The sequence below is a fragment of the Vigna angularis genome, chromosome 7 (genome assembly GCF_016808095.1).
Source record: "Vigna angularis cultivar LongXiaoDou No.4 chromosome 7, ASM1680809v1, whole genome shotgun sequence".
NCBI lineage: Eukaryota > Viridiplantae > Streptophyta > Magnoliopsida > Fabales > Fabaceae > Vigna > Vigna angularis.
The window spans coordinates 20,821,269-20,947,500 of NC_068976.1; the positions used below are offsets into that span (position 1 = coordinate 20,821,269).

Consider the following 126,232-nt stretch of genomic DNA (forward strand, 5'->3'; position numbering starts at 1 on the left):
AGCCAAGTTTGTTAACTCAAATGTAACATCATTTGATTCATGAGTTAAGTTCAACGGGAATCAATTATCAAATGTAACATTGATCTATGTTCAATTTATTGTCAGCTTTGCATGTATCAATGATGCTAAGTTCCATTCAGGGCAAATGAATAAAATGGATCTCTCCGATCATTCATAAATGATAGTCATAGTGTTAGTTGTTTCAGTTCCAACCAGGAGTGCTACAGTTATAACTTTATCATAAGACACCCACTTAGGCCTTTCCTGTTATAACTTCTTGTTTCCCATGAAACATGGGACATGATTACTGTGTGTGTATATATATATAACCCTAAAGTTGTATATGGACTGAAGAAGTATTTTTCTAATTATAGTTGAAGATGTTAATTAAATTATCAGTCTAAAAAGCTTCAAAGGCAATAATACAAAAGTGTGTTTCCTAGCTTGTTGCATGACCAAAATTCCTTGTATTTCTCAGGGATGCCAAATAGGTAGAATTTTGGAGCTCAGCAACACAAGGTACAGTTCTGATATTGAGGTGCATGGTGCAAATGTTCTGCCATTTGCTACTGCTGAAGTTCCTTCGCCTCCTTTGCATTTGTGTCCAATGCACCCTTGCCAAGTTATTCAAGTAAGTTGCAAGCTTTGTGGAAGGTCCAATATTTCTACACTCTTTTGGTTTGGCTGGCTGAATATGTTCTTGCTTTCAAAATTTTATAGGGTAAAGTGAACTCATACCAACAACATTCAGAAGCAAGTCGACTATATCGTAGGCCTTTCTATAACTTTTTAGAAGTGAAAGGGGTGACAGAAGACACAAATCCCGAGGAATGTTTAGCAGGAAAACTTGGCATTGATCTCAACTTGAAGCTTTGAGTTTAAATCTCTTTGATTTGACATGGAATCTTCGTTTAACTTGTTTCAGTTGTTAAGGCTTTTGTATTTTGATGTTCAGATATTCAGTTAGTATTTGGTTCAATTGTAATCTTAAGCTAAAATCTGGAATGGAGTGTTGAAATCCTGTTCTTCTGCAATCCTCCACTAAATTTTCCCTGTCTTCTGCTGGTAGATGTTTGGGAATAACACTATCCAAATAACGGATCTTTATGAGATTAGCATGTGAATAACACACTACATATTCTACTAATAAAAGGTCTAATTTTGTTCAATTTTCATAAAATTTTCACTTCTCAAATGATTAAACGGAACGTTAACACACATCTAATTTCTAGCGTCACTGAAACTTGTTAAAAAAAATACCCACGTAAATAATTGAACTCTTTAATTTACTGTTGTTTATTTTAATTGAATCTTGACAATCTTAAAACATGTGTAAATAAAGCTTTGGACCAAGTACAAACAATACAAATTAAAAACAAAATATAACTGACTCAAAATAAAAACAACTACTTAATCTATCTCTAATTTATATTAACAAAATAAAATAATACTTTGCACCTAAATAAATGGAAAATCAAAACTTTCTATCCCTATTTTACCCCTATCAAAATCAAACTAAATATTACTAGTCCTAAACTAATAAAATAAGATTCAAACAAAACTTACTAGTCCTATTTTACATTAATAAAACCCTAAAATTTAAGTTTATCCCAACAAAACTCCTCCATAAACTTACATTTTTTCATCCTTTATTTGGTTTTCCATATGTATCGCCCCGCATCAAGCTTGCTTCTTTAAACTAGTTTTGGATTCTTCTTTTTCCTTATGGTCCTCCTGTCTTTTACTTTGGTTGACATCTTTAATGTTTTGGACGAATTGCTCTTTATTTTGCTTATCTTTTCAGTAATCTCGACCAACTCGCTTCTAACCTTAAGTGATTTCTCAACAATCTTGGTCGACCTCTTAGCAACATTAGCTAACTTGTCAAAAATTTTACTCATTAAATTTTTTTTGTTATTTTAGTATTCAAGATTCTCATACTCTTCAACATCTTAGGCTCGAATAGGCTGCTAAGGCGCAAGCAAACACACTCAACAACGACTACGGTCGTGAGTGGAAAAGGCAAAAATGCTCTCAATGACATGTGGAGGTTGAAGAAGACGATGGTGAAGGTTGCATAGTTTTTTCCAAAAACGAGCGAAGTGGGAAGCGTGAAAGGTATGAGACAAATTTATTCTACAGATTCAATAAATCTAAATATGTCAAAACAAGCACATGTAAGAATATTCAGATTATAAGAAAAATGAAACCAGAAATACCAACCTCCAGCCATTGTTGTATGCTTGCTTAGCTTCTAGTTTCTGAACCCTTGCTCTCAAAACACGATGGTGATGCATATGAAGTAAAGAGTAGGCTCAGTGACCAGATTATCCAAATTTATGTAGAACTCCAAAACTACAGAGTCCTTTAATGTTGGAAGAGTTTGTTGTGGGAATCACGACACATCCACGCACGTTTGAAAAAATGGACCACTTTCAAAAGGATCCTAACTGAAACTGAAGAGAAAATAAATGGGAGAGGATATAGCCATAAAAAATGGAGGCACTCTGTTGTAACCTCTCTACTGTATAAAGGCTAACATTCTCTCACTTGGTCCGTTTTATCCAACCATCAAACGTAATAAGAGACCAAATATATGAATCATGGTGATATTCCCTTTAATAATGAATATTATCTCCCATGATCATGATGTATTAAGTCTCACATCACAAGCTCTTAACTCTAATGAATAAACCATATGTCTATTCTAGGTCACAATTAAATGAGTTTTCTCAAAGTAACTAATTATGTGCACAAAATAATTGAGAAAACATTAAACTGAATAAGAGTTTTATCAAAATGAAAGTACTTACAATGATTGTCATATCATGGAACCAAGTCCCATTCGCGTTACATGATCCTTAAAATTTTTTGGTAGCATGCCTTTAGTTAAAGGATCAACAATCATCAACTCAGTGCTATCGTGCTCAATGACCACTTTCTTTTCTTTAACATGTTCTCTTATGGCTAGATATTTAATATCGATGTGCTTACTTCGACTTCCACTTTTATTATTCTTAGCCATAAAAATAGCAACAAAGTTATCACAATACAACTTCAATGGCCTAGCAATTGAGTTTACAAGTCTAAGCCCAAATATAAAACTCTTCAACCACACACAATGTGAAGTAGCTTCTAAACAAAGCTAGCATGAAAACATAGCCAAATGTAGATTTTCTGGTATCAACACAACCAGCAAAGTCTGAATCAGAGTAGCCTACCACTTTCAAATTATCAGTTTGTCTATACATGAGCATGAAATATTTTGTTCCTTGAAGATATGTCATTACTTTCTTTCCAGCTTTCCAATGGTCAACACCTGGATTACTTTGATATCTTCCTAAAACTCCAATAACAAATGCAATATCAGGTCTAGTACAAACTTGAGCGTACATAAGATTTTCGACAGTTGAAGCATATGGAATGTGTTTCATCTGTTCCCGCTCAAGATTATTTTTTGGGCATTGACTTAATTCAAGTTTGTCACCCTTTACAATGGGAGCTACACTTGGTGAACAATCTTTCATGTTAAATCTCGCTAAAACTTTGTTGATCTAGATCTCTTGAGACAAACCCAAAATATGGTTGAGATCTTTCTCTATGGATCTTAATGCCTATGACATAAGATGCTACACCCATATCCTTCATATCAAAGATTTTTTAGAGAAATTGCTTCACCTCATATAACATACCCTTGTCATTAGTTTCAAGCAAAATGTCATCAACATATAAAACAAGAAAACAAATTTTGCTCCCACTAACCTTCTGGTATATACATTGATCCATGATGTTTTCTTCAAAACCAAAAGAAGATATAACTTCATGAAATTTTAAATACCATTGGCGTGAAACTTGTTTTAATCTATAGATGGACTTATTAAGCTTACATACCAAGTGTTCACTATTTCTAGAGAAAAATCTTTCAGGTTGTTTCATGTAAACCTCTTCCTCTATATCACCATTAAGGAATGTTGTTTTCACATTCATTTGATGTAACTCAGTCAAAATGAGCTACTAATGTCATGATTATTCGGAAATAATCCTTCTTAGATACAGGAGAAAATGTTTCCTTATAATCAATTCCTTCTCTTTGAGTGAATCCTATGGCAACAAGTCTCATTTTATATCTTTCAATGTTACCTTGAGAGTCTTTCTTAGTTTTAAAGACCCATCTACATCCAATGGGTTTTACACCATTAGGTAACTCAACAAGATCCCATATTTGATTAGATGTCATAGAATTCATCTCATCTTTCATAGCATTATGCCACAAATTTGATTCCTTAGAACTCATGGCTTGTGAAAATGTTTCAGGATCATTTCCGACTCTAATATTATAATCCAATTCATGCAAATACACTTCATAATACACTTCATATATATATATATATATATATATATATATATTTATATGCATATAACGTAAACGTAAACAATAAATATCATATATATATATATATATATATATATATATATATATATATATATATATATATATATATATATATATATATATATATATATATATATATATATATATATATATACACACACACATATACATAAAGCAACTAACATGTGTTAAGAACGAAAAGACAAGCCTTAATTAAAAAACCAGAAGCAGCAACATGCTTTCAACCTAACGCGTATGTATGCAAGCAAAGAAGAAAATAAAAACTGAAATACATACATTTCTGATAGATGCCCAAAATGAAATGCAAAATCAAAAAGCGCTTCGATCATTTGCAACCTTCAGATGGGTCCAAACAAAGCGTATAAACGCAAACCCAAAATAATATCTGAGGGTTTTAGCATTAAAACATGAAAGGCTTCATTTCATCACAAAAACTTCACAAAAAAACTTTCTTCTTTCTACCCAGTTTCAAACAATTGTTAAGATTAAAAACGCAATACGCAAAGGAGTGAATTAGATAAGGCAAAGGATAAGCATGCTCTAATACCAAATGAGACAAATTTATACTACAGATTCAATAAATCTAAATATGTCAAACAAGCACATTTAAGCATATTCAAATTATAAGAAAAACTGAAATAGAAAGACCAACCTTCAGCCATTATTGTATGCTTGCTTAGCTTTTAGTTTCTGAATCCTTGATCCCAAAACACGATGGTAATGTATATGAAGTAAAGAATAGGCCTAGTGACTAGATTATCCAAATTTATGTAAAACTCCAAAACCATCACAAAGTCTTTTAACGTTGGAAGAGTTCGTTGTAGGAATCACAGCACATCCACGCACTTGAAAACGATTTGAAAAATTGAACCACTTTCAGAAGGATCTTAACCGAACTGAAGAGAAAATAAATGGAAGGGAATATAATATAAAAAACGGAGGCATTATGTTGTGACCTCTCTGCTGAATAAAGGCTAACAAGGTACGTTGAAAATTTCACTCTTTTGAAAAGTTGCTAAATTTCACTCTTTTTTAAAATGGATTTAGGCCGCGGTTCTTTGAACAACCGCGGCATATTCTGCAACTTATATACCGCGGTTCTGAACCGCGGCATAAAGTCTCTGACTTACTATCGCGGCTGAATATGCCGCGGTTCGTAAACCGCGACGTATAGTGAAAAATAACCGCGGTAAAAGCCCCTCGCTGCACTAGTGCTAGTAACAGTCGTCGTTATTTGTGAATTCCATGATGTTTTAACATTCACCCGTTATTATTTTTCATTTTAACGATAATTATACTTAAAACCATCATTAAAAAAATTGTTTATTTCAAAAACACTTTTTTTTACCATATGACGCGTTGGTGATAAATGTCGTTGATTTGCATCATGGAGGCCCTTTAATGATGGTTGACTTTCTTAGTTTGAAAGTGGTATATTGGTGCACTTCTAACTTATATGTAAACTTGGTTGAAGAGCGGGAGGAATAAAAGTTCACATAATCAAGAATATAAGGTTAATTTTGCAGCTACTACTTAGATGCATAGTTTATGTTAAATAAAATGTGAACAAGTAATGTAAAAGTCAATGGATACACAAATATATTTTATAGAATAAGGATGAAATATTGCAATGCATCACGAAGAATTTTTTGAATTATTTTTGTATCTATTAATTGTACATATCTTATAAATGGGGTTGAAATATTTTGAGTACTATTATAGTTATAATATATCTTATTGTTAATAAAATAATAACATTTACATCACATTTTAGTAGGTTTGATGTAGATACTGTTCTTTTTAATTATAGAAATGTCACAGTAAATTTTTTCACCTTAGATATATTATGTATAAATGTTAAATTAGTAATGTAAACATCTTAGCATTAACGTTAAAGTATTAATTGAACCGATTTCTATTAATTAGATTATTATATTCTTTCATGATTTAATTATACAGGTTATAAGATGCTATAGAAAAAAGAAATGATAACCTTACCGTAATTGCAATTAATTTTAATTTTAGTAGTTTAAAATCATATATTGTAGTTTATTTCCATAAAGAAATGTGATCTTTTAAAATTCTGTTAGCCTCAAGATTGTGTATTTAAATAGAATTGCATTGGAGAATCCACATCTTCAAGCAGCAGGAGGCAGTGTATAATCTACCGCAGTAATCATGCGAAGTAAGTATTCTTTTAACCATGGTGGGGCTGGTCGCGGTACTTCAAGAAGAAGGGGTCGAGGATCTCCAATGGCTGAACTTGAAGAGTCGGCCAGACAGGAAAGAAGGGAAGAGGAAAATTCAGAAATGATGAATGTATGTGAACACTGTGTAGCCTTGCAAAACAATATGATCTTGCCATCACCGTATTTTCAAGTTCTTTCAGGTCTTCCACCACCCATAAATAATCATCAAGGTTTCAATATTCAGGTACGTTCAAATCTTCCACCACCAAGAAATAACCCTCAGGATTTCAATATTCAAGTACGTTCAAGTCTTCCGCCACCCAATCCTCAGGGTTTCAATATTCAAGTACGTTCAAATCTTCCACCACCCAGAAATAATCCTCAGAGTTTCAATATTTCAAATCTTCCACCACCCATAAATAACCCTCAGGGTTTCAATATTCAAGTTTTTTCAAGTCTTCCACCACCCACAAATAACCCTCAAGGTTTCAATGGCAACAGGCCCTCATACAGGTAAGAATTCTTTAGACTTCACCAAGAATCAGTTTCTTTTGTAACAATTCTTATTAAACCCTAAACTCAATATATCTGACATTGCTGTGCCACCTAGCCAAGTTTTGCTTACTAGCCAAGTTGGGAATGTGCAACCTAGCCAAGTTATCAATGAGCAACCTAGCAAAGTTGGTTATGTTCAACTTGGCCAAGTGAGGAATGCGCAACCTAGTCAAGTGAGAAATGTGCAGCCTGACCAAGTTACTCAAGTAAGTGTCTGGAAGGTTTAATATTCTTTCTGTTTTGTTTTAGCTAAATATGAAAATGTTTCTTTCTGGTTTTGTAGGGTAGAATGAGGTCACAACAACCTTCAGAATCAAATAGACAACTTCCTGTACCTTTCTATGACTTCTTAGGAGTGGAGAACTTGGAGCAAGTCACAGATCCTCGTGAGAGACGTGAAGAAGGAAAATGAAAAGATGGCATTGATCTGAACTTGAATATCTGAGTGTAACTACTTTCATTATAAGAAAATCAAGATATTACTCTGCTAAAATGCTCATTTAGTTATTGGTTTCAATTGTTAAGGCTTTTCATTTGCAGAGTTTAGGGTTAGCAATTAGGGTTAGGATATATGTTTGGTCCAATTGGGATTTAATTCTTGAAACACTGTTAAAGTTCTGTCTTTACATTCTGTTATTAGAAATGTTTGTGAATAATGAGATCTTTCTTCTTGTTTAAAAGAGACTTAAGAACTGACATATATTAAGAGTGTATGCAGGATAGTTATTTTAATTTACTTAAAAGATCTGATATGAAAACTGATAGAGTGGCCAAGAATTGTTCTGGTTATTAGGTGGAATCTGTAAAAAAATCAAGGTCTGTTACTATATGTATTTTTAGTGACTAGGATATTTGATTTATCTATTAAAATATATATACTTCAAATTTAACCTAACATTACACTCTCATCAGTTTATAAACAAAAATTATAGTTATTCATGTATTTTTTGAATTAAATATTTGATTTATCTTTTAAAAAATTAATTTTAAGTTTGATTTAATTTTTTAAAATTGATTTATAAAATAAAAAATGATTATTACTTATAGTTTTATCTTTCACATATAATTTTGAAAACACTATGCTTTTATATATAGATATGGACGGAAACATGTATATCTGAAACAAAGTCTAAATTAATAGTATCTTTTACCAATAATTTATATATAAATCAATAAAACTCTATCATTAATCATTATCCAACTAAAGATATATATAAATCAATAAAAATCATATGTTTTGAACAATCAAGTTGTTTTATTTCCTGCATATCACTACAAATGTTGTGAAAAAAAAAAATTTATCTATCATGCAAATTTTAGGATGGAAGAGATTGTAATATTTTGTAAGTCTCTTAGTTTCAATTATTCTGATATTAAGTGTATTTAACATTTTACCTTACTCATCATTAATATATTTCAATTAAGACAAGGTTTCATATTACCTGCTTTAAAAAGTTAAAGAAAAGTTTTGAGCACTAATTTGTTGTTAGATTTTTCATGATTAATTGTTCAAATGTTTTGACAAGAGATTTGTAAAAACAATTGGTTTGAGTAACTGGAGAACAAAACCATAAACGGAATTCTTTTATTAATGTTTTTTTTAAATTAATACATAAACGTTAATATTTGAAATTTATATGTTATGTAAATATTATTATTTTTTTATTTTTTATATTTTATAAGACATACAATTAGTATTCAATAGGAAAAGAATTTTATCACATTACATTTTACTGAGGTAGACTTAAATATTAAATTTTAGATAATCTTTACTTATTCATTACCACATTTTTTGTTTATTAGTATTTATTTAATTTATACGTGTATATACATTCACATAAAAAATCATATATATATATATAAATTTATTAAATCTAATAAATATATAGTATTTAATTGATGCATCATTAATATTATATACATATATAAAGTATTGCACTCTATTTAATGGTAACATGTTTTTATCATATGAAAATTAAAAGCCATAAATATATACATTGAATGTAACAAAAATTATAAATGTAATTCTTAATGACATTGATAAAATTATTATACAGAGAAATTAGTAAAATATAAAAAACTATTTTTTATATATTTAATTAAAGATTACATTAATAACATTAAATCCTACATGATATGTCACGACTAACACATTACACTTTCTCATCTAAAAATCAGCAATTCATATTATTATTATTTCTTTGTTCTTTTTCTCTTACTGCAACTTCAACAGGACGAGTCTTTGCATGCTGCTTCCACATGTTACATTTACCTTAGCCATCACCACCTTTTGCACTTTGTCGCCATGTTAATCACAATACCATTAACCCATTTATTGTCATCAATATGCAAAGTAAACACCACGCGCATCACTACGTCACCACCGCGATGCAAATTCACTCTGCCATGTCTTTTCTCGATAAAATCAAGAGATTCCGTGTTGTTTTTTTTTATTACAGACAACCTCACTGTTCTGAAAATGTGACCACAAGGTAGTGTAGTCTTGCCATTGGAGACAAGAACTAAAAGATGGAAAAGGAGATAAACATAAGGATAAACGAAACAGAAGAAGTCTCTCCCACAGTGGGAGATGAGATTTCGTGGCTTTGCCTGAACATAAACATAAACAAATTGCATATATGTTTGACATGATTAAGGAAAAAAAAACTACATCTTTTTATGCTAAAAGTAGAACCCTTTTGACACCAAGAACACAGAAAGAAATGAATTACTGGGCAAGAGAAGAAAGGAAGAAAGAAAGAGAAAACATGGCTACTTTGTTTCTGCCATAGTTGAGTGAAAAACCAGGTTAAAACACAGAAACTACTAACTGTTATTGCTTTCATATTTACATATACATGAGAAATTGTCTATAAAAGAAGACCAGATACACATAATTTAGTTGCTAGATACAATTCTTGGATGCGTCTTGAATGAAGGCTTTGAAGCTGGCAGCATCGCAAATGATTCTGAGCACACCATGCTGATGCTGGTATCCGAACTCATCTGCAGATTTGTTGAGCAATTCAACAATGGTGGGATGCTTAATGAGTTTGATGGGCACCCATATCTTCTCCATCATTTTTTCCTCTTTGCCCACAAGCACTGGAACATACCCTTTGCGACCTTCTTCCATTGTTCTCTGCTTTTCACTCTTGTATTCACTCCAAAACCTTGTATTTATACACGTCTCTTCACTTTGATGCTGATATATGCGTTCATGAATTTCAACACTAAATAACAAATCTTTCTGGCGTGCAATTGGCATCTTCTATGGCATGCCCCAGTCACAATTTAATGTTCATCAAATGCAGACTTAGAATGTACAAAAACTAATAATTAACCGTGTCTGTTTTTTTCTATACTTTTATTATTGCATTAAATATTTTTTTACACTATTAAAAATATTTTCTTTACTTCTTTAATGAAGCCTTTTTTCTCCTAATTAATCACAATTTTAGAGATAAGATTTGAATCTAAAATTATCTATTGAGAGATACTTGTCACAATTCACTTTGTTGATACAACAGGCACTTTGTTTCATGTTTAAAAAACTATTCTTTGTAATATAGCCTGTGTACATGTAATACTTGCACATGCTTCTTATAGATCAAAAATATTTTTAAATGTTATCGTGTTCATCAAGTGATACTATATTATTTTATTTTTATTCTTATTATAATAAGATATGGAAAGGTTATATTTTTGTGATAGTGTTCACAAATTTTCTAGTCTAATTATAACTTGTTTATGTTCTTATTTTTTCATTTTTCATTTGCTTTAAATTTTAAAACTTTTACAAAAATATTAAAAATAGTGTCAAACATACTTTTAAATTTATTGATATCTTTTTAATGTTTCTGAAATATCACGCAATACAATAATATATTTTAATATATCTTGATTATTTACATCATTTCACATCTTTCAGTATAAATGTCAATTTAAAACACATTTTTAAACATGTCAAAAAAATTAATATCATTGAATTAAAATAATAATGTTTATTTATTTTTAAAGTTTTAAAATCAAAATGTATAAAAGTTTGAACAATATTAATTTCCATTTTGCTTATATTTTATATAATTTTGAATGTAAAGTATATTTTTTGGTGAGATTTTTTCTGGACAGATACAGAAATAGAAGGGATGGAGCAACCACTATTGAGACCAATTCTATGTAGTATTTAGAAACAGAGTACAGTCCTCTTTTTATTATGATATTTTTACCCTTCTGTAGTTTCTCGTTCTTGTTTTTTTAGCTTTTTTCTTTGTTCTAAACCGTACTTTGGACTACTTTTTATAAAAGAGTTAGAATATTCCAAGTATTTTCCATTTAATATATTTATTTATTTAATGAAAAGAAAATACTCCTGAAACTTTAAATCAAGAAAGGTTAGGGTAATTTTAAAATCTACCAAATATTTTAAGTAATGCCTCTATGATAAAAACAAATGGTGTTTTATGGTACTTTGTCACAATCATTATGATGTTGACAGACATATTCTCACTTAATATATCAGAGGCTGCATGCATGCCTGTTAGCGGAAAACTAAACTCCTTCTTAATTATTTAAGGAGAAAATTGTTAGTCCTAGGAGTTTTAAAAATTGTAAAAGTATATATATATATATATATATATATATATATATATATATATATATATATATATATATATATATATATATATATATATATATATATATATATATAAAATTGAGGACCTTACCTTGAAGGAGTAGGTCTATGCTTTGAAACTAAGGGAAAAAAATTGGGTAACCTAATTCTTCATATCAAACTAATCACTGTAGAAAAGTTATTAAATAATAACTAATTTTAGGGATTACAAATGATTAGTTGATAACGGTAATTTTTACCATTATCTTTGAACCAATTCTTGTACCAAATCTACCCTTTTTAAGCTTGAAACATGTTTAATCCTCCCTTTTCATCTAAGTTTGCGAATAAGTCTAGCTTAAGCGTTACATACAAGTTTTCATCATTAATTCCTCTAATTTGTAGGCGAATTGCAAGCTGTTAGAGAAGTACTGTATTTACCAAGAATGGGAGCAAGAAAAGGATTCAAAAGCAAGATCTAATGGATCAGGAAAGGAAGTTCACGCCTAAGAGCCCAAGAAGAAGGAAGCAGGATACATTTTCTGCGCAAGCCTCGCGCCTGGGCGCGGCCAAAAGGGCGCTTGGGCGCGACCATATGCGCGAGCTCCGTGCCCAGGCGCGACCAAGAGGGCGCCCGGGCGCGACCATCTGCGCGAGCTCCGCGCCTGGGCGCGAGAAAGAGGGCGCCCGGGCGCGACTTTCTGCGAGAGCTTCGCGCCTGGGCGCGACTGAGGAGGGGCGCCCGGGCGCGAACTCTGCTGACCTGGAACCCTAGATCTATTTAAAGCATTCTGTAACTGAGGGTGGCATATTCTTGGCGGCTGAAGCTTGGAACACCATTTTCGGACCAAAGGGAGCTGGTTTTGGGCAGTGGAAACTCTCCATCCTTCCTCCTTGGATCCTCATTCTTCCATTTTTCTCCATTGTAAGCTCAAGTTCTCCATGACTATGGAGAACTAATTTCATTTTGTTGGGGAATGATGTAGTTACGAAACTTTCATGTAAATGCAGTTGAGTTTAATGAATTTAAGCTTCCTTCAATTGATTGTGAGTGTTTAATTTCCTTCTCTTAAAGCTTGTTGTGACTTGATCAACCATAACTTGATTCTAAGATTTGCTAGATATTGGAAAGTATTGTGTGGATCTTGAACTGGAATTAACACCTAAGGGAGATTGTATCTAGGAATGGAGCTTGATGCTTTAGTTGTCTTAAACCTCTAATCGTAATGCAGATGAACTTTCTAGGTTACCAAGGAATTGGGACTGAAAGAAGTGAGTCTAGGCTTTTTCTACCAAGGAATTGGGTCTAAGTATATTTGGAAGGTTGACAAACGCAATTAATTGATGAAGTAGTGATGTGCATTTGCATGATAGCGTAGTAATTACAATCATTCTCCAACATCTCATCCATATTGTTTCATTATCCATTAACCATTTCCAATCTTTTAGCCTCTAAGACGTTCATTTTATCACTTATATTTGAATTGAAATTTTATTACACTTGAATCATACCAAAATGATGTATTCTTAGTCTAAGTTAGTTAACTTATTATACGGTTTTAAGGTATTACACGAGTCTCTTGGGAAACGATATCCGGTCTTACCGGTTTTATTACTTTGAACGATTTGGTACACTTGCCAAAGAGATAACAAAGTTTTTGGCGCCGTTGCCGGGGACTCGTGTCAATACTAGACTTTTGTGAGGTTTCTAACTTATGTAGACTTGATTTTGTATATAGAACTAACTCTTTTGTTGTAAATAGATTTTCTGTTTTGCTTGGGCTAATTTGTGGCTTTAGCCTAGTTGTGTCTAAGTGTATGCAGGGGATGTTCATACAAGGAGGACTGCAGCCTCAAATGCATCATGAAGACCCTGAGATTGAAGGAATTATAGGACACAAGGAGACAACTAGGTTGAGCATCACAAGCTGCCCCAAATTCTCCCTTCATTGAAGATGCTCCAAGTGCTAAGTGAAAGATGAAGAAAGGGAGAAGGAAAAGAGAAAGACTAGTCACCACCACCCTTGGATGAGAGACAAAGAACTCAAGCCTAGCAAGCAAAATTTGATCAAGAGGATTGAGTGTTTGAAGATGTCAAGGTAGTGGAAGGGCAAAAATGAAGAATTCAAGCTATGAGAGTTGATTTGGTGGCTAGAAAATGGTTTAAGAAGAGTTGGTGGAAGGAGCACACCAACATCAAAATCTGCACATCATTGAGTAATCCGTCAAGCTAATGACGTTAAACAAGCGCTTTTGGGAGGCAACCCAGTTTTATTACCTATTTTACTTGTGTTTGTGTGGTTTTTGTGTTATTTGCATTTTTGGCTTATGTTTTGCATGTTTGTGTAGTTTTGAATTTTTGTGATTTTTGAGTTGTAATGTTGTTTTTGTGGTTTGTATAAGTGTATTAGGTTAGTTTTAGCTTGTTTGGTGTGTGAGTGCATTGAATGAAGGTCTAGAACCAAAAATCACATGGTGAGTGGCCAATTTCGCAGAAATCTGCATTATGTAGAAAACTGATATGGCGCCCAAGCGCCCCTGCTGAGGGGCGCCCAGGCGCGAGCTGCACCAATGGCCTCCTGCATCAAACTGACCGAGTGGCGCCCAAGCGCCCCCTGCTGAGGGGCGCCCGAGCGCGAGCTGCACCAGGGCCGCCCAGCACCAAAAATTCTGGTTCTGCACTTTTCGTTTTTTCTTGATTTATGATGAGTTTCCCATTCTTTTGCACTCTTTAACACACTCCTTTTGATGTGTTTTTATACCTTTTTGTGTTGTTGTACCTTTGGGAAGCTTAATTCTAAGACTTCCCTCTTTGTTCTTGTACTTTTGTCTTTGTTTGTTTTGGATTTCTTTGTCTTGTTTCTTTGCTTTCTTGTGCATCTTTCTTTTAGTTTGTTTTATGGATTCTTCTCTTCAGTTGTTGACTATGAGATACTAAGTTTGCTTTGAGCTTTGTTGTTACAGGATAAGATCTTCCTTAGGACTTAGAAAGTTTGAAACCACCATTGGCCAACCTTTGAGCCAGGCTTGAGCAGAGCAACATATGACTTGAAGATTTTGCTGCTCGTGTAGCATGGCCTGGGGGCCAGGCCCCTACTGATGGGGGAGGTGGAGCAGTTGCGGAGTATAAGCTACTGTTGGAGGAAGATGTTGCAGATGAAAGTGAAGCTAGTCTCCTACACTGCTGGAGCTGCAAAGAGTCCATTTTAATCGGTTTTTCCGTTTTAATTTCCAGTTCTTATTTGCTTTCAGTTTTTTTTTGTTTTTGGATTTCTTTTTGACTTGCCTAGTGGATAGTTCTTGTGCAATTGGTCTGGTGATTTGAGTGAATCATTTTCTATGCTTGAATTGAATACAAATCTGTTGTGCTTGCTCTTTATCTATGAGAATTGTTTTGAAAATCTGATTGAGATTATGTGGTTGAGCTTGTTGAACAGAGATTGTGGTTGCTTGTATATGTTTAGATAGATGCTTGGTTTTAATTGTGATCAATATTCTTGGCATGATGTTTATCAAATTTTGGAACCCTGAGTAAACCTGTGAGATGTTGTGCCTCAGAGTTTATTGTTGAATGTTATTACTTTGGACGCACAGTTGATTTTGCCTAAGTTTCTCTATTTGAACTATTTGCTTGCTTGTTACAAATGATCAAGGCCATCTTGTTCTTCCACCTCTTCTACATTTTGAGCCTAAAAGCCAATGTATAACCTTTGAACCTTAAAGAAAACTTTCTCATTCCCGAAACCTTAAGCTTATTGAAAAATCCTTAACCTCCTTACCTTGAGTTGAGATGATCATATATATCAGAGTGAGGAGAATGGTCTAAGTTTGGGGGAGTTCTTCTTGTCAAAAGGGGAGCATTGAGAAAAACAATAAGTTGAGTTAAAAAGAAAGAAAAAGAAGAAAGAAGAAGAAGAAAAACAAAAACATGAATTCAATGAAAAAGAGTTGGGAAATAAGTTGAGAGTGGTTTATTCAATTTTGGAGAAAAAGAGATATTATGCTATATCATGAACTAAATTGTTTGGTCTCTTATATCAAGGTGCTTTGTTGTCCAGAAAAACCAATTTTTCTTCTTAGCCTAGCCACAATACAAGCTTCAAAAAGTCCTTGTGATGTTACTTGCTTGTTAATGTGTTTGAAATTGTGAAACGAAAGGCAAAGTTGATTTGTGTAACATTGTGATATTTGAGAGTTAGACACACATCTTTATACACCATTGTGCTTGAGTGAAACACTTTCCTTGGTGAGGATTGGTTCCATGCACTCATTGAAAACAACTTGCCATGTTTGTTGATCTATCATTTGCATCTATCTTGTGACTTTGAATTTGTGAGCACCATGATTGAAGTTTAGCTTGCTAAGACTATATTCTCTCTTGAATGTGATTTATAAGTTGAGCAAGCATGATTGATTTTGTTTATTTGATTTAAATTGACTCTTGGATTGTTAGACCATTGTGGTTGAATTGTTTGCTAGGTGAAGTACTTTTGCTTGAGGACAAGCAAAGTTGTAAGTTTGGGGGAGTTTGATAATGCTAATTCTTACCATTATCTAAGCATCATTTTAGTAGCAAAATCAACTCCTTTCTAACTTATAACTTGCTTAATCCTCTTGTTTTGTCTTGTTTTCTATATATTTGTGTTTTTGGCTACTTTGATGTACTTTCATCAATAATCCCTTATTTTGTAGATAAAAATGAGCTTGGAAGACTCTCCAACAATGTCTAAGGCTGAACCAACCACTAGAAGCAAGCAGATCTGCAGAAAAATTGAAAATATGCAGTGCTGAAAAGTCAGGCCCAAGCCCCCCTGGCTGAGGGGCGCCCAAGCGCGACTGCACCAGGGCCAGTTTCTGCACAGAATTGTGACCAGGTGCCAGTTTTGTGTGCTGGTCGCGCCCGGGCGTGAAAAAGGGGCGCCCGGGCGCGACTTTTTGCGAGAAGCCCGCGCCCGGGCGTGAGAAATGGGGCGCCCAGGCGTGAATTTTTCCGAGAGTCTCGCGCCCGGGCGCGACTGAGAGGGCGCCCGGGCGCGACTTTTGCTGATGTGTCAGATCCAGCTTATTTAACCCAGAAACGCGAAGGGGTTTTGGGTCTTTGGTCATTTGGAGGCGCGATTTCACTGAGAGGAGAGCTTGGAGGGCTGCTAGGGTTCGTGGGAACATTCCCTTCTTCCTCTTGGGTTCTCCTTCTTCTTCCATCTTCCATGTTGTAAGCTTTAGGGTTCTCCATAATGGAGAACCAAACCCATCTTGTTGGGATTAGTTATAGCCTTTGAATTCTTGTGTAATTGTTGAATGATTTGATTATATATATGCCTTTTCTATCAATTGCTAGTATTCTTGTTTCCAATCTTAAAGCTTGCATGTAATGGGAACGTTCATGACTTGATTTTGGGGTTTTATGGATTATGGGAACGTAAGATGAAACCCGGAACTGAAATAGGAGTCCTTGTGGGTCATTGATTCTAGGAATGGAAGATGATTCACATGTTGTCTTAGATCCCAGCTCTTTAATGCGGGTTTTGCTTGTTAGATTGCCAAGGAATTGGGGTTTGATAAGGAAAACCTAGGCTCTTTCATCTAAGGAATTAGGGCTAGAGTGCTTTAGTGGATTGACTTTAGTAAATTGATAGAGAGGAGATAAAATTGGTTATACACAAGAGTGCATTGGTGAAAACTAACCTTAGCAATGTCATTTCATTCCATTTCTAATCTTTTCCATTTCCAAGTGCCTTCAATACCAAAGTTCAACCTTGTAATTATGTATGAATTTACATTTCTGCACTTGTTCTGTAAATTGATGTTATGTTCTTGAGTCTATATGAGTTGTTAATCGCACAATTCTCTAGTATTACGAGTCTCTTGGGAAAACGATACCCGGTCTTACCGGTTTATTACTTGAACGATTCGGTGCACTTGCCGAAATCGAGCCCAACAAGTATTTTTTTTGAACTAACAAGTTTTTAGCACTGTTGCCAAGGATTTGGGGATTGAACCCGAGTCCTAGCAACGGCTAACAAGTTAAATTGGGCCTCATCATTAGTCATCATCAATTTAGATACTAATTTATAAATTAAAAATGATTGATAACTAACCTAAAAGATTTGATGGACTAATAGGCCAAAATAGAATTAAATTGAAAATTAAGGTGGTTGTAGTTAAATAGAAAATACTAAAAAGAAATATATAAGATTAATGGAGAATTCTTTCATCCAGGAAACTAAAAAACTGAAAAAAAAAAGATAGAAACGATTTAATCTTTTGTTCAAATTTGTGCATAAAAAGGATATTCAAAAAGTAAATAACTATTCTTGATAATAGAACTAACCAAACTGAGAAATAAATCAAGAGGATTATTTTTTCTCTAATCCTGACATAATGCCCTGTAGCATTTAGTTTCACTTTGCCAATAATATAAGAGATTTTTTTTTTTCACTTAAATAATATACATCTCCACCAAATGTAACTAATTAAATATATTGTACTCATTGAGAAAACTCTTTCAAATTATTCTTAGATTAACAACAACAAAATTTCAGATGATCCAAACTTCGCACCGTCCAATTAAAGGTCTCAAAATATTTCATATTAAAAGGTATTGACTCTAATACAAACTTATAAATATGAATTCAAAGTTATATTCATTTATTGATGAAAAACAAAACTGTGTGTCATCTATTTATAAAGTACAAAAGAAATAGTAAAATTATATCCACACCAAAAAAAAATAGAATACTTGAGAGATATACAAATCATTATCAATTACAAATAAAATTTGATAATTGTTTATAGAACTTAAACTCTTAACTAAATCTCAATAAATACTTTACATACTCCTCTCTACATCGCAGTTTCATGCTTATCTGAAAGTGAAAAAGTAACTAACAAAATAATATAATTATGACTATTGGTAGAAATATTTTATCTTAATTAGATTTTGTTTGATCATGAAAATGGAATGAAAAGGATGAAAATAGAGAATAAAATAAGTTGAGAACAGGAAAAAAAACTGAATGTTTATAATTATTTAAGAGTATAAATAATGAAGAAATAAAGAGAAAGTATTTTGAAAGGTGTTGTATACTTTAATTGTTTTGATAGGAAATAAAAGTATTAATAGAAATAGATAAAAATAGTATAGTGGATCCTACTATTTTAAAAACTTTTTTCTAGAGAAAATATAGTATCGCATATCAATGTCTTGATACAAATTCAAAAGTGAATAGCTTCATTGAGTATGTTTTAACACCATAATGTAGATAATGTAGTGTAACAACAATACAGACAAAGTTGCAAGATTTTTAAATGATAGCTAAAAAGGAATCTAAGGCATCAAAAATCAAATCGATATTTCAAAAGGAATTACTACAATCCTCGAAAACTCAATCAAAAGGAGAATTGAATTTACTACCTATAGAATCTTAAAAGTTTAATGCGAATTATATTCATGTATTTCCAAAAAAAAAAGTTATGTTTATAAAGTTATATACTAGATACAAAGTTATATACTAGATACGCCTTTGTGAATGTAAAATAGGAATTAGTCACACAACTCAAAGCTCTTAACCAATTTATTGGTCACATCAATAGTTGATCTCATCAATTAATAGACTTTTAATGTAATTAATAATTTAAAATGCAAACCAACTAAATTAAGTCAATAATAAATAAAAATTCATTACAAATAATATAAATAAAATATATAAATAAGGTAGACTTTTATAATAACTTTTTTATTTCTATTTGATACCTTTGCACTTATATATTTATTACCTTAAGCATTATAATGTTTTTTTATAAGTATTATCTGATCAATTCATGATAGATAGGAGAATAAAATACATTTGAGAACGAACAAATTCGAGACAGAAACGATTAGAAGATCCAACTATCTAGAAGTTGAGAGTGCTCGACCGATCTTGTAGAAACATTTTGACACTAATCATGGGATCAAGCAAAAATTTCTATTACAATGATAACTACAAAGAACATGATGAGCAACATAGTGGTGGAAGAGGCATCGGTAAGGCAAAATGTGGACCTTATGGTGATGATGAGAGAAATGTGGAGAGAGATAGATGTGATGAAGAATAAGTACGAAGAGAAGTTGATGGCCTTATGCACCAATAGTGCATTTATAAGACGTGATAGGGGAATGAGAGAGCTTGTACCTTCCACCCCATTCAACTCAAGCTAACCAAATAGCCACGTAATGAGTCAAATTGAATTGTTTAAGAAAACAACATCAGTTGAAGCAAACATCATTAATTGTCTACCACTGTCACATTGAACACGATGGAAATGCATCAATTCACTACGAACATCATGGATATTGCGTTGCTTAGAAATTAGAGGATGTCAATGTTTAAGAAGTATGATGAGTCTAGCAACCTGGACAAGCACATCAACATGTTAGCCACTCATATAGTGTTATACACGATGAACAATGCCATCTAGTATAAATTCTTTCCCACTTCGTCGAAGGGTGCAGCACTAAGATAGTTCACTCGCCTTTCAACCAACTCGATTGACAATTTTGCCACAATTCAATTGAGATTTGATTCTCAATTTGCAACCAGCACACCACATCACATGACCTCCATATTCCTGGTCAACATCAAGCAAAGGAAGATGAATCCCTCCAAACGTTTGGACCGATTTGAAAAGGTAGCCCTACAGATCAAGAACATGAGTCCTAAGGTGGCTATGCATCACATGATAATAGCATTACGACTTGGGTCGTTCATCGACAACCTATGCATGCAACCAGTTTAAGACTGGAATGAACTAAGGTAACAAGCAGCCAAGTTCATGTGGATGGAGGAGTTGAGAGATTTTTGGAAATAGATGCGATCAGAGGTCACAAACAAAAAGAAAGGAACAAATAAAAAATTGTTCAAGAAGAATCTTGGTTCGTAATCCAAATACCAAATCAAGGGACCATGCTTTCATCAATACACACTACTGAATGTTCCTCGTGGTAAGATCCTCGAAGAAGCCCTCAACACAGACTTGTTGCCTCCACCCAAGAAGAAAGCCACTCCCTCAAATGTGAATGGTAACAAACATTTTCTATACCACCGCAACCTAGGTCACACCACTAAAAAGTGTTCGACCTTGAGAAATAAGATAAAAGAGTTTATTCAAGTGGGAGACTTAAAGAAGTTTGTTAGGGGAGACTACTTGGATAAAAGCCCACCGCATAGGCGAAGCCTACATTGGAGCCCCCAATGAACAGTGCTGAGAACCAATCAATGTAGAGAGTCACCCAAAAGAAGAAGTCAAAGCAGAAGTAGAAGTTGTGACCGCCCATTGAGAGGCGTGATCAACACTATTTCAGGAGGTTTGTTGATGGGGGACATACCGCATCAGCCTAAAAGGGGAATATTTGAGTGCTCAAAACACTACATTTGGTAGAAAAGAGAATCAAGACCATGCTTCCCATCATCTGTTCCTCCAATGATCGTAGTCCCGAGTACTTCTTTAGAAGAAGATTTTATGGCGGTTGACCCCAATCAAGGCCGCAAGGTCATATCAACCAAGTTGGTCGATTATGCTATAAGCAAAATCCTAGTTTGCCAATGCAGTTCAATTAATATTCTTTACTGGAAGACACTTCTCCTGATGGACATAGCTGAAGATCTCATTGTTCCATATAATGAGCAGATTGTAGGATTCTTAGGGAAACTGATACTCATGGTTATCTAGACTTGCATACTCGATTCGGTTCTTGAAGAGATAACCGAGAGATCAGGGTTAAATATCTTTTAGTAGAGGCCAACACATTATACAATGTGTTGATCTTTCGACTATGTTTGAATGCCTTGGAAACCATAATGTCCTCCCGACACTTGTCAATGAAGTTTCCTTAGAAAGAATTTGTACAGTACACAAAGATAGTCAATGAGTATTATGTTGTAAGGTTGAATATTATGCCAAGGTATGTCGATTGGAGGTGGTCATGGTTGATCTAAAGCATCTAACCAACACATGATAGAATGGAGTCGCAAGGGTAAACAAATAAATAAAGAATAGGCAAGAATAAACCATTCTACTGAAAACCAATTTGAACAATAAACGGAAACAAATAATAATCATATTCGAAAAACAATAAAGACTTTGTTAATCGCACTAGACGTTAATTAATCAATCGTGTTTGAGATCGACAATTGATATGACTGATCAATGGTGAACTATTTATGATTATATGACTAGTATATACATATTGTACATATTGTGGAGTGACTAACCAAAATCTTCTTACATTACTTCTCTTATATACTTGGAAATAAATTCACTTTTAGATGTTTTATTTAGTTTTTCTTTTTCTTTTATTTTAAGCTGTGGTCAGGAAAAACAGCGTAAAACAAACAAAATACTAAATTTGGTAGGGTCATCGGTGTTAATTTTTAAAAAAAATGGTAGTGTAACCTTGATTATGTATAAAAAAATTAATTAGTATCTAGATTAATTAAATCATTTTTTTGGTATATAGCGAAAACAATTTTTTATTACAGTGTGGGAATTTTTTTTAATTTAAATATGTTGTTTACCTTTTGTTTAACTAATTAAATAGTCAACCCAACATTTAAGTAATTATTGTTTAACTGAGTGAATTCATGAAGTTTTAATGGTTAATATCACAACTAACGATATATTAGTCGTTTCTGTTATGAGAATTAGGATCCAAAATACGAAATGATATTAAGGTTGAACTTTTACATTTTACAAATCAATCTAGATTTTGACGAGATATGAGTTGGTAGAATAATTTGGAAGTATTGAGCATGAAAATAATAAAGAAAGTATGGGTTCAAATGTCTCCTCCCATGTCATATCAGCTTTTATAATTCCTTTTCATGTATAAAATACTAAATAAGATATTTTACTTCATCCAGAAAACTGTTACCAATGAATAATATTCATAACTACTCTGCTAGATGAGTTAGACCATCAAGCTCTTCATATATATGCATACAGGCATAGTACTATAATTAAAAATACGTTATATTAAATAAATTGAAAAACATAATTTTTCCTAAAATTTTATATTAAGAAGAATGTTTTCATCATTCAAATCAGTAAAGAGAAAAGAATAAAAGGACGAAAAAAAACATAAGCAAACATGATGAATTGTGTAAATACTTGTATTATCGTGGCATTATTCAATGGGGTGAGTTTTAGTCCTTAAATATAACCTAAGGTACTAATATTTATTATATATTGATTAATATAGACAAGCATCCGTTGTCGTCCAGCGGTTAGGATATCTGGCTTTCACCCAGGAGACCCGGGTTCGATTCCCGGCAACGGAATTTCTTTTTATGCTTTTCAAAAAATTATAATTTTTTTTCTTTCTATACCTCATAAGTCATAACTGTCAATTCCTTTGGATCCAGCTTATATATAGTGTATCAGATTTCGTCACTGCTGAAACTGAGCTACCACAATGCCACTTCAAGTAAGGATTTTCTCAGTCGACATGGCAAATTGAGTTTCCTTGGATCATTATTATATATTTAGCTTATTTTTGTCTTCTTCCTTTGAGTTGCGACAGGTTTAGAAACCAGACTCCTTACCATCGTTAGAAAAACTACATGTAGAAAGCTAATCACTTTTTCATTTACTTTCACGAATTTTTCATCTCATTTTTCTTCATTTTCTATGATATTATCCATTGCACTTATAATTTTTTTACTCTCTTCCTTCACCAGGACTTTTAGTTGCAAGAAGTGGTATGCTAGGGAACAGAAAGATTCAAGATGTGTTACTTGGGGATCCCCAAAGTGCCCTTTACATGCAGAGGGGTAAACAAGAGTGGTGATACGCTAATCATTCTTCCTAAATTTATCACTTTTTTTAATTTCTCTATCTCAAACTATACATTTTATGATGTTTTACCTGGGAATGCCTCATTCATCAGAAAAACAATTCAGGAAGTCTCCAATATTCAGAAAAACTTTTCTGATTTCGTTTCATACAAGGGAAGGACTATCCTTCCAATGCCATAGCAGGGTATAAACACCCGGTGTATTAATATAACAAATGTGAAATAAATATAATGTATAATATATCAAGAAAGTAAAGTTATTTCAATAAAATTATATCAAAAAACATATTTATTGTAATTCTTAATTTATGTGTATGAAGATTAAAGTGTGGATAGGTAAGACAATTTGTGGCCATGTGAACCCGATATTTATTTGAAACCGTATAATTTATTAGCTTTTATGAGTAAATAGGAAGAAAAAAGTGTAACATTTGGAAGAGTTTTACATGTTATTGCTAATTATGAGTATGTGTGTTACAGAAGGAGAAGGATTAGGATGTTCTTCTAGCTTCTAACAAAGTCTTCTCATATTCTTCAATGGATTTGAAAAGCTCAGAAAAGTTGCCTTTCCCAAAACCCCCACATGCGCCCTTCTGGTACACCTTTCCTTCCTCATCCTCCACCATGCATCCAACCCTCTCAATTATCTCTATAAATATAGTTGGTCTGCCATTTAACACAACAACCCATCAACATTCAAATACTCTATTTTTTATTTACTAAATTTCATTCCATACTTATTTTCAGATTTCACCAGAGCAAAAAAAGTAACTACATATAGAATATGGATATGTTATGGCAGCTCTAATATAAAATAGGCACAGAGAACGAAAATATAATTAGGAAAAAAGAGAAAATGACGTACCTGTCTCCAACGGGCTTGGTGAAAATCTGAAGCAGAGTGCCCTGGTCGTCTCTGTCAACAAGAATCCCAAGCTCCTCACACTGCTTAATCTGGTCAACAGTCAAGACGTCACCGGCACGCTTGTGAAGGTTGGCATAATAGGTTGGAGGAGGAGAAGGCATGAACTCAAAGCCACCCACGAAACTTCGCTTTCTCATTTCCCTCAGAGTCCTGAAAATGTCGTTAGAAACAAGCGCAAGGTGCTGCACACCAGCTCCTTCGTTGTGTTCCAGATACGTTTCAATCTGGCTCCTCCTTTTTGTTCCGTAAACCGGTTCGTTCAGAGGCAGTAGTACCGTCTCCGAGTTGTTCGCCAGAACCACCGAGTTCAACCCGCTCTCGGTCGTTCCCACGTCCTCCGCGGTGAACTCCGCGAACTCGTGGAATCCGGTGAAGTTTTTCAGGTATCTCACCGCCGGCGCCAGCTCCGGCACGTTCCCGACGGCGTGGTCCAGCCGCCGTATCCCGTAGTCCAGCTCTTGGAAAGCAGCTGCCGAAGCCTCAAATCCCGGCAGGAACCACCGCGAGGGATCAGTGTCGGACGCGTGCGACGCGTCCTTGTAGCTTACGTAGCGAAGCACGACGTCCCCGTAGAGCCGCACCTCAGCGAAGCCGGTGCGGCCTTCGAGGAGGGCCGGCGAAGACACCGCCTCGGCGCCGTGAGCGACGCTGGCACGGAAGGCGGCTTCCGCATCGGCAACTTCCAAGGCGATGGCGCGCACGCCGAGGCCGTGCTTGGAGGCGAAGGAGAGGCAGGCGGCGGCGTCGAAGGTTGGAATGGCGGCAGTGGAGGCGGCACCGGCTGAGATGGAGGGAGAATAAGGAGCGGAAAATAGAAAAGAGAGGTCGCCGGAGCGGAGGAGGTAGGAGGCGTGAATTAGGTTTCCCGTGGACAAGTCCGATTTTGCAACGATTGGCATTCCGAGTCCCCATGAGAAGCGGGAGGCAGCGTTGGTGGCGTCCGTGCACCAGAACTCGATGTGGTGGAAACGGTTCACCTGGAAGCGGTCCGATTTCGGGTTGGTTCGGACGAAGTTTTTGAAACCAACGAGCTTGAAATCTGATTGAAGTTCAGTTTTGTTACCCATGGTGTTCGAATATGGTTGTGGTGTGATGGCCGTTGTGGTGGTGCTATGTAGAGGATGAGGAAGGTGGGAGAGAGAGACGCGTGGCGGAATGGAATTGGAGGAGGATGTGGAGAGTGATGCAGGTGCAGGGTGTAGTAGCAGGTTGTAACGGCATAATATAGACATAGAGATTGCTTATAATTGAGATAGGTGGATGAGGACGAAGCGATGAAGATGAAGATGAAATGAAGACAGATACCTCAGTTGAATCAACGTGGAAGGATGGTGGTGATGTAATGTACGGTCACGATGATGACACGCTTCTTTTGGCCTAATATATTAGATTTTCGTTCCAAGCTTTTACTTCTACAGAAATCACATTTGATCAAGGGCTGAGATCCTGTATTGTTTTGACTGGGGGAACAATTAGGACCTTTAACTATCTAAAAATAATTTAATTTTTAAAACCAGTAATTAAAAGAATAAAATTAAAAAAATAAAAAATATATATAATTATAAATATAGTTATTGATAAAATAAATTTTAATTATTAAAATAAAAAACATTATAAATAATATTGTGTAAATTATTTTTTATCATAATTATTTAAATTTAAAAAAATGGTTACTAAAATAATAAAAAGTAATAATTTTTTTATGATTAGCAATTATTTGAATTAAAAAAATTGTTATTAAAATGATAAAATTAAATAAATAGTTTTTTATTATAAATTATTATTTAAATTAAAACATAATAATTAAGATAATAAAATTAAAAAGATAAAAGAGAATACCTAATAAGTATATTATCTTTATATATATATATATATATATTACATATAGTTATAAATTACTATTGTCTTTTTCAAAAAAAATACTCTGACAAATTTAATTTTTCTTTTTCAAAATATTATTTTCAAATTTAGTGTAGTTAGTGCCTCATAGTTGATGCAGATGCTGTCAGCAACTTGTGTGATTAATGACTTTTTCCGTTGTCACTAACGTTAATGGTTTGACAGTGAGAGTTTCGTTTAGGATGGTTGTTTGACGGTAGTAAAAGAAAATTTTTAATTTAAAAAAAATATTATATTATTTTCAAGTTAATTGTTTTATTTTTCGCCTATTTTTAATTGGTTTTGTTTATTTTTATCAGACTTTTTTATTTATTTTTATCAAATATAACATAAATAAATGCAGTGAAAACAAAAACACGTTAAATTTAATTTTATAATTTTTACAATGTTGAATGTATTTAAATATCTCCAATAAAAAGTTCACTTTAATCAAAACTTACGATTAGTCCTAATATTAACAAATTTATTTATATATTTTTATTTAACTAAGCATTTATGTCTTTTTGATATAATTTTAAAATAATATATAAATATAAAACTTGAAACTGTTTAAAAATACTACAGATTTATTTTCTCTATTATAAAAGGATAAAAATAAATAACAATGTAATAATATGAAATATTATTTAGTTAATTAAAAATGCCAAATATGTTTCATGAATCTGTTTGAATATATTGATAAATTTCTTAAGTAAATACTCTTTGCTCTATACCACAATTTTGGCCACCGAAAAAGTTTTAAATTGATTAATGTTTTGTAAGCATTTTTTTTTTTAGTTTTGTTTTTCTATTTCGCAGTTAACGTGTATTTATGGGAAGGAGATTATTTCAGTAAAATTGTTTTAGAAAAATGACACTCCTTCCTTTTTTTTTTACGTATTTGTTTAACGCTTTTTATAAATTAAGAAAACAGTCATTTTTTACTTTAATAAGATATTTTTAAGGTATTCTAATTTTTTTTTTCATTTCTACAATGAAAAATAAAGGTATAAATAGCAATAAAAAGAGTAATTACTATTTTCTTAAATATTAAAAATGATAATTAAATTAAAATAAAAATCTTTAAAAAGGCGACAGTTAAAAATACTGGAGGAAATATTTATTAGTACTCTTAACACGTGTGAAAAAAAATCTTAAATTACATTCATTATAGAAAGAATACATTATTCTATAACATTAAACCTCTACAAATAATTTTCTTCTATACGATCTAACTAATTAATGGTGTATTTAAAAGAAAATGGTCAAAATCAGCCACCCCACCAAATGTACTACTAAAACACTTTTGTACAGAAGCACTAATGCTGTTTAAAGTGAGAATAAAAAATTAATGTTTTTTAAGTAACAAAAAAAGGAAAATATATTTAAAAAATAATCTTTTGGACCAATAAAAATATGTGGTTGCCACAGTTAATTAATTTTAGATTTCTAATTTTATGTGCAAGTAGAAAATGCAGAAAAGGGTTGAAGAGTTATGTAATAATTTATTTTTTTGTGGTATACGGATAACACATGAGGTGTAAAGAATTGCTTATCTAAAAGAGAAAAAAAAATATTATTATCATTTTGACTGGTCGTTTTCAATATTTTTATTTTATGTTAATAAGAGATAAATTAGTTTGGTCATTTAGTCAAGATTACGGAAAGTAGAAGTATAGTTAAGACACGCAACTATCTCTCTAATTTTGTAATATAATCAACGTTTTTTCGTTATTCAATTTAATTCTATGAATGTTACATAATTATATTATGATATTAATTCATAGAATAAATAATATGTATAAAATTAATATTTAAAAATTTATTATGACTAATTAAACTTAATTATGTGTAATATCCCAAAAATACAGTTTAAAACTATATAATAGAATAATCACATTAAATAATATTACAGACCAGTCTTACATTAAAGTAGAACGTACAGTGGTGGCCGAACGGCCTTACAGAAAAACTAGAAAATTAGAACCGAACAACATAAGCAAAATCTCGACCGAACGGTTTACAAAATACTATACCGAACGGTCCTACCAAAAGAAAAGGGGAAAAGATGATTGAACGATCATCTTAAAACTAACCAATTCTGACCGAACGGTTTACAAAAGCCCATACCGAACGGTCATACAAAAGCAAAGGGAAAAGGTGATCGAGCGATCACCTTACTATCAGACTATACTACTGACCGAACAGTTTTACTATTCGGTCTTAACTTCTACCTCGACTAAGTTTTCTTCTTCTAGCGCCTCTTCCAACAGCTCGTCTCCTTCTGCTCACATCCACATGGATGATCATTGCAACAGAAGGACAACCGAACGTACAAAACAGACAAGACAGGAAACATATGGTAAGCTTATGTAATTTAATTCATGTATAAACATATATTTCACACAATTCAACCACACAAGATAATTCATTAACTCATTCATGCAAAGCCTAATACTAGACTGATTGTCCGGACTGTATGAATTCTGTGTAGCTACGACGTTCGTGCACCCGGATGATGTAGTAACTCGGATGCCCTCAACAGCTGCCACCCGAGGTTAGTCCTATTTGTCCAAATTAACCATAAGAACTAGGACCTCCTGTCGTTCCCACACATGACTTACCCTCCTCTACGTGAGGACGAGTAATCACGAAACATCAGGATGAACCGACAGCTTAGCATGCCCACATTCATACTTTACAAATTCCAATATACATTCATGAGCTATTCCTCCCCGGAACGCTCGTCCATAATCCAAAACATTTCATCCATATCATATTCTATTCATCTTTCATTATTAATCATCTCAATTAAACCCTTCGTACAAAGATCACTAAGGATACCAAATACCGAACGTTCAACCCTAACTCAGAACGAGACCGAACACTTGGAGCGAGACCGAGAGGTCTCCAGTTCCAGAACAGATTAGACCGAGAGGGTTACTATCGGGTTGAGAAAGAAACCGGGTACAATTAGATATCACAAGAACGAATGGAACGAATGCTATTTACAAAGTGAGCCAATTAAATGAACTGACCCTTGAGAGCTCAAACCGAACACCGAAAAGACCATGCCAAGTACTAAGACTCTAGGTCGAAACCAGTGGATACAGATACTTCAAGACATTCAAAGAATAATACTTAGAAGAATCACATGAAGAAACCGAACGCTTATAAATACTTAGCATATTTGAGTTTAACATCAAGAAAACCGAATGTCAGTCAATGACTGAGCACGGTAGAGAGAGAACTCTATTGAATTTGGACGAACGCTATTTTCATCAAGATAGATTATAGAAAAGAGAATGAGCGCTTGGTGTAAGACCCAGCACTAAATAGTACGAGCGCTTGGTGAAAGACCTAGCTCTAAATCGTATGAGCGCTTGGTGAAAGATCTAGCATTAAATAATATGAGCGCTTGGTGAAAGACCTAGCTCTAAATCGTACGAGCGCTTGGTGAAAGATCTCATTTGACTAATGTTCAAGAACGAACGGACATACTACTACACAGATATACTTAAATTTATATTAAAATACCAAGGAAAAGGATATCTTTGGTGGAACGCCTGTACACAAATTGTACTAAAGGAAGATGCTTGTCCTCAACATAAATTCCTTCCAAATGAAAGAATCCAGTTCTAAACGAGTCCCCGAGAAAAACTGAACAGTCAAAGACCATTCAGTAACGAACGTACATTATCATAGGGAATTTCATACTTAGAATTATTTATCTCAACATTTATCTTCATAATTTCATACATTCATATCATAGTAAATTTCCATACTTCATACAATCAAAACATAGCAACAATCATATTTCATATTAATTCAGTCAATTCAACGAACGTACATACAATCCAAACAATCATACAAATCAAATTATATAAGCTTCACTTACCTCTGAGCGTGACCGAACGTTCACAGAGACAGAATACAGTTCACACCACTACAAGTCCTTCTACTCTCAACGCTCAACAATTCTCCAAAACTAAATCAAACAAAAGACCAAAAATGGCTCAGAACGAGATTATGAACTCATGCAACCAGAATCTTGGTTTGCATGTGCCAGAAAACGAACAGCTAAAGGAGAAGAGAACTTAACAGTTCAGAACCCAAAACCGATCGGTTCAAACTGAAGCTCTTGACACCGGAGGAGTAGCAACGGTGCCTGAATAGAGATCGGAGGAACAAAAGTGAGAATTTCTTAGAGAGAAGATGAAGGAGATGTAGTGAGAAGGAGGAGAAAATGAGATTTTTCAGAATCTGGGGAAGAAGGGTGCATGCAGAGAGAGTGGCGTGAATTTCTGAAAAATCAAGTTTTCCTTCCAACGTCAAAACGAGCGTCCGCTCATCTGTCAATACCTGCCTTCGCCCATTTGAGTGTCGAACCCCTCGCTTGACACATGAAATCCACTAAAACGGCACGTACATGGATTTGAGTGGTTCTGACATTATGTATTATGACGGATTAAAAAAGAATTATGTACTTAATATCTCACTTGATAAATCCAGAATAGGTTAAAAGATCACTTTCTATTTTAAGACGAGATATCTTCTCTTCAGTCTTGATCCCTTTTATTATATACTTTAAATTTGTACTAGTTTTATCATTACATCAAAATTTTCTAAAATAATATATACATTAAATAAATACACAATGTTAAAATGATATTGTTATTATCATTTTCAGTATAGTAATTTAATAAACATATTTTTACTAGTAAACTTATTTACATTAATATATATTGTTTTTGTATGGAATCAGTTTATTTATGAGTATGATATTATCTGTCAAATTTAATATAAGGAATGAAAGAAGTAAGTATTTGAAAATACTCTAACGATCAAGTTAATAATAAGGAATGTTTAACAACTTTAATAATAATAATAGAAAAGTTTAAGATACTTGTGACCTAAAATTAAATTAATCTTATCTATTTAATTTTCATTAATTACTTTTAAGAATGTTTAAAACTATTCATAAATGCTAATGATTATTCTAATATATGAGTAGTAACATTAAAAGAGTGAATTATTTCATTGTTCAAGCTAGTCAATCCCTATCCAAAACGTTCTTATCTCATACTATAATGTTCTCGTTTCATACATTTAGTAGATGTATCAAACTCATCTTTACCTCCTAGATTTACTAAGTTATCTTGACAGAAATATATCATACCCATGCTTGTATCATCACATCATACATATATACAACGTTTGAAACACTTGATCATGTCTTCATGCATGTACAAGTCATCAATAATGTATTTTAACATATATAATTATTCATCTAAATGATGTATTAATATAATTATTTATGAGTCTTTTAGCGAATTTATCTCACATGAACTACCTCAATTTATAATCGAGAAAAATAGTTTTTGTTTAAAAGAGATAATCACAAAAATTAAATTATGCTTTATTCTTTTTTCGTTTAACCATTAAATCAACCCTTAAATCTTTTTAACTTTAGCATCCACATAAGAATTCAATGATATGATTCATTGAAATTCTTTTAACTTGTTACATAATTTCAACCATGGAATATAATTGAATTCAAGTAACATGTTGCTTTAAAAAAATCATATTTAATTATTTTAGGGGTAAATATGATTTTAATCTCTCAAATTTTAATGTAAAATTAAAATTCATGCATATTTTGATCTTCAAACTTTCAAAATAAATAAATATAATCTTTTAAATTCAATTATGTTAAAGTTTTTACATTCAATAAATGTCAAAACATCCAGACAATAAAACACACTTGACACTTTAAAAAAATTTAATATGATTAAATTAAAAATACTGTTAATTCATTTTTAAAATTTAAATACTAAAATATACAAAATTGTAAATAAAAAAAAATTTAATTTTACGTCAATATAAATATTATTATTATTTATAATTACTATTATTATTATTATTCGTACATTTGTTACTGATGATTTATTTTTTTTCGAATCAGAGTAAAGAAATTATTTTTATTTCTCGTATTTTGTCTCAATTGAGAAAAGTTTCATTTTTATTGAGTTTGTTTTATCTTCTAAAAATGAAACTTTTATCTTTGTATCTTCAACGGATGTAAGTTTCATTATCTTTTCTTTAATGATATTATGGCCTTTGCTTCATTATCTTTTTTTATCTTTCTCTCTTCTTCCATTATATCACATTCTTTTTTCTTCAGTTATTTTTCTCTCTCTTTCTTCTATCTTACATTTCCACTTTTAGTGTATCAATGAATTTATTCAATAGATTAAGCAAATTTTTGTACGAAAACTAAAAGAATTTCCTTTTATATATTTATATTAGAATTAGATATGTTTTTGTAAAGTAAAAGTAAAAATTATTCTTTCTTCAAAATTTTAGATTAATTTAATTTCCCATATAAAAATCGTGTGAATTTAATTTTTATAATCAAATTTTATTAAATTTATTTTAAAAAGTTAAAAAAATGTATAAACAGTATAAATAACTTAAATATTATTATGAAATGCATTTAAAACGTTAAATAAATTTAATAAAATTTTAGTTAAAAAAATAAAATTAAAAAACTAAATTGAATAAAAATTTAAAAAAGAAACTAATTTTAATGAAAATTAAAGAATTAAAAATATATTTAACTTTTTATTTTATAACACACATTAACACTTGTGATTCCATTAACAACATTAATAACAAAGAAAAATCTTGAAGCAACACAGCGTTACAAATTGTTATAATTTCATATTGGAAAAGCAACTTTGCAATCTAACATTAATAATGCATAATGAAAATATTTAAAATTGAAATGAATAAAAAGTTTAACATAATGCATAATTTGTTTTCTTAATTTAATAATATTATTGTGATGAGATGAAACGTTGCCATCATTTAGGAAAGTGAGTTGTTAGCAGAAACAGCCAAAAAAAAAGGTGTTATACGGCTTTTCTTGAGTGATACAAATTCGAACTTGATTTGCTAATAGTGTTAAAGTCGGTATAAAACTCTCGATGGGTGATGCTTAATAGACTGGACTTTGAAGAAAAATATAATATTTTCAGCTGACTTTGGAGAAAAATATGTAGGACCAACTAGGATTTGATGAACAGATAAGATGGTCGTAAAAGGTTCGTACTGATTGTTCTTGACAACACGAAACTTAAAATGGAGTAGTTGAAGGTAATTGAAATTTATTAAAAACAGGATGATAATGCAAACTGATTCATCTCCTTTTAACAGGTAAACATCAAATCTGATTAGCACATCCAAATTACGGATTTCTTTTCTTAAAGCGCTATGGATAATGCTTGCCTCACGGACATGTGAGTCTGTCACATAAATTTTAAAAAAAAACTTATACAAATATTATAATAATAATAATAATTGTTTTAATACTTTGTATCTTTATTGCGTTCTGAATTTTGCAATAACAATAAAATTAAAATAAATTAAATAAGTATAAGATTAAAACTTAATCAAGTAAATATGTCAAAATTAAGTAGTTTATAAACAAGAAAATATAAAAAAGTTGTCTAAACTATAAAAATTAATCAATATTACTGCAAGTAAAAGAAACAACTTTGACTTAAATATGTTTTTTTTAACTAAAATTAGAATTAGTTTTTTTAAACTTTAGACTAATTTAATTTTTATTTTTATAATTGTGTAAATTAATTATTCCTTTTAACCTTGTTAAATTTATTTAAAATTTCAAATACGGTTTTTAACTAATACTAGAAAAAAATGTCAAACAATATAAACAATTCATATTATCATGAAATATATTTAAAATGCTAAATAACTTAACAAAATTTGATTAAAAAAACTAACTCCACACATTTATAAAATTGAAAAACTAAATTGAATCAAAATTTAAAAAAAAAATAATTATAATTTTTACTAAAAATTAAAGAATAAAAACATATTTACGTCGAGAACTTTGCATAATTAAAACATAAAATAAAAGAATGAAAAATTAAAATAAAAGAATTTTATCTAATTTAAAGTTTAAAATATAATCAAAGAAAATTGTTGACTATGCAAGTCAACTCACTCCGTCCTATCTCATTGTTAACTTGCATAAACTATAAATTATGTGGAACGAAACTAAACATGTCAGCAAACTAAAATACTTTAACATAGTAACTCGCTCCACACTTTTTTCATCCTAACTGAAAAGTATGACCAACAGCATTCAGAGTACTACGAATAGAAACTGTTTTTAAAGAGAAATAGCTTTTCAAAAATCCTCTGCAAGATAAAAGAGTAATAATCCTGACACTCAATGAAAGTTTCTAAGTTAGAAAGATGGAACGTTATTGTTATGTAAGGACTTGGCCAATGCATACTCATAATTATAAAGAAATATAAATTTAATTAACCACTTTATTATTTCACTATTAATATAGTCTCCTTTCATTGAGCGGAAGTTTTAAATCAGAGGAAGAAAGTAAAGATATTACTTTTTTACAAGGGCAATTGATTTTGATTTACTTTAATATAAACTAAAGTAACAACTAATTGTCATTGGTGTGTTCATTACATGAATCACCTCTGTAAAGGGAAGAGGAGACAAAGCATCTCCAAGGTCGATGCCATACGTCTTGGTTATGGCTGTTTTCATCTTTAGCATCCAAGATTCTAATTGGAAACAAAATTACTACAGCTATAAACAACATTGATAATTACAGAAGATTAGTGATCACTATCGTATGTAATTTAATTAGCTTATATATAAAATTGGGTATCAAGAAGAATCAAAACGCACAAGAGGATCATCCTCATCCTGAGGATTGCCGATAGCCAAAATATGTTTGCGAAATGAAGCTGAAGCTTCCTCCCTTTCTTCTAATTTCCCCAGTTTGTCATATACCATGGCCTTAAGATAGAAAGCTTCAGCTGCCAGTTCATGAAACTGCAGGAAACAAGAAAATGATATTCCAAATCAAATGCAATCGAAAGAGATTTGGATGTTGGGAAGCAACTTGTTTAAGATGGGATGGTAAAGGAAAATAATGGGTTAAATGAGACAAATTTACAGAGGGGATAGTTTACAAGTGACTAGTGAGCTTTCAACATCACAAAGCCACATAAATCTTGCGTGTCTCTAAGACACCATAAAATCAATTAAATAAACATTTATCTGGTATGTAGAAGCAGAGATGCAGCAAAGAGGTTTACAAATAAAAAAGGACTGATGAAACTGTTAGGAAGCTAGTAAGTATGCAATAAGAGTCTCTACCATGTAGTGAAGACATTCATTTACATGACCTCTTATTTACAGACAAGATTGGAAGTTCGCTTACCTCCAAAAGTTGAAGTTCTTCAGATGCTTGTCTCAATGAATCTATCACGACCTCATAATCTTCGAAGACTGAAAAATTCAAAATTAGTTAAAGCTCCAACATGAGGATAGAAATGGGATCAACCCCTCAAAAAAACCATTAAACTTTCCGGCAATAGACGAAATCGTGGGAACTATGAAAACCAAAAATTCACAACCACAAACATATCCTACTAAAAAACCTTTTAAGAAAAGAAAAAACCAGAATTTTCCAAACTCATTACTTCCATAATTTTATTGCCCGAGTATGCAACATTGTAAATAGGTATTTTAAAAATCACACGGGGAGAAATTCAATCTTTTGTTTCAAAAAGATGAATGCAAGTTAAGAGAATTCAGCACAAAGAAATCTGCAAAAACAACCTGATATGATTTCAAAATGTAATACAAACCCTACTTCTATTGATTCCAGATTCTCAAAAATAGTCCCACCGGAGTTTACTGTTTACACTTAACAGGCCCCAAAACAGAGTCACACTGATTCTCTAACTATATTATAAGTTCATCCTTTTTCCCTGAAATTTTTAATTTAAATTTGTAGATATCTTAAATACACATAATATCTTCTCAACAAGCATCCAATTGTCATCTTCAAATTGCCAAAACTCTTCCTTACCCAACTTCCAATGACTCAACCAGAGAAAGAACTTCAATGTTTGTCAAAACTGTCTCACGTAAGTAAACGCTCAATCCATTTGACAAACTATGTTCTTGAACAATTTTCCCCTTATTTTATTGATATCTTTTACAGAATCAGGAATTCGGCTCTTATTGAAATACTTGCAAAAACGGCACATGTATAGCTACATACCATTGAAGTTTGAATCACACAGATAGCATTTGGCTTCAACAATATAGGCACGTGAGCGGAGCTCCAAACCACCATGACCAAGAATCATTGGGAATGCTCCATGGATAAGGTTTAGAGCCCTTGTTGCATGACTTGATCCAAGAGAGAGCCAAAGCTCAGCAAGGGTGAGAGTAGCTGAGGCTTTTAGAAGATCCAAATTAAATGAGAGGCAAAATGACAGGCTTGCTAAAGCATATGGAAGACCGAGAACTGCATTCCCTGATTTCTGGTAAAACAATTAACGAAGGCTTGATTAAACAAACGGTAGAACGCAATAATAGGAAAGTTGGGATTGGGACATTATAGTAGACTGTCAGTAATTTAGGATGAGTCCATAGATCATGCACTAAAAAGAAAAGAAAAGAAATTAATCAAGCAGTTAAATCAGATAAAATAAATAAAGAAAATTAAGCCATGACTTCCCTTGAATAATAGAGTGATGCTGATGAGTGCTTACAAACAAGTACAAGAAACACTGTTCACACTAGTAATTGCTTAGTGCTTACTAAAATTTTCACAACCATTATACTTTTTCATTTTCAACTTTTCGCTCTTCACTTATCATATTGTAGAGGCTGGACTAGCCTGTAATGTTACTGATTAATAAACAAATTTTCATTTTCTGTGTGATGAAGTGGAGAGATGTCACTTGGCAGTAAATTCTAACTCATCAGCAATTTGTAATTATATAATGTAGAAAAGTGAATATATTTCACTGATACTGATCTGACTGATAAAATGAGGTATATACAAGAGGAGAATAATTCTTCACACTAATATGACCACAAATCAGGAAATTATTGCTATAGCTGAAAAGAAGGAAAGACAGATCATAATTACATCAAATCCTATCATTATCAGCATAAATCAGACCACATTAATCCTGATTGATTTCCATATCAAAGCTCTTCATTTTGATTTATTTCCTCAATTTTCAACAATATCAAATCAGTATTAATTCCAATCTGAATTAATTACAGATCAGAACTTAACATATAACAAGTTATCCAAATGAGAGAAAACAAGAAAGATGGCTTGATCCGTGGTTTTTACTGTTACATAAAGAATGTGCTTGATAGTTTATCCAGACTACAGGCACTAACACGTCTGTCAGACAATATGATAACATACCTTGTGAATCTCAGCAAGTAAAAGAAGAACTGAAGCATTCTCAACTTGAAGATTGTATTTGTAGCACATGCAGAAGAGAGAGTGTGCCACAACAGCTGCCTAAATATCATTGTATGAAAATTAAAAACAGTCTGTAGAGTTAATACAGTACAATTAACATGCAATATAAATTCACAAACCAAACTGTGAATAACATGTGATTAATTTTCTGTATTTGGTAGATTTTAGTAAATTCAATAATAGAAAAACCTCTCTGAATTGTTTTGCTGCAAGTAATGTCCGAGCATGGCGAAGGCTTGCTTCTGTTTTTAGCTCCATATCAACACCAGTAACTCGTGATGCCAAAACACCAAGTTCATCACACAGTTTCTGAGCTAGCTTTAATTTTCCGCTACATGATGCCCAATTAAGTTAATAACGGTGCAGAAATCTCAGACGCAAATATTTAAAGATTCTGAACACTAATGAACCAGGCCACTTACCGATGTAAAGCATGCTCATGAAGCAGCTGCAACTTTAGCAGTAAGATTTGTGATTTTGAGACAGACAGAAACTTCTCTTCTGCTATTTTAAGGGCAGAAAAGGCCTCTACAGACAGACAAAGGAAGATCTCAGAAACAATAAGGATGAAAGGTAAGAGAAGGAGCTCAAATGGGCGATAGTGAACATTCTAACATCTGATGAAGAAAGAAAAAGACCACTCTGTACTAACAAAAGGCAATTTGTACTGCAAATAATTTCCACTAAGTTGAATTTATCACGTTACTTTTCAAAAAAGAGTTACACTGGCAACTTACAAATTATTAGCAAAAGAACAAAAACAAGATAAAAGAAATGCAAATGTGTTAACAATCACATACAATATTTAGAAAAAAGATGGCGGAAATCCACTCAATTGTATGCAACCAATCTAACCTTTGTATCCTTTAAATACAGCCAAATGTTGAATAAGCTTTACATATGCTAATGCTGCATCTGATGAGCTGGTGAAACCAACAAAGATAATTAAACAAAAAGTTAACAAAATGGAGATTATACGGTTGCTTTCCATAATAAAACAAAGGCGCTACAAAATAGCAACTTGGAATTTGATCTCTTTAACATGTTCAGCTCAGAAGCTACCTTGATGCATCAGCAAAGCAAGTTGCGTGTACTAGCACATTTATTCGAGACAGCGGTGAGCTAAGAAAAATAAAAAAATAAAAAATCAGATTGTAAATTCATAGAAAAAGCTTTCTTTCAAAATATTACAAAAATTAGTATTATATGCATGTGAAGCTAGAATTATAGCTTTAATCATCCTAAGTGATGAAAATAGATTAAAACAAAAAACATAACAAAACTGCCAACACAAAGCATGCATTCTGCTTTATTTTATTTATAACCGTAACTGCTACAGTATAATCAGACTTACGGAATTTTGGTCAAGATCGAGGTTAGTGCAGCCATTTTTATTTAGCTGGCTGAGCTTGAAAACTATTGGTCACCTCATTAAATACTAGAATAAAAAGTATTGACTGATAATTTATTTCTGCGTGTTTGGTAAGCAAGACCTTGATAACTACACTGTTTCACTTTTAATAATGACTAGCAATAACTATTATTTTTTTTTCAGAATATAATAAAACACAGACTTGTGTTTTTACGTGCCTTGTCTTCCTCTCTCTCTTGAGTATTTGTCTTCAATTAAAGTGGATAACTTTCACTTTTGCTCTTTAGCTTCATACGATGGAATAATAGTCACTTCTCACGCTTGGCATGAAGGACTAAGAAGAATGGCATAATACTATTAAAAAAATTTGTGGATAAAGAGAAAGAAAATCATCAGATTATCTGACATAAAATCAAGCAAAGATTAAGAAAATAGTTGCAAGAGAAGGGAGACTGCAAGGACAATATCTATCTATCTATCCAAAAATCCATTTAGTCAGACCATGATTGCTGTTAATATTTTGCATTCATTACTACACATGTACAGTTGTACTAACCAATACATAAATGCCCCATAAAAACCAATTATCTCCTCTTTTCAGATGGTGTGATTGTGTGACATTTTTCCACTATTTCCAATAGTTCCTGTAATGTAGAAATTTATTGAGTTTTGGACCTTCTATGACAACCCATGAGTACTTCATTTTTTCCATTCAACCAATCTGACCCATGAATACTCAGTTAGGAGTCCCACATAAGTAAAATAAGCTAATTGATGTGGTACTTAAGACTTGAGGTTCTCCCACCTAATGGACTAACATTTTGGACTGGGTTCTCCTCTTGTGCTTACCTTCTAATAATTGGTGTTTTTATATAGAGTTGAGCAACACGAATGGCTACTTATAAACTGAAATAAGGTGCAAACTGAATACTAGTAGGTGAGCCAAGTTGTCAATAGAGTGAAGCCGCCTTAGATGTCAACTCTCACACTTAATTTGGATAGTGTGAATGATAGGAAGTTGAGAGTGTATGTAAGGAGGAAGAGAGGGTAGTCAACTGTTAGTTAACAGTTAGAGGGAGTTAGTTGCCTAACTGTGTTAACAGTTAGGAAGAGCGGGAATATACCTTTGTATAAATTGTTGAGATGGGGAGAGGAGAGGGACTTTTTGCGATTCAAGTGTATGAACAGACTGTTTAGTCTTGTTGGGGGGAGATTAGGCTCCCTTATTGCTTCATTCTTGTATTCTTTCTTGGAGATCAATAAAATCAGAGGTTATGCAGAACTTTTGCTCTGTTTGCCTGTGTTAGTTGGGTGAAAGATAAGGTTTCTTTATCAGAAACCTATCAGTGAAAGAGATGGAGGGAGTGGAAAATGAAAGAAAGAAAGACAATTACAACGGGAAGTAAGGTTGTTTACACGAGTTAGAAGAGAGTGGAGATTAAGATGGTTTTATTTGTTATTAGTAATTTTGTTTATTATTTGTTAATATAATTATAGAAAAAATTAAAAAAAAAACATCCATAATTGATCAGAGTGGTTCATAATCGATTATGAGTGCCCCATAATTGACTACGTATACTGAAAACTCTTCAAAACACCATTATTTTGACAACATAATTGATTATCTTGCATCTTCACCTACAAACCACAAGTCAATGTGGTTTTCTCCACATTTCTCACAACCAAACAGCAGAAACAACATGTAATCGGATCCACAAAACTTTCCTCACAAATCATTCCAAATCTCAAGCTAACCACCACCATCATCTTTAATCCTCTCATTTCCATCCACTGCTAGAAGACCACGGTGGAAGCAAGCCAAGCATTAACGGGGACAACAATGTTAGGATGAGTCCCAAATTGATTAAGGTGAGCTACTTAATTTGGTACTTAAGTTTCTCCTACCTAGTGAACTAGTCTTTTGAGTTGGACTCTCCTCTCTTGTGCTTAAGTCTTAAGATAATCTTTCCCACCTTTCCCAACAATTTTTATGCCTAGTATAGCCAGTAAGTCTTCACCTACAACTCTTCCTATCTGGCAAACGGAAGGAGTAATCTGTGGTGCCACATATCACTTACATTGAAGGCTTCACAATAATAGATAATTGATATATGGATTAAAACCCAGTCTTAGAATAGAAAAAATAAAATACATTTAAGAAAAGCAATACCAGCTTGTTAAATTTATTAATTAATAGGTTAGCTCTAAAGCAATGGAACCCTAATCATTTATATCCTGTCAGTTTACAATTTTCCCAAAAAAAGATAGGACCATAATTAGTGCAACCTTATTTTATATAAACATATCTGAACACAAATAGCAACTTTACCTGCCATATAACTCCCAGGCAGTTGCACGGAGTATATAAGATGAACCCAATACTTGCAGAACAGATCCAGGAATTGAGGTTGGTTGTGCAATGAATTGGGAAGCACTAGTACTACTGCCAGATCCAATCTCTTGACTCAAAACAAAGGAACCCGTCGGCTTTTGTAAATTCCTAAGCCAAGCTGTACTAAAAGCACCGTCAATTGTCATTGCAGAACTCTCATAGCTAAAATCACTAATCAGCTGAGAACTCAACCGAATTTCCTGCCAGTCATATAACAAATAAACTAAAAATTTGATTCTCATGTGCTACAACTGTCACCAACAAAAGAATAGTTACAAAGATTTTATATAACCTTGCAAACATTAACTGGGCAAGTACTGAGCTTCATGTTAGTTTTTGGACCAAATGATAGCAAGGGCCGCTGAACATGCTGCAATGGAGAAACTACATGATGTAAAAAGTTGCAGTATTTCAGTACCCACTAACAGGACTTAAGATCTACTTTAAGTTAGGAGAGCTTGAAATAACTTAAATAAAAAAATATTAGTTGTCTACTTTAAAAGCCATAAACTATGGCACTAGATATTCGATGTGCCTAGTAACAACATCCAATACCAAAGTAAAAAATGATGTGTAATAATGAAAACAGTATCCTACTACACTTGAATACCACGTTTGGGAATGATCAATTTCATAGTGGTTATTTGAAACCCAAATTGCTCAAAGCTGTGTTCTGAACTTAATACACGAAGAACTAAGAGAAACTGAGAAATGAATGCGAAGAAAATTTTCTGGTATTTCTTAAATCTCTCAATAGAGCTTAAGTATTTCCAGTAGAGTGTAAAGTAGTTTCTGTAATAGAAAAGACAGCTAGGATAACTAACTACAGCTAGCATAGCCAACAACAGAAGCTGCAACACTAGTTTTGCCAGCTGTAATTAGTTATTATAGTTGTAGTATTGCAGCTATAGTTTGTATCCTAGCCACCTTTTCTATTGAACGCAGTTACAGAGACTGCTTCAAATATTTCTGCTAGAGATTCAATATAATAAGTAACAGATAACAGAAAACTCTTCCGCTCCAATTATCATTTTCTCAAAAAAAAAATTCAAAATACAATAGCAATAGAAACAGCAACAGTGGCATGCTCTGAGACTAGAGAAAATAAAATGGGAAGTCCATACCTAAGAGATGAATCAAATGACAGGTTTAGGGAATCAATTCTTTAGGGGAGAGACATTTTTCCATCTCAAAAAATGCTTTTTTGCTGGGTAGGGTGCAAAATTGGTGCTAAAGTTTTAAGTATATGTATCATGACCAAATTCTAAGCAAATTTCAATCCAATTAGACAACAAATCAGATTCCAAAGGAAAGTCCAGTACAACATACAAAGCTGTATTGCAATCCAATCGGTTTAACATTTATATGGACTTAAAGTCAGTCCTTCCCGAAAACCTTCCTTAAGACTTCTAGTGCCATCCTAGCCTATACTTAATCTATCTCAATGAAGACTGTGCACGAATCTTTTGTTTCCTTTTCATAGATACATCACACCCTGCTGTAGACATAAAGCTTTTGAGGTTGACCTCCCTGGCATAAACTCAAACACTGAAAAAGGCAGGTCTCATCTCAATCAACACATGATAACTCTTTCTTAGTTCAACAGTGTAACTCAATAACTTGATTGTCCGTAATTTGCAAAAATCTGCTGTGACTCTCCTATATTCTTATACTAAACAGATCAATATATTTGAGGTTTGAATATTTTAAGAAGCTAAAGACACAATAAAATTGTACATTATGCTTGGGATTCAAGTTCAAAATACATGCTATATGTAAGTATAGCTTCATAAAACAAACTCCTAGCACAATAAATAATTGAATTAGGTAGAAAATGTCATTACCGTGAGATCAAATTTAGCCATTGCCAGATGATTGGAAGCCACTAACCGCTTTAACTTTAAACTTTCTGCTCTCTTTAAAGAACCTCTCAAGAGAACAAACAATTGTTGTTGAACAGAGAGTGAAACACCTATACTTGTAAAAGGTGAGTATGATGATCCCAGTGTCCCAGCTGTACTTGAGATACCATTTTCAAACAACAAGTTTGAAATAGCTGCTAAAGTATATGCAAGACAGATATCATTACTTTGCTGCACAAATGAAAGTTGTCAGTCCTCACATCACATGTATGACTAATATATCAGGGAGAAAGTTTTGGGTTCAAATGGCAACATTTACCAACAACGTTTATTCTGCCCTGTACCACATGTAGCATAGCATACATAGGTAACATTTGCTGTCCGCTTAGATTTTACTTATAATTGGTAAATACAGGGATTTTTATTGGATAAACAAAATTTATGTGTATATGATTACCTGCTGAGAAACACGAACTGCCTCCGTCAAAACCTAAACATAACAACCAATATAAGGGTGGCAATAAAGAATAATACATAGTAGAACTATAATGGCTTAAAAGCTATCAGAGTACAAAAGAATACAAATAATAGAAGCCTTGAGGACTAGAAAAGGGTAGAAATCCAGCATGTATCAGATCAAAATACCCAAAAAATTACCTCTAACGCCATCTTTGGATGCCCAAAGTGAAACTGCATCATCCCCAAACATAATAAACCGATTTCATATCTTCCAAAGCCATTGCCAGCAACTGAAGGAACAAAATCAAATCCTTCAGTCCCTGCACTTTTGCCCAACAAATAAAAGATAAGTTCAGTTGTAATGGATAACACTTCTCAATCCTTTCTATTGGCTAAAAAGGCACTCAATACATGGGTATATGTCTTAGAAAGTGAACTTTAAAATTTAACTTAACATCACAAAAGTGACTTGTAAGGTGAGATTTACATCTACTTATGTATACTATAATTTAGTCAATGCTGATAAAAAAAACTATAATTTAGTCATATTTCTAATTAGTGTGGGATCACACCCCTCCAAGCCAAAGTGTGAATATCTCAAGCATAAAATTAGATATTTTGGGGTGATCCAATAGCGGTCTAATAACGAGTGACAACATAGCCCAATAAACCTTGTTAGGATAGACTATGATACTATCTTAAAAAATGAATTTCAGGTCTAACTCAATCTCACAAAACTGGTTTAAAAAATGAGGTTTGCACTCACTTATATACTATAATTTAACCATATATTTAATTGATGTGGAATCTCCAATAATATGTCTACAGGACAAATATTGGTATAAATGTATAATTCATAACAGAAAACAAAAGCTATAGGTGAAGGACGTGAAAAAGGTTTACAATTGCATATGTCGAGATTCTAAATTTTGACAATCATCAATGTCAATAAATTCAGGATTGGAAGTATTAATAAACCAACCACATGGAAGAGCACCATTTAATCGCAAGTCAATTTACTTCCTTGGAAACGATTTACTTTTTAAATACATTTTGTATTGCTTCTCCAGTGACACACAAGTACAAACAAAAATAGCAACAGGGTAATTGTGCCAATGATTTTATTGGGTGAGAATCAATTGTAATTAATGAGGTTGCAATGAATATCCATTGATGATGAACAAGAACAAATCAATGATATCAATGTCCCACTTGCTTTATATCTAACTACTCATCAAATGAACCCAAACATATATCAATGCCATCAGAGAGATGAAATAAGAAACAACTGTTCAATTACCTGTAATCAAAATAACAATGAAGATTCTCCAAAGCAGAAAGAAAATCGTCATGAGAAAGACCATTCAGGTAGCTCAAAAAGTGAACCTGGATTGATGTGAAACTCAAAATTATGGCAAACTTTAATGAAATAAATAGATAAGGAATAGAACTAAAGAAGGTAATAAACTTAACTTACCCGATGCAGTTCAGGTGCCAATTTTTGTAGCTGCTGTAGAATAATCTCAAGTCCATTGTAAGATACAGCATTACCATTCCTGAATGGTATGAATACGACTTGAAAGTTAATATAATTGTTATGCATTGTTACAAGTTTTTTTTGAAAATAGAAAAATCAAGAAAGTTTTAGGTTTACAAGTTATTTACTTTTCAATGGTATCAGCTTGCTCCTGTAAGTACCCTTGTACCTGCCAGTTTGTCCGCAGGAATACTGCACCACTCTGATCAACATCTCGCAGAATATTACTAGAAGAGTCCCCATAAGGATTAACTACTCTAACTTTCTCAGTCTGTTTGGATACTGAATCAGAAGGCACATCAATATCTGTGCACGTGAGTTCCACCGTTATCAGTAAAGTTATGTCATTGTATCAAACATTGTTTTCAAAAGCAAAGGCATAAATAGAGAAACTCAAAGAAGTGAAGAAGAAACAAAAAAGTGGGATTTGGTTAGTTGGTAAATTCTTGGTCTATATTTGTCAAGTTCTTCCCAAACAACAGAAAGCACTAAAATAACTGCCCTGTGAAGTTATTATACCATCAACTAAACTCAGAAGAGTCTTGGGTGCATGAAGATGAAATGGAACAACTCCACTAGCCTCCTTTCTTGCTTCAATTTCCTCTGAAACCTTTTCATAGACAAAGTTCTCCAGGTCCATGTTCTCATATTCTGAATATGACTCCAGATTACTACTACAATCATCCACACTATGTTCTTCATAGGAAGGGCAATTTGAGAGTTCTTCTTTACAATAGATCCCGAGGTTTGTCAAGAGATGGGATAGACCCTAGACATTGAAATTAGAGGTTATACAAGGTGGATACGTTTCATCCTAAAGAAGAAATGTGAAAATTACTCACATAAACTAAGCATATAAAGAATAAGCAATAAATATTTTCACTGTAGACTCCAAATTGTGTTTAAATTTAAAAAAAAAATTAATCAGAGAGTCAAAGTTGTATATTAAACTCCTAATAGCTACTTGATCATCATAAAAACAAAAGATATCAGGTGACGAGTCCCATTCCTTGAAGTTTAGTAATATCAATGTAAACTCATTCAAATGCAACATTTAGAAAACAAAACTTTGTCAGAAGCGCCAAGCATTATATGGAGCTTCTGAGAAAAACAACTTCACCTCCTCCCACTTTCTTTTGAGATGGATAAAGATCAATTCAGACAATGATCAACTTCAACCATGTGGAAAACGTTATACCTCAAATGATAACAAGTTAAAAGCAAGTACACAACGCCGAAGAAATATCCCCAGGTTACTGTTCATGTCCAAAATAACCTGGTCATCTTCAACAGCACCCGAATCAGAACCTCCAAGTATTCCTGAACCACATTTTAATATCAGTAAATATGTAAATTGGTCTAATGTATAAGCAATAATAAAAATTGCCACAACTTCCATGTCAAATAAAAAAAGAAAAAAGAAAAAAAACAAGAAACCAAACAGAAAAAATATATAGGAAAAATGGTTAAGGGCTAACCATATTAAAGTTGATAAACTCACCTCTTATATCGCTAAAAAAATTGAACAAATCATCGGGCGATGACAGGGACGAAAGTCTACTCATCAACTGATCAATAACCCAGGAGGCCTCCCAATTTTGACTCATCATTCTCAATTGATGGACGAGTTCATCCAATTTAGGCTCCAAGATATCATCGCAAGACTGCATTATCAACAACATTTTCAACTCACAACAGAAGCATAAATAAAATCTTCGACCAGCATGAAGAAAATGTGTGATCGAACACTGGATTAAAACAAAGATCAAGAGGACCAATTATATTGAAAAAAGCCATTTCAATTCAAGCCATCAACAAGACAACAAGGTGTAAGTTCAATTCTAAACTACACAGTAAGAAATAGCACAATTCTGTTTGGACAGGACACGTTTAGATAAACATCTTTATTTATAAGCATTCATATGAGAAGAAAAAAAAAAAACAAATAAGTTTTTCCATAAACTTTTAGCTTAGATATAAGTTAAAAATCAAATTTTGAAAAAGCTAACCTTAATGAATTTTTCAACAAATTAATTTATTCATAAATTAAAAGTCAAAATTTGGAGTCAAACAAGATTTAACTAATCAGACCTTCATAAAGAACAGACAAGGCACAAAGTTAAGTATCAAAATTTAACATAACTATCATCCCAGAGTGCGATGAATTGAGATTCAAATTATGCTGAAGAATACAGAATTAATCGAAAAGGAAGAAACTGTTTCAGCGGGAAGAAAAGAAAAAGGTGGCGGTGACCTTGGTGAGGGCCAACAAGAACATGCCCAGGCGATTGTGCTGGGCAACAGAAGAGAAAGGGAAGGGGATCGATATCTGTGCGGGTGGTGCATAGATCTTAAGGAGTATGCAGAGTGATACTTTGTGCGGCGTAATTGCAAATGCACCCGGCTGTTTCAATACCCCACCCATTGATTATCTTCGCCTGCTTTCTGTTTGACAAAATGCTTAGCTGATTCTGCAACCTGAGCACAGTGATGATGTTATGTTCACTTTAATGCATAATCAGTAAGTTAAGTGAAGTGAAGGAGGAAGAAGCTGGACATTATTGGATAGTGATCAGTATCAATACGAGAGTGTGCTAGGATGTTTGGTCTAGGGTTTCGATTTTGTCTTGGTGGAATTGAAAAGCGCCAACTTTAAAAGCTATACTGTATTTAAATTCAAAAGTAATATATATGATATTCACTTACTAGATGACACGATATTTTGATAAATTTTTTATAATATTTTAACACCGATTATTAATACATGTGAAATAATTCACATCAATTACGTAAATAATATTAAAATATTATCAAAATATCGTTATTTCATAACATAGGATTGAAATTAATTTTGACATCAAATTTATATTTTTTATTTTATTTTTATTAAAAAAATTATTTTTATCCCATAACTCAACCCTTTGTTTTATTTTTTTTATTAGTATAAAAAATATATATGTAAGTTTGACACAAAAAATTATCATTTTGCAAAAAAGTGTGAGCACCAATTATTAATAATTGTCTAAATTTTCGTGTATGTTACCAAAAAGGCCTTTGACTATTTAAGTTTTCGTTTATTGTTTTTGTAATTATTAAAAATAATATTTAGATGTATAAATATGAAATATCTTCAATAAATAATATTTCAATAATGTTACAAAACAATTTTAAGTATTAATTATGTTAAAGTAAACAATATTATTGATTAATAATATAAGTGGAGTTGATATTTTTGAATACAAAATATCAAAATCTCTTTAATTTTTCAAATACTACTTTAAAGAGATATTATAATTCTAAGATTTACACACAGAATATGAGAACAAAAATATTACAAAACAAACCCGTTTACGAAAAAATGTGCTCCAAAAAACGAATTTTATTGGGTGTTTTTTTTTACATACATATAAGTTGGGTTAGATATCACAATTTCGTTGTAGTTATATTTTATTTGATGTGAAATTGTAATCGAATACACAACTTTATCGTTGCCATTTTTAAAATTTTGAATCTTGTTTTTTTTATTATTTTAGTTGTGTAGACCTATTTTTAAATTATTTAACTTTTGTGTACCTTAAAATAAGTAAGAAAATAGTAAAAATATTAAATGTGTGTTTGAAATTAAGTTATGAAATTAATGAAAATAGTAAAAATATTAAATGTGTGTTATTTAAATTGAAAGTTAGATGGTGTATATAATGTAAACACGTATATACAAATTTTGTATAATAATTTGGATTAAGTAGATCTGTGTAACAGTTCACTTTTCTAAACAATTACTATTAAAATAATTAATAGAATGCAGTCTCTAAAGCCCAAGTAATTATATAAAAGAGTTGATTGAAAATACTATTCTTACATTAGAATATATTGTATTTCAAAAATTAAAATAACTCATAAATACTTCAAAACAAAAACTAAAAATTTAATATAGCTCTTTAAAATATTAGGTTCAATCGTCTAAAATATTTATATACTAATCTTCCCTTGTCTCATTTCAACTTTAGTGTTCTATCACCATTAACTCCTAACTCTAATCTTATATTTAATATATGATCATCACATAAAAATATATATATAAAAATATATACATGTAAGAATAGACTAATTTTTATCATAATCAATTCAAGTGAAAATATCATATTTTATCATAAAGGTTGACAAAAATAAATCTTTGAGATAATTAGAAATTAGTTTGCTAAGATCCAACATTTAGACTTTTACTTCCAAAAAATAAGTGCATCAAATACACTTGTGAGAGTCTTACTTATCATATTTATCTCCATTTCCATCTCTAAAATGGTATCATGTGTAATTTATATAACTTTTCAATGATCGAGGTTGATTTCATTACCTTCGTAGGATATATTTTATATCTTAGTCTTCCAAATGAAATCTCATTCAACTCTCATCACCTATTATCATTTCATGTGAGTTTAATACTAGTTAAGTCAGTCACATGATAAATCTCATTCAATACACTTTGTTTCACCCTAGATTAACATTTCTCTTTGAAAATTTAATATCTCACTAACTTTTCACAAACATTCTATTAGATATCCCATATTATTAATTATATTATATTTATATTTTATCTTCACTTACTTATCTTTTGTTATTTTATTATTATTCTTAAGTTTATATTTTGGACTTAGCCAATATTTCATATTAGTTATAATTATGTATTTCATAAGATGACCAAACACATTGAGTTTTACTGTCATTTCATTTGAAAAAATATTGTTTTTAGAGATATAAAGATTGTGTGTGTTAACTTAAATGATCAATTGGCAAAAAATTTTACTAAGTATTCACGGATTGATTATATTTATAACAAGCTTAATATAAACAAATTATATATATACACATGCTTAAGGAGGAGTGTTAGATATCTTAGATTATTAAATTTATATTTATCTTTTATTTTCAATTACTTATATTACTTTGTATTTTGGACTTATCTCATATTTTTTTCGTTATAAATAAAGTACCTTATGTATATTTTATACACAAGAAAAATTAATCTCATCAATACCTTTTCACTATATTCAATACATTCTTACTTTATCAAACATAACCCGATACAATAATGATGTAATTTATGACATAAATAAAACTATTTAGTACAATCTAAACCCCTTATATTAGGAAAAGTTTCATAAAGTTATCCCTCCACACCAAGTAGCCACTATCCAACGCCTTAAAGACAAAGTCAAAAACATATAATCATAAGTATAATTCTTACTACACCAAAGATGTTCAATCATCCAAACTCAAAGCAATCATCAAAGTCACACTCATTCATCCATTTTCTTACAAGCCACCTCTCATATAACCACATTCATACAAATTTCATATTAGTAACAATTATAGTCACAATTTAACTTTTCCATTCCAACAATTTTTACCATATGTTTATAATTTCACAATATTGACAAAATTCATTTTTTAGTAAAAATTTTCAACTTTCTTTATACATGAAAACACCAGAACTACTAACATTATAAAACTCACACTTCTTCTAAAAGTTATCAGATTTTAGCAAGCATGCAACCAAAACATTCATATCATAGTTTTTGTCTTTCAATAACAAGACATTACATGTACAATGTGTTGGGTACAAACAAAGTCTCACATCGGATAAAATAAGAGATGAACATGAGTTTATATACACATAACATACCTCTATTAATAAGAAGCCTTTTGGAGTGGTACCAAAAACAAATCCTTATCACTGTGGAGATATCTGAAATATGAAAACAAATTTATTTAACAATGATTTTAAATCACCTAAATTAAAATATGAAAACTTTTATCTAAATGAAATATTTATAAATGGAAGGATATCAATATTAATATTAATTTGAATGAAGTTACCATATATTTGATTTGAGATAAAATCTGTTAATATATTAGGAAAACATTATTAGTACAAATATTTCAAAATATATCAATTGATATTATTTATTGACTTACCCATGATTCAACTTGTATATAATTTGTTTTTATTTTAATATTTATTTTTATTTATTATCTATGTAAAAATATTTTATAATTATACTTCTGTACATGAAAAATTATATCACTAAGTAAAATATGTAGATCCAATGATAATGAATCTTATTTTATTACACTGATAATCTTTTAAGGAAGTACATTTAATTTATTTTTGCAAACCTTGTCACCTGTAATATTGTATCACTAAGTTTATTTTAGTCAAATGTAGTGTAAGAACATGAAAGCAAATTAGATATCCCAAAGTAATATTCCTCTTCAACCTTTTATTATGTTTCTTTGCTTATTTTAAAAAAATTAAAATAGTTAGTATGTCTACAAGCTTAACATGGGGAAATATATATAAAAAAATCACTGAGTTGTATTAATGTATGATTTATTACTAAATTTGAGAAAACTTAGGTAACCCTAATAGAAGAGAGGAGAGGAAAATTCTGGCAATTTTGTAATTAATAGTAATAATAAAATTTAAAATATTATAAACAAACTGCAAAAGTTGAATCAATATTTTTTTAATGCAAGAACTTATGATACTTTCTTAATTTTTTTTAAATGTTTAGTGTAGTCTATGAAAGATATATTGTTTTATATTGAAAAGAAAAAAAGATTTTTAATAGATAAATTAATATTAAACTCTCAAGCACTGCAATAAGAAAAAAGATTCGATAAGGAATATACTAATAATTCTTGTTGTAAACGTTAAATTTTAATTTCAGAATTTTTACAGTAAAAAATTCCGTAAAGAATATACTAATTCTTGTTGCAAACCTTAAATTTTAATTTCAGAATTTCTTCAAAGTTGCATGTTCAATGTTTCAATCTCACAATTTTTTTATCTGTGCATTTTATCATATGTTTTATTTCTTTATGTTTAATTTTTGTAAATTTGGATGAAGTAGTTGCTTAGTTTTAGTAATATTTTTTTTCTTCAGTTTTGGCCCTCTTTGTTTTAGTCACTATAATTACTTTAGTTTTTTTCATTTTTTATAAAATATTTTTATTACAATTGACTAGAAAAACACTAAACAAAAAGCAGAGAAAAAAAATGAAAAACAAAAAACATTTACAAAATGAAAAAGTTATTTTGGGTTAACTATTTTATTAGTAACAAAATTATGTACATAGTTTATTGATAATTATTGTCATAAAATCAAATTAATAATTTTTTTTTCAAAATTAATTAGTACAAAAAATGTCAAGAAAGTGTACAACTGTAAGTCAGTGTGGCTAATAACCTACCGGTCTTTTCCATTAATAAATAGTTTAATTTTCAAAAATTAAAATCTCTTTCGATATTCTAAAAACACTTAAAACGCAAATCTGGGGAACATCACCCAAAACCCTTGCGTTTGAGCTTCTTGCAACTCTTGATCTACGCTCATGGCTTCTCCGGTGACTCATCAATAGCCATCTTCTCTATTTCTCAGTTTGTTCATATTTTTCTGCTGCTTTTAATAAGTCTGAGTTGATTTGCAATGGCACAGCGAGCTGCAGAAACCACAGAGAATAGCTTGGAGAAGATCAAGCGTCAACTCGCATCCGCTTCCGGTAGAAACTTGTTACAGGGACCACTTCTCAAGAGATCCGAAACCGTAATTCACGCACTTCCTTTATATCAATACCTGTTTCTCATTTCTAGCTTTAATTTCACTTTATTTTCGTCTCTACTCTTCTCTTTTCCTGATTCCAATTGTTATTTCTTTATAGCGCGATGTTCTGATCATCTTGCAATTCCAATGCGTTCTGTTGTCTTATTTGCTTTGTAATCCTTTGGATGACCGATCTTCTTTTTGTGACCATCTTTGTAGGCTTAATTGTCTCTTTTAGAAAAGAAAAAAAAAACTAGCTAAATGTAAAATCTGCCTTTGTGTTCACAGCTGAGAAAATGGAACGAGAGATGGGTGATCTTGGACCCGACAACTGGGAAGATGGAATACAAGTATGTCTATGCAAACTGGTTTCTCTTTGTGTGAGGAAATGGAAATCACTTTGAGTACTGAAGTTCTGTATTTTTTGGTTGTTCCCCTCTTTTAGGATAAGAAGAAATGAACCTTCTGTGAAAGGAACGATTCTATTTGATGCCAATAGCACGATCACAGTGTCTCCTGTGAATTTCCAGTAAGAACTGTGTAACATAAGCATTTTTTTAATATAGTTTTGAGATAGGATGCGAGTTTTGTTGGGTGGATTTTTATATGTGATATGTTGTTTATTTACTTCTGCGTGTTACAGGGGGCTTCCAAAGTATGACGGTTGCTGCTTTTGTATCCTTTTCGTCATTTGTATGGCTTTTAGTGCTTTCAGCGAATTTGTTAGCTGCTAACAGATTAATGAAAATCACTCTACTTGGTACCTTAATTGCCCTCTTTAGATATTGGGACGCCACAGAAAAAAGATTACTTCCTCTGTGCGGAGACTCCTGGTGCAGCTAGAGCATGGGTGTCAACTTTACAGTAAGTTTTGCAATCCAACCCTTTTTTCTACTTTTGCTTATAATCAATGGAATATAATCTTAACCTTTTTTTTTATGTTATTTTAATTGTTGAATGTATTAGTATGTGTGTTATTTTTATTTTTGTATTTCAAAGCATCAGATTGTAAGATGTATAACTTATAAGAGGTGTGTAGCTTGCAAACAACTTACTGCACGCTTGAACCTAAATGTACTAATACAACTGTGTAGAAATTTACCATTAATTTGTTACTTTCTTGCAAAACTTTGTTTACTTCTGTCATTTTTAAAATTCATGTAATAACGCAGTCCTTCACGGTTTTCTAAATATTTTGAACAGTGTATTTTTATGTTCGTGGAAATATACATTTGCTTCGAAAGGGAGACCTACTGAATACTATTGCCATGTCATAGTTCAGCTTTTATATCTATGTTCCCCTTATTATTATTCATTATAATTAGTTCTTAGTTTTAACTGTTTCCTCATTTGACGTTAGTGCAACTCAGTTGGTTTTAAAAGCCCATAAAGAAGCTGTGAATTCCTTAAGTGGGAATGGTTCTACAAAGTTAGGAACTGTAGCAACGGTTGTTGCTGCAGCCAATTCAACAGCCTTGGAATGCTCAAAAGAAATAGAAGCAGCAATGCAGATTTCATTGCGAAATGCTCTGGGAATGATGAATAATAGGACCACTGATGGTCCTATGGATGATTTAACAATCATGAAGGTATAATCTCGTTCTGGTTTATTCTGTATTTCTTTGTTCAAATTTATAGTTCAGCATTCATGATGATGCAGCAGAGTTGTACTCTTTATATACCTTGATTTCAATCTCATCCACTATTGTGCCTCATCCACTATTGTGTAATTTCTTCTGAAAACCTGGCTCCAGTTGCACGTTCTCCCTCTTTGCTATTTCCTATTTTTTTTGTCATTGCAATTAATTCCAGATGTGACATCTTAGTACTTTCATATTTCTTCCCGTGATTTTGTTCGATAAAAAAGTCTATTTTAATGGCCCAAATTGCTCCCGGCTTCTTGAAATCATCTCTAAGCTTCATTACTTGTTGGGGATTTAAGAGAGGAATGATGCAGGATAATTAATAACAAAAAACTTTAATGAAAAAAGCGAGCAGATGGAATCTCATTCTACATGATATAGCTAGGGTCTCACACGTAAATGTCATTGCTATTATGAAAATTGAATTCCTGAAAAATATAATATTACTATTATGGAAATTAAAGTCCTAAAATTGAACTTTTTCTCTATTGAGGTGACTCTCAATTTTGGTATAGTCCTGAATGAAAAGTGTTCTCAACCTGGTCCCAATGTGAAACTGTTCCTGATTCAATCCCTTCTGCGATGTACGGGGACCAGAATTGTGAATGTACAGGAATAAAATTTCAGTCTGTTAGGTTAGAAATATATTTGCTTGGAAAAATAAGGAGAAGACCACAAAAATTAGTATTGGCAATTAGACTAGTTATTTAGGGAAAGGGGATTGGTTATATAAATAATAGGGGGATGCAAGGGTAGAGGGATCATTCTGAGTTGTTAGCATTTGTGAACAAGACATTGGGTTTTTTGTAAATAGGTGAAACTGAAACCCTTGGTAGGAGAATTTCTTCCTTTATCAATAACTAGTCTGTTCAATTCTTTCCTTCATCCTTCTATCCAAGTATCCATTGGCTCGCTCATTCATGGTTCCTAACACACCCACTGTGACAGCAAAAGATTAAATGAATTTTTTTCTGGAAACTTCTGTTTTTTGGTAAGGAGTGTCACGTACAATGATAAAAAGTTAATTAAACCTTCATAAAGTAGCTAAAACTCTGGAAAAAAGTTTTTTAGTACAACTCTTGGAAGGTGAAAAGAAGTAATATAAAAAAGTACCTTTTTACCGAACCTTACCAAACCTTACCCAAATGCAGCCGAAACTAGATGGTTTCTGGACATAACATTTTATAAAGAAAATTTATGAATTATGATTGTTTTATGATTTCAATTATTTGTCACTCTTCTGTTATAATGCATTCAACAATGGTTGTACAAGAAACAGTAGTAACATGTCTTTCTTTTGTTGCAATATTGTTTTAAGATGGTTAAATTCCTTCTTTAATTTTGGAGTTAGGGGAGGTATCCCCCTTTTTTTTTATTACGGTTTACTTGGCTAACTGACATTTGCAAACTCATGATTTTTGTTCACTTGCTTGGCAAAAAGAGATAAAAAGAATGAAAGGATAAGAAACGAGGACGGTGGATATTATATTTTTGATTAGCAAAGTATAAGTATTTATAAATATAATGGAATACGTGGGATACTCTTACCCGTATACAAAAATAAAAAGAAAAAGAAAATAGTTGCGCATGTTCCCTGCCAAAAAGATCCACCTATGTCGTGGTTAAGACCTGTACATTTGATGTAAAAAACCCTAACATCGAAACATTCAATTTGGTCTTAACTCAAAATTCAAACAACCAGATATTGATATGCACTTGCAAGGGAAAACATATTTAATAAGGCATACATAAATACACTTACTCTAATCCCTGCAGTAGTCCCCAACCTTAGTCACTATGACTACACTGTCCTGATGAAGGTTGTTGTCTAGCTGGAGGTACTGTTGTGATCTTGCTCCTTATTGTGCCCCTCACATCTTTTACTATGTTGTTGGAGTTCCTTTCTCTTACCATAACTGCTTTACTTTTTCCGTCTCCCGATTGTTGAGCTACTTCTGTCCCCTTTATAACGTGCAAAATTTTTACAGAAGCCATACATACTTTTCAAAGTAAAGTGCATTTTCAGTTCAACCCACAGCCTAGCAGCCCCTTCACCATTGTTAAAGGGTGTATATGATTTTCCACTACACCTTTTCCTTTTACAACCCTTATCATTAAAGTATAGTGGAGATACAACCCTTATCTCCACTATACCTCTGATTGGTATCTAAACCCGGTGCAAAGCTTAAAATTAATGTGAGGACTGTGGATATAAATAGAGAAAGGATTTTTTTTTTAATTAGACAAGGACTGTTTGTATGTGGGTATTTGATGTCTCTTGCACCTATATGGTTCTTTGTTGTTTTGGACTTTTGGCTCTGAAGGTGCTACTCCACTCTACAGGAAACACTAAGAGTAAAGGATGAGGAGCTACAGAATTTGTCCAGAGACCTTCGGGCACGTGATTCAACTATTAAAGATATAGCAGATAAACTATCTGAGACTGCTGAAGCTGCTGAGGCTGCAGCATCTGCTGCCTATACTATGGATGAGCATCGGAGAATTGCTTGTGCAGAAATTGAGCGTTTGAATAAAGATTCTGAGAAGCAGCAAGAGTTGTTTACGCAGAAGGTATGTCAATTTGCTACTTTAGGGATGATTCTCGGTAAACTGCCTTGGACAATTAACCCTTGCCTAATGCTATGTGTATTACTTGCAATGGAGTTGTCTTGAATGTTCGTTTCATCTTATTATTATTTTTTGCAGCTAAAAGAGTCTGAAGAAAAGGCTGCGAGCCTAAGCAAAGAAAAAGAACAATTAATCAGGCAGAGAGATGCTGCTATTCAGGAAGCAAATATGTGGCGCACCGAGTTGGCAAAAGCTAGAGAACATGATGTTATCTTGGAAGCAGCTGTAGTAAGAGCAGAAGAAAAAGTTAGGGTTGCAGAAGCAAATGCTGAAGCTAGGATAAGGGAGGCTTTTCAGAGAGAATCTGCAGCAACAAAAGAAAAGGAAGAGCTTCTAGCATATGTGAATGTACTAAAAGCCCAACTTCAAAGGTAATGTTATTTGCTTTTGCCCTTAAATTCCATTTTGTTAAATTAGATCTGTTGACTACTGATAAACGGAAAGTATTTTGCCTTGGTGACTGGTTGATGGGTTTGAATAAAAAAACGGTCTGTTTGACCCTCCTCCGTATCTTCACATAGCCAAGGTGGCATATGTTAGTTTTGCTTTTTCTCTTTTCCCACCTAAACATAAAGATGGAGATACCTTGCGAAACTGGGAAAGAGAAGGAAACATTTGATGATTTATTTTTATTTTTTGAGGTTGAATATGTGTATCAGTTATGAAAGGTGGCGCATCATAAAACCAATGTTGGCTTAACAGATAGTTTTCTTTTCAACAGGCAACACATCGATACAACTCAAGTTTTTGAGAAGACGGAGTCATGCTCAGATACAAAGCATGTTGACCCCACAGAAGAGAATGTGGATAAAGCGTGCCTGAGTGTTTCTAGAGCTATGCCCGCCCCTGCAGAGAATGTCGTTCACATGGCAACGGATCAGGTGAACATTCAGCCGGTTGGAGACAATGAATGGAGTGATATTCAAGCAACGGAGGCAAGGATAGCTGACGTAAGGGAAGTAGCACCCGAAACTGATGGAAGCAGCTTGGATATTCCTGTGGTTAGCCAGCCAGGTACCAATCATCACCATGAACAAGGAGCTAACTCTTTCCATCAGCCCTGATGTTATTCACAGGTATACAACATAGAGAAAATATCAATTTAGGCAATGTAATTATACCATTTTGTTGGATGAGCATGTAAACCTTATTGTTTTCATTTTATCATTGCCTAATCAAGCTGTGACATGTGACCTGCCCGGAAAGTGAATACCTTTTTTCTGATGTAAATGTAATGTAATACAACACGAGCTGACCGGTAACTCTTCCGTGATGTGTAAACATTTGATCAACGAATAGAGCCCTTTTTTCATCCACAATTATAACACCTTAAACAAACAATTAAACTCAATTGAACATTCTCGTCCATTGAAAAATTGGCTTAAGATTCCATTTTTCACGATTCCATTTTTCACACAAAATGCCCTCAGATTACAAACAATTCAGGCAAGATTCGAAAAGACTGAATCCCCTAAATTCTCGCTTTCTCTCTAGGGGGTTTTATTAATTTGGTTGAGTGATAGTAGAAATCGGATGATCCAATAGTAGATGGAATAGAAATGTTCAAAAAATAAAAAAATATAGCTAAGATAGGTTTCAACTTGATTCTACTACTATATTAGAAAATGAATTTTTAAACATAATTTAACTCTACAAATTAACTTATAAAATAAAATTTATATTCTATTTATATATTATAATTTGATATTATTTCTAGTCGCCAGACTTCCAAAACTCTCGTAATACTTCAAAATGACTATAATTTTAACCGCGAATTTACTTGCGACAATTTTTCATACACAGTGAATGACCCAAAAGTGCACGCAGAGGTAGTCTATAGCCCCTTTGAATTGACCTTAGTAGGGCCTAGCAACCTCTGAAATAGTAGAGGACGTGAGGTATACACAGAAGTCATGTTGAAGCAGTTACTTGGAAATTAAATACAAGAAAAACAGTCAATTCAATATATAGACATCTAGTGAAATATTTTTCCCCACCTATACTGCACTATAAATTACTCTTCCACTTCGATCATCCTTCAAATATTACATTTTGCTTGTGCTAGGACACAACTCAATTAGCCTGTTCTTTTATTTCAATCAAAGCAGCAAACAATTTACTCTCTTCTTTTCTCCCCGTCAAACAAGTCCTTATACGTTTTTTTTAGCATAATATTTTAAGATAAATATTCTGAATGAAAAAGTTTCTTACCAAAGTTTTTATTAATAAAAATATGAATCCTATATTATTTCTCACACTTATAAGTTTACTGTCTCATAAAAACAAGTCTTAAATTTGAAGTCATATTCATAAAATTCATATTAAATAACATTTTTATTGATAAATTTTGTAAGAAAAAACTTTCCTTCTATTTATTTATGTTAAGGAAGTATTGACCCGAATTGATGGGACTGCTAACTGTTCACAACATCACATGACTTTCCATTTCCAATCCGAATATGTCCGAGCCTTGTTAAAGATTGGGAAGTTGAGTTTTGGATGTACATCATGATGGAACAGTACACATTTCAATCAAACTTAGATATTTTATTTATTTTTGTTTCACATTTTTAAAGATGGAAATTAGTAAAACTTATCTACTCCGTTTCAATATTTTTTTCTTCATTTTTATTTCTAGAGTGATCTATGTTCTTAATCTTTAAAATTTAGGATAACTCAGTTTTAATCCCTCAAAAAATTTGAAAATTATTATAGTTTTTAAATTTGGAAAATCAAAGTTTTATGATTCAATAAGTTTATGGTTCACTTAATTACTTGTTTGATTAGAAAATTTTAAATTAATTTTCACTTAAATTTTTGTTTTCATTGAGTTTTTTTTAAATTGAATTAATTATGTCATTTTCTAGCATTTTATAAATGATGTTAAATACATGGTATGTGTTAATTTTTATTTATTTATGTAATTTTTTATTTTTCACGTGTGGGATTGGTATAATAGTGTGCCACGTGTGTTACATGAAAAGTTAACTAATAACACGTGTGTCACCTATAATGTATTAATGAAAATAATTTAATTGAGTTAATTTTTAAAAAATTAAAACTCAATTAAAACAAAAATATAAGTGAAAATCAATTTAAATTTTTTTAACCAAATTTAAAATTAAATGATTAAGTAAGTCTTTATATATTATGCACTAAAACAATTTTGAAGAAAACATAGTGTTTCAAAATTATCTTTGAAAAGTAAAAACCGTATCTATTTTTTTAAAAAATTTGAGATATCAAAATGATTTTTTTTAATTAAAAATTGAATATGTTTCAAATTTAAAAAATTAAAATTAAACTCTTGCTTTCAATTAATTCGAGATAAATAAATTTTTTAATTCCGAAAGAGTAAAATATATCTATTCCATTCTATCAATAAACAATTGAATGAAACTCCTAATTTCTTTTTCGGGTGGAATATTTAAAAGATAACAGGACAAATAACAAATAAAAACTAAATAAAGATATGTTGATATAAGAAAAAAAAGAATAAAGGTAGCAATAGATAACCAAAGAAAAAGTTAACATATAGTGTCAAACTAAGTTCTCACCAAAGAAAAGAATAGAGTGAGATATATATATAAGAAATATGTATGTTACTATGTTATAATAAGTAGTTTAAGCATGTAAAATGGTATCAAAATCTATTAAACTCTTTACAGTGATCAGAAAGCCTGGACGGATCAACAGCAAACTGAACGACAGAAGTGAGATCATCCCAATTCTCATGAGCCAATTCCAGATTCTGATGGTTCCAAAAACTCGAGTAGGAAAAGGATGTCGTAGGCTGTTGGTCAACATGTCCGAAAACTGGTTTGATCATTTGGTTTTGGTGAAGGAGCAGTGATGATGGTGAGTTTGTGAAAGTCAAACATGGCTTGGCGGTGTCAGATTCTAAACTGCATGTTTTGGAACTTGAAGAGTTTGTGGGGTTTGGCTTCGTGATTGGTGCTGTGTTTGAGTCTTTCAAATTTGGTGTGTACCTCTTGTAAGATGGGACTCGTTTGAATATTCGACATAGCGTCCACACTTCCTGCCAAACACACAAAAAAACCAAACACAACCACACATTAAATTCCTCAATACCATGCAAATATTAAAATTCATAATGTCTTAATCTGTGACTAATTAATTCTCCTTTTTGGGTCCAACAAAGGTGCTTCAGACTTTAGAAAAGTATAGAGATACAATTGTTTGTTTCTGGTTTCTTGAATATGAACATGCTTCCAATCCGAATCTCAGAAACTTGTGGTGGTTTGACTATGTTATCTCACAATTGTCTTTTTCCCACGGTTCTAGATGGGTTTATTAATTTAACATTTTCTTAAACTTCTTTTCATTACTACATAAACAAGAAACATGAGACGCAGTTTTTCTAAGATCAGAGAAGATAGGTATATTGACTTTTATTCCACTTTATATCAAATTGATTCTAGGTTTATTAAGTAATTTTTTTGAACTATCTTCATGTGTTAGAAATACACGAGTGAATAATTAAAGATAAACAATGTTAATATATTATGTAAACCTAGTGTAAAATGGAATGGTAAATGGAATATTCCTCAAGTATAAATCATAAAAATATTGTTTTTTATAATAATTATTTTACCTTTTCCTTTCCAAAAAATTTTTAGTTTGACTAATATATGCTCACATTTCAATAAAATATTATATATTTTCCTTTTAATTTGTTATCATATTAGTACTATTCTATCTGTCACAGTCAAAATAATGCATTTATGGAAAGTATCAGACTAATTTAATAAAACTAATATTCCTAAAACAGTACATTTTCCTATTTTTTTAATTTGTGTAAAATTATAAATATAATTAAAATAAACTACAATAATTAAACTCGGTCCTTTTTTTTCACTGTTACAATGATCCCTTATCTAAGTATATGCAATGTAAAAAAAAAGTGACAATTGAATGTTCTAAAAGCAAGAAGAATTGTAATTATTGTTGTGATGAAGAAAGTAAAATATTCATAAGAGTGACATAGCATAATTGACTTACAGCTTCTTGAATGTCATTAGGTTGTGGGTTAGTGGTGGATTTTCCATTGGGTGGAAGACGAAACTCATGCATCATCCAATCAGTTTTGGTGCCTTTTCCAGCACTTCCACGGTAATAAACCAATGATTTCTTCAACCCAATGCATTCATGGGGTTCTTTAACACAGTATATCGGTTTATCAATCCCGGTGGCTTTCCAAAACCCAGACCCTGTCACTCTGTTAGGCCTTATGCTGTTTCTGTACTTTCTCCCTCTTATGCAGAAGAAATACCACTCCTTCTCCCCCACAGAACTTGCTTCTTCATACACCAGTCACCACCACACAAAAACACAAATCAGACAATAATCATATCTAATCGTATTGGTAACAAGTAGACTTTAAGTCTAGCTAAACTTCATAAAAATTGTAAGCTAAAGTTTGCATCCATTTTTATCTTAAATTAACATTGTTTTTAGTGTGTAACTTCAATCACGTATCAAATCATGAAATCATAAAATCAAACACCTAACGTACACTCCAGTCCTTAATTTGAATTATGCAGAAGAACTGTAACCAAACTGATGAAATTCATTTGCTGCATCAGATACGAAAAATATTAACGAAGAGGAAGGTGATCTTACTTGGAAGATCCCATGGATCATATTTGTAGATGTCAATCTGTTTGATGAGTTCAATTCTGAGAGGCTTCTTCTCCACCTTTCGCCTGAGATAAAAGCCCACAAGCTCTTCGTCTGTTGGATGGAATCTGAAGCCGGGAAGCACAACTTCGTCTTCTTTCTTGTCTTCTTCATCAGAGTTATGTAACTTGGACACATCCATTGTTAATCTCTGTAAAACTTGAGAACCTTCTTCTAACCTGTGGGCTATGTTCCTCCTTTTCATCTACTTATATTAATTTCTGTCACCGCAGTGTGTAAATTGAATATTAGCTGCCGCAGTCAAGTCAAATATTTCCATTAAACAGTGTGTGGCTGTCATCAAAATTAAATTCAAGTACAGGTTTTTTTAACAAATCACATATGCTGATTTTGGAATTAAAATAATATTTTCAAACTATAGATAGTTATAATATCTAAATCTCTTTAAAAAATTATTAGAGTTCATTTCCTATAATCGTAAAATAGCATATCTTACATGCCTACTGCATTATTCTCTCTGTGGACAAAACATTTTAAAATAGAATTATGGTTAATCAATTTGTTTAAAAATTTGAAAAATCAGGTTCTTTAAGAATTTTTTTTATCTTAAAGTTTTGAATTAAAAATGATATAATAATAATTTTGATATGATTAAGTTAATGGTGGGCAGAAGGTCAATGAATGTTAGCTTACAGGCAACAAGAGATAAAGTCTACGAGAGTGGGCACAAGTTTGACTATGATATAGATATATGGATTGCAATTAAAGAAGGGAAAAGGTCAAAGGAGATTTCAAAGTCATTATTTGTCTATAGAGAATTTTCGAAAGCTAACTTTAACAATTAGATTATTGGCGCTTCTTCCAACATCAATGTCTATTTCTCATTTCTAAATATCTTCTAAAATGTTACTACTTTCTTTCTAACACAATTTTTTTATTATTAATAATTCATTCGTGACAATACATGATGTCACTCCAAACTTTTATCTGTTTCCAAAGAATCAAAGACTATTGTTGTTTTTTTATTTATTTTCTTTTAAGCCTGTAGTTTAAGTAATGTTGATCGAATCCACGTATTAATAATTTCTATTTTTTTAATAAAAATATAATATTAACATGTTTGTTTATGTGATTTTTATTTATCAATAATAAAAAGCTTATATATGATAATAAATAATGAATTAGTGACGAGTTTAAAATAAAACAAGTGGTTTAAGTTTAATGGATTTTCTTGATACACACTTTATTGCCTTCGTATTGTTAAACATTTACATTCCAGTGTAAAAAGGCAAAAAAACATAATTAATTTTGAAATGACGTTAGATGGATGAAAGCTAAGATCAACCCTTAAGTAACTTTTACAAAAAAATCAAACTTGTATATATGAAAATTTACGAATGAGGTTTCTTTTCTTTTTTAATTATATAATCAACAATTCAGCTAAGTCTTTTATAAGATTTATACCATTGTATAAGATTAAATTCTATATTTTAAAACATCAATCAATTTTCAAACACCATATTTAAAAACATTTTAGTCTAATTTTTTCAAAAAATATTTTAACATTTTTGCCGAAGTTCAAAACAGGGAATTTGACACATGAAAATAGAAAAGACTAAAGAAAAGTACAACACAATTTTCATATCAAAATAAAATAAAAGAATTCAATTTTTAGACTAATCTAAATAAAAGACTACTGGGCATAGGCCACCGGCCCACTTAAAGCCCAAATTTTGGCAAAAGTAGAATGATGGGTTAATAATATTATTTTCACGCGCTTATGACAAGAGTGAAGCTTACTTGCGTCCCAAGGAGGATTTTATCATATTTTAAAAAAAATTTAATTTTTAAATTATGAATTAATTTCATTATTTGATTATATATAATGCACGAGACTGACTCGTGGTCAATTCTTCAAAGAAACTTCTTAACTTTGTAATAGTATTATCACGTGACCACGTCAATAGTTTATATTGTAAACTTTTTTAAAAAAGGAAACTTTTAAATAATGAATTGAAAAATCAAATTATCATTCCTTCTATTTCTTTCTTTCCTTATTTGTTTATTAATCGATAAGGAAATTCAAATAATGAATTGAAAATTCAAATTACCTAATTTTTTTTAATTTGGTAATTAAGTACGAAAGCATACTGTGTGAAGTTGGAAGTTATAGTTGATCCTTACCTTAATGGACCAAAATTTTGAAATACTTTCAGGTCTTAGGAATCACAGTTTTTGCTATACTAACTGAAAATTACTGTAAATATTCAACTTTTTTTCTCCTAATTCAGTGCTAAATTTGGTAATTTATATAAATATCATGCGTACTTGCCTACCCATGCGACTTTTTTCACGAGATTATACAAGCACTGTCATGGTTTAGTAAAATTTCACTTCAAATCCCATTTTTAATCTTATACTTATTGGTAATATATAAATCTCTTACAAATAATCAAACAAAAACACATTAAATTGGAGAAAAAAAATAACATTTATTAAAAAAATAAATTTTAAACCTAACTTAATTCTATAAAATAAAATTTATATTCATTTATATAATCTCTCACTGAAAAAAGTTTTAAACTTTCAACATATTCTGACTTGAGAATCTTCTATCAAGCTCCAGAAGTATCAAGGATGAAAAAAGTTGTGAAAATTCACCGTGAATATCTAAGGAATACTTTTAATATATATTTATGCTTAATGAAATAATACTCATATTTTACCTATTTTTTTAGATAATATTTTCTATATTTTGAATTTTAATTAAAGTTTACATGTAAGAGTCACTGTGTGAAACCAAAAATATTTTAATACAGTCTCCGTTGATTTTGATTGTGCAAGTTAAGCCCATTTTCTTCACATTTTTTTCTCTTGTTTGGAAAACCGTTCAAACACATTAAGAAGATAATAATCCTTTAACAATTAATTATTTATTTTTTATTTTTAAATCAAATTATAATGTATTATAATATTATTAAAATGATTCTGTTAGTGAGTGTTTATTCGATAAAAAGATTTAAAATTATAATTTTTCAAAATTAAAAAACTGAGTAAGCCTGCACCTCGTCGTAATTACTGCCGCGCAGCCACCTTTCGTGTTCATATGGTTTCCACGCAAAAAGGACAGTTTGGGATTCGTTCATATTTGAGTTCAACACGTGTTTGACAATAATTTGTATTAATTAGCTAAAACTTGTAAAATAATAAATAAAAACATAATTACTATTGAATCAAATCTTAATATCAGATAGTTATAGATTCTTTTTTAAATTATAAGTTTATATTTTAATTTTCTTTAATTTTTTTTACAATCCAGTTTTTTTACATCATTTATCAATAAACACAAATATTTCTATTAAAATAAAAAGTAAAATAATATTTTTTTTAACATTAGAGCAATAATTAAAAAGAGTGTTTCGATAAAATAATAATAAAAAGTCATGATCACAAATATTGTTTAAACATTAAGATTTTTCATTATTATTTAAAATAAAAAGACGGTAAAAAAGTTTCAAACGAGTAAAGTTAAAATAAACTAATAGCTATTAAAAAATATTTTACCAAATGTATATAAAATAGTTTTATCTAAAAATGGTTATAAAATACATTAAATCGATTTACTGAACTACGAATATAAGAAAAACATCTCTTCTTCAAACAATGTGCAATTGGTTTGTTCTAGTAAGTCGTAAACAATATATTAAGTAACTTTTCAAAATTTTACTTTCAGAAACTTATATTCTAAAAGATTTACAAAATAGATATATTTTTCCTTTCTTCTTCTCCAATTGATCAGTACCATACTCATTAAGGAAATAATAAAGAATAGGAAAAAAAAAAAGAATAGAGTTGTAAAATTTTTCTAAACACATTATGGTAGTTCATATTATTATTATTATTATTATTATTATTATTATTATTATTATGTTTAATTGTATGATGACATTAAAACTTACTTATATATTTAAAACTAATTCTATTTTAGTTTTATTGTTGGATTATGTATTATACTATTTTTTTAATTACATTATATATCAAAATTTATTGTTATTTAATATAATTAAATATATATTCATAAATAAGTTACAAAATTGAATATAATCAAGTTGATTTAGTCACCTAGCTACTAATTTAATAACTGATTAGCTATTGCTAACTATTTTAATTAAATTAAAAACTGTATTTATTTGCGATCAAATTAATGATTAAAAACCATTTCATTAAATTAAAATATGTTTCTATTAGCGACGGAAATATTATACTCCTACAGTCTATTATGTTTTCTAGAATTTGGTGTTTCTTCTCTAACACTCTACCCATATTATTTTCCTTCTATATATGATGACACTAATTTAAGAATCATTAAGTAATTTGTATTTAGAAATATTAAATGCATATAATAAATAATGTTAAAATCCTGTGTATAAGATTTTAATAAAGAAAAAAAAAGTTAATTATTTTCTTAAAAGAAGTTGTACCCAGGTTAAAATACAAAATTTTGAAAAGTTATTAATTTATACATAAACTAATTTTAATTTATGAAAAAACTCATTTATATCTTTCTATGTAAATTTGTAAAATATGCTTATAATTGAACGTAAAAACCCATTAAACAGAAACAAGGGAAAAACATTGTTTGGTTGGTACCTGACTTCATAGATCAGGGAAGTTATTGACTCCAAACAAAGCTGGACTCCAGGAGTCTTTACCAAAGCGTAAGATCATTTGTCATCACGTGCTTGCCGTAACTATTTCTCTGATAACTTACCTAATAAAAATGGAGTAAAATGCAAGCTAGATCTTGCCTTTCTTATTTTTACCAATATTGATTTGTTTACCATAGAAAACAATACTGTCTACGATGACACAGAACATCCTTACCAGAAAGAAACAACACTTCCGAAACATAGATGACACACATAGAGTACAATTTAAGAGACATCATTTTACACCTGCTACAAATCTTAAACAAATATGCTAGGCAATGTTTTCACTGTTAGGAGCCTCATCGGTGACACGTTCATGAGTTTGTGTGTCCGTACGGAGAGCAAGTAAGATGGCCCGTGCTTCAAGGATTCCATCCCTGAGTCCATTCAAGAACATCGCAGTCATTACATCTCCAAACTCCTCTGATTTTTGGTGCCATACCATAGTATTGAATAGCCTCTCTAATTCTTCAGCTCTTTCTTTCAAAACAACACTATCCCTCTCATACTTTGCCACACGATAAAGCTTGTCTAGTCTCTTCCCAACAAACGCATCATATTGCATGTTGAATTTCTGAATCAGTTCGTCATATTGATTTTTGGAAGAGCTGGCTGAGTTCAGGGGAGCAGTTATATGTGATAATCTGTTGCGGAGAATTTGGTGGCTCTCCTTCAACTTCCAGAAGGTTTTAGTTTTGAGCTCAGATTCCGAAGGATTTTGCTGCTTCATCATCATCATGAATATTTGCATGAGAGGGTCGTGAGAGGGAGGAAGTGTCACTGTACTCCAATCGAATCGTGGAATCCTCAGATTTTGTTGTGAGGGTGATTTAAAAGTTCCTTTAATCCCTTTCCTATTTGCCACAGTAGTTAGTGCTGCCCCAACGTCCAAATCAGGAAATCTGAGTTTTGCTTCCAAGAGTACACCGTAAACTCCAGTCATGTACGTCCTATTTTCAGCCGAGCGTATATCCTCCATCCCTTCAACTGTCCATTCAATCCTACGATTCTTCTTCAAGGCAGCCACACAGATTTCAGCAACATCCATAGAAGGAAATTTTTTCCGTGCCTCAACAATTCCATCCTTTATTCCTTCAAACAAGAATTCAGGTGCTATTCCTTCCGGAAGAGCAACGTAGTCTTCATCGTCCTCCAAATTTCCCTCATGGACAGAGGTTGAATCTCCGTTCACAATCAAGTTATTGGGACTAGCGAACAGGAGATCTTCCATATTCGTTCCTTCTTCAAACACAAACGCTCCCCAACCACTTATCATCAACGACGACGTCGCATCATACGAAACCTGCACCAGATTCCACTCATGCTCCATAACTGCATTGCCAACCCACTCTTTCTCGCTGCACAAAACTCCTACATCACACAACAAGATGTGCTCTGCCTCAATTCTAAAGTTCCGATACCCTTTTCGAGGAGCATATCGCCCGTTGATTAGTAAACGCAGATCAACAAGGCCACGACCATCATATCTGTCCCTTTGACTCTCATTTTGGAAGTGGAAGATCATCGCTACAACAATCTTAGGGAACTTGCCACGAACCCAGAAACGAGGAATCCTTCCCACCCCCACAAAGTTAAACCATTCTGGAATCTCAGTTAAAAATGGCATCACCATTTCTATTCCTCCTACCCCTTTCTTCACCTATCATATCATTGTAACAGTTTCAATTGTCTCTTCTATATGCATTTACATCACAATCACTAAAAGTAGTTTAAATGTCAGTTATTCTAAGAAAAATCTAATGTTACATGCATATCAAAGACACTGGAAGTTTTAAGAGAGGACAAGGTTTAATAAATATATATCTAAGTATATATAAAGTTCGCCTTTAATATTTGTAATTTTAAACCATTCTAAACAAATATTTTACAATTAAAAACCATGCAACTTGTATTTTACAATATATAAGTTGCATTTTACGTATAAAAATTTAGACAAAAAGATCTCTTTTTCAAAGGTTAAAAAATAAAAATATTAGTAAATATTTAAAAACGGGTACTATAAAACCGAAGTAAAAAAGTATGAAAAAATAATAATAATATTTTAAAATGCGTAAGTTTTTTTTTTTCTAAAATAAATGAACAAGATTTAAAATAAGTATGATACCTGAGACCATAGCATGTCTGATGTCTCTTTTGTTAACTTGAAACAAAATCTTGCATCTACTTTCTGAACAGCAGACGACAACTCTGAAATTTCTTCAAGGTCTAAACAATGATGAACATCAAGAATTCTCAAGCTAGTGGGTTCAGAAATTTTTTTAAGCTTCTTGCTTCCATTCAAATCGAGACTTGTCCAGTCACCACATTGCTTGATGCACGAAGGGATAGATACAAAATTGTTCTCTGAAACAATCAATTCTTCTAAGTTTGGCAACATGAATACGCTCCTTGGTAAATACTTAAGTTCCTTATTATTGGATATGTCTATAGAAACAAGCCCAGTAAGATTACTGATGGATTCTGGAAGCTCTTGAATACCCGTATTTTTCATTTTAATCTTCAGTGACTTGGTCATTTCTTGCATTATCTCTGGGAAGTGACCAAGGCTTTCACATAAATTAAGGTCAAAGACCTCTAGAGATGGTAGAAACATTCTGGACATGACATTTTGAAGCTTTGTGCATTTCGAAACACTTAAATGAGCAAGTCTTTTCAGAAATCCAACTGATTCATGAATTGCAATTAGGTTTCTACATTGATTAACTCTCAGTTCTCTTAGATTCTGGAGTTCGGACACATCAGGTATTTCAATGATGCATTGGTTATATGAAAAGTCCATCTTAGTCAAGCACGGAAATTTCTGCCAAACAGAAAAGGTCATTAAAAACGATCATTTGCAGAATGTTCATTTATTAACTTATTAATGTGAATGAAAAATTGAAACGTAAAAAATAGGAAAATATTGTATATATAGAATTGTACCTTGAAGGGCTCTTGGAATGTTAGACAACTTCTAGGCAAATTGAAAACAACGATTTTCTTTGGATGAAATTTTGGTGGGAAAGACTTAGAAGGATAGTCGTCCCAGTCAAGCAGTCTTAAATGATTTGGTAAATGTTCAGGTTCAGATGAAAAGGATGTGTTTCGAACAATGAGAATTCTGAGCCATTTCATTTTCTCAAACTCAGTACCACTCCATTTTACCTTTTCTTGATGAGGAGGATCAAGCATAATCCCTTGAATCTTATCACTTCCCTTTAACACAAGTACAAAGAACCAACATCAATTGCATATTATCATATAAAATACTATAATGTATAAATAAAAAACAAATAAAGTAAAAAAGTAGACGATTACTGAATCTTCGGTTAGTATTTGAAGAACATCTTCATAATCCCATATTCTGCTACGTTTACCAGGATTTGGTGATTCCTGCCTGACAATCTGTCTACCCATATCTTGTATTAGATCATGCATCTTGAGGCAGCCATTCTCGATAGTTATGAGAGATTTATTAACAAGTTCTTTCATTTTGGATTCTGAATAAAATTCCTTAAGTATTTTGTTCACATATTCCACTTTCTCCCCTTTAAAGAAGCAAGCTATGTCCAAGAAAACTTGTTTGGCATCATCATCCAATCTATCGTAGCATACTTGAAGCACATTATCTTGAATCTTTTTATTTGGAGTCTTCTTATATTCTTCCAATGCATCTTCCCAAGCATCTAAGCTTCCTCCATGAAGAGTAGCTAAATCAGAGCCTAGCACTTTTAAAGCCAGTGGAAGACCTTTAGCGTAATTTACAGCACGCATAGACACATCTTCAAAACCAGTTTTAGGACAATCTTGTCCGAAGGCATTCCAACAAAAGAGCTCCAAAGAATGTTGTTCATCAAGTTCCTTCATTTCATAAGCATTTCCAACAATTAGGAGATCTCTTTCTCTTGTCGTTATGATGATCCTACTACCTGGACCAAACCAATCACACCCTCCTGCCAACTTTTCTAACTTTTCTTTATCATCAACGTCGTCAAGAACTAAAAGAACTTTTTTTCGGCGAAGCTTTCCTTTTATTTCATAAATTCCTTTATTAGTAGTTTCCGACTCCTCTAACATCTCAGATAAAAGTGTCTTCTGTAGATCTTCCATGCCATTGATTGTGTTTGATTTTTCTCTAACACCGGCAAGAAAACTTGCAGCATCAAAGTGTCGCACAATTTTGTTATACAAAGCTTTGGCAAGTTCCGTTTTTCCAATTCCACCAAGTCCATATATGCTCAACATTTTTACAGTGTTGTCATCAATGTCCAAAAGTGACATAACCTTTTCTACGTGGGGCTCAAGTCCAATAGGGTTCTGACCAGTATATAAAGGTTTACGACCTAGATTCCTTTGCACCTTCCCGACAATTTCTTCAATATAATCTTTTTCAAACCTACATGAGTAAAATGTATTAATTATTTGTTTTATTTATATCTGGATTTCTTTTTTGTTATTATACCAAATAACAAGCATTGTGATTATTGTATTAGATAAAAATAAGCATTAATTAATCAGTATCACAACAAAAAGTAATTATTACATCACGAATACACAAAATTTACTACAGATGAAAAAAGTTAGAAAATTAAAAATTCGATAATTTATAATAAAGAGAAGTATCTAAATATAATATCAAAAAAATCAAGCAAAACAATGGATTTTTTTTTTCACATTGGATTTGTTTAATAGTTTTTTAATCTTTAAATTAATTTCTTGAAAATGTTCATAACTAAAATCTCATGACAACCATTTACACACCAAAAGAATCTATAATTTAAATTCATAGTCATCCATTTAACAATATTTTATACGTTATTATAATTAGGATGAGGCATAATATATAAAAAAGAGTGCACATGATAAAAATAATATTAGTATCCATAAATCACACCGAGTCATTCTTGTTTTTGTGAGAAGTAAATTCCCTCATATGTTTTGAACTTGAGTATAACATTTGCTTAGTAAAACACACTCAAATTACTTAATTCCTACTTGACTATAATTTTTTAATAAAACACAGAAAAATTACTTTTCTTTATTTTGGTGCATGAGGAAAATAAAATTAAGGGAGGAATAATACTTTTAACATTTAAATTTCCTCACAAATTGCAATTATTTATTTCCAATAAAAGTAAAGTCCTATAACGTTTCTCTTATGCGTGAATGACATGCATAAGAATTGGTGAATGACATACTTATAGATAACATGGTAGTAAAGTTTGAATATAGGCATTAATAACATGGTAGTAAAGTTTGAATATAGGCATTGATTACATGTACTAGTGTAAAATAAATGTCTCTTGTCGTCCAAAATTAAGAATAATCGATGACATTTTTATGAATAGATATTCAAATAAGATATCAAAATTTATACTTTTCCAATGTTAAATGCTCTTTATACAGCGGATGACGACATACGTTAGTGGACACAGCAAAAGAGAGTTGTTGATAATGATAGAGGATGGGCGGACAGTGGCAATATGTGTTTGGTAATGCTGGAGCTATGTCCACTGTTAACTCAATTAACGGGATCCACCTACCCCTCTGATACCATCTTAAGATAAATACTCAAAACATATTTCTTGAGAGCTTATACATCTCTACACTTCAAGTTACATTTATAGAGAAGAACCAGCTAAGACTGGTTGGAATCCACTAACTAACAACTCACATACAGCAAGGACACACTTTCACACCTCATACACACTTACACACATAATTCATAATTCTAACAAATTATAATATTATAAAATAATAAAATAATAAAATTATAACATTAACGTAACTACCGTATCATTTCGTTAATATAAAATTTAACACCATAAACTCAAATAAAAATATAAATTTATTAAATACATAATCAACCATAAATATTTATTAACATTCAATTAAAAGTTCACAAGATTTATGTAGATGCAACCCATCTTACTTAATGCATTTTAATTTTAAAATCTTGAATTTAGCATGGAATAAATGTAATATATTTTTAATATTAGTTTACTTTGTATTTATTAACGTAATTACATGGATGAAAGGAATTGTTTTTGTACATACCCGGGGGTAATATGCATCCCTGGCAAGTTAGCTGCTTCAGACAAAGCAGACTTCCAAGCCTGCACTCTCTGCGACTCTTTTCCAAACTCTTTTTCGTGTGCCGTCATGTGTTTTCCGAAACTATTTCTCAATTTCTGTATATCTGAGGGATCTACATGGTAGAACACTGGAAGTAAAAAAATTTGCTCAGTACTGTTCACGTGGGTGCGTTGGATAATCTTAACAAGTTCATCGAGACACCATGTGGAAGATGCATAGTTCTCAGAAAACACAACTATGAAAACATTAGATTCTTCAATGGCCTCACGCAGAGCAAGTGAAAGACCTGTCCCTATCCTCATATCCCTGTCATCATGGAAACTGAGTATTCCCCTCCTACCCAACCCTTCACGGAGCTGCCGTAGAACGGTGTGCCTAATATCTTCCCCTCTGAAACTAATGAACACATCGTAGCGAGAATACTCTTCTTCCTCACCATGTTTTTCCATGTTAAAAAAACCAAACTACTCCTAAGGATGCTGAACTACTTTTTTCAATTTAGTGTGTTGTGATTGAATAGAGCAGAGTATCCTATGCTTGATCTACACACTTTACTTTATCAATGAAGTAAGGTTCCTGGAAGGTGCTCTGGTCTATGCCCATTGGCTGTTCTGGTCACTCTGTCTAACATGAGGGCCCAATGATCAAGACACTACATATGATACCAAAATAATTCACGCCCACCATAAAATATAATTTAGAAAAATAGATGAAATAAATAAAAATTAGTAAGAGAAATTAATATAAAAATGAGATGAAAAAGTAGATGAAAAAAGATGAATAAAATAAATAATAAAATAAGTTGGTGGAGAAAATGGTGGATAAAATATAATTTAAGAAAGTAGATGGAATAAATAAAAGTTAGTAAGAGAAATTAATATAAAAGTGGGATGGAAAAATAGATGGAGAAAATGAATTAAGGAAATAATAAAATATGTTGGTGGAAAAGATATGATTAAAAAAAATGTAATGAAATAATTAGAAAAGTTGGTATATAAAAATTAATAAGGAAATGAAGTGAAAAAAGTAAATGAAAAAGGAAGATGATGTGAAATATGATATGGAGGGTGAGGTGGATGATGATGTGGAGAGTGAGGTGTGATAAGAGAAAATGAGTGATGAGGAAGTAAAAAAGTGTGAGATTATTTTGGGTCATTGAATTAAGGAATAAAAATTTAATTTGGGGGTACAAAAAGTAAAACAAATAATTTTTTTTTTATTTTTTTGTTCTTTTTTATTTATTTTTGTGAAATCTTATTTAACGAGACGAAATTGGGTATTGAAAACGTCTTAATTATATTATATGTATGTCTTTTTTATATATTTTGGGACGTCAAAATTACTATTCAATATTTTTGAAGAATAATTCAAATTACTATCATATATCCGTGGAAAATAAATAAATAAATATGTGAGAAATTCATTATATAATAATTATAATAAATAATTTAATATTTATTAATAATAATTTGACATCCATTGAAGGATGTCATCCGTAAAGGTTCCGTTTTTATTTTGGGTTTGTTTTATTATTTTATTAGATATTTTAATAATTTAATTTAAATATTTTGATTTATTATTTTTGAATATATTTTTAATATATTTTAATAACGTATATTTATGTTAGTTTATATTTAAAATTTTAATTTTGAATGTTATATATAATTAGTTTTTAAATGTAATAATTTTGTAAAATATATATTTTTTATATATTATTTTTTCATCTTTAATTATTTAACAATTTTATAATTATATAAAAAATTACTTATTATTTTATTTATATCAAATATATAATTTAATTATATTAATATTTGTATATTTGTTTGATTAATTATTAATTATGTTAATAAGGCTCATTATAATTTTGTAGGTGATTATTATTTAAAATGGATGAATATCTTCGTATGGATTCTGATATTGGTTGTAGTTTGAAATCTGATTTGTCTTCATCAATTAGCAAAGTTGTAGAAAGGGATTTAACAAATAAATTTACAACAAATGAAATATTTTGTTCACGAGAGCACTTAATTCAATGGGTAAGAGGGATGACTTATGATTTAGGATTTGTTGTGGTAATAGTAAGATCTGACATAGCTACTGGTGTACGGGGAAGAAAAACGTTCGTCATACTTGGATGTGAAAGAGGGGGAAAATATAGGAAATACAAAGCTGATGCAGTGGCTAGTGTATACGGCACTCGTAAATGTGAATGTCTGTTTAGATTAAAGGGTAAACCATGTTCAGATGGGGCCGGATGGGTGTTGAAGGTGATGTGTGGACATCACAACCATGAGTTGGCTGAAACTTTAGTTGGCCACCCTTATGCTGGCAGGTTAAATACGAGTGAGAAGTCATTACTGGTTGATATGACAAAGAGTAAAGTTACACATGCAAATATTTTATTAACACTCAAACAAAATAATGATCGAAATGTCACAACGATTAAACAAATATACAACGCAACGCATGCATATAAACGATCATTAGGAGGGTCTAGAACTGAACTAAAACAACTTATGATGTTGTTGGATCGAGATAAGTACATTCACTGGAGTAGGTGTGCTGATGATTCAGAGGTTGTTACTGACTTGTTTTGGACACATCCTGATGCGGTCAAATTGTTAAACTCATTTAATGTTGTATTTATGATGGATTCCACATATAAAACAAATAGATATAGACTTCCGTTGCTTGAGATTGTGGGTATGACGTCTATAGGGTTAACCTTCTCAGCAGCATTTGCTTTCTTGTCTATTGAAAGGCAGAGTAATTTCACATGGGCTTTGGAAAAGCTGAAAGGTTTATTTTTAACATCTGAGGGTGGTCCTAAAGTCATTGTCACTAACCGAGACTTGGCTTTGATGAATGCCATAGCAAATGTATTCCCTGAGTCATATTAGATGTTATGTCGGTTCCACATCCTTAAAAATGTTAAAGCTAAATACAAAATGTTAGTTCATTCTACTAAGGTTTGGGAAGTGTTGATGGATGATAATGGCATATTTTACTATGAATTTAGTATTGAATTAGAGAAAATATCAACTCTTTCTCATCCTTTTTACCTTGTAAATCCTAGTTTTCATTTAGTTTAAGAAGTGGTTTCATCTTAAGCTTTAATTAGATAAATTGATCATTAACCCCTTTATTTATACAAGTTAATTAGTTGGAAGAAGTCTCTGCATCAAATGAAGAGTGCTGGAACCAGAGAAAACAAGAAAACAACAAAAACAGCAAAAATATGAAGAACCAGAATCTGGAAAAAGTTAGCTGGAGCGCCCTTTTTCCATGGGCGCTGGAGCGGGCTCTGCACCAGGACTGGAGCTAGCTGGAGCGCCCCCTACAAAAGGGCGCTGGAGCGCCCTTTTTCCTGTTTTCGCGCGCTGGAGCGCGGTCTCAAGCGCGCCTGTCGCAACCGGAATCGCGACGGGACGACGATCCAATAAAAAAAGATTAATCCTTTGAAAAAGAGATTTGGAGTCGCCACCATAGTTTATTCTGGAAAACTACGGAAAAACCATAAAATGATAAGGCATAGTCAATTTGAACCAGATTCTTGGTTCGGGAGTCGGTTACGTGTAGGGAAGGTATTAACACCCTACAACGCCTGCCATAAGGCAGTACCTTTAACTAAATGCGCTGTCGCAACCGGAATCGCGACGGGACGACGATCCAACAAAAAAATAAATATTTTGAAATATTGAAAAAAGAGATTTTGGAGTCGCCACCATAGTTTATTCTGGAAAACTACGGAAAAACCATAAAATGATAAGGCATGGTCAAATTGAACCAGATTCTTGGTTCGGGAGTCGGTTACGTGTAGGGAAGGTATTAGCACCCTACAACGCCTGCCCTAAGGCAGTACCTTTAACTAAATGTGCGAATGTGGATGTGGTTTTCAAAGTATTTAACTTCCCCTTAAAATAAAACGCTAAAGAAACAAACAATATTTTTTAGCTTTTTGGGGCCCGACAAGGATTGACCTTGCTCCTACGTATTCTCATTCAGAATGAGAAATCAGGGTTCCGTAGTTCATTTGAAAACTGCTTGAGAAAAATTGTTTGGAAAATTGTTTGAGAAATTGTTATGGATAATTTGGATTTTTGGGAGAGTGAGCCTGACAAGGACTGGCCTTGCTCCTACGTATCTCCACTTTTGATGGAGAATCAAGGATCACGTAGTTCTGGCAAGGCGATATTGATCGTTGTTTTGAAAAGTAGATGTTTTTGGCTTTTGAGGATTTTATATTTTTTTGGTATTTTATTGTAATATCTATATTTTTGCGTAATGAGTACTAGGCTGATGCGTACGATCGCACGAGCACCCACACGGCTTTTTCCTTTATTGTTTTGCGTAATGAGTACTAGGCTGATGCGTACGATCGCACGAGCACTCACACGGCTTTTTTTCTCTTATTGTTTTGCGTAATGAGTACTAGGCTGATGCGTACGATCGCACGAGCACTCACACGGCTTTCTCTTTATTTTATATTTGGGCAATAAGTACTAGGCTGATGCGTACGATCGCACGAGTACTCACACCGAAATTTATTATATTAAATGTTTTTTTTTTAATGTTTTATATATTTTTATTATTTACAATTTTATAATTTTTACTCAAAACAATACAAATAAGCTTACTATATACAAATAAATCAAAGGGGTAATGGTTACTGTACAAGGGACGAACGTTCGTTAGGGAAGACGAACGTTCATGGGGGAAGGTTGACGTTCCAATGGGGACGAACGTCTATTGGGAAATGACGAACGTATGCTGGAAAAGGGGGAATGACGAGCGCTCGTTGGAGAGCGTTCGTTGGGCGATGAAGAACGGACGCTGGGAAACTGGCTGAATGACGAGCGCTCGTTGGAGAGCGTTCGTTGGGCGATGAAGAACGGACGCTGGGAAACTGGCTGAATGACGAGCGCTCGTTTGGACGAGCGCTCGTTTGGGCGAAATAGAGACGGACCCTTGGGTGAGAGGTAGATGACGAACGTCAACATCCAAAAACAAAGTCTCTCTCTCACATAATCGCTCCACCACTCAAGCCCCACTTCATCCCATAGCCTCGCCGGCGACACCGAACCCCAAGACTGGCCGCTGCCAGTGGATGGCCGCCTTAGATCCTGCCAGTTACCGCGCCAAGCCCTCGCTGATCTACCTCCCTCCTTCTCTTCTACGCTGCCGCTACCGTCACCCTAGTGGCACACTCCACAGACTCAAACTCTTCAAAAAAACTTTGCACAGGAAATCTTGAGAGCGGGAGTTGGGTTGAGAGTTGAAACGAATGGGTTTCAGTGTGCAGGTTGAAGACGAAAATGGTTGGCTGGATATGGATGTTTGGTTGTACGGGGTGATGGCCGTGAAGTATACATTGAAGATGATGGAGGTGATGTATAGATGATGACAATGAAGGACATCGGGTTTCACGGCTGAATCGCGTGAAGTAGGAGGGTAACGATGATGATCTAGGGTGATGAGTTTTCTGAGTTTGCCAAAGCCATGGTCGGGCTTATTAGTTCTGAAGCTGGCGAAATGGTCACGGTGGTAGCGGGGTTGAAAAGGTGATGGCACGCGGAGACCGTCACAGTGATGTTGGGTTAGATGGGAAAATGATGGAGATGGGGGTGCGGTTTGAGAGGCAAGATGATAGTGTGGCGGTGACTTGGATGACAGTGGTGGCTGCAGAATGATGGCAGTGAGGTTGAAGATGGAAATAAGGTTGTATTGTTGGTGGGAAGTAACGGTGATGAAGGAGTTGGACGGTAATATTGAGGATGGCAATGGTGGCTGAGGGGCTTGGGATAATGACAGTTGTAATGGAGATTGCTACATGCAGAGTTTTAACGTGGTGGTGCGTGATGGAAGCTTCACGGTGGCTTGCGGTGGTGAGTTGAAGGCGGAGTGGGTTTGGGTTGCAGATGAGCCGAGGTGGGGGGTCAGTCCAGTAGCGACTCGCGGTGGTGGCTTACAGTGGCCATGCTTTGTTCACCGTGATTGGGACACAAGGAAAGATAAAGTTGGGAGGTGAAGGTTGGCTGGTGATGGTAGCTGCCGTGGTTGGAGTAGAGGAAGAAAATGTGTGTCGTGGTGGCAGGGAGGTTGAACGTAGAAGGAGATGATGAGAGCGGTGAGATTGGGTTGCATGGTGGTTGGGATAGAGGCTGTTTGACAGTGGAGATGCTACAGTGATGTCGGTGACACTCACGGTGGTGGTAGTGATGTTGCCATTCGGAGGTTAGGGATGATGGCCGTGAGATATAGGTTGAAGATGACGTGAAGGATGATGATAGTGACAGGATGTTTGGCCGTGGGATAAGGTATCAGGATAAAGATGAATGGTGATGGTCTATGTGTAAGGATGAAGGTGATGAAGCTGGTTGTGAGGTATTGGATACGAAAATGATGAAGTTGGCTGTGTATGAGGGTTGAAGGTGGAGTGGGTTTGGGTGGTGGTTGGCTGTGAAGTAATGGCTGACGAGTAGATTGGAGTTAAGGAGTTTGGTGATGATGATGAACAGGTTTGCCGGTGGTAGCGGAGTTAAGAAGGTGATGATCGTAGGGCAAGGATAAAGATGGCGGGTTAAATGTAGGCGCTGGAGATGGTTGTGAGGTAAGGTGATAGTGCGACAGTAACTAGGGTGACAGTGGTGGCTGCAGAATGGTGGCAGCAACTTGACGGTTGCCACAGCGAGGTTGAGTGAGGTAGTGATGTTATCTAGGTGCAGGTCAAGGAGATATTGGCAAAGCAAAACCGTTTGATGACTGATGTTCGTATAAGGGCATGAACATGAGGATGGATTCGCGCGGAGGATCTCACGGTAGTTGGTTTGCGTTCGGTGCTGGAGGTGGTGAGGTTTGTGTTAAGGATTGCTGGATGCATGGATATGGATATGATCTTTTGATAGAAAGATGAACAATGAATTGGTGGATTATGCATGAATTTTCGAAATTCAGATTGAATAATGGGCATGGGAAAGATAACATGAACTCAGTGCAACATTACAATTCACAGTAACATCAACACACAAGATGATCTTTGGCATGCATTTCAATATCATAGCTTCAATAACTTACGTACTTTTGAAGCATTTCAACAATGAAATACAGTCACAATTTAAAGTACACACCTCTTGAAGCTTCCTTTTGTTTCTTCCGCTCTCCGTAGCTTTTTCAAGTGCCCTTGCTCTTTCCAGTAGCTTTCTCCTTGCCCTCCCTGTAATCTTCCTTTCTTCTTTCTCCCCGTTTGCGGCTTCTTCGGGTCCCTCCTTTCCACTTCGGTTCCTTCCTCTTTCTATCTCCTTCCCATAGCCTCTCCAGTGGTTTCCTCTCTCTGGTGAATGAAGATGTGGACGTTGGCTGTGAGGTTAAGATGTTGGATATGGTGATGAGCACAGGCCGTGAAAGTGATGACTGGGTGAGAATAGTTACTGGAAATGAGGATGAAAAAGGAGGGCTGGTTGTGGGTGTTGGTGATTGGAAATGGATGAAGATTAAGATGCTGCCATGAAATGGTATAAGAATGAAGAAAGATGGTCGTGAGGGGTGTTGGAAATGAAGGTGATGAGGTTGAATACGAGTGAGGATAGGTGTTTGGCCTTTAGGTATTGGTAGTGGTTTTCGAGATGAATATCAGAGGTGACGATGCATGGAACCTGGGTCTGGTTTTGGTGAGGATGATAGGTGTAGAGAGGGATCAAGGGTCTCGGAGATGAGAATAATGATGCTGGAGGTGACCACCGGTGCGTTTGATGATGATCACAGTGTGTGGGAGGAAGAGTTGGAGGTGATAGTTTGAAGTTAGGTAGCGGCCGTGAGGTGACAGGTGTTAGAGATGAACACGAGATGGATGATGGTAGGAAGTGATGTCTAGATGAAGATGAGGGTGATGAGCGGAGAAGAAAATAACCTTGGCGGGGTGTGTGGTTGGGAGTGATGATCCGAGGGGTGGCCCCTGAATATGGTTGATGGAGATGGTTATGAGGTGATAATGGGTACCGCGGAAGGGAATTTTCGGGTGATGGGAATGGAAAAAAAAGAAAGGGAGAAGATATTATTCCCACTGCGTCCTTTTTTCAGAAATGGAATAGCCCCTGATATTCTCCCCCTCTGCTGACCAAAATTCTGCATCCCATGATGAAGAATATGGCATCCTTTTGGTGCTTGCTTCCCACGTGAAGACTGCACCAAGCATGGGTTAGCTGTGTGGTTCCTGCCATTGCTCTGTAGCGTATGTGTGCTGAGTGGAAGCCAGGGTGTTGAAGATGAGTGGGAGCAAAAGGTGAGTGGGAGGCAGACTCAGGTGGGAGTGCCAGCAAAGTGATTCTCTTCCCCCTTTTTTTTTAATGCTGCCGGAAGCCCATATTGTAAGTGGTTCATCAGACTGGCTGCGTGCTTGCTTTCACCACGTGCCTCACAATTCCGCCGCCTAAGCGTTAAGCGGAAGCCAGGGTGTTGAAGGTAAGTGGAAGCCCCAGGTGTTGCATGCGTTTCAGATGGCAGACGGAATCAGCAGAGGTTCCATGTGGGCGCACGTGGAAGACAAGTGGAAGTGTTAGCCAGGAATATTCTCTGCTTCATTTTAATTTCCAGAGACCCGTACAGTAAGTGGTTCCTCAGATGGTTAATGGCGGGAAGCGGCAGCCGAAGGTGGGAATCTTCCGTGACATATCAATTTAAAATGCAGCCAGCTTTTTGGACGTTCGGTCAAACAGAAAACGAACGTCCGTTCAGGTTAAATGAACGAACGCTCAAACCAAACGCTCACGAGGTCAGGCCGAACGCGAACAGCGAACGTTCACAGTTAATAATACAGAATCAAAAGCGAACGTTAAAAACTAAAGGACGAACTCCCGGATCACTAAACCACAACGAGAACGCTCGAAATATAACTCAGACCGAACGCTCGGTTCGGACGCTCGCTCATCTGAGAACAAAACCACATTAAGGACGAACGTTCAAAAGGTAGAGACCGAACGTTGAGCAGCGAGGACGAACGTCCAAATTACAAAAGGCCGAACGATATAGGACGATCGGTTGAAGCAGTGAAGGACGAACGGTTTTTGTTTGGACGAACGTCCACAGTATCAGAGGACGAACGTCTGAACAACAGTTGGGAAGGACGAACGTTTACAACAGTGGGGAATGAACGAACGGTTCAACAGTTGGGGAAGGACGAACGCTCCCAGCAACATTGGGGAAGGACGAGCGACCACTGTTCGGCCGAACGTCCTCAGCAACAGTGGGAAAGGACGAGCGACCACTGTTCGGACGAACGACCATCCCCCTTTTTTTTATTTTATTTTTATTTTATTTTTTTATTATTTTTTTCATTTTTTATCATATTATTATTTTTTTTTAAAATTTTCTTTTTATGAGGAGAATACAATAAAACAAAATTAATTAGTCAATCCGGACGAAATTGAGTGTTGACAGCTGCCCCTCTTTACTTAGATTTTACTAGATCATATGATAAACAAAGTTTTCATATTATCAGAGTAAAAGATAAGTAAAGATAGAAATACTAATTTCGTCTGGATTTCAAGATAAACTAGAAACATACAGAGAATAAAACAAACAAACAACAATGAGAATTGAAGTGTGACAACCTTGTGGAGGGTCCACTAAAGCTATAGAGGGAACGAGGAAAAGTATTTATTTATTTATTTATTATTTTTTTTTTATGAAAGAAATTTATTAATCAATCCGGACGAAATTGAGTAATGCCCCTCTTTACTTAGATTTTACTAGATCATATGATAAACAATGTTTTCATATTATCAGAGTAAAAGATAAGTAAAGATAGAAATATTAATTTCGTTCGGATTTCAATGAAAAGGAACCAGGATCAAACATGGAATTTTTTCATTTTTTTTTTTTTGTTTTAATTTTTTTTTTTTTTTTTTTTTTTTTTTTTTAAGTGCACGAATAAAATGAACAAAATTAAATGAAAGGGAAAATGGAATTTGATTGGTTCGACCATTGCCATGCAGAGAGTCATTTGAGAAAATTAAAAATATGTACTGACCATTGCCATGCAGAGAGTCATTTGAGAAAATTAAAAATATGTACTGACCATTGCCATGCAGAGGGTCGTTTGAGAAAGATAAAAAATGGGCTCGACCATTGTCTTACAGAGGGCCGAGATACCAATGACAGAAAGTAAAATTGGGCTCGACCATTGTCTTACAGAGGGCCGAGACACCAAAATTCAAAAGTGCTTTCGACTATTATCTAGCAGATGGCCGAGATAAAACAAAACAAAAGGTGCTTTCGACCATTATCTAGCAGATGGCCGAGATAAAAACAAGAGACAAGTGCGCTCGACCATTATCTAGCAGATGGTCGAGGTAAAACAAAACTGAAAAGTGTGCTCGACCATTATCTTGCAGATGGCCGAGATAAAACAAAACAAAAGGTGCTTTCGACCATTATCTAGCAGATGGCCGAGATAAAAACAAGAGACAAGTGCGCTCGACCATTATCTAGCAGATGGTCGAGGTAAAACAAAACTGAAAAGTGTGCTCGACCATTATCTTGCAGATGGCCGAGATAAAACAAAATTGAAAAGTGCGTCCGACCATTATCTTGCAGATGGCCGAAATAAAAACAAGAGAAAAGTGCGCTCGACCATTATCTAGCAGATGGCCGAGATAAAACAAAAGAAAAGTGCGCTCGACCATTATCTAGCAGATGGCCGAGATAAAAACAAGAGAAAAGTGCGCTCGACCATTATCTAGCAGATGGCCGAGATAAAACAAGAGAAAAGTGCGCTCGACCATTATCTAGCAGATGGCCGAGATAAAACAAAAGAAAAGTGCGCTCGACCATTATCTAGCAGATGGCCGAGATAAAAACAAGAGAAAAGTGCGCTCGACCATTATCTAGCAGATGGCCGAGATAAAAACAAGAGAAAAGTGCGCTCGACCATTATCTAGCAGATGGCCGAGATAAAAACAAGAGAAAAGTGCGCTCGACCATTATCTAGCAGATGGCCGAGATAAAAACAAGAGAAAGGTGCGCTCGACCATTATCTAGCAGATGGCCGGGATAAAATAAGAGAAAAGTGCATTCGACCATTATCTTGCAGATGGCCGAGATAAAACAAAACTGAAAAGTGCGTCCGACCATTATCTTGCAGATGGCCGAGATAAAAACAAGAGAAAAGTGCGCTCGACCATTATCTAGCAGATGGCCGAGATAAAAATGGCAGAGAGAAAAATGTTTGATTGCTTTGAATTTGAAAATTGGAATTGGTTGAAATTTTGAGAAATTTTGAATTTTTTTTTTTTTTTTTTTTTTTTTTTTTTGATTTTTGATTTTTATTTTTAATTGATTTTTTTTTTCTTTTTTTTTTGAAAATTTGAAATTAAGAAACAAGGTGTTGCATTTTTGTACAAGTATATGGAATCTTGATATGCAAGAGAAACTTGGTTGATGAAAATTTTGAAATGAGAAGAACAATTTGATGCATGCTGATTTTTTGTCTTTTTGAAGGAAGAAAGAATTTGATGAATATACATGGAGGCAAATTCAAAGTTGATGAAAATATGTACACGATGTATTGGAAGATTATGAACCTATTACATTTTTTTTTTTTTTTGAGAGTCAGTTTGTTTCCTTTGAAATCATCCAATTTATGACGATCTAGACTTCCAATTTCTTTTCAATGGGCGTCCAAACTCTAAAGTCAACTGTGCAAAATGGAGCTTGTGTGCTACGCATTTCTTGACGAGATACTAGTGTGTACATGCTTGATATCAGGGGTTGGAAAAATATGTGGAGGATGATTGGAAGGATTTGGAGAGTACCGGGTGGGCCATTCGAGCCTCTTACTCCTTAAAACGGCTACAAAGGCCATTGTGAAGTAGTAGATATCCAGAAGCTACTCTGGAACATGGTAAAAGTATTGGTATGGACAAATGTATCTGTGAATTGTGAGGGAATAGGTCAGGAATCAGGGAATGAGAAAATCATATGGGATTTGCAAATTGCCCCAATTTTGGTGGTTTTAGGTTTCTGAAGTTCGGGGCGAACCAAGATCATGCAAGGCCCAATAAGGGATGCCCCAGTCTTTGTATGAGCTTTGAATATTCAGATGAAATAAATTTGAGATTTAACAAAATTGCTCAATACTCTGAATGGGCTGAAGCATATGAAAGTCACGCCTTGGTTTTGGGTATGAGTCAATTACGCGAGGTTCCACAAGAAGTTGCCCCCCATTTTGGGTTCACGAATGATAAGATGGACTCAAATCATACAAAGCCCCAAAATGTCTGCCCCTGTTTTGAGGGTGGATCCATGAATTTCAGTACGGACAAATCTGAGAGGCCCAACAAGGGATGCCCCGGTCTTGGTACGAACCTTGAATATACAGATGAAACAAATGTGAGACTAACAAAGTCGCACCATATTTTGAAAGGGCCAAAACATATGAAATAAAGTTGCCCAAAGTTGCCCCCTAGTTTGGGAATGGGGGGAAGAGTTTGGATGGGATTTGAATGTGTTCAGGAATTTGTGATGAATATGGAAAGGATTGGCTTGAAAAGATTGCCCCAAATGGTTTGATTTTCCTTTGATCAATAGGGAGTTCCCTTCATCTGAGGACATTTATTTTTTATCATTTTTCATTTTTTTTTTTTTTTGCATTGTTGGTCATTTTTGTCTTGTCTCAAAATTAAGCTTTATGAAAATTTAAGCAACCAGTATTCAATCTGTGTGGACTTTTATTGGGCTTGTAATGTGGCCTGGGCTAAAGGGTGTTGAAAGTAAGGATATAAAGGCTCAAATAAAATTTTGTGGTTTTTTTTTTTTGAAAAAACAAGAGTTACCATCTATACTTTGTATCAGTTATTCGTCAAAACTGTTTTGACTACTTTGCCCTTTCTCAAATTTCATTCTTTGCTTGCCATCACTTTGTGATTCTTTGTATTTTACTTCACTTTTGAGGAATTTTCTTCATTTGATCACTGAGTGTGTTCTTCCTGCAATTTGAGTTGATTTCTACTGTGATGGTAATCCTTGTTTGGGTAAAATTTTGAAAAGAAAATTCTTATTGGCTCAAATTGGGTATCAAAGGATATGTTTTTTGTTGTTTTTCTTTTTGGGAAAGAAAGATGGCCACACATCATTTCAAATTTTGATTGCTTTATTTTCAAAAGATTAATTAGGAGACAAAAGACTAAATGATCTCAACAGAGTCATTTTCATTCTTTTTTTTCATTTTTTTTATTTTTTTAACGGATTCCAGGATCTCCCAAATGAAAGCAGTGGAAGATGGAAAATCTGCCCCAGTGTAAAACTTGGTGTTTATTACTTGGGCTCAAGAACATGATTGGGTCAATCTCTGGTTTGGCGAGGGTTGAAGGATGATGTTTTCAAGCAATGCACACACAGATATCTCTTAAGAAATATGTGATTTGATCATTTGACTTCAGGAGATTATGACATCCATTACATTTTTATTAAATCTCATAAAATGGATGATTTGCATCGAAAACAAATGACACAACTTTTGCGTATTTTTTTTTGGTTTTATGCATGAAGAAAAGTAATATGAAATGAAAATGATGATGCTTGTTGAAAAACAGATTTTTTTAAATTTTGTGTTTTAAGAGAAAATTACGTATGGTGGCCAGTATGAAAACTGGGCTTGGGGGCCAGTGTGAGAACTGGGCTTAGAGGGCCACTGTGAGCTGGGCTTAGGGGGGCCAGTGTGAGAACTGGGCTTAGAGGGCCAAAATGGAAACAAAGGCTTGGGAATCAGTGCAGAAACTAGGCTTGGTGAGCAATGCAGGAAATGATATGAGAAAATATGATTTAGAAAAAACGTTTGAAAAATGTTTTTTTTTTTTTTTTTTTTTAACTTTCTGACACAGGAAAATCCAGATCGGATCAGCCCTGAGGAGAAGTAACAAAGAAGGAAGTTGGACTTACCAGGCACATTGACCCAATGGATCAGATGACCTGAGCCGTGAAAGCTTGACAGAGGAGAGTTACAAAGGAAAATATTTTTTTCATTTTTTTTTTCATATTTTATGGAACAAGCTAAAGAAAATCGATTTTTTTTTTTTATCAGAGGATTTCAGAAAATTGAATTAAAGAAAGCTTCACAACACTCTCGACCCAATGGGCCCAAAACTATTTTTCTTACAGCCATGACAAAAATTCTTCAAACAAGGTCTGAATTCCTCTATCTTTATTTTTCAGCACAAAATATCTTATTCACACAAATTAAAAGGGAGATCATGAATTGAAAACACAAAATTTACACAAACAAGGATTTTTATTTTTTCAGAAATTCAGATGCACTGGTTCAGGAGAAACCACATATGCCGAAAGGGCCTAATGGGCTCAAAAACTGTTCATCTTTCATTCTCAGATTTTTTGTTACAAATGCAAAGAAAATTACACAAGCCAATTTGAACAAATGTACAAAACATCATTCCACAGCAAAAATGTGAAAACAAAACATTTTTGACATATTTTCAAAAGAAGTATACTCGAGAGAAAAACCACGAAGGCCATTGGGCCTAATGGGCTCGAGCACTATTCCCTTCTTTTTTCCTTTTTTTTTTAAAATGCAGAAGAAGAAGGAATAAAAATCAAACAAAATGGTGTGATGTGAAATTACAAACATGCCAAAATAATTTTTCACTCAAATTTATATTTCAGAAAGAATCGGGTCCAAAGAAAGCTAACATGGTAATGAGGCCCAATGAACCTGAAAAATGTCCTTTATCAAGCAAATGAAGAACAATTTTGAACACTTCAAATTTTACAACACTCCAATTATTATTTTTTTGGAAAAATTTCTATTTATCATATTTTTGATTTTTTTTGTTTTACTATTTTTTTTTTTGTGAAATCGGATCATCTAAGAAGTCTTGAATTGGGCCGGATCGACCCAACAAAACCCTACCCGTTTCAGATTTTCAAAAATCTTTATTATTATTTTTTTTTGAAAACTCAGAAAGAAATCAGACCGACACCAGACGGTTGCAGCGACCGGAACTGTAGCCACAGTGGATTTGCTCAGCTATAAAACGGGTATCCCTTCAGGGTCGAGCGACATTTTCCCGATCTCGCTCTCTCTCTATCCTTCTCTCTTCCTCTCTTCCTCTCTCTTCTTCTCTTCCTTGAGCGTCTGATTTCTGAGGGGAGCCTCTGCCCCTGTGTGCCTTTGAGAGTGTCTGAGTTCCGCGAGAGAAGCCTCCGTCCCCGACTTCCGAAGCGCTTGAGTCATCTGAGGTACTTCTCCTTGTTTGCCTTCCACTTCCAGGTAAGTCTTCTGAGCTTTTAATCCTCTTTCTTTCCGTTATGCTGTTCAGTTTTTCTTCCTTCCATCCTTCCTTCTCTGCTTTTCTGTTTTTTCGATCTTTCCTTCTCTGTTTTTTTCGTTTTTCTTTTCCCTTATGCTTTCTTTTCTGCAAGCTCTTCTATTTTCTTTATGCTTTATCTGCTTTTATTTCCATCTTGCCCTTCTTTGCATTTCTTTCTGAGTCTTCTTTTCTCTTTTCTCTTCTCCTTTTTTTTTTAATTTTAAAAACTTAAAACACTTAAAAACACAACTGTCTTAACTTAAGGGGTATATAGGCTGGAAACCAGACGTTCATCTCCCTTCGTTTGAAGGTATGGCAGAGACAATCGGGTAGAACAACGCCACGTACCCCATAAAATCAGAAAACTTAAAAAGATAAATTTAAATGTATGAACCGGACATGGACAAATGGACAAGGACAAAAGGACATAGATCCGTTTAGGAACCTTTGCGAGGACCGTGAAACAGATCCGAGACCGGACATTGAAATAACAAAGACCAACTGGACAAAATAAACTAAAAGGAAATAAAAACGAAAAAAGAAAACACTGAAAATACTTTTTTTTTGTTGTTTTATGCTTCTGTTTTGTTTTTTGTTCTTTTTATTTTCATATTTTTTTTATTTTTTTTTTTTGTTTTGTTTCAGAAAACTTAGAGAGGAAAGATGAACGAGATGGAGATGGAGAGGTACACCAGTCAGCGGTGGAGACCTACTGAAGATCAGGTCAAAATGATGACCCATATCTACAATTACGGGGTCACACATCCCAGCAGAGCGCAAGTCGTCGAGATTGCATCTCGACTAAGAGTTTTCGCAGACGCTACTGAATACAATGTGCACTGCTGGTTTAACAACCACGGCAATCGGGTCAGGCGCTGGCAAGCGGAGGTAGACCCCACTGGCACTCAGTTTTCACAACTGCCGCTATACATGTATGGTAAGTACCCTGATCACCTCCATCCTTTTTTTCGTTTTTTTTTTTTTTTTTTTTTTTTTTTTTTTTTTTGAAAATTTTCTCCTCATCTTATTATTGACAATTTTTGTTTTTTTTTTTATTTTTTTTTTTGGAAAGAAAACGACTGGGTGATCATGAGGGCGCCGAGGCTGCTGAACTTGTTCCCGGTTCCGATCATCATTGACGACGACAGGGACGGACGGCAAATCGCTCCACCCATGCTTCTCACATTCCGGACCAGAGCTCCCTCGACGGAGCTCTCCCTCAGACCACCGTGTTACCAATAAGGAGTATTGGTAAATCTTGAAGAAATTTGTTTTGATGATGCTACAAGAAGTTTTAGTTGAAGAAGATATTAGAATTAGTTAAAAGCAATTTGTAGAAATTAAATGTAGTAGGAAATTCTTGTAAACCTTGTAAACTTGCATTTTTAACTGCAATAATCGATTATGGAATGGCAATAATCGATTATCACAAAGTCATACAGGAATAATCGATTATCTCTTCATATAATCGATTATCACATTTTGAAAACCCTGTAACGGACTTGAATAATCGATTATCACTTACAATAATCGATTATTCATGGCAGTTGGGAGCTAACCTTTGGCATTCAGTGTACTTGGCTATATATTTTGATTTGGAGAAATAAAAAAAAAAATGTTGTTGAACAGAAGCTCTAGCAGAATACTGTTTGTCAGAGGAAGTTCTCAGAAGCTATAGTTCAAGTTCCCTTGCTTGGTCTCGTGAACAGGAGAGGCTCGCGTTTCGTGTGTCGATTGTCGGAGCAAGCTCTCTTCGAGTTAGCAAGGTGCTCTGCCTGGTCTCGTGAATAGGAGAAGCTCGCGTTTCGTTTGTCGATAGTCGGAGCGGTTCTCTTCGAGTTGGCAGAGTGTTCTTCTTCCGGTTCGTTCGTCGAAGGAAGGTTTATTTATCTGCTTTATTAACTATTTGTTGTAATCTGTTAAACCATTTTTAGTGAAAAAGGTTAATCACTATTTATAGTGATTAACGACTGGACGTAGAATCTTTTGATTCGAACCAGGATAAAAATTCTGTGTTGTTCTTCTTATTCCCTATACTTATTTTATTGTACGTACATCAACCGTTTGGAAATTTGTCTCTAAGAAAATTAAATTTCTAAAACGAACCATTAAACTTGATTTGTGACCGTAACACGCTTTCTAAGTATTTTATTCCGCTGCGCGACTCTATAACGATACCGATTGTTCCGACAATTGGTATCAGAGCTTGCTTTGATAGTTTTTCAAAATTTGCGAAAATGGCCGGTCACAATCAAAACCATGTATATGCTGAGGGTGCTTCCATTAACAGACCTCCATTGTTTACTGGTGATAACTATGCTTTTTGGAAAGTGAGAATGGAGATTTTTATGGGGTCTGTTGATAGAGGTATCTGGGAAGCTGTACAAAATGGCCCTTATATTCCTATGAATACTGTTGATGGTGTAGAGACTGAAAAACCTTATTTTAATTGGACTGCTGAAGAAAATAGACGAGCTCAGTTTGATATTAAGGCTCGGAATATAATTTTATCTGCACTAACCATTGATGATTTTTTCAAAGTATCTGTTTATAAAAGTGCTCAGGAAATGTGGAAATTTTTAAGAGTCACTCATGATGAAGTATTGAATGTGGCTAAGTTGACTTGTTCGAACTCATGGTCTACATTAAACTCCTCAAGCTCAAGCGATTCTAATGAGCAAGAAAATCTATGCTTGATGGCCAACGATAAATCATCTGAAAGCAAAATCTTGAAGGAAAAGAAGGACTATCAAGGTTCCTCTTCAAGCTTCAAATGTTATGGATGTGGTGAAAGAGGCCATCTGAAAGCTGACTGTTCAAGCAACAAAAGAAGTAAAGAAAGAAAAGAAAAGAAAATTCACAAGAAGAAGAAGGTTCACATTGCCTCGAAGGATAATGCATCAACCACCTCTAGTTCAAGTGATTCTGTTGAAGAAATAAACTTGTGTTTGACAGCTAATTTTGATGATGCTGGAAGCCAAGTAAGTAATTCTAGCTATGAATCTAATGAATTTGATTTACAAAAGGCGTTTCTTGAATTACTTGATGAATCTGAAACATTGAATGCTGCTTATAAAAATATGAAAAAGGAATTTAAAGAATTGAAATGGAAATATGAAAATGCATTAGATGAGGAAGTCATATTAAGAAACAAAGTTAGTAATCTTGAAACAAAATTGTCTGAATCTAATTCAAATGAAAAACCTGTTGAGTGTTTATCTTGTAAAAGTCATATGTTTAACATTGACATACTTGAAAATTTACTTTCTAAAGCAACCAAGTCTGTCTCACATGTTTTTAGAAGGAGCAATGTTAGAAATAAAGAAGTGCATCATAAAAAGTCTAAAGTTAAGAGAACTCGTAGAGTTTGGGTTGAAAAAGGAACAACTGTAAAAACCAAACTGCATGGTGTTTGTTGCTTCTATTGTATGAAAAAAGGACATACTTCAAATAAATGTAGTATCAAACATTTTGATGTTCCTGATGGAAAATGTGCTTGGATTCCCATTATAAAGTAATTTGTCTCTAACCCTGAGGACCCAAATGAGATTATGGGCACCAAACCTCTCTTGGATGGTTTTGCAGGTTAAGTTCTCAAAAAGAGAGGAGAGATCCATGGTATTATGCTTTCGGAAATAATGATCTAAGAGCAGGAAGTGAATCCATCAAATGGCATTCAAAGCCTTGGTTCGAACTCCATGTGATTGAGCTAAGTGTTGTTTGAACTGTGTTATTGCACTTTGTTCTGGTTATCTTTCTAATTTTCCATTATTTGATTATTGTTATATTCATTTAAATGAGTTGGTTGATAGATTTTCATTGGCATTTTTAGATAATTAAGTTATTTGATGATTGAATTGGCATTTCCGTTTCAAAGATGTTTTCTGTGGAGATCTATTTATATGCATGCCATATGAGCTATGATTTGCTCCACATAAAGCTTGATTACAAACTGTGAAAATCACTGTAGAATAGTCTTTAAAAGCAGTTGTCAAAACTACATTTCCTTGTTTGAGTCAATTTTCCAGTTTTAAATTCTGGTTTGCCAATATTTCATGGATAAAATCCATTGAACCAAGATAAACAATGTTATTGAATTAAATCTGATTACTGCATATTGATGTTTTAATTTTTATATATGTTGTTTTATATGCAGAGTTGAATTCATTGGGTTGAACAGATTGGGATATGAGAGTGCATGAATCATAGCTGTTGTTTTGAAAGTTGTAAATTGTGTTGTCAAAGTTAGTTTTTTGAACTGATTGTGCTAGCTGAAATGCTTTCATATCAAACCTGTAGCAGCTGTGATAATTTCCATTTAAGCTACTGTTGCATTCATTTTAGTTTATAAATTGGTTGCTTAATCATTGATATCTTAATTGTTTGAAAAATGGTTGTTGATTTCGTGGGTTAATTGAGTATGCTAAAAGTTAAATTTGAATTGCATATTTAAGGGGGTATCTTTACTTTATGAACTTAGAAGAGAGGTTGGAGTGTTAGACATATCTTAGAATCAAAATCTATGCAAATTTTTGCATTTTTCGTAAACTTAACGCTTCATAATCGATTATCATCAAGTCATAATCGATTATTCATGCATTAAAATCAATTCTGGAAAATCTTGAGCAGATAATCGATTATCATTATGCATAATCGATTATCATGCAATTCTGGGCAGTAATTATTGAACTGATAATCGATTATCACAAGCCATAATCGATTATCACGCTGACATGTTCAAAAATAGAGTCGTTGGAGCATCCCATAACGGCTATAAACGACCATAAACGGCTAGTTTGTCCATTCTTCTTATAATGTAATATTTATTTTCATAAATAAAATGATCTCTTGATTATATGCATCCTTTGATTAATTGAGGGGGAGATCATATTTAGGGGGAGCCTTCAACATCCGATCTTTTTGCTTCTGATCAAAAAGGGGGAGAAGAATAATACAAGGGGAGAAGTATAAATTATTACAGGTATTGCTAACCTTGTTGTTGTTTGTTAGCTTGTATGTTTTGCAGGTAAGCCAAACTTGCTTTTAAAATTGAATTTTTGATCATCATCAAAAAGGGGGAGATTGTTACCAATAAGGAGTATTGGTAAATCTTGAAGAAATTTGTTTTGATGATGCTACAAGAAGTTTTAGTTGAAGAAGATATTAGAATTAGTTAAAAGCAATTTGTAGAAATTAAATGTAGTAGGAAATTCTTGTAAACCTTGTAAACTTGCATTTTTAACTGCAATAATCGATTATGGAATGGCAATAATCGATTATCACAAAGTCATACAGGAATAATCGATTATCTCTTCATATAATCGATTATCACATTTTGAAAACCCTGTAACGGACTTGAATAATCGATTATCACTTACAATAATCGATTATTCATGGCAGTTGGGAGCTAACCTTTGGCATTCAGTGTACTTGGCTATATATTTTGATTTGGAGAAATAAAAAAAAAAAATGTTGTTGAACAGAAGCTCTAGCAGAATACTGTTTGTCAGAGGAAGTTCTCAGAAGCTATAGTTCAAGTTCCCTTGCTTGGTCTCGTGAACAGGAGAGGCTCGCGTTTCGTGTGTCGATTGTCGGAGCAAGCTCTCTTCGAGTTAGCAAGGTGCTCTGCCTGGTCTCGTGAATAGGAGAAGCTCGCGTTTCGTTTGTCGATAGTCGGAGCGGTTCTCTTCGAGTTGGCAGAGTGTTCTTCTTCCGGTTCGTTCGTCGAAGGAAGGTTTATTTATCTGCTTTATTAACTATTTGTTGTAATCTGTTAAACCATTTTTAGTGAAAAAGGTTAATCACTATTTATAGTGATTAACGACTGGACGTAGAATCTTTTGATTCGAACCAGGATAAAAATTCTGTGTTGTTCTTCTTATTCCCTATACTTATTTTATTGTACGTACATCAACCGTTTGGAAATTTGTCTCTAAGAAAATTAAATTTCTAAAACGAACCATTAAACTTGATTTGTGACCGTAACACGCTTTCTAAGTATTTTATTCCGCTGCGCGACTCTATAACGATACCGATTGTTCCGACACACCGCAACCAGCCCGGGAGTATTTTCGCTGAATGTTTTTTTTTTTTTTCATGCATTATGGTCTGTAACTTAACGATCACTCGTGATCGAACCACGAACATTGTTTATTTTCTTTTGTTTTTATTCGCTTTTTTTTTTGCCTTTATTTGAATTTGTGACTTTGGACTTTCTTTCTTTTTTTTGTTATATCTGTTTTTTTCTTTTTTATGCATTTTTATTTCACTTATCAAAAGTTAAGATCGTATGAGTGTATTCAGAATGATGTCATTGTTCAAAAATATCTCCGACCTTACTGTAATTCTGCTCCAATGATGAAATGAAAAATATTTTTATGGTTTTTTTCTTTTTATTTCAGTCTAACAAAAATTCTAATTTAAACAAAATGATGGAAAACCGGGTTCAAAAGAAAATAAAATATTTACAAAGAAAATACGGAAAAAAGACTTCGAATGAAATGAACGCCGTGAGCATGAAGAACACAATTTTGAAATCATTATGCATATGAGACAAAGAAATGGGAGGAAAAGAACAAAGAACTCGTAAACAAAATTGCACAATTTGAAATTAGACAAACCCTCTTTTTTTTTTATATCATCATTTTTTTTTTGTTTGGTGACACCCTATTAGGACATGATTTCCAGTAAACCTTGGAGATACCAAGTAATGAAAGTTCTCATTAAAAGTTCATGAATGAAAGCGTGATATCAATGAGCGTAAACCTCATAGTGAGACAAATTAAAGCTCGCTCAAAACAACATCAGTTCCAACTTTTACAATAATTTATGCTTTCCAAATAATCCGAGAGTCCTCTTCACTCGTCCATGGCATTTGTAGAGGTGAACTCACGCCTTGCTGCAGTGCTAGATTACATTTCTTCAAACTTTAAACATCCTGAATCGATCAAAGATTGCACTTTACGTTTTAGAGCCTTGCATGCCTCTATTGAATGTCCACGCGCCCCTCCATGATAATCACATCTGTCATTTACGTCATAGCTCCTTGGATACGGAGGTCGTATAGGCCTGGTTGGACAAATCTTTATGAGGTTTCTGCGGAGAAGATCTGGTAGTAGCTCTGTATAGGTCATAGGAATAGGAGTGAAGTTGGCGACCTTCTCATCATGATTTGCAATTTCTTCGGTCAATGCTCGATTGGACCCGTAGGGACGCGACATGGCCATGCAAGAAGATGAAGGACCCAAGCAGTCCTCCAAGCTCTCCTTTCAGTGAAATTTTGCCTCCAACGAACCAAAGACGTTTTTTTTTCTTTCGCCTCTTAAGGCTAAATAGACATATCGGTAAAAGTCGCACCTGGCACCCTCTCATTCGCGCCTGGGCACGAAGCCTCTGAAAAAAAAAAACGCGCCCGAGCGTTCACTGAAATCTTGACGAACCGATATATTGACGAGCGTCCACTTATGTCGAGCGTTTTTCAGGACGAGCGTCCACTTAGACGAGCGTCAACTTGTTGCCGGACGAGCGTCCAACTCTTGGTGCTGGACGAGCGTCCTCCTGATAATGTAGGTCGAGCGGCCGATTCTCTTGGACGAGCGTCACGAGTGTCAACCTGGACGAGCGTTCAATTCAATTTGGTGGGCGAACGTCCGCATCTGCAAGCATCCACGAGCGTCTGCTTCACGAACGAACGTCCAACTCTTCTGGTGGACGAGCGTCCACAACTATCTATAGGACGAGCGTCCACTTGTGTTGCCGGACGAGCGTCGAACTCTTGGGTTAGACGAGCGTCCTCTTGAAAATGTGGGACGAGCGGCCGCTTCTCTTGGACGAGCGTTGAACTCTCTCGTTGGACGAGCATCCAACTCTAAGTGCAGGACGAGCGTGACCTTCTAATAGCTGGACGAGCGTCCCATGCTGTTGGTTTGACGAGCGTCCCACGCTGTTCTTAGTGAGGTACTCACTGTCGTCCATAGGGTGATTGTCCGTGTGCTTGCGTCGAGCGTTTCTGCACTTTGGTTCGGCTCCACACCTTGTCAGAGACTCTTCCACCTTCAATCTCTCATTGCTTATTAATTGTTCATGATGGTTGTAGAGTACAGTAGTGACCTTCTTGTTGCTCAGACGCGGTTCTACTTGAGCAGCTATCTCTCTCCACCCTTGGGCATATTCTCTGAATGATTCAGATTCTTTCTTCACCATGTTCTGCAATTGTGCTCTGTCAGGTGTCAAATCTTTATCATATCCATACTGCCTTAGGAATGTCTCAACCAGACGCTTCCATGAGTAGATGTGAGTAGTATCTAGGTGCATGTACCAAGTTAGAGCCTCGTCAGTTAAACTTTCTTGGAAGAAATGAATCAAAAGTTTTTCATCGAGGGCCTAAACTGCCATTTTCCTGCAGTACATGCTTATATGGCCCCTCGGGCAAGTATTTCCCCGATATTTCTCGAACTCTGGCAGCCTGAACTTTGGAGGTATCACCACATCAGGAACTAAACATAGTTTTTTAGCATCTCCACATTCAAAACTTCCTTCACCCTCTACGGCTCTCAACCTTTTTTCAAGGACTTCTAATATGCTCTTATCATCCTTAAAATCTGCTGGTGTAATGACAGAAGATGGAGACTTCGTCTCAAGTTGTTTTTTCATTATCGTGCTCTCAATACCTGGTTGGATCGTCTGCCCAGGAATTGTGAAAGTGGTTGCCCCAGGCTCGTCTTCTACTTCAGCTGCATTACCTTCGGCCTTTTGAGTGTCAAGATGTCTCGAGTCCACTCCTGAGGGTGGAGTATAATTCGGGGGAAGACCATAGGAAGGGAAAGTTCATGCTTCTGGAGCTCCTTGTTGTGATCGTTGCGTGCATAAACATTCAGGATCTTGTAAGGCATCCAGGGTCTTTAGGACTTGTCTCATTTGTTCCTTCAGCTGTTGGATGTCGGCTTTCATTCCCTCTTGAACTTCTACTTGGTTCTCCATGATTTTGCCACTGGTTCGTGTCCTTTAGGGTGTCTTAGATGTTTAACTTGTGGAGCGTCGAACTCTTGGGTTAGACGAGCGTCCTCTTGAAAATGTAGGACGAGCGGCCGCTTCTCTTGGACGAGCGTTGAACTCTCTCGTTGGACGAGCATCCAACTCTAAGTGCAGGACGAGCGTGACCTTCTAATAGCTGGACGAGCGTCCCATGCTGTTGGTTTGACGAGCGTCCCACGCTGTTCTTAGTGAGGTACTCACTGTCGTCCATAGGGTGATTGTCCGTGTGCTTGCGTCGAGCGTTTCTGCACTTTGGTTCGGCTCCACACCTTGTCAGAGACTCTTCCACCTTCAATCTCTCATTGCTTATTAATTGTTCATGATGGTTGTAGAGTACAGTAGTGACCTTCTTGTTGCTCAGACGCGGTTCTACTTGAGCAGCTATCTCTCTCCACCCTTGGGCATATTCTCTGAATGATTCAGATTCTTTCTTCACCATGTTCTGCAATTGTGCTCTGTCAGGTGTCAAATCTTTATCATATCCATACTGCCTTAGGAATGTCTCAACCAGACGCTTCCATGAGTAGATGTGAGTAGTATCTAGGTGCATGTACCAAGTTAGAGCCTCGTCAGTTAAACTTTCTTGGAAGAAATGAATCAAAAGTTTTTCATCGAGGGCCTAAACTGCCATTTTCCTGCAGTACATGCTTATATGGCCCCTCGGGCAAGTATTTCCCCGATATTTCTCGAACTCTGGCAGCCTGAACTTTGGAGGTATCACCACATCAGGAACTAAACATAGTTTTTTAGCATCTCCACATTCAAAACTTCCTTCACCCTCTACGGCTCTCAACCTTTTTTCAAGGACTTCTAATATGCTCTTATCATCCTTAAAATCTGCTGGTGTAATGACAGAAGATGGAGACTTCGTCTCAAGTTGTTTTTTCATTATCGTGCTCTCAATACCTGGTTGGATCGTCTGCCCAGGAATTGTGAAAGTGGTTGCCCCAGGCTCGTCTTCTACTTCAGCTGCATTACCTTCGGCCTTTTGAGTGTCAAGATGTCTCGAGTCCACTCCTGAGGGTGGAGTATAATTCGGGGGAAGACCATAGGAAGGGAAAGTTCGTGCTTCTGGAGCTCCTTGTTGTGATCGTTGCGTGCATAAACATTCAGGATCTTGTAAGGCATCCAGGGTCTTTAGGACTTGTCTCATTTGTTCCTTCAGCTGTTGGATGTCGGCTTTCATTCCCTCTTGAACTTCTACTTGGTTCTCCATGATTTTGCCACTGGTTCGTGTCCTTTAGGGTGTCTTAGATGTTTAACTGTATTTTTTTTTTTTTTTGAAACAAATTAAGAAAAAAAGAAAAATAAAAATAAAAAAGAAAAGAAAAGAAAAAAAAACAAAGTTCAAAATCTCTAGTCAGAAACTATAAAGCTGTGAAAATGTTTGCCCCAATATAATTTGGAAATTAACACGAAACAGAGTCAATAAGGTGGTTCATCATTCAGAAATCCCCAAAATGCGAGACATAGGAATTCTTGGTCAACCATCGCAGGCTTTAGTCATCACATTCTTCATTTGTCTGATCAGTTTCTCGCAGCAATCGAGGAATGTTTCAATCCCCTTAGGCGGGTTGATGATTGACATTAGCATCAACTAAGATCTTAAGGACGTTTTCAATGGCTCCATTGGCAAGGGAAGCTAGCTATGAGAGACTTCTCTTCCAATTCTTTTAACTCAACGACATATTCCTTCATCCGACTCATCAATCTTTTATGTCCTCTTTTAGCTGAATGGCAACATTCCTTCTCTAGTTTTGTCATCGCTGCTTCTATCAACCGTTCATCATTTTGAAATTTCTTCTCACAAATTGGGTAGGGGAAATTAATGTGAATTACAACTTGATTGTCTTAACCCTTTCTGCGATCCATTGGCTAAGGGAAACTTCCACTAACAGTCCATGATCTTGGGCCTTTCTTTGAAGCGAACAACATTTCCCCGAATTGTCTTTAACTTGTTGGAACATTTCAGCGAAGATTCATTCCTCATATGATCCGCAATGTGGCGAGAGATGCAGGTGTTAGCGATCCTCTCAGGATACTCAAACTATTTTTTGCGCTAACATAGGATTGCAATTAATACAACACCTAATACCCATGATGGGTACATTAGGATACCTCCTGCAATGATATGTGATCTGCGATCTATGCTGCCAAGGGACACACCATTTAACTTGTTCTTCATTTAAACTTGCACAAAGTTGCGCCCATTCATTTACTCTTTTCACATGCGGTTCACAAGGAACAGCCCAAGACAAGTGCAAAAGTGTCTAAAAGTCACTTCTTTTTCCAATGGTGACCCATGTTCACCTGACTGAGTACCTGTGATGAACTTTTTGTACAAAATCCAACTTTCTCTTGGGTAATCGTTTACAATGTCCTTGTAATCGATTACATACTACAATAATTCGTCCATGGGGTACAGGGAATTTAAGGCGTCTCCAGTCTCACGGGAAATGAACCACAAATACTGTTGGAACAATCGGTACCGTTATAGAGTCGCGTAGCGGAATAAATTAGTAAAGCGGAAATCGTGTAACGATCACAACACAAGTTAAAATAATCGGTTTCAAAAATTGATTTTCTTAGTGAACTTTTATCGAACGGTTGATGTGCTAAGAGTTTAGGGATAAAGAAAATCAACACAAAATTTTTATCCTGGTTCGAATCAAAAGATTCTACGTCCAGTCGTTAATCACTATAAATAGTGATTAACCTTTTTCACTAAAAATATGGTTTGCAGATTACAATCAGATAATCAAAATAAGCAAGGAATAGAAAACACCTTCCTTCGACAAACGAACGGAAGAACCTGCTCAGCCAACTTGAAGAGAACCGCTCCGACCTTTGACACACAAAACGCGAGCTTCTCCTATTCACAAGACCAGGCAAGAGCACTCTATCACTTTGAGAACTTCCTCAGACAAACTGTATTCTCAAAATGGCATAGATCCTTTTCACTCACAGAGAGCTTCCCTTAGGCACAAAGCTCTAATACTCTCAATTGAAAAGTTCTTTCTAAGAGCTGTGAAGACCTCTATTTATAAGCCTAGTTTCGTGCAGGGTCAAAAACTGAAAAGACATCTCCCAACTGCCATTGATAATCGATTATCAAAAGTGATAATCGATTATTTGTGTCCGTTATGGGGTTTACAAAAAAGTGATAATCGATTATATGATGTGATAATCGATTATTCCTGTATGACTCTGTGATAATCGATTATTGCCATTTCATAATCGATTATTGCAGTTAAAAATGAAAGTTTACAAAGTTTACAAGAATTTCCTACTACATTTAATCTCTACAAATTGCTTTTAACTAATTCTAATATCTTCTTCAACTAAAACTTCTTGCAGCATCATCAAAACAAATTTCTTCAAGATTTACCAATACTCCTTATTGGTAACAATCTCCCCCTTTTTGATGATGATCAAAAGTACCTTCTTGTTAAAAGCATTTCTAATTTCCTGCACAGATTTCATACTTACAAACATGTTAGTAATAACTGCACTACTTAAATTAGAAGTTTTCTCCCCCTTTTTGATCATAAACAAAAAGTAAAAAAGTGGAAAAACTCTCCCCCAAATTTTTCTCCCCCTCAACAAAAGAATTGATGCATTTCAAAACAGAAATAAAATTGAAATTTCATAACATGAAAGAACAGAATACCTCATGGAATATAAGAAAAACAGAAATTCAACTCTAATTAAGAAGTACAAACAATATTAATTAATCCATAATAGAGATAAAAACAAGATATCTAACAAACTCATATATCTTCCCTTGAATGTAATAATCCCCTTTTAAAAACAGACTCAAAATTTTTTTTTTTAAAAAAAGTTTTCTTTTTTTTTTTTTTTTTTTTTTTTTTTTTTTTTTTACGCTGTGACTTAAGATAATCGATTATTACTTTAAATAATCGATTATTTGCGAGCCAAATTGCCGAAATCCAAATTTTGAGGACGAGATAATCGATTATTACCCTTGGTAATCGATTATTTACGTTAATTTTCGAAAAACACAAATTTGGGCCAAATTTTCAACCTAAGACACATCTAACATTCATAAATTATTTCAAAGCTCTTAAAAAATACCAGGATACCATAGAGTCTTCTTTTCCTTTTGAAAAATTAACCTGCAAAACAAAACAATAGAGTTTTGGTCCCCATAATCTCATTTGGGTCCTTTGAGGTTAGAGACAATTTACTTTATAACAGGAATCCAAGCATATTTTCCATTTGGAACATCAAAATGTTTAATTCTACATTTGTTAGAAGTGTGCCCCTTTTTCATACAATAAAAGCATGTGACAACATTTGGGTTTCTATAAGACACAGTTCCTTTTTCAACCAATACCCTACGGGTTCTTTTAATTTTGTTCTTACTTTTAAAAACACTTTTGTTTTTATAAACCTTTTTAACAATTATAGGCATTTCAACATTATTATTTCCAGTTGCAACTTCAAGAAGATTTTCAAGAATATCAATATCAAGCATATGACTCTGACATGAAAGACATTCAACAGGATGTTCAACATTTGAAGACTCTTTCATTTCCAAGTTGCAAATTTTATTTCTCAAACTTACTTCCTCATCTAATGCCTTCTCATATTTAATTCGCAATTCTTTAAATTCCTTTTTCAAATTTTTATGAGCAGCATTCAATTTTTCAGATTCATCAAGCAATTCAAGAAAAGCTTTTTGCAAATCAAATTCACTAGATTCAGAATTAGAACAACTTACTTGGCTTGTAGTGTCATCAACATTAGCTGTCAAACATAAGTTTGCTTCTTCAACTGAATCACTTGAACTACTTGAGTCATTATCATCCCAAGCAATGTGGACCTTCTTCTTTTTGTGAATTTTCTTGATAATTGGACAAACGGCTTTTATATGGCCTCTTTCACTACATCCATAACATTTAAAGCTTGATGAGGAGCCTTGATTGTCCTTCTTTTTCTTCAAGAGTTGGCTTTTAGATGATTCATTGCTGGCCATTAAGCATAGATTTTCTTGCTCATTTGAATTGTTTGAGCTTGAGGAGCTTGAATCGAACAACGTCAATTTAACAACATCTGTGACTTCATCATGAGTGACTCTTAAAAATTCCCACATTTCCTGAGCACTTTCATAAACAGAAACTTTGAAAAAATCATCAAGGGTTAGTGCAGATAAAATTATGTTCCTAGCCCTAACATCATATTGTGCCATTCTATTTTCATCCATAGTCCACTGTAAAAATGGTTTTTCTACCTGCATATCATTTACAAAAATAGTGGGAACAATTGGTCCATTCATAACAACTTCCCAAATACCCCTGTCAATAGACTCCAAAAATATTTGCATTCTAATTTTCCAAAACGCATAATTTTCCCCCGTAAACAAAGGAGGTCTATAAATAGAAGCACCCTCAGCATAAACTTGGTTATGACCGCCCATTTTCCAAAAATTTGAAAAACTATCAAAGCAAGCTCTGATACCAATTGTTGGAACAATCGGTACCGTTATAGAGTCGCGTAGCGGAATAAATTAGTAAAGCGGAAATCGTGTAACGATCACAACACAAGTTAAAATAATCGGTTTCAAAAATTGATTTTCTTAGTGAACTTTTATCGAACGGTTGATGTGCTAAGAGTTTAGGGATAAAGAAAATCAACACAAAATTTTTATCCTGGTTCGAATCAAAAGATTCTACGTCCAGTCGTTAATCACTATAAATAGTGATTAACCTTTTTCACTAAAAATATGGTTTGCAGATTACAATCAGATAATCAAAATAAGCAAGGAATAGAAAACACCTTCCTTCGACAAACGAACGGAAGAACCTGCTCAGCCAACTTGAAGAGAACCGCTCCGACCTTTGACACACAAAACGCGAGCTTCTCCTATTCACAAGACCAGGCAAGAGCACTCTATCACTTTGAGAACTTCCTCAGACAAACTGTATTCTCAAAATGGCATAGATCCTTTTCACTCACAGAGAGCTTCCCTTAGGCACAAAGCTCTAATACTCTCAATTGAAAAGTTCTTTCTAAGAGCTGTGAAGACCTCTATTTATAAGCCTAGTTTCGTGCAGGGTCAAAAACTGAAAAGACATCTCCCAACTGCCATTGATAATCGATTATCAAAAGTGATAATCGATTATTTGTGTCCGTTATGGGGTTTACAAAAAAGTGATAATCGATTATATGATGTGATAATCGATTATTCCTGTATGACTCTGTGATAATCGATTATTGCCATTTCATAATCGATTATTGCAGTTAAAAATGAAAGTTTACAAAGTTTACAAGAATTTCCTACTACATTTAATCTCTACAAATTGCTTTTAACTAATTCTAATATCTTCTTCAACTAAAACTTCTTGCAGCATCATCAAAACAAATTTCTTCAAGATTTACCAATACTCCTTATTGGTAACAAATACACCACTGGTAGACAACATAACATTTTTCCCTCTTTAAGTTCATAACAACGATTAAGGGTCTCATAAACTTCAGCCAGGATGGCACTGACTAGATTCTCACAGCGCTCTTTGTCTCCCACAAATGCATTCATAGCAGCATAATTGACGAGGTTTTTGACATTTAGGAGAAATCATGACACCATAGAGGAGAAGAGCTAATACATCCGTAAACATTTCCCAATTTTCCTCTTAAGCCAAACGATGTAGGTATTCCCATAAGTATCTTTGAGGAAGACCCCTCACTTTGCCCTTGATTGTGAACTCGCTTTCTAACTTCATTGGGTGTACTTTATACTGCTCAAGGTAGTTGTATGGAGCTTTTTCCTTGAGAGGTATATTTAAGACCTTCTCGAATTCTTCCACTATTGGTACTAGTTGGAAATCTTGGAAAGTGAAGCACTTTAGTGGTGGATCATAGTACTGGGCTAAAGTAGTAATTGCTGATGTTTGGACCTCCACCTCTAACAGACTCAACAAAATCTTATACCCCACCAATATTATCCTCCTTTACTCGACGTGCATTTTTTCGTCAAAATGTATGAACTCGAATACCTCTTGACTCAAAATTCCATGTTAATTCCGATCTTTAGGTTAAGGGCCTTAATCACAACTTTATAATTTTTGACTAGAATCAACAAAACGTGACAAAACTATGAAGAAACACAATGAGCGAAAAAAAAAGGAAAAAGCAAAAGAAAGAAAAAAAGATAAAGAGATATGAGGATATGTACAAGGTGCGTGATTTTTATTAAGCAAACATGAGGGTTATAAGAATACACATTTCTCCCTTTTGTGCCTTATCAAAGGTTGGATGACAAAAGTTTTAAGGCCAAATATATGCACTCACAAGGATAGCTTCCTAATGCTTAAATCAGGCCACCAGAGCTATGGCTCTTTTCACTGTTTCTCCACAACAGTCAGAGTAATCAACTAGATGTGGAGACACAAATGAAAAGAACAGACTCTGGCTGGGGTTCTCACGATAGCCAAACAGGAAGTGGATCCCAGAGTGACACCGCTACACAACCCCTCTATTTCTAAGTTGCGCTCAGACCCGGGTATAGGGCCTCACTCATGATATGCATATGATGTGTGTGTGTGAAGGGAGAATGCAATTGTACACCCCAAACCCTCACCTGCAAAACAACCAGAAAATTCCCAGGCAGATATAACATGTTTTCTACCCTAGGGTTCAATATAATCAAAAGAACATATATACAATAATGACAAATATCAAACAAAGATAAAGAAAAAGAAAGGGAAGAAAAACACAAAGAAAAACCACATTGAATTCGCACATCTAATTAAATGGCCTGACTCTCTGGCTTCCCCAGTGGAGTCGCCATCTGTCGCAACCGGAATCGCGACGGGACGACGATCCAACAAAAAAATAAATATTTTGAAATATTGAAAAAAGAGATTTTGGAGTCGCCACCATAGTTTATTCTGGAAAACTACGGAAAAACCATAAAATGATAAGGCATGGTCAAATTGAACCAGATTCTTGGTTCGGGAGTCGGTTACGTGTAGGGAAGGTATTAGCACCCTACAACGCCTGCCCTAAGGCAGTACCTTTAACTAAATGTGCGAATGTGGATGTGGTTTTCAAAGTATTTAACTTCCCCTTAAAATAAAACGCTAAAGAAACAAACAATATTTTTTAGCTTTTTGGGGCCCGACAAGGATTGACCTTGCTCCTACGTATTCTCATTCAGAATGAGAAATCAGGGTTCCGTAGTTCATTTGAAAACTGCTTGAGAAAAATTGTTTGGAAAATTGTTTGAGAAATTGTTATGGATAATTTGGATTTTTGGGAGAGTGAGCCTGACAAGGACTGGCCTTGCTCCTACGTATCTCCACTTTTGATGGAGAATCAAGGATCACGTAGTTCTGGCAAGGCGATATTGATCGTTGTTTTGAAAAGTAGATGTTTTTGGCTTTTGAGGATTTTATATTTTTTTGGTATTTTATTGTAATATCTATATTTTTGCGTAATGAGTACTAGGCTGATGCGTACGATCGCACGAGCACCCACACGGCTTTTTCCTTTATTGTTTTGCGTAATGAGTACTAGGCTGATGCGTACGATCGCACGAGCACTCACACGGCTTTTTTTCTCTTATTATTTTGCGTAATGAGTACTAGGCTGATGCGTACGATCGCACGAGCACTCACACGGCTTTCTCTTTTTATTGTTTTGCGTAATGAGTACTAGGCTGATGCGTACGATCGCACGAGCACTCACACGGCTTTCTCTTTATTTTATATTTGGGCAATAAGTACTAGGCTGATGCGTACGATCGCACGAGTACTCACACCGAAATTTATTATATTAAATGTTTTTTTTTTAATGTTTTATATATTTTTATTATTTACAATTTTATAATTTTTACTCAAAACAATACAAATAAGCTTACTATATACAAATAAATCAAAGGGGTAATGGTTACTGTACAAGGGACGAACGTTCGTTAGGGAAGACGAACGTTCATGGGGGAAGGTTGACGTTCCAATGGGGACGAACGTCTATTGGGAAATGACGAACGTATGCTGGAAAAGGGGGAATGACGAGCGCTCGTTGGAGAGCGTTCGTTGGGCGATGAAGAACGGACGCTGGGAAACTGGCTGAATGACGAGCGCTCGTTGGAGAGCGTTCGTTGGGCGATGAAGAACGGACGCTGGGAAACTGGCTGAATGACGAGCGCTCGTTTGGACGAGCGCTCGTTTGGGCGAAATAGAGACGGACCCTTGGGTGAGAGGTAGATGACGAACGTCAACATCCAAAAACAAAGTCTCTCTCTCACATAATCGCTCCACCACTCAAGCCCCACTTCATCCCATAGCCTCGCCGGCGACACCGAACCCCAAGACTGGCCGCTGCCAGTGGATGGCCGCCTTAGATCCTGCCAGTTACCGCGCCAAGCCCTCGCTGATCTACCTCCCTCCTTCTCTTCTACGCTGCCGCTACCGTCACCCTAGTGGCACACTCCACAGACTCAAACTCTTCAAAAAAACTTTGCACAGGAAATCTTGAGAGCGGGAGTTGGGTTGAGAGTTGAAACGAATGGGTTTCAGTGTGCAGGTTGAAGACGAAAATGGTTGGCTGGATATGGATGTTTGGTTGTACGGGGTGATGGCCGTGAAGTATACATTGAAGATGATGGAGGTGATGTATAGATGATGACAATGAAGGACATCGGGTTTCACGGCTGAATCGCGTGAAGTAGGAGGGTAACGATGATGATCTAGGGTGATGAGTTTTCTGAGTTTGCCAAAGCCATGGTCGGGCTTATTAGTTCTGAAGCTGGCGAAATGGTCACGGTGGTAGCGGGGTTGAAAAGGTGATGGCACGCGGAGACCGTCACAGTGATGTTGGGTTAGATGGGAAAATGATGGAGATGGGGGTGCGGTTTGAGAGGCAAGATGATAGTGTGGCGGTGACTTGGATGACAGTGGTGGCTGCAGAATGATGGCAGTGAGGTTGAAGATGGAAATAAGGTTGTATTGTTGGTGGGAAGTAACGGTGATGAAGGAGTTGGACGGTAATATTGAGGATGGCAATGGTGGCTGAGGGGCTTGGGATAATGACAGTTGTAATGGAGATTGCTACATGCAGAGTTTTAACGTGGTGGTGCGTGATGGAAGCTTCACGGTGGCTTGCGGTGGTGAGTTGAAGGCGGAGTGGGTTTGGGTTGCAGATGAGCCGAGGTGGGGGGTCAGTCCAGTAGCGACTCGCGGTGGTGGCTTACAGTGGCCATGCTTTGTTCACCGTGATTGGGACACAAGGAAAGATAAAGTTGGGAGGTGAAGGTTGGCTGGTGATGGTAGCTGCCGTGGTTGGAGTAGAGGAAGAAAATGTGTGTCGTGGTGGCAGGGAGGTTGAACGTAGAAGGAGATGATGAGAGCGGTGAGATTGGGTTGCATGGTGGTTGGGATAGAGGCTGTTTGACAGTGGAGATGCTACAGTGATGTCGGTGACACTCACGGTGGTGGTAGTGATGTTGCCATTCGGAGGTTAGGGATGATGGCCGTGAGATATAGGTTGAAGATGACGTGAAGGATGATGATAGTGACAGGATGTTTGGCCGTGGGATAAGGTATCAGGATAAAGATGAATGGTGATGGTCTATGTGTAAGGATGAAGGTGATGAAGCTGGTTGTGAGGTATTGGATACGAAAATGATGAAGTTGGCTGTGTATGAGGGTTGAAGGTGGAGTGGGTTTGGGTGGTGGTTGGCTGTGAAGTAATGGCTGACGAGTAGATTGGAGTTAAGGAGTTTGGTGATGATGATGAACAGGTTTGCCGGTGGTAGCGGAGTTAAGAAGGTGATGATCGTAGGGCAAGGATAAAGATGGCGGGTTAAATGTAGGCGCTGGAGATGGTTGTGAGGTAAGGTGATAGTGCGACAGTAACTAGGGTGACAGTGGTGGCTGCAGAATGGTGGCAGCAACTTGACGGTTGCCACAGCGAGGTTGAGTGAGGTAGTGATGTTATCTAGGTGCAGGTCAAGGAGATATTGGCAAAGCAAAACCGTTTGATGACTGATGTTCGTATAAGGGCATGAACATGAGGATGGATTCGCGCGGAGGATCTCACGGTAGTTGGTTTGCGTTCGGTGCTGGAGGTGGTGAGGTTTGTGTTAAGGATTGCTGGATGCATGGATATGGATATGATCTTTTGATAGAAAGATGAACAATGAATTGGTGGATTATGCATGAATTTTCGAAATTCAGATTGAATAATGGGCATGGGAAAGATAACATGAACTCAGTGCAACATTACAATTCACAGTAACATCAACACACAAGATGATCTTTGGCATGCATTTCAATATCATAGCTTCAATAACTTACGTACTTTTGAAGCATTTCAACAATGAAATACAGTCACAATTTAAAGTACACACCTCTTGAAGCTTCCTTTTGTTTCTTCCGCTCTCCGTAGCTTTTTCAAGTGCCCTTGCTCTTTCCAGTAGCTTTCTCCTTGCCCTCCCTGTAATCTTCCTTTCTTCTTTCTCCCCGTTTGCGGCTTCTTCGGGTCCCTCCTTTTCACTTCGGTTCCTTCCTCTTTCTATCTCCTTCCCATAGCCTCTCCAGTGGTTTCCTCTCTCTGGTGAATGAAGATGTGGACGTTGGCTGTGAGGTTAAGATGTTGGATATGGTGATGAGCACAGGCCGTGAAAGTGATGACTGGGTGAGAATAGTTACTGGAAATGAGGATGAAAAAGGAGGGCTGGTTGTGGGTGTTGGTGATTGGAAATGGATGAAGATTAAGATGCTGCCATGAAATGGTATAAGAATGAAGAAAGATGGTCGTGAGGGGTGTTGGAAATGAAGGTGATGAGGTTGAATACGAGTGAGGATAGGTGTTTGGCCTTTAGGTATTGGTAGTGGTTTTCGAGATGAATATCAGAGGTGACGATGCATGGAACCTGGGTCTGGTTTTGGTGAGGATGATAGGTGTAGAGAGGGATCAAGGGTCTCGGAGATGAGAATAATGATGCTGGAGGTGACCACCGGTGCGTTTGATGATGATCACAGTGTGTGGGAGGAAGAGTTGGAGGTGATAGTTTGAAGTTAGGTAGCGGCCGTGAGGTGACAGGTGTTAGAGATGAACACGAGATGGATGATGGTAGGAAGTGATGTCTAGATGAAGATGAGGGTGATGAGCGGAGAAGAAAATAACCTTGGCGGGGTGTGTGGTTGGGAGTGATGATCCGAGGGGTGGCCCCTGAATATGGTTGATGGAGATGGTTATGAGGTGATAATGGGTACCGCGGAAGGGAATTTTCGGGTGATGGGAATGGAAAAAAAAGAAAGGGAGAAGATATTATTCCCACTGCGTCCTTTTTTCAGAAATGGAATAGCCCCTGATATTCTCCCCCTCTGCTGACCAAAATTCTGCATCCCATGATGAAGAATATGGCATCCTTTTGGTGCTTGCTTCCCACGTGAAGACTGCACCAAGCATGGGTTAGCTGTGTGGTTCCTGCCATTGCTCTGTAGCGTATGTGTGCTGAGTGGAAGCCAGGGTGTTGAAGATGAGTGGGAGCAAAAGGTGAGTGGGAGGCAGACTCAGGTGGGAGTGCCAGCAAAGTGATTCTCTTCCCCCTTTTTTTTTAATGCTGCCGGAAGCCCATATTGTAAGTGGTTCATCAGACTGGCTGCGTGCTTGCTTTCACCACGTGCCTCACAATTCCGCCGCCTAAGCGTTAAGCGGAAGCCAGGGTGTTGAAGGTAAGTGGAAGCCCCAGGTGTTGCATGCGTTTCAGATGGCAGACGGAATCAGCAGAGGTTCCATGTGGGCGCACGTGGAAGACAAGTGGAAGTGTTAGCCAGGAATATTCTCTGCTTCATTTTAATTTCCAGAGACCCGTACAGTAAGTGGTTCCTCAGATGGTTAATGGCGGGAAGCGGCAGCCGAAGGTGGGAATCTTCCGTGACATATCAATTTAAAATGCAGCCAGCTTTTTGGACGTTCGGTCAAACAGAAAACGAACGTCCGTTCAGGTTAAATGAACGAACGCTCAAACCAAACGCTCACGAGGTCAGGCCGAACGCGAACAGCGAACGTTCACAGTTAATAATACAGAATCAAAAGCGAACGTTAAAAACTAAAGGACGAACTCCCGGATCACTAAACCACAACGAGAACGCTCGAAATATAACTCAGACCGAACGCTCGGTTCGGACGCTCGCTCATCTGAGAACAAAACCACATTAAGGACGAACGTTCAAAAGGTAGAGACCGAACGTTGAGCAGCGAGGACGAACGTCCAAATTACAAAAGGCCGAACGATATAGGACGATCGGTTGAAGCAGTGAAGGACGAACGGTTTTTGTTTGGACGAACGTCCACAGTATCAGAGGACGAACGTCTGAACAACAGTTGGGAAGGACGAACGTTTACAACAGTGGGGAATGAACGAACGGTTCAACAGTTGGGGAAGGACGAACGCTCCCAGCAACATTGGGGAAGGACGAGCGACCACTGTTCGGCCGAACGTCCTCAGCAACAGTGGGAAAGGACGAGCGACCACTGTTCGGACGAACGACCATCCCCCTTTTTTTTATTTTATTTTTATTTTATTTTTTTATTATTTTTTTCATTTTTTATCATATTATTATTTTTTTTTAAAATTTTCTTTTTATGAGGAGAATACAATAAAACAAAATTAATTAGTCAATCCGGACGAAATTGAGTGTTGACATGCGCGAATGTGGATGTGGTTTTCAAAATGTTTAACTTTCCCTTAAAATAAAACTCAAAAGAAACAAACAATATTTTTTAGCTTTTTTGGGGCCCGACAAGGATTGACTTTGTTCCTACGTATTCTCATGTGAGAAATTAGGGTTACGTAGTTCTTTTAGAAAACTGTTTGAGGAAATTGTTTGGAAAATTGTTTGAGAAATTGTTTTGGATAAATTTTGGATTTTTGGGAAAGTGAGCCTGACAAGGACTGGCCTTGCTCCTACGTATCTCCACTTTTGATGGAGAATCAAGGATCACGTAGTTCTGGCAAGGCGATATTGTTTGTTGTTTGAAAATGTTGATGTTTTTGGTTTTGAAGATTTTATATTTTTTGGTATTTTTGTTGTAATATTTATATTTTTTTGCGTAATGAGTACTAGGCTGATGCGTACGATCGCACGAGCACTCACACGGCTTTCTCTTTTTATTGTTTTGCGTAATGAGTACTAGGCTGATGCGTACGATCGCACGAGTACTCACACGACTTTTTTCCTTTATTGTTTTGCGTAATGAGTACTAGGCTGATGCGTACGATCGCACGAGCACTCACACGGCTTTCTCTTTTTTATTGTTTTGCGTAATGAGTACTAGGCTGATGCGTACGATCGCACGAGCACTCACACGGCTTTTTATTTATTTTATATTTGGGCAATAAGTACTAGGCTGATGCGTACGATCGCACGAGTACTCATACCGATATTTATTACATTAAATGTTTTTTTAACGTTTTATATATTTTTTATTATTTACAATTTTTATAATTTTTATATAAAAACCACAAATAAGTTTACTATATATATAAAAAAACAAAGGGGTGAAGGTTACTATACAAGGGGTTACATTCAATAAGAAACGTGGGGAGTAAGATTGAGGCTTCTTTAGTTTGGGCCGAAACCCTCTGGATCCGTCAGGCGTATAAGAATGAAAATAGAGGTGCAAGAAATGCGTGTGGGGTCCAGTTCTTTTCTTTTTACTGGTATTTTGCTGGCAGAAGAACCACACCACAGTCTCTCTGATTCCAACGTTAACAGCCACCTCCCACTTCGTGTTCTTGCCGCAAGCGACGCGGGTTGGCGGACGGACGTCGCGGTAGCAGGCGAGGCCGAGCGAGGCGGCGTCGGCCTTGCAGGTGACATTCGCGGGCGTCCGCTCGCAGACCTCACAGAGTGTAACGCGTGGATGGCGCGAGGCGAAGGTAATGAGGTGAATGATGGTGGTTCGGTGATTGCAGACAATAGTAGCAGAGGGCGCCAGCGTCCCCAGACAGTGGGCATGAGGTGCTGGCCGCGTGTAAGAATGATGATGTTGGGTGAGGTAATAAGGAAGAAGATGATGAAGTTGGTCGTGAGGTTCCAGATGAAGGTGATAGTGGGTGCTCGAGGGTGGCTAGGACAGTGTTTCAACTACCGAGAAGCCCCCGGACAGCTTGCATGCATGAGAGTTGCTGCACCGGTTTCTGGAAGTTGCAAGAGTGGTGAGTTTCTTCCAGGTCGTGAGTCTTCTTTCAAGCTTGGAGGGGAGCTACTTGCTGGGACCCTTTCTAGGTGGTTGATGGATTGTGGTTGAAGCTGGATGAAGGGTTGTGCCGTGAAGGGATAATGATGTTGGAGATAGTATATGGATGAAGATGAGCGTGATGAATATGGTGGGCTGAAAATGGGTCTCCGTCAGTGTGCGTTGGTGATGGTGAGCGGAGATTGTGGATGCTGAATCTTGAAAGTGGGATTGTCGTGAGTTGTTAATGAATGAAGAGTTTTAGGTTCAGAGATGAATGATGGATGATGGGTTGGAGGCAATGGGCGTTAGAGATGAAAATAGGGAAGATGAAGGGGTTGGCCGAATGGTAACAATGAAGATGGTGGGCTGGAGTGGTGAATATGGGAGTTTGGCCGTGCGCGTTAGTAGTGGAAGGCATGTACAAGTATTCCAGGTGGTTGGGTTGCCTCCTGTATTTCTTGCAGGTTTGGTGTGATTCACGGTGGTTCCCTGGTAGGTCATGATCTCTGGTTGTGGTCATGAAGTGTCGGCTGTGAGGTGTAAGGATGGCCGTGAGGTATTGGATATGAAAGTGATGAAGTTGGCTGTGTATGAGGGTTAAAGGTTCAATGTTGGAACAGTATTGGAAACGGAAGTGATGATATTGGCCGTATGGCAACGATGAAGATGGATGTTGGCTCTCATAGCCGTGGGTGTCAAGATAATCGTGCAGTAAGAACATGTACAAATATTCACAACACTAGGCATCTATTCAACAGCAACATGCAAACTCAGCAACCATAGAGACATGCTCAAGGACAGTAACAGATGCATATTCAAGGCCAATTAACCAAACTCAGAAAAACATGAAGTGGAAGGCATTACTTACCTCTTGAAGCTTGGTTCATTCTTTGCTAGCCTCCTGCGTCCGATCTCCTCCTCCTCTCGATTGGCTTTCCTTTGCAATCAGGTGCTCCTTCCCCAGTTCCTTTTTTTTTATGGCTGGAGTGGATGAAGGTTGTGTGTGTCGGTGGTTGGAAATGGAAGAAGATGATGATGTTGGATATGAAAATGGATGAAGATTAAAGTACTGCCATGAAATGGTATAAGGATGAAGAAAAATGGTCGTGAGGGGTATCGGAGATGAAAGCGATGAGGTTGGCTATGACAGTGGGTGAATATGGATGGGGATGATACTGTATAAGAGTTATAGGTCCAGTGGTGGAACAATGTTGGAGATGAAAGTGATGGCCGAAGGGTAGGGATGTAGATGACGGGCTGAATATGGACCTTTGGTAGTGTGCTGGTAAAAAAAATGAATGAAGATGAGGTGAGGTGGTTAAGGGTGAGAGGAATCAAAGTTTTTGGGGGTTGGTGTAGCTACGGTGGAAGAGAGTTTCCGGGGAAGATGATGACGGTGTTGGACTGGTCACGGTGGAGAGTTACAGTGGTGCAATGGCGATGAAGGAGCTAGACGGTAGTATTGAGGATGGAAATGGTGGCTGAGGGGGTTGGGATGATGACGACTGTGACTCAAAGATGGGTTCCTGGTGGTCCCGTGGAGGTGCAACCTGGTGGCTGATGAATGAAGTGGTCACGGTATTTGGCGGTGGTCAGAGGTGTTCCAGACGAATATGCGGAAGTGATTATGTTGGAGGTTATTACTGGTGTGTTTGATGATGGTCGTCGTGTGTGTGTGATTGACAGAGAAGGTGGACTATGAAAGAAGAAAGGGATCCCGGTGATGGGTGTACGTCGTGTGTCCTGATGTTGGTGGTGGAGACGGTTTTTATATGCAGAGGTGACCTTGCTGGAGATTCAGTCTCGTTCTGTGAGGATGATAAGTGTAGTGAGTGATGGTCGTGTAGTTATGAGGTGTTTTAGGGTGGCTGTGACAGTGGGTGAATATGGTTGGAGATGGTCATTGGGTGAGGATAGGTGGTGGCCTTTAGGTGTTGGTAGTGGCTGTTCGAGATGGATATGCAGGGGTGGTGATGATCTTGGTTGTGTGCCAAAAATGGAGGATCAAAGAATCAGGATCATGGTGTTGTCCCACTAATCTCCCCCTCGAGTCCGTGGGTGTTAGGAAAAAAAAATCAAGCTAAGGACCGAAGATAGTGGGTTCCTCGTGCCCTCCAGTCTGGCGATCAGAAAAGGCAACTTTACAGAGTTGCAAAGATGGGCCGCCGCTCCAGCTGCGTCAGATGGGCGCTCATGGGAGACAAACTCAGGTGGAAGTGCCAGCAAAATATTCTCCCTCTCTTTTTTAATTGCCAGAAACCCATACTGTGGTTGCTTTGTCAGACCGTTAATGGCGAACAGTGGCAGCTGGAGGTGGGAATCCTCGGTGGAAAACTCAGACCAAATTTAAAGTGCAGCCACCACTTTTTGGACGCTCGGTCAAACAGAAAATGAACGGTCATTCATTTACATGAATGAACGCTCATACCGAGCACTCACGAGGTGAAACATGGCCGAATGCAAACAGTAGCCAAGAACGAACGTTCAGAGGATCAACCAAAGAAAAACCGAACGCTCACCTTCTGGGAATAAAAATTTAAGGACGAACGCCCGAGATCACTAAACCACAACGAACGAACGCTCGAAATTGTCCAAGCTATGGACGAGCGCCTCAACACGCAAATTGCCGAACGCTATAGAGGTCCTGGCATGAAAACGAACGCTGGCCTCACGATCGTCCAAAAGGCATGAATGGCCGAACGGTCGAGTATGAACAAATGAGGATGAACGTCAATAGAGGACGAACGGTCGCGCCATGCAGAGGACGAACGATCCTTGAGAACGAACGCGAACGCTCGTCCTAAAGCTACAGTGAAAGACGAACGCTGGGCTGAGAAATGACGAACGTTTGCATGTAGGGTAAAGGGGACGAACACTAGGGGATGAACGGTCGTTAGCTTGAATACTTGAGGCGAAGAATGACCGAACGGTATGAGACGAGCGTTCAAAAGTGAAACCGAGCGTTCAAGTGAGAAACCGAGCGTTCAAGTGATGACCGAACGCTCATAAGACAAATATAAATCGAACGCACATGGAGGACGAACGTTTCGAAGAGGAAAAAGCGAACGCCCAATGATGCAGGACGAACGCTAATGGTCAGGTACGGACGAACGGTATATGACTGATACGACTGTCGCGGTCATACAAATTTGATTGCACAAAAATATGCAGTATAATACTAGGAAGTGACTCCTAGGTCGTCTCTTAAGGACCAATTTGTGTGGTTCAGTCTTAGATTTAACACGAAGGGGGGGTTGTTTGGAAGTGTTTTGGTACGAAAAAAAACTAAAATAGCAGCGTAGAAAATGAAATTGCAGTAAAAACAAAAAATACAGAAAATAATAAAATACGAAACGCAATAAATTCAGAGAATGGTAAAAACAAAATTTAACTTTTTAAACATAAAAGTAAAGAAAACCAGAAATAGGGACTGCAGTGAAAATAAAACTGATACAAATAAATCAAGTCATGCGGTAAAAATAAAGCTGAGAAACAACTGAATAAAGTTTTGAAAATGTAAATTGAAAACGAAATTTGATAGGACTAAAATGCACAACTGGAATTTTCATCAGAACAGAAACCGGAATTTACCATTAACATCAATTAAAATTCAATACATTGAAACTATGAAATTGAAACAGACAAAACCCAAACCTCCCCAAAGGGGAGGAGGAAAAATGAGCTCCAAGAAATAAAACGTGGCTGCTGTCCTAAAACTACTCCCTAAATTCTAATGAGTTGCTTCTTTGATGCTGCTGAATTTATATAGCCAATTCTCTGGAATTTAGCCTCCCTCCTAGTTTGCTCCAGCCATGCCTAGTGTGCTTTCCAGTTTCCCGTAGGTTGAAGACTTTCTCCTACTCTAGATGTGCCAAAATCAACAAGGTGGGCCCTCTTTCATTCAATCCACCAGAATTTGCGTTTTGTTGTCTCCAACTTTCTTCACGGAAATTCTTCAACCGTGGGCTCCCACTCCAAACTGCTGTAGTTGCCATGGTCGTGAGCTTCACTTCTTTCAATTACATTGCAGCTGGTGTTTTCCTTTCCAAAGCCAAGCAGACCTCTTTCTTCTTCCAACCGTTGCAGCTGCTCTTCTTTTCCAGCCAACCATGCTTTGCTTTCAATCTCTTTTCCTCCTCATAGTGGGCATGAACCGCTGGATTCTTCTCTTTGCTGGACCAGCTGCTTCTTGCAAGGTGCTGGACCGTTTTCAACCAAGCTGGATGTGTTCTCTACTGCCATCATTAGTGGAGACAGTTGGACTGCTTTCTTCTAGCTTCCAACCAACACCGTGCTCCTCCTCTTGCTAAAACACTTCTCCTTCCAGCCAAGTCCCTCACACCGTGCAGCTCCACTCCCTTCAACGTGGTGTGCCTCTTGATCCAAAAGAATAGAATGTTTTGTGGCATCCAACTTTCTTCATTTGTAAATTTTGTTGGATTCAAGTAATGAAAAGCTCACTACAAGTCTGCTGCTCCTTCACGTTAATTGTCAATGGTCGTGGAGTAGTGGCTGGTCTGTGTGTTCTCTGCTGCCATGGTGAAAATGACTGGATGTGCTGCTGGACGTCAACCATCGTGCTCCCTCCAAGCAACCAATCAACTCTTCTCCTAACTTCCAAAATTAAACCAGTAACAGCTGTGACTTTCTCCTCTCCGGTGGTGGCTTCAAGCTACTGTACCGAGAGCTTCTTCATGGTTTGCTTCTTCTTCCAGCTGAAATAAAACCGTGCACACCATCCCTTTTCTCCGTGAATATGTTTCTCTTTTCCAAAGAAAATATCATTATGGACCATAAACTGTGAGCTTCTATCAATTGAAAAATTAAAAGCAAAAGCTTGAAGTGAAAGAGCATGGAGAGTTGAAAGAAAATCTGCACCAAAACTTTTCCATGTGGGCCGTGTGTTTTGTCAACAATCAAAAGCATTTTGGAGCTCTCCCAAATGGACGTAAGTTTCAAAGCGGTGGCCATTCTCCATGTCCTTTATTTCTTAAAAGAAAGAAGATTCCAAACCAATAATGGCCGTGTATTGATCTCCTTGCACAATTTCTTTAATAAACTTTTAACAAGAAAAGGGACCATGTACTTTACGTAAGTTTCTTTTTATTGCATGTGGTCCCCTCCATTAATGCCATCTACAAAGAATGTGGCTTATGGTGTTGAATTTGTTTCAAGCCATTTACAAAATGAATGTGCCGTGAGATGCATTTGTAAGGTGGTCCCCTCCATCTTTTGTTTCTTTTATTCAATAAATTAAATTCCCTTCTTGGTAGCTTGTTATAGCCGTGTGGTATTTGTTACCATGAAGCCCCTTTTCCAAATTAATAATGTAAGAACACTTCATTCTTTGTGCTTGGGCATATTGTCCCTTGCAATTTTCTTTGGTCTGTGAGCTTTTAACAAGCGTGCCCCTCCTCTTTTCCATCCAATACATGTAACGGTTTGCTGCAACAAAAAATGAATGGACGTGTGATTTACTTCTCAAAGGAATTAAATTTCTTTTTGTGGCTAGTTGCTTAAGGACGTGTGCTGTAATGATGCTAAGCTAATTTTGCTTTTACAAATTCCAGAAAAAATATTTCATCACAGATTAAATCACTACAGTACAGCTTTGAGTAAATAACACAGTATACAAATGAAATTTCTTCTAAATATCCTAAGATATTTTCAGAATTTTCTCTTCAATTTATAATGCAAAATATTAGCTTCAGATAATTCAAATTAATTAAAATAAGAATTTCTGATTGAATTAAGAACAATTAAGAAAAATGAGAAAATACTGGACAATTAAGCGCAATTCCCTGATTAATTTTAGCACAATAAACTAAGTGAAGTGTAGAAAATAATGACTCATCAATGACGAACGATCTAATGATTGCCGAACGTCCATGAGACTGATTGGCCGAACGTCTGTGATGATCAAGAACGAACGGTTAAAAGCTGAGAGTTACCGAACGTCGTAGAGGTTGAATGAACGAACGGTCGAATAATGCAAAGGACGAACGTGCTTCTCTTTTGGAGCTCCGGATGGGCGCTTGGGACGAACGTCCCCTTTCCTTTTTTTTTTATTGCCATTTTATTTATTTTTTGTTTTTGTTATTATAAACCCTTTTTTTTGTATTTTTTTATTTATGTCTTTTGTTGGTGAAAATAAATTTTATTTAATCAACCCGGACGAAATTGAGTGTTGACAGCTGCCCCTCTTTACTTAGATTTTACTAGATCATATGATAAACAATGTTTTCATATTATCATAGTAAAAGATAAGTAAAGATAGAAATACTAATTTCGTCTGGATTTCAAAATACACAAGAAACAAACAGAGAATAAAACAAACAAACAAAGCTGAGGATTGAAGTGTGACAACCTCGTGGAGGGTGTACCAATGCTAAAGATGAAGTGAACGAGGAAATTTTTTTTCTTTTTTGAAAATTGTTTTTTTTTTGAAAGAGATTAAGTGAATGAGAAAATTGACTTTGATTGGGTTCGACCATTGCCATGCAGAGGATCGTTTTGAAAAAGTAAAGTTTGATTTGACCATTGCCATGCAGAGGGTCGTTTGAAAAAAGTAAAAAAAATGGGCTCGACCATTGTCTTACAGAGGGCCGAGACACCAAAATTCAAAAGTGCTTTCGACCATTATCTAGCAGATGGCCGAGATAAAAAAATAGAACAAAAGGTGCTTTCGACCATTATCTAGCAGATGGTCGAGTTAAAACAAAACTGAAAAGGTGCTTTCGACCATTATCTTGCAGATGGCCGAGATAAAAAAACAGAACAAAAGGTGCTTTCGACCATTATCTTGCAGATGGCCGAGATAAAACAAAACTAAAAAGGTGCTTTCGACCATTATCTTGCAGATGGCCGAGATAAAAACAAGAGAAAAGTGCGCTCGACCATTATCTAGCAGATGGCCGAGAAAAAAAAACAAGAGAAAAGTGCGCTCGACCATTATCTAGCAGATGGCCGAGATAAAACAAAAGAAAAGTGCGCTCGACCATTATCTAGCAGATGGCCGAGATAAAAACAAGAGAAAAGTGCGCTCGACCATTATCTAGCAGATGGCCGAGATAAAACAAAAGAAAAGTGCGCTCGACCATTATCTAGCAGATGGCCGAAATAAAACAAAAGAAAAGTGCGCTCGACCATTATCTAGCAGATGGCCGAGATAAAAACAAGAGAAAAGTGCGCTCGACCATTATCTAACAGATGGCCGAGATAAAACAAAAGAAAAGTGCGCTCGACCATTATCTAGCAGATGGCCGAGATAAAAACAAGAGAAAAGTGCGCTCGACCATTATCTAGCAGATGGCCGAGATAAAACAAAAGAAAAGTGCGCTCGACCATTATCTAGCAGATGGCCGAGATAAAAATGGCAGAGAGAAAAATGTTTGATTGCTTTGAATTTGAAAATTGGAATTGGTTGAAATTTTGAGAAATTTTTTTTAGTTTTTGATTTTTGATTTTTTTTTTTTGAAAATTTTGAAATTAAGAAACAAGGTGTTGCATTTTTGTACAAGTATATGGAATCTTGATATGCAAGAGAAACTTGGTTGATGAAAATTTTGAAATTTGGAGAAGAAAAGTTTGATGAATGTTGATTTTTTTTTGTCTTTTTGAAGGAAGAAAATTTGATGTAATATACATGGAGGCAAATTCAAGGTTGACGAAAATATGTACATGATATATTGGAAGATTATGAACCTATGACATTTTTTTTCTGAGTCAATTTGCTTTCTTTGAAATCATCAAATTTATGACGATCTAGACTTCCAATTTCCTTCAATGGATGTCCAATCCTAAAGTCAACTGTGCAAAATGAAGTTTGTGTGCTACGCATTTCTTGACGAGATACTAGTGTGTACATGCTTGATATCAGGGGTTGGTTAAAATATGTGGAGGATGATTGGAAGGATTTGGAGAGTACCAAGTTGGCTGCTTGAGCCTCTTACTCCTTAAAACGGCTACAAAGGCCAATGTGAGGTGGTAGATATCCAGAAGCTGCTCTGGAACATGGTAAAAGTATTGGTATGGACAAATGTATCTGTGAATTGTGAGGGAATAAGTCATGAGAATATCATGTGGGATTTGCAAAATTACCCCAATTTTGGTGGTTTTAGATTTCTGAAGTTCGGGGTGAACCAAGATCATGCAAGGCCCAACAAGGGATGCCTCAGTCTTTGTATGAGCTTTGAATGTTCAGATGAAAAAATTTTGAGATTTAACAAAATTGCTCAATACTCTGAATGGGCCGGGCCGAAATATATGAAAGTCACAAAGTTGCTTTGGTTTTGGGTATGAGACAATTAAGCGAGGTTCAAAAAGAGGTTGCCCCCCACTTTGGGTTTACGAATGATAAGATGGACTCAAAATCATACAAAGCTCCAAAGTGTCTGCCCCTGTTTTGAGGGTGGATCTATGAATTTCAGTACGGACAAATTTGAGAGGCCCAACAAGGGTTCAGATGGAACAAATCTGAGACTAACAAAGTTGCCCCAAGTTTGGGACCCGGGGAAAGAGTTTGAATGGGATTTGAATGTGTTCAGGAATTTGTGATGGATATGGAAAGGATTGGCTTGAAAAGATTGCCCCAATTGGCTTGATTTTCCTTTGTATAATTTTGATCAAAAAGGAGTTCCCTTCGTCCGAGGACATTTATTTTTCATCATCATTTTTTTTTTGACTGCATTGTTGGTCATTTTTGTCTTGTCTCAAAATTAAGCTTTATGAAAATTTAAACAACCAATATTCAATCTGTGTGGACTTTTATTGGGCTGGTAATGTGGCTTGGGCTAAAGGGTGTTGAAAGAAAGGATATAAAGGCTCAAATAAATTTTTGTGGGTGTTTTTTTTTTTTGAAAAACAAGGGTTACCATCTATACTTTGTATCAGTTATTCGTCAAAACTGTTTTGACTACTTTGCCCTTTCTCAAATTTCATTCTTTGCTTGCCATCACTTCACTTTTGAGGAATTTTCTTCATTTGATCACTGAGTGTGTTCCTCTTGCAATTTGATTCGACTTCTACCGTGATGGTAACCCTTGTTTGGGTAAAATTTTGAAAAGAAATTTCTTATTGGCTCAAATTGGGTATCAAAGGATATATTTTTGTTGTTTTTTTTTTTGGATGAAGAAAAATGGCCACACATCATTTCAAATATTGGTTGTTTCATTTTCAAAAGATTAGTTAGGAGACAAGACTAAATGATCTCAACAAGAGTCATTCATTATTTTTTTCATTTTTTTTTACAACGGATTTCAGGATCTCCCAAATGAAAGCCAGTGGAGATAACGGAAAATCTGCCCAGTGTAAAACTTGGCGTTTATCAATTGGGCTCAAGAATGTGACACCCGGGCACGGAGACGAGGGCGGGGAGTGACGCCGGTGCAAGAAGCATGGTGCAGGGGGCACAGACAAGGAGCGGCTCCTGGTAGCTTCGGGTGGAAGGGGTACATGGATGAATCGAACATACACCGGAATGAGAGGGATCTGGAGACTGTATAGGTATGGGACTATACGGTTGAAGGATAACTTAAATGGATTGATTTGGCTACTCATATCACCAAAATGCATTTGCTTTTCGGTAGCCTGACCCATAAGAACTCCATAGTTAAGCGTGCTTAGCTTGGAGTAATTCTGGGATGGGTGACCTTCTGGGAAGTTTTCCCAGAAAGTGTGCAAGTGAGGACAAAGCACACTGGAAAGCCTGGTGGTGATCTGTGGGGGCAGTGATTATGACATCCATTATATTTTTTTTTTTGAAATCTCATAAAGTGGATGATTTGCATCGAAAACAAATGACTCAAACTTTTGCGTATTTTTTTTGGTTTTATGCATGAAGAAAAGTATATCAAATGAAAATGATGATGCTAGTTGAAAAACAGATTCTTTTTTTTTTGGTTTGAAAATTGGGCTTTGCAGATCAGCCTGGAAACTGGACCTTGCGGGCCGAAATGGAAAATAGGCTTTGTGAGCCATTGGGGAAATTGGGATTTTTTTTTGTGGAATCTGGACCTTGCGGGTCAGTATGGAAACTGAGCTTTGCAGGCTAGTATGGGAAATGGGATTTCAGAGCTAAAATGGAAACAAGGGCTTGGGAACCAGTGCAGAAACTAGGCTTGGTGAGCGATGCAAAAATTGATATGAGTAAACTTGATTTAGAAAAATGTTTGAAAAATGTTTTTTTTGGTTACTTTCTGACACGGGAAAATCCAGATCGGATCGGCCCTGAGGAGAAGTAACATAGAAGGAAGTTGGACTTACCAAGCACATTGACCCAATGGATCAGATGACCTGAGCCGTGTGAACTTGTCACAAGAAGATGACAAAGAAAACATTTTTTTTTCAAAGTTTATTGAATAAGCTAAAATAAATTCATTTTTTTAATTTTTTGTTATGAGAAGATTTTACAAGATTGAACTAGAGAAAATTTTGCAACACCACTAAACTCAATAGGCCCAACACTATTCTTCTTACAACCATGACAAAAACTTCAGACAAGAGTCTGAATTCCTTTATTTTTATTTTTTGCACAAATACTTGTTCACATAATTGAAAAGGGAAATTATGAATTGAAAACACAAAATCTACATAAACATGTATTTTTTTATTTTTTTTTTGTTACAAATTCAAAGAAAATCACACAGGACAATTTGAACAAATGTACAAAACATCATTCAACAACAAAAATGTGAAAACAAAATATTTTTGACATATTTTCAAAAGAAGTATACTCGAGAGAAAACCACGAAGGCCATTGGGCCTAATGGGCTCGAGCACTGTTCCTTTTTTTCCAATATTTTTGATTTATTCAAAATGTAGAAGAAGGAATAAAAACAAACAAAATGGTGTGATGTGAAATTATAAACATGCCAAAATAATTCTTCACTCAAATTTATATTTCAAAAAGAATTGGGTTCAAAGAAGGCTAACATGGTAATGAGGCCCAATGAACCTGAAAAATGTCCTTTATCATGCAAATGAAAAACAATTTTGAACACTTCAAATTTTACATCACTCCAATTATTATTTTTGAAAATTTTCCATTTATCATATTTTTGATTTTTTTGTTTTATTATTTTTTGGTGAAATCGGATCATCCAAGAAGTCTTGAATTGGGCCGGATCGACCCAACAAAACCCTACCCGTTTTCAGATTTTTAATTAATTTTTTTTTTGAAATCAGAAAGAAATCAGACCGACACCAGACGGTTGCAGCGACCGGAACTGTAGCCACAATGGATTTGCTCAGCTATAAAACGGGTATCCCTTCGGGGTCGAGCGACATTTTCCCGATCTCGCTCTCTCTCTATCCTTTTCTTTCTTTCTCTTCCTCTCTCCGAGCGTCTGAGTTCTGCGAGGCTCCTCCGTCCCAACCTTCGACAGCGTCCGAGTCTTCCGAGGAGCTTCTGTGTGCCTTCCACTTCCAGGTAAGTCTTCTGAGCTCTTAATCCTCTTTCCTTCTTCTCTTAAGTTTTCTGCTCTTCCGATCTTTCCTTCTCTCTCCTTTTTCGTTTTTCTTTTCCCTTATGCTTCCTAGTTTATTCTTTACTCTCTAGCCTTCTGCTTCTGCTTTTCCTTTTATGCTTTCGCTTTCCATTTTTGCTTTACTTCCCCTCTCCCCTTTATGTTTTTCTTTTCTGCTTTCCTTTCCTGCAAGCTCTTATATTTTCTTTTGCTTTCCGCTTTGTCTGCTTTTATTTCCGTCCTGCCCTTCTCTGCTTTTCTTTCTGAGTCTTTTTTCTTCCTTTTTTTTTTAATTTTAAAAACTTAAAACATTTAAAAAAACAAAACTGTCTTAAACTTAAGGGGTATATAGGCTGGAAACCAGACGTTTATCTCCCTTCGTTTGAAGGTATGGCAGAGACAATCGGGTAGAACAACGCCACGTACCCCATAAAATCAGAAAAGTTAAAAAGAGAATTAATTTGTATGAACCGGACATGGACCAAATGGACAAGGACAAAAGGACATAGATCCGTTTAGGACCCTCTTGCAAGGATCGTGAAACAGATCCGAGACCAGACACTGAAATAACAAAAACCGACCGGACAAAAATTAACTTAAAAGGAAACAAAAACGAATAAAGAAAACACGGAAAATACTTTTTTTGTTTTATGCTTTTGTTATGTTTTTGTTCTTTTTATTTTTATATTTTTTTGTTTCAGAAAACTTAGAGAGAAAGATGAGCGAGATGAAGATGGATAGGTACACCAGTCAGCGGTGGCGACCTACTGACGATCAGGTCAGAATGATGACCAATATCTACAACCACGGGGTCACACACCCAAGCAGAGCGCAAGTCGTCGAGATTGCGTCTCGACTAAGGGTTTTCGCAGATGTCAGCGAATACAACGTGCACTGCTGGTTCAACAACCATGGCAATCGGGTCAGGCGCTGGCAAGCGGAGATGGACCCCACTGGCACTCTCTTTTCACAACTGCCGCTATACATGTATGGTAAGCATCCTGATCACCTCCACCCCTTTTTTTTTTTTAAATTTCCCTCTTCATCTTATTATTGACAATTTTTTTGTTTTATTATTTTTTTTGGAAAGAATACGACTGGGTGATCATGAGGGCGCCGAGGCTGCTGGACTTGTTCCCCGTTCCGATCATCATCGACGACGATAGGGACACACGACAAATCGCTCCACCCATGCTTCTCACATTCCGCACCAGAGCTCCCTCGACGGAGCTCTCCCTTAGACCACCGCAACCAGCCCGGGAATACTTTCGCTAAATTTCCTTCATTTATTTTTTTTTTTAATTTTTTTTTGGTCTGTAACTTAACGATCACCCGTGATCGAACCACGAACATTGTTTATTTGCTTTTGTTATCTGCTTTATTTTTTTTTGAATTTGTGACCTTGCACTTCTTTGTTATATCTGTTTTTTCTTTTTTATGCATTTTTTTTTCAAATGTTAAGATCG

The 126,232-nt window shown here is 35.0% G+C and overlaps 7 protein-coding genes and 1 non-coding gene across 9 annotated transcripts; 3 read left to right on the plus strand and 5 right to left on the minus strand.

Moving 5' to 3' along the window:
- Positions 1 to 23,019: 23,019 nt before the first annotated feature.
- On the plus strand, positions 23,020 to 23,091 carry TRNAE-UUC (transfer RNA glutamic acid (anticodon UUC)). The gene has a single exon. It is a non-coding gene; the product is annotated as a tRNA-Glu (tRNA).
- An 883-nt stretch (positions 23,092 to 23,974) lies between these two features.
- Positions 23,975 to 25,801, minus strand: LOC108336221 (4-hydroxyphenylpyruvate dioxygenase). Its single transcript, XM_017572581.2, has 2 exons — positions 24,472 to 25,801; positions 23,975 to 24,272 (listed from the first exon to the last, which is right to left on the minus strand). The coding sequence occupies exons 1-2, from the start codon at positions 25,761 to 25,763 to the stop codon at positions 24,098 to 24,100; spliced, it is 1,467 nt and encodes a 488-aa protein (XP_017428070.1). The 5' UTR covers positions 25,764 to 25,801; the 3' UTR covers positions 23,975 to 24,097.
- A 9,097-nt stretch (positions 25,802 to 34,898) lies between these two features.
- LOC108338583 (anaphase-promoting complex subunit 5) lies at positions 34,899 to 48,035 on the minus strand. Its single transcript, XM_017575541.2, has 20 exons — positions 47,649 to 48,035; positions 46,896 to 47,058; positions 46,593 to 46,714; positions 45,914 to 46,163; positions 45,523 to 45,700; positions 45,335 to 45,413; positions 45,158 to 45,243; positions 44,056 to 44,182; positions 43,856 to 43,888; positions 43,381 to 43,629; positions 41,829 to 41,906; positions 41,474 to 41,736; positions 38,835 to 38,894; positions 38,628 to 38,695; positions 38,195 to 38,300; positions 37,962 to 38,103; positions 37,713 to 37,811; positions 36,543 to 36,807; positions 35,694 to 35,761; positions 34,899 to 35,302 (listed from the first exon to the last, which is right to left on the minus strand). The coding sequence occupies exons 1-20, from the start codon at positions 47,817 to 47,819 to the stop codon at positions 35,135 to 35,137; spliced, it is 2,775 nt and encodes a 924-aa protein (XP_017431030.1). The 5' UTR covers positions 47,820 to 48,035; the 3' UTR covers positions 34,899 to 35,134.
- Positions 48,036 to 52,691: 4,656 nt separating this feature from the next.
- Positions 52,692 to 58,588, plus strand: LOC108338375 (uncharacterized). The gene is made up of 10 exons (XM_017575215.2): positions 52,692 to 52,801; positions 52,894 to 53,001; positions 53,287 to 53,348; positions 53,444 to 53,527; positions 53,642 to 53,673; positions 53,781 to 53,862; positions 54,359 to 54,587; positions 56,985 to 57,212; positions 57,348 to 57,640; positions 57,991 to 58,588. Exons 1-10 carry the CDS (start codon positions 52,790 to 52,792, stop codon positions 58,331 to 58,333), a joined length of 1,473 nt encoding a protein of 490 aa, XP_017430704.1. The 5' UTR covers positions 52,692 to 52,789; the 3' UTR covers positions 58,334 to 58,588.
- Positions 58,589 to 60,752: 2,164 nt separating this feature from the next.
- On the minus strand, positions 60,753 to 63,189 carry LOC108337730 (transcription factor JUNGBRUNNEN 1). 2 transcript variants are annotated; one of them, XM_052880022.1, is made up of 3 exons: positions 62,913 to 63,189; positions 62,292 to 62,587; positions 60,753 to 61,308 (listed from the first exon to the last, which is right to left on the minus strand). In XM_052880022.1, exons 1-3 carry the CDS (start codon positions 63,172 to 63,174, stop codon positions 60,913 to 60,915), a joined length of 954 nt encoding a protein of 317 aa, XP_052735982.1. In that variant the 5' UTR covers positions 63,175 to 63,189; the 3' UTR covers positions 60,753 to 60,912. The 2 variants fall into 2 exon arrangements, with proteins under 2 accessions (XP_052735982.1, XP_017429800.1); XM_017574311.2 differs by having other exon boundaries at positions 62,292 to 62,590; positions 62,913 to 63,169.
- Positions 63,190 to 67,711: 4,522 nt separating this feature from the next.
- On the minus strand, positions 67,712 to 74,356 carry LOC108338187 (TMV resistance protein N). The gene is made up of 5 exons (XM_017574933.2): positions 73,697 to 74,356; positions 70,958 to 72,035; positions 70,583 to 70,855; positions 69,765 to 70,460; positions 67,712 to 69,299 (listed from the first exon to the last, which is right to left on the minus strand). The coding sequence occupies exons 1-5, from the start codon at positions 74,182 to 74,184 to the stop codon at positions 67,911 to 67,913; spliced, it is 3,924 nt and encodes a 1,307-aa protein (XP_017430422.2). The 5' UTR covers positions 74,185 to 74,356; the 3' UTR covers positions 67,712 to 67,910.
- Positions 74,357 to 75,780: 1,424 nt separating this feature from the next.
- Positions 75,781 to 76,635, plus strand: LOC108336498 (uncharacterized). Its single transcript, XM_052880677.1, has 2 exons — positions 75,781 to 76,325; positions 76,410 to 76,635. The coding sequence occupies exons 1-2, from the start codon at positions 75,781 to 75,783 to the stop codon at positions 76,633 to 76,635; spliced, it is 771 nt and encodes a 256-aa protein (XP_052736637.1).
- A 22,069-nt stretch (positions 76,636 to 98,704) lies between these two features.
- On the minus strand, positions 98,705 to 99,301 carry LOC128197850 (uncharacterized). The gene has a single exon (XM_052880678.1). It carries the CDS (start codon positions 99,299 to 99,301, stop codon positions 98,705 to 98,707), a length of 597 nt encoding a protein of 198 aa, XP_052736638.1.
- Positions 99,302 to 126,232: the final 26,931 nt, after the last annotated feature.

What these genes read in the sequence shown, in the direction of transcription:
- LOC108336221 (XM_017572581.2), bottom strand. Translation starts at nt 25,763, where the DNA reads ATGTCTATATTATGCCGTTACAACCTGCTACTACACCCTGCACCTGCA. An exon ending in ACCAAGCCCGTTGGAGACAG is followed by an intron (nt 24,273 to 24,471) that starts GTACGTCATTTT and finishes GTTAAATGGCAG; the next exon opens with ACCAACTATATTTATAGAGA.
- LOC108338583 (XM_017575541.2), bottom strand. Translation starts at nt 47,819, where the DNA reads ATGGGTGGGGTATTGAAACAGCCGGGTGCATTTGCAATTACGCCGCAC. An exon ending in GCCCAGTTAATGTTTGCAAG is followed by an intron (nt 41,737 to 41,828) that starts GTTATATAAAAT and finishes TATGACTGGCAG; the next exon opens with GAAATTCGGTTGAGTTCTCA. An exon ending in GTGTGATTCAAACTTCAATG is followed by an intron (nt 35,762 to 36,542) that starts GTATGTAGCTAT and finishes TGAATTTTTCAG; the next exon opens with TCTTCGAAGATTATGAGGTC.
- LOC108338375 (XM_017575215.2), top strand. An exon ending in GTATGACGGTTGCTGCTTTT is followed by an intron (nt 53,674 to 53,780) that starts GTATCCTTTTCG and finishes TGCCCTCTTTAG; the next exon opens with ATATTGGGACGCCACAGAAA. An exon ending in GCATGGGTGTCAACTTTACA is followed by an intron (nt 53,863 to 54,358) that starts GTAAGTTTTGCA and finishes ATTTGACGTTAG; the next exon opens with TGCAACTCAGTTGGTTTTAA.
- LOC108337730 (XM_052880022.1), bottom strand. Translation starts at nt 63,174, where the DNA reads ATGAAAAGGAGGAACATAGCCCACAGGTTAGAAGAAGGTTCTCAAGTT. An exon ending in TGATCCATGGGATCTTCCAA is followed by an intron (nt 62,588 to 62,912) that starts GTAAGATCACCT and finishes TGTATGAAGAAG; the next exon opens with CAAGTTCTGTGGGGGAGAAG. An exon ending in CTAATGACATTCAAGAAGCT is followed by an intron (nt 61,309 to 62,291) that starts GTAAGTCAATTA and finishes TGTGTTTGGCAG; the next exon opens with GAAGTGTGGACGCTATGTCG.
- LOC108338187 (XM_017574933.2), bottom strand. Translation starts at nt 74,184, where the DNA reads ATGGAAAAACATGGTGAGGAAGAAGAGTATTCTCGCTACGATGTGTTC. An exon ending in GGGATGCATATTACCCCCGG is followed by an intron (nt 72,036 to 73,696) that starts GTATGTACAAAA and finishes TTACTCATGTAG; the next exon opens with GTTTGAAAAAGATTATATTG. An exon ending in AAATACTAACCGAAGATTCA is followed by an intron (nt 70,856 to 70,957) that starts GTAATCGTCTAC and finishes CTTGTGTTAAAG; the next exon opens with GGAAGTGATAAGATTCAAGG.
- LOC108336498 (XM_052880677.1), top strand. Translation starts at nt 75,781, where the DNA reads ATGACTTATGATTTAGGATTTGTTGTGGTAATAGTAAGATCTGACATA. An exon ending in TCAGAGGTTGTTACTGACTT is followed by an intron (nt 76,326 to 76,409) that starts GTTTTGGACACA and finishes TAAAACAAATAG; the next exon opens with ATATAGACTTCCGTTGCTTG.
- LOC128197850 (XM_052880678.1), bottom strand. Translation starts at nt 99,301, where the DNA reads ATGGAGAACCAAGTAGAAGTTCAAGAGGGAATGAAAGCCGACATCCAA.